The sequence below is a fragment of the Periophthalmus magnuspinnatus genome, chromosome 17 (genome assembly GCF_009829125.3).
Source record: "Periophthalmus magnuspinnatus isolate fPerMag1 chromosome 17, fPerMag1.2.pri, whole genome shotgun sequence".
NCBI lineage: Eukaryota > Metazoa > Chordata > Actinopteri > Gobiiformes > Gobiidae > Periophthalmus > Periophthalmus magnuspinnatus.
Window position 1 is genome coordinate 16,068,574 of NC_047142.1, and position 125,661 is coordinate 16,194,234.

Consider the following 125,661-nt stretch of genomic DNA (forward strand, 5'->3'; position numbering starts at 1 on the left):
GGCATGTGATGTAAAATATTTGAGAACCACTGACATAGATCACTATATAATGACTTTATGAATTATAAAATACTAAAAATGTTTGCCCATAGCATCCTTTATATTGAAACATTTAGGACTTTTATGACAAATCTTGTGCTATGAATAACCAGGCTTGCTTACACAGGTGCAGTATGTAACATTGGAAATATTATTGCTTGCCCTGGAATATTCCACAGTATACCAAAATATGATCTGACCTGTATCATCACATTACCTGCTTGTCTCCATGTAGAAGAATAAGTTTAATGCCATACTGTGAATTATTCCAGACAAATTAAATGCATCCCAGTGGGAACAAGCAGGTGGTGGATCCTTCATCAATAATGCTACATACACACTGGTGTTATCCAATGTTAAAAAGTAAAATAAATGTTTAAAAAAAACGTTGTGTTTAATACAAATGAATAAAAGAAATGGAAAATGCATGCAGTTCAACCAGGTATCTTAGATTTTTAGGTGATGATTGAAAGGTTGATTCCTGCTACCATTGTATCACTGGTTAAGACAGTTACATACATGAATATTAGTGTGACCCTGTTATTGGTGGTGATCAGAGTTTGTAGACAGTAAAATTGGCTTACCACCTGGCTGTTGACTAACTTAATTGAACAATGGCCCCAATTCTATAAAATAAATACACCTTGAATGAATTATTAACACTGCTCCCTGTCTCTCTCCTGCAGTATCATGGGCCTGTACGCCTCGGTGGTCCTCGTCATCGGGAAATTTGTGCGTGAGTTTTTCAGCGGGATTTCACACACCATCATGTTTGAGGAACTCCCAAATGTGGACCGCATCCTTAAACTCTGCACGGACATCTTTTTAGTCCGAGAAACCGGAGAACTGGACCTGGAAGAGGACATGTACGCAAAACTGATATTCCTCTACCGATCGCCGGAAACGATGATCAAGTGGACACGCGAGAAGACACAGTGACACTAGTTTGATTTTTGATTCTACAAAACTAGGGCTTTTTTGGGTTGATCTTGAAGTCGCTACTTTTTTGAGCCAAGTTAGCGCAACTTTATAGGCTAGCTAACAAGTCAACCAAAATATTCTAGGAGACAAGCAAACCACGTTTAAGCCATCTACTATGAAACTATGACATGAATGGACTGTATTCTAGTCATAATTTAAATAGCTTGGATTTCAATGGATAATTTGGTCAATTCAAGATGGCTACCAAGGAATTTCGTTGCTAACAAGTCAATCAAGGACTAACTCAAGCCTTGTTATGACAGTCTTAACATTTTGAAATGACGTGAAGGACTGTATTCTGGTAGTAGCGTAAAAGCATTAGGTTGCTTGGAGTTCAATGGATGATTTGGTCGATTCAAAATGGCTTCCAAGAAATATCGCAACTAAGGACTAACATTAGCCTTGTGAAGGCAGTCATGCCATTTTGAAAGTAATCTACTGTTTTAAAAATGCAATTACAAAAAGGTATGCACCTAGAAGCACAAGGTTGATTGGATTTCAATGGAAAACTCGGTCAGTTCAAGATTGCTTTTAATCGAAAAGTTGTTGCTACCAAATCAATCAAGGACTAATCATTTTACCTAGCCGTAGCAACCTATAAGCACAAAGTTGCTTGGATCTCATTGGACAACATGGACAATTCAAGATGGTCCCTGGGTTTTAATTTCCAGTTATAGGCGCCATTTTGAGGACTTTTGACCATTCAGAAATAGAATATTTTGTTTTGATTTATTAACTACTATGGCAATGGTCCTGATTTCAATTAGGACCATAACCATAAGTTTTGCAGAGATCATTTTTGGACACCATTTTGTCTTCTTGTCTGTTTTAATGCAATTACTGAAACTGTAGGTGCTTGGATTTCATTGCATAACTTGTTGAATCAAGATGGCGGCTCCCTTTACACACTTGTTTTGTTACCTTGAATGAAAGGTAATTCCAAGGTACACTTTTAAACCAAAAACTTTTGCGAAAATTGATTCAACGGACTAGAAACTAAAAATAAGGGCTTCCCACCAATTGTTTCTCAATGAGCACAATCTCATATTTACAAACTTCGTCCAACTGGAAACACAAAGGATTATGGGTATGTGCAATAAAGACACTGCGGAAATGGGATATTCATCGTTTTTTAATTCAACACAAACCACTCAATAAGAGACAATGGACATGAACGGGCCTTACCTTTATATGAGAAACAAACTTGCTTAACTTTCTCAGGAAGACGGGAGCGCAGATATCACTGTTTGGAAATAAGTATGTATTTAAAGTAGGATTTGATTGTAAAAGTTTGAGTATTATTCTGGCATGATTTGTAGACGTTACGTTATATGAAGGCGTGGTCTGTAAACTGACTGGATGTATCATGGATCATATCATTGACTTTTATGGGATAGATTCAGAATTGTCTACAGAAAATTGGCATTTGTAACAGCAGTTTAATGGTACATAATTAACATTTTACACTTTTTATCTATTACTTAAAGAGCCTGTTGTAACCGATAGTAACCTAAAATGTAATAACAGCCAATAACGTATTACCTTTGATAATGTAATAACAGGCCTGTAATGTGACAACTATGGTGAGCCAGTATCCTTGTCAGGCCAAAGATATAACTAGCCAATAATGTTATGACTTATTACAGTGTTTCTCAAACTGTTGTATATGTACTTCTAATGCTCCTTCAGGTGGCTCTTCAGGTTGTGTTTTTGCCAAATTGGAGTTAATTTTAGATAATGTCTTCTTTAAAAATACATTGGAAATTATGTAGTCCACTTTCAGACCTGGTTTAGCTGTAGATTAGACCTGGAATAGACCTGGTCCTAGTGTAGATCTGGTGGCACTCGGAAAGCCAAAATTTTCTTTGGTCTTGCTTGGTGTGTAAAATTTGTTACATGCTTGGTGTGTAAGACTTGTTACATTATTGGCAAGACGTAATTGCGTTATTGGCTCATCATAGTTATTACATTATCGGCTAATTGTATTTAAACTTGGCCAGAAATATTACGTTATTGGCCGTTATTACATTATCAGCTGTTATGTTATCGGTTGCTACACTGATTTTAAACCGTGAGTCAGGAACATGTTTTAGTTTGAATTTTTAGCCCGGCCCACTTTGTCCTTTCTGCTTTGATATTGCTCCATGACACAGAAACAGCTGCCTGAGATAGTGTCATGCAGTTGTTGCCTTACAGATCTACAGTCTCTGGCTACTGTTTATTACTTTGTCACTCTTGAAATTCCCCCATGACAGAAAATTACGTGTCTGAGATAGTGTCCTGCATGATTCTTTGTAACAATGTGCCTGATTGGTCAGTATGGAACTCAACAGATTGGTCAGTATGGAAGTCTGTATGGAGCTCAACAGTGATCACCCACTCCCTGATTCTGGAAGTAAAGTAAAAATCAAATTTTCCATTTCCACCATGTCTTTGAACTCTTAATATTTGAAGTTCACGGAAAAGATACAGAAAATTTACTTCCAACACTGGAGTTCACTTTGAAGTGGGCAGGGTTGTGGAGCTCCATTAGTTTTTAGCTGAGAAAATGCTATGTAAAATGAACAGATTATATTTAAGTCTCATTTTTTTCTTATTTAACTGCTTTTACCAAATAGTGCATGAGCATTTAGCTTGACAAGAATTAATTAAAATCAGGTACAGGTCCTTTAAATCTCCTGTATTTTTCTCCAGATTTTTTATCAATAAATTTGCACCATTGGAATATTGGAAGCATCAAAACTCATTTAAATTATAACATGACACAGCTTCCTCTCTCTTATTTTGTGATCTGTCTTGATTTTTGTTGAGCAGAGCAAACTAAACTACCTCTGAATGGAAATGGATCAACCAGTCAGAAAGCAGATAGATCATTTACTAACTCTGATGCATGTTTTTTGTAGTTGTTTTTAAGAATTGAAAGGCATGACAGAAGTTTATCGACTATGGAGTAACTTATTACCATAATGTCATAATATTAAATAAAACTTGAAAACACAAAAAAAACACTTATGTATTTATAACTTTTCCATTTATACAATTTGAGATATATATTTTACATAATGTTGTTTTTTTATGGTCATGAGTTACTCCAAAGCAGCTGATTCACCATCATCAGACATTTGGTGAACTTGAAATGGAATTTTACTTTCCAGAGGTGGGCACTGTTAAGCTTTTTTTGTTTTTTGCTTCCAAGTAAAATGTTTTTATAATATTTTAGACATTGGTGTACAATTAAACTGTTGTCATAAATGCTTGTACTTTACAAATCAAAACAAAATACTGTAATATTGAATACAAGATTTCATAGCCAGGAGCAGTGACATTCAAGTCTATGAGCGTTCTGATTCACCATCACACAGAATATACGGAAGCCTTTTGGTCCAAACTGCATAGAAAGACACTGTAGCATGAGAGATAAAGATAGATATTTGCCGTGATTATTTCACTACATGTACATAGACATAGGGAATGAAATGTGAAATTATTAAATACAAAATATCAAAGATGGTCAAAGATGTGTTCATAAAATGTATGGAGTTTGCATTTATCTGTTTGACTGTAGACTGAAGAGCAGGCGGAAACTGTTATTTATTAAAAGATCAGATTGTTTTAAAAGTGCATTTTGTGAAGTTGTTTTTATCCTCTGAACTAGGTTGGTCCTATATAAAACAAAATTGACTAAAGTGAGCTTTTAGCCTTGTTATAATGCTCTTACTTCCTCAAAAACATACCCAGAGTTGTGTTTTGTTTCATTCACACATTTGAGTGATCCTGCATTATTAGGCTGTGTACATCATCAAAGCTCAAAATGCCCTTTCTTTTTACCTTTTGTTCAGTTTGGATTGCCACAGAAAGTCTACAATACAAGAAGTGAAGACGTATGAACGAGGCTAAACAATAGATAGCTTCAAAGTTTGGCAAATCTAGGGTTCGAGTTATTCAAGTGATTCTAGTGAAAGTGTATGGAGTTTAAAAACACAGTGGAGCACTTCCTGTATTACCATTCATTGACATCACAAGGTGGAACAGAGTGTTTTCAGTTTGAGAAAAGAACACAGCCTAAATATGCAGGGTTTGTGTGTTAAACATGTGTGAATATAGCAAAACAAAACTCCAGGCAGGCTTACGACAAGGAAACACTACAACATAACATAGATAAAAAAGTACGTAATATAGGCCCTTTAATGCTTTGCTCATTTGTACCATATAAGCATTTTAAAATATTTAGAGCAAGATTTAAAAATGAGGACTACATTACTTTTGACACATTCCCAAAAGCTATAAAACCACAAGTGTGTATTATTGATTTTTGAACCATAATTCTTCAATGTCCTTAAAGGGACTGTATCTAGCCTGCGCTCTTTCCGGGCACATAGAGTATACGTTTTTTCTCATTTGCTTCAGCAGCAGAGGCACTGATTCATGATTGGCTGCAGGTTCTGGGGTTTAGGTAGTGAGGATTTACATCAAAGAGTCCTTTTAGGTTCAAACCAACTGGATTTCAGCATTGAAACTGACAACTCAAATGAGACATTTGTGAGGTTCATTCTACATTCTGATGGGTCTTGTGAACCAGTTCTACCTGCAGGTATGAATAAAGTTAACTGAACCTTACTTTTGGGACGACAGTAGCTCAGTTGGTAATGTTTGTCGAATGATCTGAATTTTGGAGGTTCGAATGCCACTCTTGACTTAAACATCATTGGTAGTCATATCTACTGACCCTCAGGTTGACGGTGTGATTCCAGCTCCCACAGATGAATGTGTCGTTGTGTCCTTGAGCATGACATGTAACCCACCTGACCCCCAGTGTCTGTGTACACTGGTGTATGAATGTGTGTGAATGGGTTCCCGGATGTAAAGCGGTTTGAATGCCTTGAACCTGGAAAAGCGCCATATAAAAAAGTGACTATTTACCATTTACATGAGCCTGAACCAATACATTACACCCACCTTCACTGTTTCATTGTGTCAGTGTGATTATGGTGGGTGCAGTAACAGCAGGCATAAATTAAGACTTTAATGCAAGAGTCAGATTTTCCTCTTGTTTACATTGCACTTTGCCATGAAATATCTAAAAGATAAATGCACACATGTTGAACCTTTCTACTTTGATTAGACCGAAGATCTCACTGTATTGCAACAAAAATCAGCATTTTAACAATATAAATTTTAGCTGCCCAATCTGTATTAAATAGTATTGGCCTATAGAATGTTGTGATGCTTTCTGAAACGCAACAATAGGGTGTGCCTTGTAAATCTGTGCATTAAACATCTAAGAGCAAAGCGCATTAGCCTCCTCAGCACCAAACACAAATAGCTCGGAGGAAGCCAGTCCGTCAGCGCACATCTGTCAGGAGCCATATTGGATCTACAGCCGCTCTCACTGATATGGAAAAAGTGTTGGCTAACTCGTTTAAGAAAATGTACACAGACCATAAACTGCCACGCAACGGAAATGTTTATTGACGCAGAGTTTGGGAGAGTGGACTTGGAGGAGCTTACAAGACGTGGTCAGCAACAATGCAAAGGAATGGAAAATGCTTCTGTTAAATCATTGTAAGTTACCAACACTGCAAAAAAATGCACTTGGAATTTTGATATTCACTTTAATTTGAGTATTTTGACTATTTAGTTTGCTGCTAGAAAAGTATGTAAATGTAACTACCCACCTCTCTTATTAGACATAGACTATTGGAAAAATAAAAATAATAAAATGTGACAAGTTTAGATGTATTGTAAAGTTAAAATTACTTGGACTTAAAATTTTAATAGCATTTTTATTTAATTTTAATTTGAGTATTTTGTAAGTTCTTCGGTAAAATTACCCACCAGAAAAATTTGATCCCAACCAAAATATTTTCCTCCTCATTTTAAAGGCAATATCTTTTTTTTTCTTATTGTGTGCAATATACAGACATGCTTAATTCAAATAATTGTAACTCATCTACAGACACAAAAATAATTTGCAAATATAACAAACCCATTAACAGATACTTTTTCTTTAAATGAAAATAAAATGTCACAAAACCTGTGAGATATTTAAACAATAAGTAAAAAAACAACTCTAAAAAGTTAGTATATCTAAACTAATTCAAGTCATTTTAACCAATGTGGATATTTTTTGCAGTATCAGAGTACAATATTGAACTTAAATACAAGTTACCTTTTTAACATGTTTGATGGGACAGACATTTTACTGTCTAAAAATTGAATAGTAACTACATTTTCAATATTAACTGTATAGAAGAGAGATTGCCATTATTAACCACTGATCATTTTAATTCCGTCCAAATACATGCATTTACAAGGCTGTATATTGCTGCAGTAACATTTCCGACAGGCTTTGAATCAGCCGTGAATACTGAATAAATTAACTTTGTACAAACGCCTATACACGAATCAACACTTAGATATGTACGCTTTGATTTCTTCTCATATATATATATATAGTTTCTATAGCGATTAAGACTCATTCACAAACAGCAGAATGTACAGCATCACAGTGACAACTGATAGCACAGACACATACAGTTCAGGGATATTATTTTGCATGTGGTTCTATTAGACACTTGCAAATTTTCTACAGAAATGATTAGCAGAAATAGTTTGAGGAACAGTCAGGAGCATTTGCTAAAGCTAAAGATTGTATATTTTATGAAGTTGGTCCGCTGCATTTGACCCATTCTGGTCCAGATATGAGCCTGGATCTTGGTCAAAACATGCACTCTTCAATATGGCCTGGGAATCGAACCCAAGACCTTCTTGTCGTAAACTATTGTTAATGTTAAGAACTTAAAGGTGCACTGTGCTACTTTTCTGGCAGCAATAAACCTATCCATCTTGCCTTTATTCAAGTAGAGACGCTAAAAATGCCTCGTCAGCTTCTTGTCTTCATGGAGATGGATACGTTTGTCATGCCTGTAATGACATACTGTGGAACATTACAAGCAAAGCAATAGCACCTTCAAGCAGGTGATGTACAATTCACCAGAAAAGTTACACTGTGCAACTTTACCTAGACCAACTAACAATAAGTATCTCATAGACCCACTTTTACAAAATACTGGACTACCCCTTATAACTTTCATACATACATATTTGGACATTTTTACCATAAAGAAACTCTTCTTGACATAAAACTAAACTAAAATAAAAAAGGCAAGACTTTATAATAACAATGTTTAATACCCTTAATAATGTGTGAACAAAGGCTTAAATTATAATTAATAATTTGTTTGTTAAGAATGATTCAGGCTTAGTAAATCCTTCATTAATACCATAACCTCTAACTTTAACCCCTTAAACAAGTAGTCACTAAGTCTGATCATTTTTAATAAACATAAACCTCTGTTCATGTTTTATTAAGGCATCTTAAGCTGTAGTGTAGTAATTATAAAGTGTTACCAAAAATGTTAGGATTTCCTTACATCTCCTGACAATATGCTTTTATGAATAAATAAAAAAAAAAAAACAGGCATTGAAGTTGGAAGTTGTTTTGTCACATTGGTTGAACACACAGGGAATAGTGGGGCAGTCACGAGATGGCGTAATCCCTCATTCGTCCAGGCGTGGTTCGATGTAGAGAAGGCTTCAACAGTGGTCATGTCAACACTGTTTTTGCAATCAAGATGTTTCAGTACTGGCTTTAGGCAAAAGATTGTTAAATATAAATCCTAGTGCCTCAAGCCAGTATCATCAAATTGAAAATGGCTTCTGGATGGGAGCCGAAACATCTTGATTGCAAAAACAGTGTCCAGATAACCACAGCTGAAACCTTCTCTACATATTGGGACAGTCCTACAGTTAACACAGTCCTCCCTCATAGTCATCCTCCTCCTCAGCCGGAGCAGGTGCACCACTGGCGCCCCCTTGTGGAGCCGCCGCAGCCTTCTTCTTTTTCCCGCCACCTCCAGGGACACGCAGGGAGATGGCCAGCTTTGCATACTGTGAAGGATGAATCACAAGTTTGTTTTGTTCATTCGTTATTTTATCCAGGGGGTTTTAGATTAACAATTACAAATAGATTAGAACATGGAAATAACTATTTAACTTTTTGGCAAAAAATTGACTAAAATAAAAACTGTTTTTTTGGGTTGTTTTTTTTTTCATTTTGGTTGTTTAAAGACATGTTTTTCACTGGATCACTCTGAGCAGACCTGCATCTCCACAAACCTAACTCTTATTTGGCCTGAAGGAGGGTGTCCTCCAGCTTGTTTCCATGGAAATGGTTCCTTTGGCTATAGAGGTATTATGTGATTATGTCACAGCTGATTTTAAGCTTTGTTAGACAATTACAACCAAGAGACAATTTCAACACCTTTCAACACGTATGCTTAATCACAAATTGTATCAAACATGTAAATAATGTAGTAATAATCTAGCATAACATAGAATTACTATTTACCAGTGTATATCTCACTAACTGCTATAACTGCTAACACTATCTTAGCCTAACCTAGCTGCTTACTTCAACCTCCCTCATATACTTTCTGTCACAGTTAAAACATGGAGAATCAGCATTTCAGTTTTATGCAGATAAACCCTGGAACAATCTTCCTGAAGATATAAGACAGGCCTCTACTTTGACAATGTTTAAATCCAGGCTCAAAATGGTTCTGTTTAGCTGTACATATGACTGAAAGGTTTTATTCTTTACTCTTCTGTTTTAATGTTAATTTTATGATGACTATTTATGATTATTTGTTTTGATTTCTGTGATTTTAATGTCTTTCTTATTCTGTAAAGCACTTTGAATTACTTTGTGGACGAATTGTGCTATACAAATAAAACTTGCACTGCCTATAACCATAGATCCATATGCCAACATTGTTGGCTTTAAACCTGAGATGTGTTTCTGCTAAAAAAGAGTAAACTGCAAACATTGTTTTCAATGAGCTGATGGATCCAGAAGTGCCATCACACTTGACAAGACTATAATCTTCTGCAGCATGGCATAAAACATCTATTTCCATCTATTTAAAGAAGGTTCCGAATTAAGGTTTTAACTTTCTATTTCTGACGTGCCACCTCCAGAAAGTTACATACTGTACCATTAGTAATGAGATATATTTTAAAACTACTACTAAGAAGTACAAAGGGGCGTTACAGACCATTTCTAACCACTAGAATCTTTCTATATGACTTTTTTTTTTTTTTTTTACTTTTTATTTCATATGTTAGTATTGCATATGGCCCATCTCTCTCAGAGTAAACTTGTACACAGTATGTTGTGGTTGTGACTCTGCACTCACATCGTTGTCCATGTACTTGAGCAGGGGGGAGTTACACACACGGTACACCTGGTCCTCGTCCTGCTCGTCAAATCCCTGCAGCAACGTCTCCATGGCAACACAGTCCTCACTCCCACTGTATCCGGGAAGACTGAGGACAATATTGAAATACTAGTAAATAAGTCTGTCCCAGTAACAGAATTCATATTGTATGAAAACAAAATGATTGTACAGTATGTGAGTAGACTTACCTGTAGCTCTCTCTGACACATTTGTCCGCTGCCACATAGTCTCCTCTGTGAAGGTGAATCAGCACCTGAGCTGTGGTTTTCTAAAACAACATTGAGAAGTTACTTAAAAGATAGTAGGCTAAATGAGCAAAGTTTTTTTCTTAATAATAATAATAAGTAAACATGTTCAATTAACTTTCAGTGCTCCTGACTTTGGGTTGACAGATCTTAGGACTAAAAGCAGTTTGTAGCGAACTACTTCAGTTGTGATTTTATTGACATTTTTATACACCAGTAGGAGCACATGTTACCTTTATAATTCATAACTGACTTGCATCAGTCCTAGTGCTGCCCTCTGATGGTCAGTTGTATCATTTTATTGTGTGAAGCTATTACATTTTTCTTCTCAGTAGTGAAGCTCTGATACAGTTATAACAATACTAGAAGTTTGTATCATACAATGCATCTATTATTAACAGACCTTGAAGCACATGGGGAAGTTCTCAATCTCTTTGTACATGTTTTTCTCTTTCTGAACTGCAGCCGCTGCTTCATCCAGTCTGAAAAAAGAGCAAGATAGTGGAAGACAGGGTTTGACAAATGATATAGTAATGATTAATTAAAGTGTGACTAAACCCAAAAGCAGTCAAAAGCCAAGTGTGTGCTGCTACTGTGATTTAACACTGTCACTGCATTTTAAGAGGCCTGTGACATCATGCACCTCTGATGTCATGAGAGACCCACGTGTAGAGCAGGAGAGCAAGTCTAGCTGTCTCTCACTGACCCAAACCCCTCTGCTCTTCACTCTCCTTTAGTCGTCCGAGCACTGCCCATTTTAACAGCTCTATATGGAACATGGTTGTGGGTGGAGTTTATGTGTTTAGTCCCACTTTAACGGTTATCTTTTATTATTTTGAAAATCCTATATTTGCCAAAAACAACGTATTACCATGTTTTATAAGTTTTACTTTCGTCTTTGATGCTCCACTCCTTTTGCTCTCCATGCTAAGCCACCCCCCTATTCGGACCACTATGACATTACAATCAGCGTTTATCCCACTAATAGAACTATTGCACATCGCCTCAGGTTTGGCAAGCTGTGTTCAGTTTTGTATCCAGTTTCTGTATATTTAAATGGAAATGGAAAATTGCCATGTTGGAGATGAGATGAGCATAGGACAGAATCATACTGCTAACTGTAAGCAGGGTTCAAATAAAGCCCATGAGAGATTGCTAGATTACACAAACATGCCTGTATAACATCTAACACCTCTTCAGGGGTGTATTGATGAGGGAACAATCTTATAATATGGTAGAATGCTCCAAAAATTGGATTTTGCATAATACGCCCTCTTTAATACTAAATAACCATAAAAAAACATAATGTCTCATTATGTCTTAATTATTTAGTAAGGACATTTCTCATTGACATTGCAGTTACCTTCTGAGTCGCACTAGCAGTCTGGAGGCCTTCCCGAGCAGCTCCACAGCCTGCCTGAGCCGGTCCTCGTTCTGCAGTGAAAACATGTGTGAGCTTCATTCACAACAGAAGCATCTCCTCTGGTTTTATTTGGAAACTCACCTCAAACACTCCTGCTGCTTTCTGATACAAGTCCACCGCCTTCTCCAGGTTTATGGGCTCTATAAGTCTGGCACAAATATATGCAGCAGTTTAGAAAAGAACCATGCATTGAGGGGCTGTGCAATTAATCACTTTCACAGGTCCACAGCCAATCTTCTGTCTGTAAACACATGTGGCTTAGAGCACTTCAGAGTTCAGACAGGAATTAAAACTCATATATTTCTGTCTAGTGTTGCCTGAAGGTAAGAGAAAGATGCTTGGGTGGTATTTAAACCAGTTACCCTCTGGTTCATAAGCTTAAGTGTATGTTCACACTTGCCCACACACAGTACCATATCAAAACTGCAATTAAACTAGTACTGGATTAAGACTAGAACAGGACCAAACCAGAGTGTTTGTTAAGTGAAGTCTTTTTAAAAATTATTACGATAAATGTGAATCTCAATATGCTGCATTAGATTGTAAAAGTATAATAGTTGTTTAAACATGCAACTTATTCATCATTAATTTAAAGCCCCAGTATGTAACTTTTTCCCAAAAATTTGACTAAAATAAAAGCATGACTGTCAGCTTTGAAGGTAGGGTCAAATTTATATAGATTTACCATTTATCAATTCCAAATGTCCACAGCACACAGAAAGACATGATAATCATGAGAGATACCTCTTTATAAAGAAGAGAGACCTTTAACAGTATTGTGTATTGTGTATAAGTAGTGTCTTACTTCCCAGCCCGATCCAGAGCCATGGCTGCAGTGTCTGGAGTCCCGTTCTCCATGTACATCATACAGGCTTTCTCTATGTACTGAATGGCTTCAGGCATCTTCTTTTGTTCCTGGAGCAGACAATTCAAGCTCGTATTACCTTATGGCCTGGATATGAGCGTGTCAGACACATCTGTATAGTATTTATGTAACCAAACTCACCTTCAACATCATACCTGCCTGCTCGATTGCCCTGAGGAGAAGAAAGAAACAGGTACAACGCCAAACAAGTGAGTTAATTAGCTTACTAGGGACTGCTTACTTAATGTGTTTTATATTTAATTACTTTAGCATCAGTTTAAGCAGGTAGGCAATAAAATATATTGTCAACATATTGGATATCCAAGGTTTCCAACTTTTTTTTTTCTTCTGGCATCTGAGCTATTTTGTGAACAAGTTCACAAGTTCCTCATTTAAAGTTGCACCATGTAACATTTTTGGTGGCGTGTCGGCCACCTGATTGTTTCCATGGAAATGATATTGCTTTGCCTAGAATTTCAACCATATTAAATTTGCCATCATCTTAATGGAGAAAAGCATGTGGCTGAATAAATAAAATGAAGCTATGCTGTGAAACATTCCACAGAAGCAAGCAGGTAACAGACCCCCCACCAGAAAGGTTACATAGTGCACCTTTAAATCTAAAAGAATAGCAAAATGTATCATTATTAAAGGAACTGCATGTAAGATTTTGATTTTAAATTCCATAAACATGACCCATCTGTGTCCCCAGATATGAGGTAAACATGTTCTATTCAAATATAGCTTTTAATGATAACAACTGTAATGTTGATTTATTCTTAGTTACAAAAACATTGGACATTGTGACAATTAGTTCTAAAGATGATAATCCAAGCAGAAAGCAGAATGAGACTCACAAGAGCCTCTCATTTGAGTTGCCAGTTTCAATGCTGAAACCCAGTTGGTTTAAACCTAAAAGCACTCTGTCCAATCTGAATTCTCACTGCCTAAACCTCAGCACCTGCAGCCAATCATTAATCAGTGCCTCTGTTGCTGCAGTATACACTATCCATATATTGAGAATAAGAAACACTTGCATGTGTCCTCTGTCTGCAGGCTAAGATACTGGCAACCCAGGTTCAGCTGTGATTGTAATACCTTTTTGAAAACTGTAAGAGCACAGGCTACATACAGTTCCTTTAAAGATTATCTTGCATCCTTATAATACGCAGTAAAGATACTTGAACTTGGAAGTATTTCAATTCTTTGATTAGGTTTCAAACTATAAAATCCCCTTTCTCTTAGGGGTACCTGTTATCCCCTGGTTCAGAAACACTGCTAAGACAAAACACATGTCTTCAGAGCTCTCATAAATCAATATATTGATAATTTGAGGACCACAATAAACTTCTGTAATTAAATAAGAGGATAATCCATACATCCAAGTAAAACATGAACACTTTCATGTAATCTACAACTGCCTCTTGATTCTCTATTATAGGGCTGTCTCTACATTTTGCTGTACAAATCTAGTGTTTTGTATCATTATTTACCACGGTAAATTAATTTTTTTGGGTAGTGTCCTACAGAGACCATAGTGATGCAAGCAATTATTATTAGAGTTTTTTTTCAGTAAAATGGAAAAACTTGCCTTTAATACATCTTTAAAGCAGTTGGTTTTTTTTACAGTAGTTCCGTTATGGTGTATATAATAAATACAATTTACACATTTATATTCTGTTTCTGGCTGATTCATTCAAGTACTCTGGCTGCACTAGGCAAGGTGGGTGATGTGTCTAGCCTAAAAGCACAACACATCCTGTAGAGCCACTGCCTACCCACTGCACTGTGACAAATGGTTTTCTATTATTGGAAATTTGGACTAGTCATATTATCAGCTGCAATACATAGAAAACACTTACTTGGCTGCATGGAAGAGCCTATGGGAAGAGTCAAGGAAAGTACAATGCCAAAATTGCACACAAAGTCTAATATACAGGTCTAAAATTAAGGATACGTCTTGTTTTCTGTGTGGTACTCTGCTTCCTTCAGGTAAGCATCTTTCGCCTGTTCGTATTGCTTGGCATTTTTGAAGCACACAGCTAAAACACAATAATAACATAAAGTCAAGATTAAAGGCAATAGTTTATATATTAGAAACATTTACAAGCATTTGATTACCTGCTTTGGAGTATTCTGACGCTGCACTGTCAAAATCAGGCTTCCATTTAGTCAGACTGGTTTTTAGGCTGCAAAAATAACAATTCATTGAGAAACGCCTTACGTACGTATATCATCGCTTTGTCACATGATAATAACGCAATCAATTAGCATTTAGCTTTTAGCACGATCATAAAATGTGTAATTACTGCAAAAATAACACTGATCTTATTAAAATGCCACATAACCTCTACTGAAAACGGCCTTAAAGCTAGCTCGCATTGATAGTAAAACAAACTATCGCGCCTTAGATGGAAAATATTGAATATACACACCATTTTTCGGCTTTAGCTATGTGCTCGTGGGCTTCATTAATCTTCTGCGCAGCCATCGCGGCGTGTGGTAAATACGATCAGAGCAGAAGTATCGATAAAAAGGAAAATATTTTATTTAGATTCTGTCGATGTTTGGATTAACACGAGACTCCGCCCATGAACCGAAACGTCACAGCTGTCGCAGACTACGGCAGCCCGCGAGGGGTAGAAAATATGGAAAGCGCTGTATTAAAGAGCAATGCACAAATGTATGGATACTTTAGCAAGCTGCATGCACGCACTGATGATCAATGTGTGGATACTAAAGGGGATAGTGATGTGTAGGAGACATTTTACCTATAATAAATAATTTCACAACATTGTATGCGTTTTATTTATTGTTAACAGTCATTCATGAAGAGAATATATAATCATAACACAATATAGTTAAAAAATAGAGCAAAATGTTGGTGATATTCAACTTAAAAGCAGCCTGAAAGCATGTGTGTGACATAAATGAGCGGAAACGGAAGTATATAATCGACGGTCAGTGACGTCATGGTGTAATGGCTGAACAACAACCTTCTGCGTCTGACAAACTTTACAAACTTCAACAGAAGAACAGAAAAAGTTGATTTTTTTAAACACCCAGGACAATCCTTTTGTGTTTGACTGTACCTTTGTTCCAGATGAACATTTTGTGATGGATCACAGATATGACATAGCGCGGAGGGCCGCCGGGGGTGGCGGAGGCTCGGGGAACTCTTCGCCCGGTTTGGGGGCACAGTCCCGCCGCAGGAAGGTGCCTCCGAGACCCGCTGACTTTAAACTGCAGATTATAATCATCGGCGCCCGTGGAGTGGGTAAAACTAGTCTCATGGAAAGGTTTACGGATGATACTTTCTGTGAAGCCTGCAAGTCGACCGTAGGTAAGATCTTAAAGCGTTATTTTGTTTTGGTAACTTCAGTGACAGCTTGTAGCATGGTCAGGGCTATGTGCTGGAGGAAAAGCGCACCCTCTCCAGCCTCAAGTCTATAAAACACCGTATTGACTGGAGAAGACCATCCATACAGAGTAGGGCTGCAGGGGTTTAGAAAACAAATCCATTTGTAATTTTATTTGGACACGGATTGCAGTTGCTTGAGTTGCTTTGTGTTGAGAGCGCTCATTTCAAACACGTCCAGGCGGTAATTTGAGAAAAGACTGGAATATAAAATGATACCAACCCAGTCCCATTTGAAAAAGTCTATGGAGAAGTCTAAACACTAAAGGGTTAGCAGCTGTTTTATCTTCTTTTAATAAACAACATAATATTGTTTTCAGTGAATATTCTATTACCTAAATAATTGCAGTATTTCTGATTTGTTCCCTCACCCCAACTATTGCGTCTGTTGATTATAATGTTGAAACTTGTCTGGCCATGTAATATTTTATGTACACAACAGCCTGGCACTGTGGTGTTTGTGTGTAAACAGCCCAGAGACCACAGAGTCACTGTGTGCTGTCCCAAAATAGTCTGGCAGCTGCTCAACTGTCATTCCTGTGTCACTACTCTCAGCTCCATCAGAGGTGTATGATATAAGTAGTGTGGTATGGAAATACATATATTTTGTTATTATTATTTTATTTTATTTTATTTTTTGCAATATATATGCATAATAACATTTTTAAGCAGACTAAAGGTCTATATTCTCTTCAGTGTTTTATGATTACCTTTTGATTTGAGTACCACTACAGAATAACAACGTCTAGCCTAGGACTCCTCCAGATCTAAAACAGGGCTGAAACTGAACAAATAATCGACTAAAAGGGGAAAAACTAAAGACTAAACCAGGTCTAAACCAGAATCATAAGGGGTCTGAAACATTACTTGACTTTAACTAATCAATGTTAAAGAAAACAAAATCCAAACCTTGGCTAAGAGTTTGGTCCCTAATCATGGACTTAAGTCTGACCTTTGCCTGGAGTTGACTATAACAGGGTCAAAACAAGTTTACATAAGGACTAAACTGGGCTTAAAACAGGACCAAATCAAGGACAAAATATAACCCAGAACTGCATGTGGTTCTTAGTACCAAGAAGCCAGCATAAACTAAACTGTTACCACATACAGAGGTGGATAGAGTAGCTAAAAGTTGTACTCAAACAAGAGTAACATAGAAGTAGAAGTACAAAGTAGTGGTCCAAGGAAGTAGAAGTAAAAACATATTTGGGAATATTACTACTCAAGTAATACTAAATTAAAGAGTAACTTTAACATCTGATTTATAATTTAAACTTAATGTAAATGGAAGGACAAAATATAAAAAAATGCACAAAATCTGGTTTAAATTTGAAAAAACTAAATCATATCTGAAGAAACACAAATGTTCAAATCATTTCATATTGTTACTTTATCGCTCACAGTGGGAAGAGTAACTCAACATTTTACTCAAGCAAGATTGTTAATTCAAACAAAATATTACTCAAGTAGAAGTAAAAGTGTGGTGTTCAAAATTACTCTAAAAAGTTTTTCTTTTTAAAGTTAAGTAAATGTAACTGTGTTGCCCACCTCCGATCACAAAATAGTTACACTGACCTAATTAAATACCGCATGCCTGTATTCATTCCTTTTTTCTCCACAGGAGTAGACTTCAAAATCAAAACGGTGGAGCTAAGAGGGAAGAAGATCAGGCTACAGATATGGTGAGTCAACAAGTCCTTATGGACCGCACTTCCTCTGTCCCTCACCCAGCCTACAACTGTGGAATTAAAGGCGTGCTAGCTGATTTTTACTGTCTTAAAAACCCGAAAATCAGAACTAGTTCATTTTAAACAGTTTGCAGTGGTCCAAACTTATTCCTCACTTAACTTATGCATTATGAGCATCCTAATTGTTCACTGCAATGGGTTTATAAGCACTTTTCACAACTTTTAGAGACCAGAGTGGAGTTTTACCATCTGTAATGCTAACAACAATTACCATGCTAACCACACATTTCCTAATTATTAGACATTTTAACAGCTGACTTGGCAGGCTTATATAATATGTAATGGGGCAAGATAAAGTTTGCTCAAATATATGGAAAAAAATATGAGAAAGATTAACAGTTAATTTTTTTGTCAATATGTCTGATCACTAACTAAGAATTTGTTAAAGCTGCACTATGTAACTTTTCTGCTAGACAGTCCACCACCTCTATGTCTCCATAGAGGTGTTATTGCATTGCCTGTAATGTTCCAAAGTATGGCATTCAACGTATTATATTACCTTTAATTCATTATAGGCATTTTTATTGCTAAAAAAATCTACAAAACATGCATTCTTACTGTGAGCTTACTGTGTTACTTGCTTGTATCCACGTAATGTATGTTTTTTAATGCTGTACTGTGGCAAATTCTTGGCAAAGCACGAACATCTCCATGGAGACAAGCAGTTAGAGGTAACTTCTGTATTAACTAAATAGGGAAGTTTTATTTTCAAACCCGTGAGGCACAAAGGTTAACTTTGTGTTGTAGAAACACCAAAACTGCTGTTCACATTTTATACTGTAATATGATTAGAGACGTCATCCTGTCTTGTGACTCAAATAAGCATCTAATTAAATTACAAAAACATCTAGACATGTACTTTTACATAGACTGTAAAAAACGGATAACTAGAATAATCAGATACTCAGATAATGGATCTTGCATTGTATTAAAGGTCCACTATGTAACTTTTCTGGTGGCAGGTACATCACCTGGGAGTAAGGTTAAAGAGGGGGTATTATGCAAAATCAACCATGTTATAACTTTATTCCCCCATCAAAAACATGCTTGAAGAGGTTGTAGATCCATGCATGTTTGAGTAATCTTGTGATCTTTCCTAGGCCCTTTTCAAACCCTCCTTATGGTTAGCTGTATGATCCTGTCCAATGCTCAGGCCACAAGCCTACATCACCCAAGCTCCCACACAACCATTTTCCATAAATATACAAATGCATGATACAAAACAATACACTACAACTTCACAAACCTAATGTGATGTGCAGTAGTTTCATTAGCGAAATATACACAGATTATGTTGTGATAGTGCTCTGAAGGGGGAGTGACATAAGAGCAAAGGGAGGGGGAGTCAGTTAAAAAGCAAAACAGAAACTTATTAAACATATTAATATGCTGTTAAGCCATATAGTGATCTAAATATTTTATGTGGTAGCAATTAATACATCTTAGTGTAACACCCCCTCTTTAATGCCCTGCTGTGGGTAATTCCAGGTAAAGTTTGTGGCATTTTGATGTGTAGGATATTGTCCTGTCCTTACTTTTCTAATATCATTCTTTCATCTCCATTTATCCACCCAACTCAACAGTCCTGCCCACTTTTAAGCCCACTGAGTTTCAGAAGAAAAATTTCCCTTTCAGTTTTCCTATAAGATTTAAATTGCCTCTACTTGAATAACCTACTAACTTAATAGCGCTGTTGCTTTTGGTCCAAAAAGCACATTTAAAATGTGACCTTTTCATTTAAAATCTGTTTCTGGTTAATTTACACATTTACCCAAATTTTACAAGTCACCACATCGCTGATTGACCCCAAGTAAGTTTCGAAACGTTTAATATTATTTGTTATGTAATTTTTTATGGGAAAAAAATGAATGGAAAATTTGGAACCTAATGGGCAGTCACTGTTGAACTCCATATTGCTTCTGCTACTGGTACTACTTTGGCTATCATTACTACCACTAGTAATACTATTTGTACTACTACTACTACATGTTTCCATGTTTCATCACATGCATCTTTACCTCACTGTTGTGTCTGTCTGCTGCTTCTCATAAGCCATAAGACTCTGATTCACTGGGAAAGGACTAAACTAACTGAAGGTACAGTAACCTAACCGCCTAATCACTAACAATTTCTACTATTATAGTTTATTTGTCTTAATATAGCGATTTATTGTCTGCCTTCATGTTGCCTGCTTTTACTGTTTGTTATAATATTTGTTATTATAATGGCTCTCTATGTACAAATTATTTGGGGGATTTTTTTTTTTGATTGTCTGCATTGATTTTGTCACTTTTGTGTAGTAGTTGTAGCAGATTTACCCAGAATGGAAACATCTAATTTGTGGATTTAGATCCTCCATCAACATAATACTCCCTTGTCTCGCAGCATTCTTGTTGAAATTGCTTTACCAAATCCCTCCCAATGCATCATGTGTTAGATGTAGTTTGTATACAAAATTTCTTACAAAATCTAGTTTTATTAAAGGTACACTCTGTCTGCCACCACTGCCATAGAGATGTTTTTTCTTTTGCTTTGCCTGGATTGTTCCACTGATTGGCATAACAAATACTTATCTCCATGGAGACGTCATCAGGCCAAGATTAGTTAGATCTGTGTGTTTTAGCTATTAAAACACCTGTAATTGAAAAGAGATAGCTATATCTAATGCCATAATGTGGAACATTCCAGACAAAGCAATAACCTCTCCAAACAAACTGATTATGATTGCTTACCATCAAAACTTCACATGCATTTGTTTCCTTTCTTCCAGGGACACGGCTGGACAGGAGCGTTTCAACTCCATCACGTCGGCGTATTACAGAGGAGCAAAGGGAATTGTCATTGTGTATGACATCACCAAACAAGAGACGTTTGACGACCTCGCCAAGTGGATGAAGATGATCGACAAGGTACACAGCATGAGCTACACAAGCCTCTTTACAGAAAAGTGTAGTTTGTAATTTAAGGTTAAAGAGGGGGTATCATGCAAAATCAATGTTTTTGAGCTTTCTACCATATTACAACGTTGGTCCATTATCAAAACTGCCTGAACGTGTGAATAATTTAGGGATCTCTCCCAGGCCCTACTCAAACCTTCTTTATGGTTAGTAGTACAATCCTGCCACAGAACAGTTCTCCATAGATATACAAAAGCATGATGCAAAACCAAATCAAAAACAAACATTGAACTTATTAAACATGTTAATAGGTTGTTTTCAGTGAATATAGCATTTTCAAAACAATAAAACATAACATGTTGATCTAAACATGTTCTGTGTTAGTGGTTAATACAGCATAGAAGTGTAATACCTCCTCTTTAAGGTACCATTTATTGTGCCTGTAGGGAAAGTTTTCCTCTGCATTTCTATTTCTTCTTGTGACTAATGAGGAGGTGTAGGTTCAGTCCCTCTCTGGCTTGTACATACTGTTGTACATACAGTTTTTTGGTGGTGGCTGGGTAGGATGTTGGTGAAGATTGTGAATAGACTCTAACCATTTACTGGGGCAATAAACACTGTTGGTTGAGCAATTAGATCCATTGACCCACGGGCTGGTGGTGTGATTCCAGCTCCCACAGAAGAATGCTCCTGTTATATCCTTGGGCAAGACACTTGGAGGATGAGTGGGGGTGTGTGTGTGTGTGTGTGTGTGTGTGTGTGTGAGTGTGTGTGTGAATGGGTTAGTGGTTCTTGATGTTAAGTGTTTTGAGTGCTTTGAAGGTGGGAGTGAGCTATAAAAATGTAACTATTTACCATTTATTTATCATATTAATTATGAAATGGGAGACGAGAGCATTCATTGTTTGTCTTTTGGTTGAATCTGTCTGTGTTCTAAAGTAGGCCATGTTTTTATAGAGAAACTAGGTAAGATTTGTAGTGAAATCTTAATAACTATGTAAACTACATCTGCGTGTCCCATCTATTGGATGGGACACGCAGATGGAAATCAGGACAGTTGTTCATCATATGACTTAACCTGTGTTTAATGACTCCCCTCCTTTTCGTCTCAGTACGCTTCAGAGGACGCAGAGCTACTGTTGGTCGGGAACAAACTGGACTGTGAATCGGACCGGGTCATCTCCAAACAGCAGGGAGAGAGGGTAACACATGCATGTTTCTCTAATAATCAGGTTTATTCTAATACAAGCATTCAAGATAAGTGTAAAGCACACTTTGGTCTTGTCCGTTCCAGTTTGCATCGAGAATAAGTGGGATGCGTTTTTGTGAATCCAGTGCCAAGGACAACTTTAATGTAGATGAGATCTTCCTAAAGCTCGTGGATGACATTATTAGCAAAGTGAGTGTTTCATTATTGAACTTGACTTAAAAATTGGAATTTAAAGAACAGTTTTGCTTCTTAATCTATTTTCTCTTCTTATTTTTACATGCTTTCCTAAGGCTTTTGTTGATGTAAGAATTATATAATGGGTCCAATCTTAGAAAGCATATCTACAGAAATAAATGTGCTAAATGAGGGTTTGAACAGGGTCTAGGAATGCTTTTATGTACTAGAAATGTACCTTTCATAGTGAAGGATATGATTATATTTGTGATGGCGGTGAGGAATGGCTGAGAATCGTATAGTGTGGGGTAAAAATTATTATGATAAAGTTATTATCCCATTAAAGGGTCTATGACAGGTTAGACTACTAATTTTACTAAAACACAATTGAGATCATTATATCTTCTTTTGATTTTACGAAAAGTTTTACCATTTTTGTTCCAATTTGGTTAAAATGGTAAAATGTTTCTTCCTGGTTGGAAATCACGACATCACACTTGGGAATTGAGTTTCCTAGCAACCATGTTGTACACTGGGCCAAAACAGAAATTATTATTTGACTAAAAAATGATAAGAAAAGACCTTTATTTCGTCCTCAGCATGATGTCATCTATATGAAAGTCTCTAAAATAGAACTCTGTAACTGTAACCATATTTCACAGTTTAAATGGTCAAACTAGGGCTTTGAAAGCAGAGGATTTGATTAATTACCACCTTTTTCTTAATTATTTCTCTGTAAATTGACAGATGCCTTTGGAGATGACGAATAAGGAGCTCTCCAACAGCGTCCTATCCCTGCAGCCGGAGCCCGATGTGCCCCCAGAGTTGTCCCCTCCGCGGATGCGCTGCTGCTGAGTCCCCCCCTCCCCTGTGTCTCTCTCGTCTTACCCCCTCCTCCCTGTCCCCCCTCTGGACCCTTTCTGTCTTTTCCCATAAAATTCCACATCCACTACACAGTTTGTCCTGCAGAGGGCGACACACTGCAACATATCAACTCACATAACAGGCAGTATTATATATATATATATGACCTAGCATAACTACAGGGCTCTTCCTTAATATTGGCACCCCTTCAGCAAATATGAGCAAAAGAAGGTTGTAAAATAATTATCCGTTGTGAAAAAAAATCTGCACATCCTGCTCAAAGTATAGTTTATTTTTATTTTTATTTAACTTTGGTGCAAAGGTGTAGACATTATTTTAATTGGAACTTTCAGCACATTTTCAAGAGGATTGCTCTAGTGATCTCAAAATGTCCAAGAATCACTGACGAGCTTTGATTTCAGAGACAGCAGATGGCTTTAGTTAACTCTTAAAGACTGTATACTGTAAGAAAACATTAATTGTGATTAAATTGAAATTTTGTTATTTTGTGTGGCATATTGCCCATCCCTGGTCTAGCCCTACTTTAGTCCTAGTTAGTGTTGTCACAATACTGAAATTTCAAAATCCATTTCAAACTAAGGAATGCCATAAATTTCGGACTATTGAGCGCACCTGAATATAGGCCGCAGCCACATATAAGCTGCATGTTACAAATATGTTGTAACATGAGACACACTTTTTTCAAACTATGCATGAAAATTGGCAGTACAGCACCAACACACCATCAACACGGGATGAACATATCTGCAGGTTTAGAAAATAAAACCGCACCAACACGGGCCATCTGCTTTTATTTCCTCTTAAAGGTTTTGTTGTCTTTTTACATTGAGTAAGTTCTTCCCGCTGCCGACTCCAACAATGCACTATTGGTTCATTAATGCCAAGCTTACGTGCAGTAGCTCTATTTACCCCTTTGATGACCAGATCCATTGCCTTTAACTTAAAAGCCACATCATTGGCATTTCTCCATGTGTTTTCCATAATGGAGGTGTGTGCATGATGCGCAAAATGACAGTTCAAAATCAAAACTAGTGTATTCTTCAGCGCATAATCTTTCCCCACGTTTGTCTCACGTTTGTATTTAGGAAAGGTTCATTTCTGTCCTGTGAATGTGATTTATTTTTTTTTTTATATCAATACTACAAATACTACTGATGATACAAATGTGTATGTAGTTTCGATACTAGTTTTAGTATCAGTTAGTATTTGATTAGTATCAATTACTATCTTATTTTTGATTCTTCACAGCACTAGTCCTAGTTTAGTCCTGCTTTAGTCCTGGTCTAGTCCATGAATCATAGCTGAATAACTGCACAGGTTGGAAATCTCCAAACCACAACCCCAAATGATCAGAATCACTTTAAGTTGTATCACTGTGCCAATATTAACGCAGAACTCTGTACTCTCATGTAGATGTTACACTAACATTAGTTGAACAATGTCTCCCCATCCTACCTCAGTCCATACAGGTGCCTTTGAGGTAGACTGCCCTCTGCTGGGTGTTGCACATTTTAATGAGAAGATATTTTTGACGGAAAATATAATGGTTCTCTGTCTATATTACTATTAGTATTTGTCTCCCTGTCAGTTCTTGGTCACACTAAAAAGGCTGTCTAAAGCTTTGGTAATAGTCAGTTATTCTCAAACTGTGCTGGTGAAATAGACTTAAGTTTAGCAGTGGTTAAATATTGGCTTATTCTTATGTTGCATTTGTTAGTTGGGTTGCTACTATGAGGAATTACATTTAAAGGGCCCATATATTACACTGTTTTCTGATCTATGTTATGTAATTTCCTCATCAAAAACATTCTTCGATTTGTGTTTTATTTCATTAACACATTTAACAAACAAACCCTGCATATTTAGGCTGAGCTTGTTTAAACGGAAAACACTCTGTTTCACCTTGTGATGTCATGTTGTAAAACAAGAAGTGCTCCACTATGTTTTTAAACTCCACACACCTTCACTAGAATAATTTGGATAATTTCAGCCCTGGAATTGCCAATCTCGACTGAACAAAAGGTAAAACTACTGCTTCATGTCATCACAAGGTGGAACAGAGCATTTTGAGCTTTGGAGATGTAGACGGACTAATAATAAAGGGTTACTCAAATGTGTGAATGAAACAAAACACAACTCCAGGTCTGTTTTCGATGAGGAAGTAACATTATAACATGGTTTAAAGCTCACAAGAGTCAATTTTGCGTAATAGATATTAACTGTGTTGTTTCTATCTCTTGTCCCTATGGAAAATGTATTTATCAATTAATATTAAAATATTATAAAGTTCTCAAAAGGCTTTCAAAACAAAACAAAAATATATATATATATAAATGTTAAGTTGCTGATACCCATGAATAGGGAATAAATGAACTACAGAATTAGGAACCACTACCACAGTTTGAGAAACACTGATTAAACATATTTTTACTGACAAGAGAAGGGTCGGCAAGGGCTGACAAACAAAAGCACATATTGTTTTATTAAAAAGATGTAAATATGAGTCTATAGACCCCATTGTTGTGATGACTGACAACTTGAGACAACTTATTTTATCATTGCCGTTCAGTATTAAACATATGGAGAAACTCATTCATTTAAAGGGCCTATATTGCACTATGTCTGATCTATGTTATAATGTTGCTTCCTCATCACAATCATACCCGGAGATGCGTTTTGTTTAATTCGCACATGTTGAACACTCAAATTTTACATATTTAGCCTGAGTTCTTCTCTCAAACAGAAAGTACTCTTCCATTTTGATGTCATGTGATAATACAGTAGATGCTCCACTGTGTTTTTAATCTCCATACACCTTCACTAGTATCATTTGGATCATTTCAACACTAGAATTTCCAAACTGGACTGAACAAAAGGTAAAAGTTAATTTGAAAACTACTGCTTCATAACATCACAAGGTGAAACAGAGCATTTTGAGTTTTGGAGATGTTGACAGACTAATAATAAAGAGTTACTCAAACATGTGTGAAACAAAACACAACTCTGGGTGTGTTTTTAACATTCTAACATGGCTCAAATGTCATTATAGTCTTTTGCTCAATGTAGGACCTTTAACATTTGTACAAACAATTTTTTGCACTTTTATGTTAAGTGACAAACATCCCAAACTTCACTGGGATACAACTAAATATGGACAGAAATTTTAGTTTAGGTTTGATCAGTGTTGCCTTGTTTGAGAAAGAATTTGCAAAGGGTTATGGGTAATGTAGTCTTTCAAAGGGTTGTGCAGTATTCCTTGTATGTGATATTAGCATTCGGAGAAGCTAGTAAACACACAATGCTAGCTAACAGCACATTTTAGAATATAGTAGGGTTGTATAGAAATCAATGGCTTTGGAATGTTTGAAAAGTGCCATATATATTAGCTAATATAGTAATTATTTTAGTTTATGTTGAGAAATCTCCAGGAAAACTGACCTTTTTGTTATAGCTGGACAATTAACTGCACAAATTTAGCAATACTCAGCTATGCATGTTACCATTAGCTTCCTGGTTCGATTTTCTGTATGCAATTTAACCTACTGTTTTGTACTATATGTAGCAGTGTGGCTATAGTGGTTGGAAGTGGCAAGGAATTGAAACGGTTGTGGACTAAGACTGGCTTCCAAGGACTTTTGATGTGTTGTGCCTTATGGAAAACTGTGGTTTAAAAATTGGTCATTGCTAAGTTAAAGGTGCACTAAGTAACTTTCCTGGCAGGTGGTCAGCTACCTGCTTGTCTCCATGGAGATGTTATTGGATTGTTACTGTGAGCTGGGTCGCCTCTCCTCAGAGCTGACCTGTAACCAGAGGTAGGTTGTACGCAGTTACTTTAACTCAGCTACAGTTGCTTGCATAACTGTAACGGAAAGAGTACTTTTCCAGCAGTATACTTTTACTCCTACTTGAGTAATATTTTTACTGAAATAACAGTAGTCTTACTTGAGTAATAGTTTTGGTTACTCTTCCCACTGTGAGTCTACAAGTAACAAGATTTATTTTGACAATATGACGTGATTTGAACATTTGTGTTTCTTCCACCGCTCCTTCAAATATGTTTCATTTTTGTGTCTATCTTTTGAAAATATGAGATTTTATGGATTCTTTAATGTTTTGACCTTACATTCATGTCAAATCATACATCAGATGTTATGTCCCGATAGTTACTCTTGAGCAGCACTTTTCTCAAATACTTTTTTACTATTACCTGAGTAAAAAACAATAGTTTGTACTTCTACTTGAGTAATATTATTTTGAAATAGCGTTACTCTTACTTAAGTACAATTTCTGGCTACTCTTTTGCCTGTAACCTGGTCGGTGGCATAACTTGCTGGTCTCCATCAATGGATACATTTAATGCCATACTTTGGGACATTTCAGGCAAAGCATCTCCATACAGACAAGCACGTGCCGTACCATTCACTAGAAAAGTTTCATAGTGCATCTTTAAAACCACATTTGGTAGGATTAAAAAATGCATTTGGCCCATCCTTTAAATGTGGTTAAAGTTGTCAATCATTTGAGGAAAATGGAAGAACTGTTGAAGTAGTTTAGCCAATACACATCTGTTATGGCACTTCCACGCAATGCAATAATATCTCCATGGAGACAACTTGGCATATCCCCCATCGGAAAAGTTACCTAGTCAACTCAAACTCTTAACAATCGCTACAATGTAACATATAAACTGTTATTGTTCAACTGTGTCTTGTTTTTAGATTTCAATTACAATATATACTCTTACTTCTCCTAACCCTGTGGCCTATAACCAAGCCTCGCTCTCTGTTTTAAATCGACTTTTAAATGCTTTTATTTTGAAATGATGATAAACCGTTACTTGTATTAGGCCTGTTACATTGGTTTGGCTTGTGGAAAAAGAAGAAACTTGTGGTATTTATAACTTTGTGGCATTCTTTGACTAATGAGATGCTATTAAAAAGACATTTATATTTATTACCACTGTGTGCATTTTTCTTAATCTATTTCCATTATGAAACATCACAACGATGGTTAATATTGTTATATACCGGCTCTATGCAATTTTAGCTCATTAAATGTTTGTGTAGTTTATCAGTGATTACTAAATTTGACATAAAATTCAATCCATGTTTTGTATTAAAATTACGCTATTTTCTGATCTATGTTATAATGTTGTTTTCTCATCAAAAACATACTCAGACTTGGACCTATCAACTTGTTCAAAAATGGATTCACTAGGGTTATCCTGCTTTGTGTCAGTGGCATAAAGTAGTTTCAGTATTATCATTTATCGCAGTACATCTCTGTAGCGACAGATCGTGCTTCAAACATTTTTATCGTGAAAGGCCGACCTGGAGTTGTGTTTTGCTTGACTAACACTTTGCATCTTTAACACACAAATCCTGCATGTTTAGGATGTGTTCTTCTCTCAAACGAAAAAGCTCCACCTTAACTAGATTCATTTGGGTGATTTCAGCTCTGGAACTGCCAATCTCTACTGAACTAAAGGTAAAAGGCAGCTGGGAACTTGAAAACTACCACTACATGACATCACAAGGTGGAACTGACCATTTTGAGCTCACAAGAATCGATTTTGTGTAACATAAGACCTTTAATGGCCTTTCCCCCCCCCCATTTTCTAAACTTTATCAGTGTAGTTCAGTGTATATTTGGTAATGTAGACTCACAAATGTGGCATCTGTGTAATGTTTTGTCTTTGAATTTATTTGTGTACGTTGTGTAATTGACCATATGCCAATTAATCCTGATTGTTGTATGTGTTTAATCTTGTGGTGCGTCTCTGCGGGGGTTGGCACTCATCAGGAGCCTACAGTTTAATACAGGCATCACGCTAAACCTGTTTTTGTTGTTTTATTGCTAGGCTGTGCACGGGTTTAATCACAGCGTAGGGGGCGTGTCCGAGCCTCGTGAACCAAACGTACGAGTTCCACTAATGCTGCGTCGGCTGTTTGTGATTCAGCCAATTCCTCCTATATCCTTCTAATCAACAGGCTAATTACTAACTCATGGGATTTCAATGATTAGTAGTTGGATCGTATTGACTAGTCGTGGTGAATGATTGGGACAAGCGCAGCGGAGCGTGCCATCCCCGCGCCCTCACGAAACACGGGGTGTTCTGCTGCTGCCCGTGAGGCTTCTGCGCATGCGCCTGGTACCGAATCACAGGCGTCGAGGCTCGGAGTGTCTGCGGTGACTGCAGATCTTCCATGTCAGGTCTGAGGAGCGAGGGACCCGGGAGAAGGACCAGGGACAAGCGGTAACACCTGCAGAGTGCGGCGCTCATCTGTGGAACAGGGAGCGGGAATGGAGCAGAGCTGATCCGACTGATCACTGACACTGCGCCGGTGCCACCTGCCTCCGTCTGCTCCGTGTCTGCGGCGCTCAGCCTGAACGCGCCCAGGATGGAGTAGTGCAGCCTCCGCAGGATGCGCTCAAGCTCCAAGCAACAGCGACAGAAGCGGAAGGTAAAGCGGAAGAAACGTGTGTCCAGTGTTTGTCCCCGAGCGGCGAGGCGGACCCACAGCCCGGATCCGTTCCCCGCTGCCGGTGTCAGAGCCGGAGCTTGTGCCGGTGTGTGATGGAGAGCTCCGGTGGCTCGGAGAGAGCGCACGGGCCGCAGCTCGAGAAGAAGCGGCTCAACAGAGCACCGTCCCCAGCCAGACCCTTCATCAAAGATGTTCACTCGCGATCCACCAAATCCTCACTTGTGCCCAAGTCTCCAAAACTGACCAAACAGTCTCCTGCGGTGCCACTTGCGCATCCGAGCCGTAACTCCAGACGCACGGCTACTGCGGCCAAAGACAAGCCTCCTGCCGCAAAGACTGCCCCCAGAACCCCGGCCAAGAAGAGCCCCAAGGCCTGCCCCAAACCAGAGCCCACCAGCCCGGTCCTTCTTGCGGTCCAGAAGGTCAAACACGCGCATGGATCCCCTATCCGCGTGCCCACTGGCGCTGATAACGTCCGCGTGGCCGCAGCAGCGGGCAGCAGTTCGGACCTATCGGACTGCTCGGCCCCGGAGTCTGGCACCGGCTCCAGTGACCGGGATAATCCACAGGCGCGCGCACCTGCCGCTGGCACCGGAGCCTCTGTCGCTCTTCGCGCTGAGCCGCCCGGTGCCAGAAGTATGCCCCAGCCTCAGCCCAACAAAGTCCCGGTGGCCCCTAAAGAGGCCCCCGAGGAGGAGTTGCTGCGGGAGATAGAGGACCTGCGCTCTGAGAACGACTACCTCAAGGTACCACACTGCATCCCGTGACAATGCGCTCAACAGTTACCAGTGCTGCAGCAGTTCACTATATGTAGCCTATCACCACGATACTACTACTACTACTACTACTACTACTACTACTACTACTACCACTAATACTATTGCTACTGCTACTACTACTAAAACTACTACTACTACTACTACTACTACTACTATTACTGCTACTCCTACTCCTTTGGCAGAGTATGTGTCCACTGTACTCTGAAAGGGACAGTAGTAACCTTGAGCCCTTTAAACCTCCATTGCAGTGTGACTCTGCACACACCCTTGAGCGTGCTGTCCTGCTGTCATATGCACTTCACCCGTGCTCTCTGCCCTCTGCTTCGACCTCCCATTGAGTGAATGCTATTGATGCTACTTTCATTTACTCAGCGTGTCCTTGGTCCCTTTATATCCCTATAAAACCTCTCTCCCCCCTCACACTGAATTAAGGTCCACATATGCCGTATGTTTCCTATGGGACAGTGATGGAGTAAAGCAACGCATTCTGAAAACACATTGTCATCCACCTGCAGCTGATACACTATAGTAATTAAAGGTACTGTATGTCACTTTCCCCTGTATGAGTCCAAGATAAAAAGTTAAACGCATACTGGTGATGTAAGTTTTATAGATTATAACCAACTCACAATAAGGACGCATGTTTTTCAATGCTAATAAGTTACATACTGTATTTTTAATAGTGATGGGCAGATTGATAGTATAATGATGAATGATATTGTTTTTCTGGAAAGGTAATGAAAAGTATTGATTCTCATGCAAAAATATCAATGCTTACAATTTATTTTCATTTCAACCCATTTTTGAAATACATTGTTTATAGTTTTGTTTCTACGCACCATATTAAAGTGTTAGATCAGTTACAGCTGTGGTAGAGTGTAAATAATGGCCATATATGCCAAAGTTAAATTCTGTTGAGTAAATAGAGGAGTTTCAATGCATTTTAGTCCAAAAAACTATTTTATCAAATCAATATTGTGATACTTGCCATAATATTACTTGGTATCGTGTCAAAACAAAACAAAAATCACTGGTGTCATCCATCACATCAATAACGATTCCAATACCATGGTCAGTGATTTTCAGCATTAAATAATAGTACTTTCTTTTATGTTATCATGTGGCCTTTTATCTGTGTAATCCCTCAGTTGTCCAGGTATGTTCCATAGTGGTTCCTAGGTGTGTACTAGTCTATGTGGTCTTATAGTTGTTCTGATACAGCTCGAGATCATTTTAACATTATTTAGTAAGTTAAATTCTAGTTTTGATACTAGTTTTGTAGTCTAGTATCGATTAGTACCTTATTTTCGATACTTTTGACAACCCTAGTCAAGAGTTTATTTGCAATGTCCCATACTGCCTCCTCCTCCTCCCCCATCATTTACTCCAGGGAAAGTGCTATAGGATAATGCAGCAAACTGTTATACTCTGTCTCTAAATTTGCATTTTTATGAACGCATTATTTCTGATCCCTCTTGTCTGTCTCTGGGGCGGGAAATACAGCTACAGTTAATCAGCTTTATACCAGCTCTGGTCTGATCCCATTGTCCAGGATAGTACTGGGACGTCCCATGTACTCTTCCCCCATCCTTGTTCTTCTCCTGTCCAGACATCAGGCTACCAGCTGGGGCTCTCCCTCACCCCTCACCCCTCACCTCCCTAATGTGGTGCCTCGTGTCTGGAGGCTGGAGCACAGTGCACCCCATTAAGCCATCATTGATTTTATAGTGTTGTGTAATGAGATAAGCGGTAAGTAGAGAATGACTGTGCTGCGAAAGATAAAGTCATTTTTGTACTTGAATTATTGTCATTAATTGTTTTTAAATATTTGTGTATTTGTATTATGTATTTTCAGCGTTAAATAATAGTGCTTTTCTTATTTATATATATATTACCATGTGGTCTTATATATGTGTAATCCCTCAGTCGTCCAGGTATGCTCCATCGTGGTCCATGGGCGTATACTCGACTATGCGGTATCGGGACCTGCTCAAATGAGTATCTAGTTTCAATACTAGTTTTAGTTGACTGTTCACAGATTTTTGATACATTTCTAGGTAGAGAATGACTATGTTACAAAAAAGAAAGTCGTTTTTGCACACAGAACTAAACCTACAACAAAAATGAAGGGAGTCTGCTACATACTTGTCCCCATGGAGATGATCAAAAATCAGATACTAACTGATACTAAAGCCAGTATCAAAACTAGATACTCATTTGCTCAGAAATGAACCTTTCCTGAATAGGTTTAGAATGTTTTTGAGTTGTGTCAGAACAAGTATAAGACCACATAGACTAGTATACGCCCACGGACACTATGGAACCTACATGGACGACTGAAGGATTACACAGATATGAGATCACATGGTAACAAAAAGATTTAATGTTGAAAATCGTATTCTCTTGTCTAAAGAATGAGTGTTTTTATCATCATTGTGGTATCAGAATTGGTATTGAGTCTATGCCTTAGTATCAAAATCAAGGTTAAAATTTGTATTGTACCACCTAATATATATAGTTAAAAGTATTTGAAAACACTAGCAGTTTAGACAGGAAAATCACATATTTTACAAATTTCAACTAAATTCATCATGTACTAGTTGACTGACAAAACTCTCTTGGCAGATACTAAAAGAATTAAAAAATCACCTCATTTCGATTCACTGTTACAACCAGTCTCACACTATATCATGTCAGAACAAAAGGCTAAGAAACAGTGACCTTTCGTGCTGATATAAACCTATAGAAGGATGTATTCTACCTTTCCCATAATCCTCTGCTTGCGTGATTACATGGACTCTTCACTGCTGACGTAACATCAAACTAAGCATCTTATCTCTTAGATCCATTCATATTTACTCCTAAAACAATCTAGTATTCAGGGCCATCTATTCATCTCGTGTATGGTTCATTGACATTATAATTATAATAACAATCGTTTTTGTGAGGAGCTTTGTTTTCTGCACTGGGAGATTTTCAGACCAAAATTCTAACTAACCTAATTCATTCATTTTTTGGCCACTGGGACCATTCTTCTGATGAGAGATAGAACAAGGCTGATGTGTCATTTCTGCATGTGTTCGAAGTTCATTTTAAATCTTGCAGCTATTGATTGTAGCCCCATTCGATCTGCTCCACTCCTCTGTGTGCAATCGCAAAATGATTTACTTACTTACTTACTAATCGTCTCTATTATTAAATATTTTCTGGACGTCTAACCAGTAGGAACTTTCTAAAATTTAAAAGAGCTCTATCACATCACTATCGTCGTAAATTCCTCTAATGAAATTACTGCAGATCGCATTAGGTTTGTGAAGTTATAGTGCTTTGTTTTGTGTCAGGCTTTTGTATATTTATGAAAAATTGCTGTGTGGGAGCATGGGTGACATAGACTTGTGGGCTGAGCACTGGACAGAATCGCACTGGTAACCATAAGAAAGGTTCGAATAGAGCTCACACAGAGCATGCACAGATGACATCAGGCATGCTCTTGATGAAGGAACAATGTTATACCATGGTAGAAAGTGCCAAAAAATAAATTTAGCACAATATCACCTCTTTAATCAAAGAACTGAAAGCTCAGTGTCACCTAAAAAAATTGTAATTTAATACTGCATTTAATACTGGCACTTTACTAAGCACGGCTGGCACTTTTATCTGATTATTTCTAAGCTAAAAACCTTGCACTTTATATCATATGATTATGCTGCTCATTTTTAATTCTTTGTGGAGCATAATTGCACTAAAATATCATTGTGTATATTCTTGTGTATCTAAATGACAATAAAGTCTGTATTAGTCACTATCATGATGCTACTGCCACCATCATTTTTATAGTATTTAGGTACATTTTCAATCAAAAGATGAAGATTTTGAAAACCATTATGTGGACAGTTTTATAGCCATCTACTGTATTCCAAGCTATTACTGAAGAGCTGTGTAAAATCTGCGAATAAAATCAGTTTGTTCAGTGTTTTTCTCTTGAGAGAGAGGGCCTTCTGCCGGCACCTGGACTAAAACAAAGATGGGAGAGTGGGTGTGTGTGGGGGAGGGGGGGGAGGGGGGTAATTAATGAAAAGTTAATCTGGGCTCGTTAGGAGTAGCACAGTGCTGTTGTCATGTGCAGAGGCAGAGGAAGAGGGCTCGCGTTGCAATCAATACACAGGCAGGACCAAGGCACAAAGCATAATGGGATACATCCAAACCCCAGCCACCTGTTCAAGGACTCTGGACTTTTCAGTATAAAACAAATCTGTAAATGTTTAAATAATGGAAAAGTTTTTGAAACATTTAATTTCTCAATCCAGAATTTTTCTTTTTAATTCTTCTTTTTATTTTTCAGTTGTTGACAAGTGACCTATTATATTTTGATTAGTTATTAGTATTTCTATTGTTCCTTGGTGATTTTGCTTCATAAAATCAAACTTCTCTAACCATAAAATCTAAATGGCTTGGGTGCTCTTTGCTCTTCTTCTGTCAGGCCAAAGCTAGCACACAATCAGCAGTGGTGATATGTGAGAATACAACAGGGCCAGTCGAATTACAGATGGTAGCTTTAAGTGAGAATATTTCAATTAAAATATCAACATTTGTTCCTTTCTCATTTTGTTCTATAATAATGGCACTGTTTCTATGCCAAAACCATTTTCCATGTGTTTTATTCCAGACAACAAATGTCAAGTCTTTGGCAAGACACTTAACCAACATTGCCTAGTCTGAATGTGGAGTAAGACTGTGGTTGGTGGTTGGAGGGGCTGATGGCGCAGATTAGCAGTCTTGCTTCCATCAGTCTATCCCAGGGCAGCGGTGACTATAATAGTAATTTAGCAGTACCAAGTGTGGAATGAATGATGCTTGTGATAAAATGTAGTGCTTTGAGAGATTTGAAGCCTGTAAAGCACATGTATAAGGCATAATTATCATCAGTATTATCTTGTGTTCCCCAGGATGAAGTGGATGAGCTGCGTGCTGAAATGGAGGAGATCAGAGATAACTACCTGGAGGAGGAGGTGTACCAGGTGCAGGAGCTGCGCAGAGAGCTGGACCGCTCCAATAAGAACTGCCGGATCCTCCAGTACAGGCTCCGCAAGGCCGAGCAGAAGAGCCTGAGGGTGGCACAGACTGGGCATGTGGACGGAGAATTGCTCAGGACTCTAGAGCAGGACCTCAAGGTAAGAACATCAATGACTGCATGCATGCCAAACATCTGATCAATCTGATTTCTCTAGTCAAGCCAAACCACTCAAACCATCTCTGAAGGAGCATTGAAACACAAATTTTCTAATAATTTCATATAACATAAAGTATTTGTCACTTGTAGACTGGTTCACAGTGGAAAGAGCTACCAAAACCTTTACTCTATTAAGAGTAGTTGCTTCAATAAAAAAAATATTACTCAAGTAGAAGTAAAAGTATGCTGCAAGAAATACTAGAAAAAAGTATGACTTCTTTAAAAAGTTACTCAAGTAAATATAACTGACCATCCATATCGGTTGATTTTTTTCCTCACTTTCCTAAAGCATTCCTAGCATCCTAATTTTTCACCTCAATAACTTTATAAGCATTTTTTCACAACTAGCATGCTCACAAAACACCAGCGTCACTTATTCTTCCTGGATAAAATGCTCAATAATATATACAACCAGCACACAGACACCACCCAATGATCTCATTTTGAACCTAAGCTCATATTTTGGCCGTTGTGTTTTTGCGGTGCAGGTGGCCAAAGACGTGTCCGTGCGTCTCCATAACGAGTTGGAGGCGGTGGAAGAGAAGAGGAGCCGAGCGGAGGACGAGAACGAGGCCCTGAGACAGAAGATCATCGAGGTGGAGATCTCCAAACAGGCTCTGACCAACGAGCTGGACCGGACCAAAGAGGTGAGGGGCGATATCAATGTACACGTGTGCTGGACTACAGCAGCAAGATGGCGGCGAGGGTCTATCAATGTACGTGTGTGCTAAATAGGTTACAAATGCAAGATGGTGGCCTGGCATATTAAAGGAAGTCATAGTTCTAAGATATGATTGTAAGTGAGAATCATTTAATTCAGTGTTTCTTAGATCGGTATTTGTGGGCTATACCCAGGATGACCTTAGACCTTAGGCAAGACATTTCACTCAGCTAATCTAATATAAATGTGGTGTGTGAGTGTTGCTGATGGTTGGAGGGGCCAATAGCGCAGATTGGCAGCCTGGCTTCTGTCAGTCTACCCCAGGGCAGCTGTGGCTACAGGTTAAAATCGTCATATTGTGATTCTCTGCTTTTCTGTTTAATGCCCATATATATCAAAACAGACACATTTCCATCACCCACCCACTCCTCCTATTGGTCAGCCTCTGTCGTGCTCAGAGTGAGAGACAGGTGCGTTACACAGTGAAGATTAAACTACAGAAACAGCAGATTACTGTACTATGTAAAAGATACAAGAAAACATGAATGTTGATCAAATCGAAATGGTGATCTGAATCATCAAATACATTTTTGGCATATTGCCCACTTCTAGTTACAGAAGTAGAAAAGCACCGCCGAATGTGGAGTGAATACATAATGACTTGTCAATATTTCCTATAAAGCATCAAGCATCATTATTTACTATATTTCCTCGTTATAGAAAATGGTATGGGAGTCTGAAAGGGTCAAGGTTGTGGAAACCATGCGGCACATTTTTCTGCTCCTTGCTCTTTTTTTTTTTTTCCATTGCACCATCTGTCTCCGCTGTGGTTTGTCCTTGAGGTGAAGACTTTGCACTGCACTGTGGCCATTTGGATTTTAAATTAATTAGTTAATTTTAATGTATTTATTGGTTTATCTTTATTCATGCTTACAAGTCCAACTGAGAGTCAACACTTTTTTACAGGGGAGCAGGGTTGTCAGAAGTATCAAAGTATCAGATACGAATCGATACTACAATTAGTATCAAAACTAGATACTCATTTGACCAAGTATTGATACTTATTTACTATACTTACATTCATAGGGCAGAAAGGAACCTTTCCTGAATTTCCTGAATAGCTCATTGAAACAAAAATATATATTCAAAAACCCAACAGCTTAAGGTTATTCTAGAGCAGGAGTCTTAAACTTGCGGCCCAGGAGCCAATTGCAGCCCGCGAGATGATATTTTGTGGCCGGCAGGACAATATGAAAGGTTAATGTTAGTGTGGCATTACCATGTTGCCTGTAGAAGGTTCCGACAAATCAGTAAACCTCAAACACACGTGTCACTCGCGCTGTGTACTGCCGTCACAAAACATTCAACAAATTACAATGTATATCCATAAAATCCACAAGAATTGACGTATTTCTTCGTGTATGTTGAAAACAGCAATGACGTTTGAGAAGATTTTAACAAAGCTTTTCTTGTGGAATAAGTGATGCGACCCAGCCTCACCCAGACTCTGCCTCCTGCGGCCCCCAGCTGATTTGAGTTTGAGACCCCTGTTCTAGAGTATTGAAGAATAAATCAGTTCAGTTGAAGCTAAAAATAGATGTTAACTTTAAAACTACCTCTTGATGACATCACAAGGTGAAACTTAGCATTTTAAGCTTTGGTGATGCAGACATCCTAATACTCCAGTTGCGTAATATAGTGTCTATAGCTCAACTGTACTCATTTCTCCTCTGCTGTGAACATAGTTAGTTTTGCTTTGGCTTTCCCTTGTTATTGTGTTCCATACTGTCTCTCTGCTCTGTGGGATGAAACAGCATCAGATAAAAGCTGCTTCACAAACTAAATCTTTAAACAGCCATGCACACGAGGCAGGGCTGTAATCTGTGCGTCGGCTCTGAACACAATAGTTTAGGAGAGTCTCAAACTGTTTAGAGTACGCACTGAAAGTCAATGAAAGCAAAATGGTTCTTATGTAGCACTGGTTCCCAAGTGTTTGAGTCCATAAGTATGCTACTGTTTAAAGAACGTCTAGTACAAATCAATTAAATATAAGTATTAGCATAGAAAACTGTATTACCAGGACTTAACAATGATAAGATCCATAATCAGGACTAGTGTTATCAAAAGTATCCAAAATCTGATACTAATCAATACTAAAACTAAACCAGGAGTGAAGAATGGACCAAGTCTGAAATAGGCTTGAACATGTTTCAAACAAGAATTAACTTAAGACTCAAGTGAAACTAAACCAAGACTAAAGTATTAATGTTGGATTTAAGCCAGACTGAACAAGGATTTAACCAGGAACCATGGACATAATCTTGATTTAACCAGGACGAGACTTGAACTAGTTAAACCTTGTATTGATCAAAACTAAACTACACCAGCACGAGACCAGAACTTCAGGACTTCATCTGGATTTAACTAATTATGAGCAACACAAGTGACATACAAGTTATCGGTGACATTTGGAAGACTTTTGTTAATTGTTAATGGCACCGGTCCTAATTTTTCACAATTCTGAAACCCGTGCATGGTTTGGACCACTATCTTTTGAAAAACCTCTTATTTGTAGCATGTCTATTTTCTATCAACATATCAACATGTAAATCTTAGTGTTTTCACGATGCAAAAATTTCAAACTCGATTTCAATACTAAGAAAAAGGCGCGATACTAATTTTGATACCACAATGATGAAAAAAGAAACATTTGGACAACAGAATGTAATTTTCAGCACAAAACAATAGTGCGTTTTTTAAGTTACCATGTGGTTCTATTCTGGTGTTGGTAAAGTTCATTGAGTATCTAGTATCGATTAGTATCTGATTTTTGATACTTTTGACAACCCTACTAACTTTAGAGTAGACTTATTTTAAGCTAAATGTGAGTGTTTTGACGGCGCACTAGTGAAAGGTGCTCTCCCTGTCTGTTCTCAGCTCTAATCTAAACCTGCTTAGACTAAAGCATGTGGACAGCTGTAGCTACCTGCTGTCTGGACACAAAGTAGGCTAATGCCCCAAACACAAGTAAGCTCTCCTCTGCTGTCTCTGCATTTCCTATACAATAAAAAGTGAAGTCTCTCTAATATGGACTTATTAGGATTATTATATTGTTGAGAATAGTTTATTTAATTATCTATTTATCTATTATTTGTCTTGGATGCATTTATTTGCTAATAGGGTGATATGTTAGTTATTGATATATGTTATTTTACATGAAGAAAAAAATATCCAGTACCGTGTCAAGTCATCAGGCTTACTACTCTTAGTAATAAAGGGTTTTTCAATCAGTTTTTAAGCCCTGAAAACAAAATTTTCCTTCAAGGTACACAATAGTTGCCTGGCAAATCCAAACTGTCAGTAGTTTTTTGTACAGAGCCTTTTCTGTGGCAGCACCCAGACTATGGAACAGCCTTCCTCTGCCTGTCAGATCCTCTCAGTCTTTTGCACAGTTTAAGACTAGACTGATAACGCACCTCTTCTCCCTGGCATTTAATACAAGCTAGACAGGATATCTTAGTGTTTTATTGTTTTATTATTCTTTGCCTATGTATCATATTGGCTGTATATTTATGTTGTAATAGTTTTTTTGTTTTGTTTTGTAGACTTTTTATGTGAAGCACTTTGGGCAGCTGAAGTTGTATTTAAATGTACTATATAAATAAAATTCAATTGAATTAATAAGAGGGATATCAGTCTGTCCCCATGCTCTCCGTCACGTCTGGAGCCAGAACCAAACATGATTGTCCAATTAGATAATTTTTTTTCAGTGTTGCTTATGAAACAAAGGAGTTCATTGGTCACCTATGGTTTAGAAATAAAATCAGGGCTTTGTTCATTGATTCTGCAAAAATCCACAATGTTTTTCAGCCTCCTGTGATACTTTTTCATATCATTTGTAAGCAGCCATTTTTGTTTTTGAAACGGATGGACCATGCATGTCACGATAACTTTTGGATGATTTAATAGAAATTGAAAGTTAAAACCATACATTCGTCACAGAGACTGAGTTTTATGTTGTACTGTGGAATACTATAGCCAAAGAAACAACATTTCCATGGCAGGAAGAGTCAGGTTTGTGGAGATGCAAGCCTACTCACAGTAAGAACGTAAGTGTTTCAGCGCTTTTTATTTTTTATCTAAAAGTTATACACTGGGGCTTTAATGTAATTGTCTTCCTGCTTGGTTCCTGAGGGTCCATCGTATCCCATTTCAAACCAGCTAAAGATACTCATGTTGTTAGTTTGTGTGTAAAATCCAATAGGCTGAGCAGAGCCTGACCTGAGCTCTAAGCCACACTGTGTCTCTCAGGTCATTAATCGCACCCGTCTCTCCGAGCTAAAGTCCACCAGAGCACAGACAGGAAATCTATATGTGACCCAAAACTGTGAGGGCCTCGACAGCTCCTGCAAACATGAAACAACATAATGCCATTTACGTTTCTCCAGTCAGCACTTTGATTGTTCCTGAAGCTAGACAAAGAAACGGTAAAATGCTTTATAACTGCTGATGTTAAAGGGCTCATATTACACTATTTTCTGATCTATGCTATAATGTTGTTTCCTCATCAAAAACATACCTGGGGTTGTGTTTTGTTTCATTCACACATATTTAACCTGCATATTTAGGCTTCTCTCAAACAGAAAACACTTTGTTCCACCTTGTGATGTCATGTGGGTATACAGGAAGTGCTCTGCTGTGTTTATAAACTCCACACACCTTCGCTAGAATCATTTGGATTATTTCAGCCCTGGAATGTCTAATCTCTACTGAACTAAAGGTAAAAGGAGCTGTTAACTTGAAAATTACTGCTTCATGACATCACAAGGTGGAACAGAGCATTTAGAGCTTTGGAGATGTAGCTAGAATAATAATCCAGGATTACTCAAACATGTGTGAATTAAACAAAACACAACTCTTAGTATGTTTTTGGTGAGGTAACAACATTATAACATGGCTTAAAGCTCACCAGAGTGAATTTTGTGTAATATAAGACCTTTAAATGATTATCTGTTTGTTTTGAAGGTAAAAAACAAAGATATAATAAAAAGGATTCATCCCATAATGGAGAAATTACATTATTGCTAGAGCAAAGTACATGAGAAGAAGTAGAAAGCCAAAATTATATATTGAAATTCAAATTGGTCTTTTACAATGAAAATGTGTCAGTTTCTTCATATCCAAAATAAATAATAGCAATTGTTTCATCATAGCTATTAGATTGTTCAGCTGATTACTACGATACATTCCCCTATGGTTCAGATGGACTTTTGCACTTTCTACTATAGTAGACAGGCTGGTAGAGTAACCAAAAATTGTACTCTTTGGAAAAGTACTACGCAAGTAAGAGTACCTTAAAGAGTAACTGTTGTGGTGTAAAATCTGATTCATGATTTGAAGTCAATCTGATTGGAAGGACAAAACATTAAATAATGCTCAAAATCTGGTATTTTCAAAGCATAGACACAAAAATGTGACAAACAAACTCATATCTGAAGGAGGAAAAAACACAAATGTTCAAATAATTTCATATTGTCAACATAAAGCTTTGTCAAGGGAAGAGTGACCAAAACCTTTACTCAAATAAGAGCACTGTTATTTCAATAAAAACATCACTCAAGTAATGTTAAAAGCACGCTGCTTGAAAAGTACTCTGAAAAGTACAATTTCTTTAAAAACGTACTCAATTAAATGTAACTGAGTAAATGTCTGTGTAATCCCTCAGTCGTCCAGGTCTGATAAATAGTAAAAAACAAAGTTAAATCTGTCAACTGGACGAAAAGTTGTAGGAGTGAAGACGCTTTAACTACTGTATAACTGAGTAAATGTAACTGCTCACCTCTGTTATAGTATTAGTATTGACTGATATTGACTGGAATATAAAAAAAACCAAAATACAACCAAATCTATTTATACATTACATTATACTCAAATGTCTATATTTTGTCTGTCTTGCATATTTGATTCACTTGCAGCCCAGTACATGCTTTCTTCATTAGAATAAGCGCTCTTCTCCCTCGGCTCTAGAGACGGGAGCCATCAGAGTAAATAGTAGCTTTTCTTTCAAATGTCTGAGTGGCAGTAAGTGTCTCCAACGTGTTTACAGTGCCTCTGGTTTTACTGCACATCAATGCAGCGTCAATGTGGGGGCTGTAAGAGAAGGAAAGGAGGAGGGAAGGAGAGAAAGAGGGGGGAGAGAGGAGCAAGAGGAAGGAAGGGGAGACAGAGAGAGAGAGAAAGAGGGCGAGAAGAAGAAAGGGGGAAACTGGGGTGTAGTGAAGGAGGAATAGAGGGGGGAGGGACAAAGGAAGAGAGAGAGAGGAAGAGAGAGAAAAAGAGGAAGGGGAAAATGCAGGAAGAGAGAGGAAGAGGAGGAGTGAGAGAGTGAAACAGAGAGAGGGGGAGAGTGAGAATAAGGGGGATAGGGGTGTAGTGAAGAAGGAGGAGGGGGGGACAAAGGAAGAGAGAGAGGGAGAGAGAAAAGGTGGGATCGGAAAGTGCAGGAAGAGAGAGGAAGAGGGGGAGTGAGAGAGTAAAAAGAGGGAGGGGGAGAGTGAGAAGAAGAAGAAGGGTGAGGGGTAGTGAAGGAGGAGGAGTGAGAGGGGGAAAGGCATGGAAGGGAAGAGAGAGATGGAGAGGAGAAGACAAGGATGGATAAAGAGATGTAGAGAATGATGGAGAGTGAGGGGGGTGAGAGAGAGGGAAGAAAGAAGAAGAGAAAGAGAGGCAGAGGGAGAGAGAGGGTAGAGAGTGGGAGTGAGAGAGAAAGAGAAGAGGCGGAGAGAGAAAGAAAGAGTACGAGAGAAACAGCAATGTTTTACTGTTCCCTTGAGATTTGTCCCAGAAAATACAAGGAAGGAAATGCATTTGCTCCTTGACTATTGGGCTAATATGCAGCAATCAGGAAGTAGCACAACCAGAACAGGTGAAGTGTGTTTATCCTCATAGCAGCAGTGGGATAAATAACAGATGAGCAAGATTCTGTTCCTAAAGCTGCTGCACTGTAAGAAATGAAAAATTTTATGTTGATAAATTGTGTAGAGCAGGTTTAGTCCTGGGTTAGTACTAGCCGAGTTCCCAGTAGTACAATCACAATACAACAAACTTGATTTTGATATTATGGAATAGACTCAGTACTCAATACAGATTCTGATACCATGATGATAATAATAAAAAAAAACCCACACACAATAGAATGTAATTTCCCACATTAAATAATAGTACTTTCTTTTATATTACCATGTGGAGTTATATCTGTGTAATCCCTCAGTCCAGGTAATAATAATAATGCCTTGTAATGCGCTTTACAGGTTTGTCCAAGCCTCTCAAAGCACTACACTATAGGCGTTATTCATTCATACTCGGCTGTGGTAAGCTCTTATTGTAGCCACAGCTGCCCTGGAGGAGACTAATGGAAGTGAGGCTGCTAATCTGTGCTATCAGCCCCTCCAACCACCACCAGTCATTTGTGCACATATCACATTCATATTAAGCTTGTGTAGTGTCCTGTCGCTCCCAGGTAGGTTCCACAGTGGCCCATGGGCGTATGCTTGTCTGTGTGGTCTTATACTTGTTCTGATACAGCTCAAAATCATTTTAAAGCTATTCAGAAAAGGTTCATTTCTGTCCTGTGAATATGGCTTTTTCTAGTATTGATACTAGATACAAATTATTATTTAGCTGCAGTACTCCCAAAGAAGTTTACTCTGGTTTAGATAGAAAGTTGTTGCCAATAATAACCATGTATTAATGTTTGGCTTGAGTTATTGCAGCGTTTTTGTCGCATTGAATCTACTAGCATCTTCTTAGAATCTTAGCGTCTTCACTGCTGTCTGTGGACTGAAGTGAGCTCGAGCCTACATCAGCTGGTTCTCATTTGTATAGTTGCTCCACATGATGTTAGTTATGGGAGGAGACTGGTAATGTGTCTTTGCTCCAAGTGGAAAATGTAACATTTGTAACAGGCCAAAAAATATAGAGGTGTGTCCCAGTCAAAAGAATGTGAACCAACTGCCTTTGTTATGAATAAAACACCCTACTAACTTTCAATCAAAGCTGGAAATGGGATTAACTAAACAACACAGTGCATTGTTTAGTTTAAAAGAATAGTGTATAAAGAATGGCTTGATGTAAAAAAAATAGTTATTATATAAAGCTATTTAACTACACATTTCACTACACTGACTTTCCTACTTTCTCCCAGATGCATTGTTGATTTGACAGATTTAACTCGAGGAATTGTTGATGTTTTAATTTATACTTCCAATGTTTTTTTTTTTGTTTTTTTTTGCTGTTGGAAAATGGGAAAAACCCATGAACAAAACTGCCCCAGTCTCCCTTCCATTCTCTCTCTCTCTCTCTCTCTCTCTCTCGCTGTCTCTCCCTTTCTCACTCTCCCTCTCTCTCTTCAGTTTATCAAATTATAGCTCCTCCCCTCCCCTCTCTCTTTACCTCTCTTTCTTCTCTCCCCTTCTCTTCAGTACGTCAGACCATACCTCCTCTCTCCCTCCCTCTTGAGCTCCCAAGATCATCCCTCATCTCTCCTTCTCTCCCTCCCACCCTCTTTCTTCAGTTCAGAGCTCAGGGTTTCTGCTTCTCATTATAACACTCTGCTCCTGTCTCCTCTTTCACACCTAAACTCTTCACTTCTCTTAAGGTTTGGTCTTTGTTGCTTAAACAATGTGTAGAAAAACTAGATTATATATTCAAGATTCAATCGATTGTCATTTCTATGCACACAAAACAAGATACTGTTTTGCAGAACCCCTCAAAATATACCACAGATAGCTGTTCAATGATTCCTATTCAACTTTACATGACAGTGCTCAAACACATGTGGCTCACTGGTACACCTGCAGCGCATATACAGAGAGCTGGTTTATTCTATTCTTCCAGTGAACCTCTTTGCTCTATTTCCAAACTATGGGCCTCAGTTCTCATTCCAGCTTTCCATAAAAACAGCTTGTGTAATGTGTGAGTACGATACTATTGATAAGTGCGTGTATTATTTCTACCTCAAAACTGATATGCAAATGAATGTGGGAGTCAGGGCCAAGGTGTAGCAGTTTGTATTTTATTACTGCTGCTTTGAAAACAACACCTTATTATCTTATCTGGCCTTGTGGGTCATTTTAAAATCACTATTAAATGCCCTATAGGTGCACAAATGGCAGCAGCTATCTTGTGTAAAAAGTTTGCACCTGTCTCTCCAGCGTACTGTATTATCACACAGTTTTAGCTCTCACAGTTGTAATAAATAAATAAACAACTTCATTTGCATTTCTTCGACCTGAGAATTCGCCAAAAAACGTGCCATTTTGCATATTCTTTCACTCATAGAAGCAAACCTGCACTGCGACTTTTCTAGCAAACGCCTAGTAAATGAGGCACTATATGTTCTGTTATATTTAAGTATTTAAATTTCCCTGTGTAACTTTTTGTGAAAACATGAATGAAGCAGATTACGAAAATTAAAATAACTCTGTCTGTAATGTAATTATAATAATTGATGATAAGAAAGCCCAAATTCAATGCGACGTCCCGTTTGAAACCACTAAAACTATAAATGCGTAAATTAAAACTATTGTTAGTGACTGATATGAACGCTCTCCATCTTCTCATCCTCTTCTTCTGTGCTAGTGTCTGGAGTGTGGAGGCATCTCATTGACCTAGTTAAGCTGGTTCTTCTCGTCTCCGTACGGCACAGATCTGCGGAGGAGCGCGTTAGTTCTGGTGCAGTGACATACATTCACAGCAGCATCAGCGTATCACAAAACACAGGCACAAGAGGAAGAGCAGGAGGAGGAGGCGGCATTTCAAAGGAGGTTCCCAAAATACCGGTTATCCCCGCAGACACCTTACAATGAGAGAGGTTTCTGCGGTAAATATTGTGATGAAATAGGTTTAGATAAAAGTTATACACAGACTAGTATACGCCCATGGACCACTATGAAACCTACCTGAACGACTGAAGGATTAGACAGATATAAGACATGCATGGTAATATAAAAGAAAGTACTATGATGTAATGCTGAAAATCGTCTAAAGAGTGGTTTTAATTATTGTGGTATCAGAATCAGTACTGAGTATCGAGTCTATTCCTTAGGATGAAAATCAAGTTTTTTTTAGTATTGTGACATGGGAAGAACATGCAAACTCCACATTGAAATGACCAAAACAGTCAGGGAATCGAACCCAAGACTGTTTCATTGTGAGGCAAAAACCCTTAGCAGCTCTTTTGTGTCTCAAATTAAATGTACACTATGTATGTATTCTATGGAGATGTTATTGCTTTGCTTGGAATGTTCCACAGTATGGCATTAAACTTATCTGTATAGAGTTGTCACAATTTTCAATACTAATCAAATGCTTCATTACCTATTTCAGTACCGCTATGATTACCCGGTCAGATCTGTGAAGAGGCGGCCGCACTCAGAGTAAGCCTGCCGGTGTTTCAAGGTAGTTTTTAGCAAATAAAACAACTGTAATTGAATAAATACAATATACTGCATGAGTTTAATGCCAAGGCAAAGCAGATCCCTCACCAAAAGAGTTACATAGTACAGCTTTAATATTGTGCTAATAGAATTTGACCAAACCCTGACTGAGAAAGCTGTGTGTTTTGCATAAGGCACAGAGAGGAGAGTGTTTGAAGTTTGTTCCCTCAGGAGAGAGCAGGCCTTAAGAGGTGTAGGCCTTTTGAATCTTACATGAATCAGGTTTAAAGTGGTTCCTTTGCAGACAGATGTATCAAAGACCTTATAGGTGGTTTAGATCATAAAACAAGTACAAGTGTTTGGGAAGGAGCTTAAGTTGTCTTTGCTATAACATTTGTCAACATCTGTCAACACCTGTGCGGTTAAATGGGTTGATTAAAGTGCATCTGATATGTTTTCATGTTTTTCTATGATACTTAAAAGCTGATGTCATCAACCTTCCCTGGGGGCAAGCTAACTAGGGGCACTGTTCTGTTTGAAACTCTGTTACACAAGTTAGACTTGAACCTGAGCTATATTTTAACACAATCTGACCAGAAAGAACTGACATAGCAGGAACTACAACAGAAGAACTGATTTGTGCTGTTAAACACGTCTCTCAAATAATATTACAGTCACAAGCTAGCTAGCATTAGCCAACTGTTAGTCACACTCACTATTTTGTTAAAAATCAAACACCTAAACAAGACCATGAAAACTTGTAGGCTCCTGAAAATGTCTTGTTTAAATCCATTGTTTTGCATTGCGTCACCATGGTAACCGCCAAACATGATCCCATCGACACACATGCCGTACCCCCCAGCATAATGTCACTGCAAAGTATTAATACCTCTGCCTGTCATCAACACCAAAAATTCCTACCAAACTGCAGAGACAGTTAACACAAAAGGAATATTTTTTCTGAAATCTAGAAAAAACTAGGGAAGATGTTTACTTAAATATCTTTTTTTGTGAAATGAGTAGTCTAACCTGTCAAATGCACTTTAACTTGCCTCTGCTGACATCTAACCACACAGCCCAACCCATCTAACCACACAGATGTTGACACTGTGTGTGGTTAGACAGGTTAATTAAACAATCGTGTGTTTATTTGTTTGTGAAATTTTTATTTGTTGACAGGAAAAATTAACAAACTACTTCAGTATTTCAGAAATTATGGAAGGGGTCCAAATTGGCATGCCTTTTTTTCTGGTGGTTATTTGATTGAATTTAGGCTGCGTTCACATTTAAAGTGGGACTAAACACCTAAACCCACAACCACATTTCAAATGGAGCTGCTAAACTGGGTAGTACCTGGGAGACTGAAAAAGGAGGAGGGTTGTGCTCTTGGGGTATAAAAACAGTATGATTGGTCTAACGGGTATATACGGCTGTAATCAGAGCAGTCTTGTGTGATGTCACCAACTACTGGAAGCCACCGGAGCCAGGACGCACTAATTTTTATACATTTTTGGCCAGAAAGCTGAAGATATACCTAGTTTGCTCTAAAATGACAAAAAGTCGGTTCCATTTTAAGTCCTGGCTTAGTTTGTGGTTTGATGTTAGTTCAGGTTTAGTCCTGGTTTGACCTATTTGATTATTTTATTTGTATTTTTGTTTATTTTTTAAGAGACATTACTGCTTGTTAAATCGTATAGTCCTAGAGTCCTGGCTTATATATTGTTTAGTCCTTATTTTACTCTAGTTAGGTTGATTCTGTCCCCACACTACTCACATTGCATTGTCATTGTGTCATTGGGCAAGACACTCCACAGTACCAGGGTGTGTAATATGTGTGTGAATGACTGTGTATCCAAAGCCTACAAATGTATTATTCATATCTAACATACCAGAGCAGTGCCTAGGTTATTTTAAGAAACTCTGTATATACCAAGTACTGCATGTATTTTAAATCATAAATACTCATTGAAAATACTATGGGCCTCTGTAATCACTTCTGCTTATTGCTTGATTTTAAGTATTTGTCTACTACTGGCTTATTCTGTGACCTATATTGTTTAGTCCTGGTTTTACACAAGTTACGTTAGTTCTATCCCGACACTACTGAAGTTACATTCTGTCATCGTGTCACTGGGCAAGACACTCCACCATACCCGCAGTGTTAAATGTGCGTGAATAATCGTGTCTCCAAATGTATTATTAATATGTAACATGAAAATACAATGGAAATCCGTAATCACAATCTGCTTATCGATTGATTTTAACTATTTGTCTAGTACTGGTTGAGTCTGTGACCTAATTGTCTGGAGCATACATTTTTAATCCTCTGCATTGCGGCGGATCAAATATGACACAAAAAAACACCCACCCTTATTTTTTTCCTGTTCAAAACTGGAGCATGTCTTCAGACCGATCCTACACTGAGTCTGTGCTATATAAAGCGAGTATGTGATTGTGAGCTCTGACGAATGGTTCGACTGGTTTATTTGGGACGCCCGACAGCAAATGGGTGTAAAGGGTGTAATTCAGGTTGAGTCATCATGGTTGTCACCCCTGTTTCTTCAAACATCACAGGAAAATATTTAAAGAGGACAGAGACTGGTTAGAAGAAGATATAGGCTAAAAATTGAAACTGCTTATAGGTTTTCAAAGTCATTTAGTCAGAAATACAGATGTTAATGCTTTACCTGGAATGTCATTAATCGATCTTTATACAATTACACTTGCATTTATCGCTAAGATACCTTGAAACACAGGCATTCTAGTGTGACCTGCTTGTCTCAACGGAGGACCCTTTTGTTTGTTTGTGCGTGTTTGTTATTTAAAGAGGTGGTATTATGGTATTATTATTATTAAAATTCGATGATGCTCCATGTCACCCTTGCTCCCACACAGAAATTTTCCATAAATAAATAAAATAATGTGATGTACAGTAGTTTCATTAGATGCACGTCTTGTGCTCTGAAGGGGGAGTGACTGGGAGTGGGGGAGGGCAGCTCAGATCATCAAAAACAAAATTGAAACTTATTAAACGTGTTAATAAGTTGTTTTTGGTGAATATAGTATTTTCAAAACAGTAAAAGGTAACATGGTGATCCAAATATGTTACGTGTTTATTTATTGGCTTTATTGGACAGGACAGCTATAGTGTGAAATGAGTTGAAAAAGGGTAGAGACAACAATAAAAACAAACAAACCCCCCACCAGAAACGTTACATATTGTACCTTTGTATTCCTCTTGCCTGTCTTGTCTCCTCTTCACATACATTTGCTCCGTGAATCTGCAGATGTAGACGGATGCATTTGGATTCTTCACAGCCTCTGCTCCTCTCAACGCTCAAGGCAAAACCATGATTAAATAATGACCCTGCGATAAAACATCGTCAAACTCTGTTCCTTTCAACATCCCTCTTCTTCTGTACTTTTTCATCCTGTCACCTAATATTTAAAATGATTGTCGTTGTAAAGTGTGCTTTGAAAATGAAATGAATATTGCCAGTATCTATTCTCATTTGCAATCTGTTTTGATTTGAAAAAAGGGCCATATTGTGCATAATGGATGTAATGTAATGTAATAATCTTGCTAAAGGCGTCATACCTGATGTTTGCTGTCTTAAACGTGCAAAACAGAACTAGTTCATTTTAAATGGTTTGCTCTTACTCAAAAGCTATCAACAACTAACATGCTAACAGCACACTTCCTGAATTTTGAACAATGAAATGGTTTATATTTAGATGCAGACAGCAGACTTATTTTGATCTCAAGAGCTGCTTATATAATATATCTGTACTGAGGCATGACACAGCTTGCTCAAATACATGGGAGAAATGGGACAGACAGGGGTGAGTGGTACACAGTTACATTTACTTGAGTAACCTTTCCATTAAATTGTACTTTTCAGAGTACTTTTCTAGCAGCATACTTTTACTCCTAGTTGAGTAATATTTTTATTGCCATAACAGTACTCTTACTTGAGTAAAAGTTTCAGTGAGTAAATCTACAAGTGACAAAAGCTTTATGTTGACAATGTGAAATGATTTCTGAGCACACAACCCTCAAATGCAGGACAATGTGGGGTTACTTAAACATGCATGAATCACTTAAAACACAAGTCTGAGTGGGCCAGTGATGAGGGAGAACCTTTAAAACATTGTTAACCGCTGTTAAAAGTCCATTTTGGATAATACGTCTCCTTTAAATGATTTCTAAATAAACTAAATGACACACTTGAGCCCTACGGCTGCACACTTTCTGAGAGGCAATTTCACTTAACGACTTTGCATCAGTCACTGTCAAAGAGCCACCATCCCTTTGGAGCTGGACACTGGAAAATGATTGGACTTTTTGGGAATACCAGTGTTCCGTGGTAATGACAGACTGTGTATCTATCTATTGTTATAGATCTAGGTTGGCATGATTTCATATGCTACAAGTCCCACTTTGGTTCAAATTCTGATTCAGAACTAGTTTATTTTGATTTATTTGGTATAAGCAGTGCTGTGCGTCTTGGTAGACCTTTTTTTTTACGTATTTTATATATTGGTTATATCACAATTTGGTCATTCTTTCTCAGATCTTGTTCAGCTAATGTTTTCATGTGTTTCAGGGTTCTTGTTATAGGCAACATTTTGAGGACTGTTTCACAATCAAAATATGTTTTCTTTTAAATTGTTAAACACTATAGCAACTCTCCTAATTTCTCATCATTCTGAAACCCATGGATATTTAAGAAAATGCCTGTCACAGTAACACATTTTGAAGCTTGATATATTGCTACAAACTACTTTATACTTTACTGATACAATAACAATAATGCAAGATGATCCATTTTAAAATAGACAGTCTCATTAAGAGGCATGAACTGCACACATAAATAAATTAAAACAAACATACCCCAAATCTCCCCACTTTTATAAACAAAATGTACACATGATAAATATTTAGTCCGAAAATATATTGTTCCAGCTTTCATATATTGAACTATAATTCAATGTAGTGATTATCGTGACTGGCTTACATGGGAGCTAGCAACATATCTATGGTTAACATGCAGATTTTGGTTTGTATGAATGAAAACTTGAACATGACAGGCGACATCGAAGGTGTTTATTCCCATCTGTCGGAAAACAGCCAAGAACTAGACCCAGAACTAGACCCAGTCCTTTGTCCTTCTGACAGTAGTTCGCACAAACACTTCTTTTCAACTCTCTCTCTTTCTCTCCCCCTCCTCTTTTTTTCTACTTTCTGTCCGCAAACTGCCCCTCCCTCTTATTAGCGAGTCTATTGTGGTCCATTTGACGCACACAATGGGACAGTGCAAATCTGGGCAGTGCTCCGACCTCATTATCCACCAGCTGGACAGCCCAAAACCAACCTCCCAAATGCTCCCCTATGTAACCCCCCCACTCCCCCTTTACGGCTGCTCCTCCCTCTCAGCATGGTCCCATAGAGAATAATACTGTAGCGACTGATCCATTAGAGCACATAACGGCCCAGCAGGGTAACCTCAATGCAACTATATTTGTATTTTAGGTTTTAAGAGGCTGTACTAGATGTTTATGTATTTAAAGAATGGGTATTATAAAAAATCGACTTTATGGAGCTTTCTACCATGTTATAAATTTGTTCCCTCATCAAAAACGTGGCTGAAAAGGTCTTAGTTATCATCCACGTTGAGCTGTCATGCATGTTTGAGTAATTTAAAGTTACTCAAACATGCACGGATGGGGCCTCTCCTAAGCCATATGCTCCCACACAATTCACCATAAATATACAAAAGCAGGATACAAAACTGTACGCAACAACTTCACAAACCTGATGTGATGTGCAGTAGTTTCATTAGCGAAATGCAATTCTAATGTGATAGCGCTCTGAATGGGGAGTGACTTAGCGTGAAGAGTGAAAGGAAGGAGTCAGAGCATCAAAAACATAAATTTTTCTTTAAAAACATGTTGCTTTTGGCAAATACAGCATCTTCTAAACAATAAAAGGTAACAGGGCCATCTAAATATGTAATGTGTTAGCAGTTAAGACCCCACAGAAGTGTAATACCCCCTCTTTAAAGGTCATTTGCTCGATTTTTCCCATGTATCCGAGCAAAATGTGTCTTGCTCCAGTGCAGATATATTGTATAAGCAGCTCTTGAGGTCAAAATATGTCTGTGGTGCGCTTTCTCCATCTAATTATAAAGCATTTTAGTTTAGTTAGTTGTTGTTAGCATTACATTGATGGTAAAACTCCACACTGGTCTCTGGGAGTTGAGAAAAGCACTTATAAACTCATCGTGGAGAGTAATTAGGATGTTCTGAATACATAAGATAAGTGAGGAATAACTTTGGAACACTGCAGGCTATTATATTTAAATAACAAACACTTACTTTAAAGTATCTTAAGGTGCAGTGCTTTTACAGATAAGAGTTTTGCCATACCTACAGATTACACCAAGTCATAGTTTATTGTCATATTTAGCAAGTGATAAAAAGGACATAATCTTAAATGCTTGATTCAATACCTTTCTGTGTGGAGTTTGCAAGTTCTGTCTGTGTCTGTCTACTCCAGTTTCTCAAATCAGAGTAAAAACATACTTATAATCCTCTAGATCCTCGTGGCCAGTATCCAGACTCCAGGCACTGACAAATGTTGCTGATAATGATGTAGAGATCAAGCAAAGTCTACAATCTTAAAAGTTTAATTTCCCCGAACATGAATTTTATATCATTCTTCCTGTTCTACATTTGAGCTCTCTGACTTAACTATAAGGCTATGTAGGCTGCAATCGCACTGGTCCTTTAGTCCTGGTTTAATACTGCTTGTTTTGGTCCTGGTTTGGTTCTAGTCCTGCTTTATTGGTTCTGGTGTTGTCATGGTTTGGTCCTGATTTAGTCCTGTTCTATACCTGGTTTAGTCCCAGTTTAGTCCTGCTTTCTTGGCCCTGGTGTTGTCCTGGTTTCAGTTTGGGTTGGTTCCAGTTTAGTCCCAATTTTAATGGTGGTTGGTGTAAATGTAAATACAACCTTTGTCTGTGCAAGTAAATTTTGTTTCAACCAGTTAATGCAACATTTAAATTTGGTACCACTTTATAATGGTACCGTACAATGGCATGAACAAAGACTTAGGGTGCTTACACATTGCCGCGCTGTCCTGGTTTGGGACCAGTTTGAGTCCTGTTGTAGATTTGGTTTGGTTTTGTTCTAGTCCTGGTTTAGTCTTGATCTAGTCTTGGTTAAGTTTTTTCATGCTTTGTTAAGGTATATTGGTTAAGGTGTAGTTATTATAAAGTATTACCAAGAATTTTATTTTCAAGAATGAGCATTTTTGTATACGCTATATTATCTCAAACCTCTTCTTCCCTTACCTCCTGATCCTCTCTCCCTCTCTCCCTCTCCCTCTCCTCAGTGTCCACCAATCAATGTCCTGTGAAATCCAATCTGCTTTAGTGGCCCTTTAAACTGCTCGCCCCCTCGGCCTCCTCCGGCGCTCAGAAGAAGAGAGAGGAGATTGGTTTCCCACGGTTACGGAGCTAAACTGACCAACGGAGCAGAGCAGAGACAGACATCTGAAGTCTTTATACAGCCATAGGCGAAAAGGTGTTCCCGTCATTATAATGAGTGCATAGCTATACATGTTTTCGAGCACTGCACTTATGATCGGGTTTTTTGAGTATTCTCCCTGGGATATTCCAATAGTTCTGTAATGAGTACTGTGCAGAGTAAAGTAGCTAACATGGTAGGAGCAGCAGCTTTACTCAAATGACTAAAAACTACCAGGGCTTTAAAAAAAATTATTTTATATATCTGTAAACTAGAGTTGTCAAAAGTATCTAAAATCAGATACTAATTGACTGAGGTCATGGTATTGGAATCAGTGTCAAGTCAATTCTATTCCCAAATCGAGTTCAAAATAGTATCGTGACCACACTACTATAAACTAGGCTAAATATTGCAGTCTGTTGTACAATAAAGTCACTGTTTACCACCATATTCATTTCTGTGGCTGTTTATGTTCCTCTGGACTACACTGATGCCGTGGGACTCTGTTGACTCTGTTAATTACAACTTTACTGACTGCGCTCTAGCCTCATGTTTTTATTTGAATGTGTATCTTGTACCTGTTATCTTTGTCTTGTTAAAAACTCATTACGATGAATGACTGGGTTGCTCTAAATGCATAAGATAAGTGAGGAATAACTTAACTGGACAACTGCAAACTGTTTAAAATGAACTAGTTCTGTTTTTCACATTTTTATGGCAGTAAAAATCTGTGTTTTTTTGTTTACCTGGATTAACCTTATTGAATATTAGTTGAACCAGAGCTGGAAAGTTCCCATAAAAACATGCTCCTGTTTGGTGCACGTCTAAACAAGTGTTAAGTGTGATGACAGGAACAGTGTGAGAAGTGCACCATACACTTTCATTTGGGATTAGTCTGCACTATCTGTCCTAGGGCTTCACTCTCTCTCTCTCTCTCTTCCTCTCTCTTTCTCGTTCTTCCTTTCTTCCTCCCCCTTCTTTCTCTGCCCCCCTCTCTCCTCTGTTCATTATGATGGTTTCAACATGGATGACTGCCAAACATGCTCTTGTCATATAACTCTATAAATACATCAGTGAGAGCTTCATACACTAGATGCTGTTATCAATATGTTTCAGTGTCTAGATAAAGGCGACATTTTGAGGACTCATTTGCCATTCAAAAGATATGGTATTTTGTTTTAAACAGTTAATCGCTATGGCATCAGTTCAGTGAGGTTCATCTGGTCTTCCGATTTATTTTAATAGATTCTTTTTCCTTTCTTACCAGTGAAGGCAGGAAAACAGCGCCATCTGCAGTTGGACTTCTTCAAGACAGTATCCCAGTTGTGTGAGAGTAAAAATGCCCCCTCGTCCCAGTTTACATGCATCAGTCGCAATTTTTTAACCTCCTGAAACCCACGGATAGTTTGAGCTCATGTTCTAAAATTTGGTAGTGTTACAATTTCAAATGGAGAACAGGGGCTTATGTAACTCTATGAACCAAACATATGATCCACAAGTGTATTCATCTTATGTCTTAAGTCCTTTTAACTGTTGTCAATCACATTTCTGTGGTTGAATAATGGCACCACTTTCTGAAGCTATTGTCAAAAGATAATTTCACTTGTTTATTTGTGCTGACAGTGCAGACATTGAACTCTGTGCCAGTTTTTGTTTCACACGGATAGGCTCAGTAATTACAGAGATATTAACATATAAACTAGGTCAACAAATCTGCAATCTGACAGTTAAACAGCGAATTCGACCACAGAATTATGACTTGTCTTCGATGTCCATTTTAAACTATCCATTGGTTTCAGAATGATAAAAAATTAGGACCTTCGCCGTAGCCATTAACAATTTAAAACAAAATATTACATCTGGCACATATAACACTCGTGTAGCTTAGTGAATGAATGAGTGAATGGACGTGTGTCTGTGCAGAGCAGTGTATGATCCTCCTCTCGGGGTACTATTACCACAAAACAGTCTGAACCTGAGCAGGTCTCCGGAGGCTCCAAGTGTAACTGTGAACAGAGCCAAGGACAGAGCAGAGCGACAGAGCAGAGAGACAGCCAGATCAGAAGACAGGGAGGAGAGACAGAGAGGGTGGGGGAGAGGGCGCAAGGGAGAGGTCATTCATATTTTTATATTATAGTTTTTGGTCTGTTCATAATAACTAAAATGACTAAAATCTATTTTAACGGTTCGTGATGTCATGTGGTAATACAGGAAGTGCTCCACTGTGGGGTTTTTTTTAACTCCATACGCCTTCAATACAATCATTTGGAGAATTTTAGCTGTAGAATGTCAATCTGTACTGAACAAAAGGTAAAAGGAGCTGTTAACTTGAAAACGCATGCTTCATGACATCACAAGGTGGAACAGAGCATTTAACGATTACTCAAACATGTACGATTGAAACAAAACACAACAGCAGGCATGTTTTTGATTAAGTAATTATAACATGGTGTAAAGCTCACAAGTAAATGTTGTCTAATATAGGACATTAATAATACACTGAATTTGTTGCCACCTTTCTAACACCCATGGTCACCTTACAGTAAAAACAGAAAACATTCAGAAAAGAGATATTTTTAATTAAAAGTACTGATATGGGGGGTCAGATACCTCTATGTATCTTACCCAAACGAGACTGCAAGTGCACAGGAGTTCATGCAAAAACAACTACGGAGAAAAGTACTAGGAAACAATATATTTATATAACAACCGATTAAACTTGTAAATCATAAATCTAACTTACTTTTTACACATAAATACCACAAAATACCAAATCTTCAGCTAACTCACTCACTTATTTCTCCTTTATGCTGTTGGTTTTATTGTAAACAGTCCAGTCTTCGCTTACATATTCCATGCACTATATCATAATACTCTAAACACCCTTGTTCTTACTCTTTCTATCCTGACCTGTCCTTTGATAACACACATATGAATCACCACTCACCTGTTTGCCCTCAGCAGCGCCCCCAGCAGTTGGTCTTTTCACACTAAAATCCACAGGAGACCAACGCTCCAGCACCACACAAAGGCTTAGTCCAGTATCAGATCATGTTCCGGTAAACTGCAGATACACGGGACATCCTGAGGGGGCACTTTGTCATTTTCACATGTGAAAGGGGAGCGGCCCTACAGCGATATGACAGCAGCTATTAATCACCCTATGCACAGTAACTTGTTGTGGTAATATTAATAGATGTAGTAACAGTGGTATAGTAATGATAGTAGTAGTGGTAGTAGTTGTAGTAGTAACAGTAGTACGATAACTTATGAATATTATGAATTAAATGTTAGTAACTTATTTGTGATAACGTATGGCAGGGCAAGTTTATTTGTATAGCACAATTTATACACAAAGTAATTCAAAGTGCTTTACAGAATAAGAAAGACATTAAAATCACAATACAACAAGTCAAAACAGAAATAATCGCAAATAATCATCATAAAATTAAGATTTAAGGAGAAAAGTGCAGAATAAAAACCTTTCAGCCATATGGTCAGCTAAACAGAACCATTTTGAGCCTGGATCAAAGTAGAGGCCTGTCTCACATCTTTTGGAAGACTGTTCCAGGTTTTAGCTGCATAAAACTGAAAACGCTGATTCCCCATGTTTAGTCCTGACTCTGGGCACCAGCAGGAGGCCGGTCCCTGAAGTCCTCAGAGTGTGAGATGGTTCAAATGGCACTAACATGTCGGAGATGTACTTTGGTGCTAGGCCATGGAGAGACTTGTACACAGGGAGAGCTGCTTTAAGGTCGATTCTCTGAGCCACAGGAGATAGTGCAGAGACCTGAGCACAGGACTTATCTGCTTGTATTTCCTGGTTCTAATCAGCATACAGCGTTCTGGATGTACTGCAGCTGTCTTAACGCTCGTTTGGAAAGACCAGGGAGCAGACCAGTTACAGTAGTCTAACCTACTGGAGACAAATGCATGGATAAGTGTCTCTAAGTCTGATTTTGACAGTATACTTTTGATTTGGTATGTTGTATGGTCATGTATCCATCTACTTTTAGATTCTATAAATTGTTACATCAACCTGCCCAGCGACTAGAGATGGAAAGTAGTAGTAGTAGTAGTTAATAGTAGCAGTAGTAGTAGGAGTAGGAGTAGTAGTAGTGGGAGTAGTAGTACCATGCAGAATAATTGAACCTTGCCAGCAGTAGTCACATAGATGTTGCCATAGTAGTAATAGTAAGTCGACATTATATATTCCATTTGGTTAAAACAGTAAAACAATAAACTGCTATCAAGGAGCTTATCAAGAACAGTATCAACTGATTAGAGAGGGATTAAAACTGCCACCTGCTGCTTTATTTTGCTCTTTCACAGTTGTCATTAGTGTCCTTGTTTACATATTTACAGTGATGCAGCTGTTAACCAAACCTATTAACTCCATTAATCGTAAACTGGTTTTGATTAAACTTGCTGTGAAACAATACCTGGAATTTCCCTACTGTGGGACTAATAAAGGCATGTCTTATCTTACCTTCTTTGTATTCTCAGACTCTAGATCAGCTCCCCTCTTTCTCTCTATCTCTTTCTCTCCCTTTAGTCACCTCTGTGTTTGTGCTCCGTGATTGGCAGCACGGGGCACATAGCACGCCGCCCTGCTGGTTGTTCAGGGCAATGGTGACAGGGAAAGAAAAGAGAGTCCCCATAAAGATGTCTTGTAGCTGAGTTTTAGGTTTGGTGTTAGTGAAGAGAGGGCTTTGCTGAGAAAAGCAATACATGTCTAAGAGATGTAGTAGTAGTATTAGTTGCCACCTTTTGTTTTGATTTGACCCACTTTTTCCTGACTGGTTACTCTGCTTGTTAATCTTCTGTCCATAAAACCTCAGACTTCTAAAGCTTTTTGTATCCAAGGATTTCTGCTTTTTGTTATATGTTTGTGTGGTGAATCCAGAATGATACATCTGTTATTTATGTATTTATACACAGGGATATCTGTCTGCTCCCCATCCCCTTCTTCGCATCGCAGCCTTATTTGTTTTGATACGGATGGCCATGCATGTCTCTGATTGTCTCCTCAACCTGTCAGTCACACTCATCTGAACTCAAACTCTCATCTTCGTAAAGTATTGGAGAAGTGTATAATGGATCCCAGACAATATTGTTAATTGTTAATTGTTATGGCAATGGTTCTAACTTTCCAACATCCTGAAACCCATGGATGGAATTGAAAGTCTTGGCCGTACCACCGCTGATGTAAGCGAATCTCTAGATGCTTCAGTAATTGGCTCTGTGCACAACTTTGCTCGGCTGCCTCACTGTTACGGCGCCTGCTCCTGCTCCTTCTCTATCTATTTTGGGTTTTTGCCGAGTCAAGTAAAAATAAAAAAGGTCAGAATTGCCACTGAATGTGTATGTGAATGGGTGAGTAGTAATACATAGTTTTTACAAAGTGTTCTATAGTGTGTGTCCAGGTGCAGTGTCACAGTTTAACCCGGTTTGAAATATGAACGACAGGAAGGACAGTGATCTGGTAATTCAATTGTGTCCTTATGCTTCATAGATTTCCTCTATTACACCATGAGTCATTTCAGATCTAATGTTCGAAGCATTCAAAGACCGGTGGACAAAACAGACCTTATCTTGTCTATGATAATAACACATTGCATTTGCCATGTTGTTTGCTTACATCGTTTGTAAAACTTAAAAAATGTTCTCAACAAACAGTGAAAAGAATGAAATATTTTTAAAAATGCACTTTTTATTGTCAGTTCAATAACCTATTTTTGGACCAATGGTGTGAAAGAAGTGAGTGGGGTTTATGTTTTCCAGCAATGACAATCTTATTTTGAGCTTTCTGAAAAAATATAGCTGTTAACTTTTACAAAATCAGCAAAACTACAGTTGAAACCAGAAGTTTACATACACAAAAGACACATGCTTTTTTTTCTCTTTGTCTGACATGAAATCAGAATAACTTTTCCTTTTAATTCAGATTACCAAAATTATTTCTATTTACTAAATGCCATAATAAAGAGAGAAGGATTTTTAGACAATTTTTCATTACTTTTCTTCAAGTATTTAGTATATAAGGTACCATTGCCTTTACTGTGTAAACTTCTGATTTCAACTGTATATTGTTACTGAACATAATTTCAGTTTTTCTTTTAGTGAATTGTAATAGTTATTGTTCGGAACCAGGTACTGAGGCAAATGAGACAAAAATTATTGTGCTTGTATCTGCTCTATAGTTATAATCTATGACACCCGTGATCATCATGTTATAATTTGAACATTTTAAATTGCAATATTTGTCTAAAATGACATACTACTACTAGTAGTAGTACTATAACATGGTTAAAAGCACTAAAAAGTTCATTATGCACAATAGGTCCACTTACATTAAATTTTAAATGAACAACTTTTTAACAACTAAAATAAAAGTAGAATTCTGTGTAATGTCTGGGATTTCCTGTGATTTGCGATGATCCAAATGTTCTTTATTAAATTAGAATAGGGGATTTAATGTCTGTGCTGCATTCACTGACTCCAGACTCCCATAAATGTCTTTTTAATTTGTTCGCATTAGTGCAGGACGTTTGATGTTCGGCTTGTCATTTTCCTGAAAGTTGGAAAATTGGGCTCCCTCTAAAAGAGTACAGTACTGTAAACATGGTGCAGTGTTGTATATGCTGCCAGTGTTAAGTTAGATCTAATTTCTTGCATTCTACAAGATGTGCCACCTTTCCTGATATTTACAACTTCTTGATAAATATGAATGAATGTGTTATGTCACCTCTTTCATTAGAATAATTTACATATACATTATAGAATATTTTATATTTTTAAATCTAAATAATTTGCTTTGGATCAACATAAAACACACACACACATATATATGTACATACATATATGTATATACATATATGTATGTATATATATGTATATATATATATATATATATATGTGTGTATGTGTGTGTGGGTGTGTGTGTATATATATATATATATATATATATATATATATATATATATATATATATATATATATATATATATATATATATATATATATATATATATATATATATATATATATATAGTAGTGGCCGCCCTTCTACCAATGTGGAAATAAGCAGATAGTGTCCTAAACTTAAGTTACAGTTCAGATCTGTGGGTAGGTGAGTCCGCTCAGTCAAGCCACATGTGAGAAATAAAATTCCAGGCAAAGGCGTGTGATAATTCATCATGTAATTAAATCTTAACTAGGGGGTATTATGCAAAATTTGCTTTTTGGAGCTTCCTGCCATGCCAATGTTTCATCATCAAAAACATGCCTGAAGAGGTTTAAGATGTCATTTGTAAATGTTTGAGTAATTTACTGATCCCTCCCAGGCCCTATTCAAACCTTCCTTATGGTTACCAGTACAATGCACAGCCCACAACCCTATGACACCCACGGCCCCATGACAGTTTTTCATAAATATATGAAAGCATGATACAAAACAATACAACTTCACAAACCTGATGCAATGTGCAGTAGGTTCATTAGCTAAATGCACACTGATTGTAATGTGATAGCACTCTGAAGGGAGAGTGACTTAGCGTGGAGAACAAAGGAACGAAGACATCAAAAACAAAAATGAAACTTCTAAAATATTTTAATATATTGTTTTCGGCTCATAAAAAGTAACATGTAAATGTGTTTTGTGTTAACAATTAATACCCCATAAAAATCTAATGGCCCCTCTTTAACTAGCCACAACTACACAAATTACAATTAAAATCCTGAATGCAAGTTTTTTGTGTTGTGCTCCTTTGCAGTGTGGAGCTATTGATGTGAGCAGCAGAGACAGAGGCTGTTTACAAGAGGCTGTCTCCACTGGGAGGGCCTGACTTTGGGATGACCTCCGGATGCAGCAGCCGCCTGTCTCACTGCCACAGACAGGGGCAGACAGGGGCAGACAGGTGTAGACAGGGGCAGAGACAAAAGCAACTATACCCTCCACTTGTAATATGAAGGAGGCACTGCAGTCTATCGAAAGAGAGCAAAGATTTATACTAATTTGTATCCTTGAGAGCTGGTTAATATGATGGTGCACAAATATGGAAGTAGGAGTATATGAGTAAAAGAAATGGACTGGAGCGTGGAGACAGAGGAGTAACTCTACAGTCTGATTCATGACTGTGAGCAATACAACTTAAAGGATCACTGTGTAACTTTTGTGGTAGGGTGTGCTTGTCTCCATAAAGATGTTTCCACTTTAACTAATTAATTTTAACTAATTGGTTTGGTCATATTCAGAGAAAGGTTAGTGAATATATGGTACAGAGGAGGGACAGTGAATATATGGTACAGAGAAGCAGGACTGTATATAAGGTACACAGGACGGAGATTGAATATGGGTAGAAGGATGCTAAGATTGGAGCTGCCAGGAAACAGGGGCCTAGAGCAAAGAGCAAAGAGGAAATTTGTGGATATAGTTGTTACTTCTCATGAAAAACATGTTGATCAAACTCTGCATGGCAAACATACTAACTATGGTTTGCTGTTGCCATAGTGCTCAATAGATGGCACCTCCACATTGTGCTGAGGCATCATTTCTAAGCCTATCTTTAGACCATGTGCTCTGCAGGTGCTGTGACTGTGGATTGATTTTCACTATAAAAATAACAAGCCTATAAATCACTACATGACTTTGGAAAATACAATCCTGCTACTGTGGTTCATTCACTGTAAAAAATGACTTGAATTCCAAATATTACTGTAATGGGAAAATTTGCTATTAACACAAAAAAAAATGTGAACTACAGTTACAGTTTCTATTAATTAATTTAAAAGAAAGTAAAGTTTTATGTCCCATCACTTCAGTTAAGATATGAGTTAACATGTATACAGTATGTGTTTACCCCATAGACTGTATATATAAATGGACATAGCATTGAGTCTGGCTCCAATTCACTTTCTAAACTAGTGGTGTGGGTGGGAAAAGGGCTTTATCTTCAACAGCCTCGGATTGGTTCTGTAGTTGTTGTTATAATCATCATCAGAATTCCAAATATGGAACTAGGCTCCAAATTCACCCTATAACTACTAGCCTCAATGAGCTTCATTTGACTAGAGCTGGACGCTATGGGTGACGTCACACTCCCTTAGTCCACTTCTTTATACAGTCTATGGTTTACCTGAGCCCTGAGGTCGAGTCATTTTGTAGCTCTAGCTTTGTGTCCCGTTCACTTTAGCCTGTGTCTTCGCCTCTTGTTGTGGCCTTTTGGTGAACTGGTTTGTTTTCATCATCGCAGTCCTCCGTACTCTCACATGCAACTAAACTCTGCTCCCTAAACACCACTCGTGGATCTAAAATACACCGCTATTTTCACTGTTGTGCAGTCAGTGCTGTGCAGGCTCTGTTCGGAAACATGCTCTGTACGTAAACAACAAATTATAATAATTAAACAAATCATCAAGGCAATGAAATAAGAATGAAAGTTTTTTAGTAATAGAATTACTATAGAATTTAATTATTTGATTCATCATTTCAGCCCTATCTGCTTTAAAATAAAACTTTTCCCATTCAGAGTATATGAGTATTTATTTTTTAATTGTTAATTACTATGGCAACATTCCAAATTTGTATCTTTCTGAAACATGTGGATGGTTCTACACTGTACGAAACAGGTCAGATTCAGTATTCATTTTTTAACAGTGCTTTGGGAGGCCAAATTTCAATCCACAGCTAAGAAACCATTTGATGTATTCACTTATTAATTAATTTATCGAACGGGATTAACTGTTCATCCAGATTGCGCTAATATAATCTGCTGCTAAACATTTCAGACGCCGGGTTAGAGCTTTGTGCTTTGAGCCAAATGTATTCTGTTGTGCTGGGTCTTAGTCTGTCAAAGGCTTTATATTACAGGGCGTTATCTGTCTCCGCCTCTCCTCCCTCTATCCCTCCATCCTTCTAGCCCTCTTTTATGTCCTGCCTGGTCACACCATTTCCCGTCAAATCTCATTATGAAGCTGGTCTCTGCATGCTCTCAGTATCAGAAATAGTTCAAGCTGTTGTGGGGAGCGAATGCAGTTTATTTCAGTACTTCACCATAGGGCTGAACGATTTGGGAAAAATATCTAATTGTGATTTTTCTGACAAGTGTCCAGAATAATTGACAAAAAGACTGAAATATGAAATGACTGATACAAGAATAACATTTCAGAACATATCTGTACAGATATAAACTACAGGGTTAGCAGATTTTATGCAGAATTAGACAAGAGTTGTTTTTTTATAGAGGAAATTATGGTACTTGAAAAATTGCAGCCTATGCGATTTGCTAATTTGGTCCATTCAAATTGTGATTAATCTTGCAGCCGTACCTCCGCCCCTGAGTTTTCCTCTTCTCTCATCTTTCTAACTTTGGGGATTTTTGCTGAGCTCATTGTTTGATGTAATCCCACTACTGCTCCAAAAATGATTCATATTAGACAAACAGAGCAAAACAGGAATGGCACTATGGAAAAGACTTATTCCAGAGTCACATGTGGGACACTTGACTATGTCTCCATGGAGATGTAAAAAAGGGGCTGCTATACTTATACGGGGTACTAATTGCTTCCATGAGGTATTAAACATATAACATATTTAGATCACAATTTTCCCTTATATTTTTTGGGGAAAATGCTATATTCACATAAAGCAACAAATTAACATGTTTAATAAGTTTTACTTTTGTTTCTGATGCTCTGACTCTTTCCTTCACTCCACCTTCAGAGTGCTATCATGGTTTTGTATAAGTATGGGAAATTGCTGTGAAAATTCTAAGAAGCTGCTAACCGTAATAAGAGATTACTAGATTTCTCAAACATGCAAGGACAATAACTAAATACTCTCTCTTTTAATGGGTTAAATGTGCCATACTGTAGACAATTGTGGGCAAAGCGTTCACACCTCAGCGTGACGACTCCACTTAGCAGCAACTTTCACAACTTTCAGAGGCCAGAGCGGAATTTTGTTGTCACGGTAATAACGGCAACAACTAGCATGCTAACTTTCTGATTATTGGACAGTAAAATGCTTCATAATTAGATGCAGACACAACACAGTGATCTGCTTTTACAGTATATCTGTGCCAGGGAAAACTACATGGAAAAATTGGGACAATCTAGGGCTCTCAAAAGTATTAAAAATCAGATACTAATGGATACTAAAACTAGTAGCGAAACTCATTTGAGCAGGCATTGATACTAAAAAAGCCACATTCACAGGACAGAAATGAATCTTTCCTGAATAGATTTAGAATGATCTCGAGCTGTATCAGAAAAGTATAACATCAGTGTATCGGTATTCAGTATCAAGTCTATTCCTTAGTATCGAAATGGACTTTGAAATGTTTGAAGTGTAAAACAGGCCTCCTCTGGTGTGTACCTCTATGGCTCTTTGGCTGTAGGGGCAGTGCACAGCTCCTCTGCTCTGTGCTCGGTTGGACATGCATTTTCATCATGAGTTAAGTGCCGTCCCCCTGAGAGCAGACTGACAGTATAATGAATGCTGCATCTGTCCCGCGCAGAGACATAGTTAGAGTCCACACCTCACTGTAGTCCGACCAGAGCCATGGGTGGATTTTACCTGCAGTAGCTGTGCCTTATTTGTGTAATGAGCCCTCCTCAAAGTTTTGCTGAAGACATACTCAAAATTACATTCAAAAAGTAAAGCTAAAATTTATACTGTATTTTTTGGAAGTAAAATAAAATATTGCAAGAGGCATTAGAATATTCCCATCTCTTAAACAGTGACCCCTTCTTGGTTCGGTCCTGTTCTGGTCCTGGTTTTGTCCGGGTATAGTCCATATTTGCCTGGTTTAGTCCAAGTTCAGTCCCAAATATGATGTAAATGTGTATGTTAGTGTGAACACAGCCTAGACTGGCACTGCCCGGGCTGCCCCAGTCATACCTGCGGCTGTGAGTGCAAAATGATTATATGTATGTGAGCTAGTCTTAACCCCATAAGACCTGCGCTGATACATTTGACTTAAATAGACAGTATGTAGCCTGTTCTTACTTAACCCCAATAGTTGCTCCATTTCACTCCCTCCCCTTTATAACATTGTGTCACTATCTCCAGCCCTGGTTTAATTCGGCTCCATTGACAAAGCTGATCTCTGGGGAGACGGAGGATTAGACGCAGTGAGTGCAAAGCTTCTACAGGGATTCTCTTTACTGCTGTACATAGCACAAGCAGGGTGCCGCACCAGCTGAGTGTATGATCTCATTTTCACTCTTGCAAAACGATATTTATTGTGATAATGTATAGGAGGAGGTAACTATACTTCTTCATATTAGTAAAAGCTGCACTGTGCCATTGCCACTAGCTTTTTGGACCCAGTAGCGTACAATTTGTTACTGCAAAAATGATTAAAGATGCTGTACCTGATTTTTATTGTCTTAAAAAACGTGAAAAAAAACAACAAAACAGAACTAGCTCTTTTTAAATGGTTTGCAGTGGTTCCTCACTTTTATCCGAGCAGTTCATAAGGGCTTTTCACAACTCTTAGAGACAAGAGCAAAGTTTTATCTAAAAGATAAAATCCACAAATGTTAAACCGAGCTGGATTTTAAGAGTTCTATATTATGCAAAATTGACTCTTGTGAGTTTTAAGTCATGTTGGAATGTTTTTCCCGCCTCAAAAACATACCTGGACTTGTGTTTTGTTTCATTCACACATGTTGGAGTAATCCTTTGTTATTAGTCTCTCTACATCTCCTAAGTTCAAAATGCTCTGTTCCACCTTGTGATGCCATGAACCCGTAGTTTTCAAGTTAACAGTTAGCTATAATAATTTGCTCAGTAGAGATTGACAATTCCAAGACTGAAATGATCCAAATGATTCTAGTGAAGCTTTATGGAGTTTAAAAACGCAGTGGAGCACTTCCTGTACCACCTCTCAATGGAAAAGAGTGTTTTCAGTTTGAGAGAAGAACTCAGCACACAACTAAACAAAACTGCAGGTATGTTTTTGCTGAGGAAACAACATTATAACATAGATCAGAAAACAGTGTAATATAGGCCCTTTGGGAAATTGAAATTGAAACTTCCATTTGTTTTATTCATCCCTTTGTTCTTCCCATATGCCTGTTGCTGATGTGTGCACGTCAAAGAGATTAGATTTCATATAGTGTCAAATCTTGGTACTTTCCCTTATGTTAGCTGACCTATGCATGTGTACATTATGTAAGATCTCTCCAGATTTACAGTGTTCTTGGATATTGCCAACTCAGATGCACAAACCGAGGCCCCATATGTAACGGTTTCCTGTGCACCTGCTCATGACTAAGGGCTTTAAAAAATACACTGAATCAGCATCAGTGTACATATACACTAACATTGAACTCAGCGACCTCTTTGATCTGTAAGCGTGAAAATGAGACTTGGTTTGCTTATCAATACAATATATTTTCAACATTTAAAGTGAGATTAAACACCTAAACTCCAACTACAGTCACATTTAAATAGAGCTGGTAACCAGGTAGTGTATGTGGATTAAAGAAAAGAGTGAAGGGAGGGCGGGGTCTGGAGGTATAATGAACAGTGTGATTGGTCTAACAGGTATCTATAATTCCACCCCTGCATTTGTTTATAATCAGAAACACCTGACTGTAATCAGAGCAGTCCTGTGTGATGTCACATGGTACTTGAAGTGAGCAGCAAATTTGTTTTAAAATTGCAAAAATATTATCGATTTAGTGTTTTGCTCCACTTTAACCATGGACTTTATGTAGGGCAGCCATTTTAATATAAATATAACTTGTTTGAATTGCACTTTTGGTTTGTGTGTTTAAATCTTAATAATAATTACACCTACACATTTAGGCTTAGTAAGTATGTAATTAATATCCTAACTCCTTAATTAAGAAGTTACTAAGCCTGAATCATTCTTAATAACTTTGTTCGTGATAAATTAAGCCTTTGTTCATGCTTTGTTAAGACTGTACAGTAAATAGAATATCCATCCATTTTCTTCCACTTATCCGGGGCCGGGTCGTGGGGGCAGCAGTCTAAGCAGGGACTCCCAGACTTCCCTCACCCCAGACACGTCCTCCAGCTCCTCCAGTGAGACCCCAAGGCGTTCCTAGGCCAGCTGGGAGACATAGTCCCTCCAGCGTGTCCTGGGTCTTCCCCGGAGCCTCCTCCCAATGGGACATGCCCGGAACACCTCCCTAGGGTGGAGGAGTAAATGGAATAGTTATTATACAGTGCCTTCCTTTGGTCTATCTGTGGTTGGGTTGGATATGCCCACATTGCCCAAAATGATTTAGCAAATATGTACAAGAGAGAAAAGTACCCAGGGCTGACACGCAATCAAACTAGCATTTTCATTTTCATATTGGTTCATTGTTCTGTGTGCACTCTAACACTTTTCATTTTGGCTGCAGTTTGAACTAACTTTGATTTCTCTTGTTTGTTGCAGATGGCACAGCGGAGGCGAGGAGGGAGAGACAGTTTCAAAGACAAGAAATCCACAAACCAGGTGAGTACAGTGTGTCTGTATTCAGTTTATTTTGTTGGGTTTCAGGTGACAACACAACATTCTATAGGCCAATATTATGTAGTACAGATAGGGGCAGCTAAAATGAATAATATTAAAATGCTTAGTTCTTGGGTCTAATCAGTAATAGAACTGAGCAGATTCAATATTTCAATATTTATTTACCTTTTCATTGCAAAGTACAAAATAATCAGTTAATATTTTGTAGCTGGTGTTGTCGACAGTCTATGCAAACTGGAGGCTCTGCTCTGTTACTCAACCTGGACTTAAATATGAGCTTTGTTCAAACACAATCCACTGTAAACTACAGACTTTGTTAAAATTATAACAAGTGAGCTGATTTGTGCTGTTAAACAAGTATCTCTCAAATATATTACATTCACAATCTCACTAGTATTAGCCAACAGTTTTTCATTTAGACGCTCCTCACCTTTTTGTTGAAAATCACCTAAAACACCTAAACACTTGAGCTTTCAGATGACCTTAAAATGTTTTGGCAGTGTTTGCTCTTGCTTGCCTTGTGTCACCATGGTAACTGCTCAGCATTCCACCATAGACATACATGCATTACACCCCCAGCTTTATGTCACTGCAAAGTATCAATACGGTAAACTGGCTCTTGTCTCCATCTGGGAGTATGACCTCCGATCATAAGACCACTGCAAGTAAACCAGCGACTAAAGGAAAAAACACATTCAAACCAGGTTTTAAAGGTACACTATATAACGTTTCTGATTGGAGGTCTTCTACCTGCTTCTCTCCATGGAGATGTTATTGCTCTGCCTGGAATGTTCATCATTATGGCATTAAAAACATCTATCTTGCATTTAGTGATTAGAGATGTTTTATTGTTGAAAAAATATGCATGTTTACTGTGAGTAGGGTCACTTCTCACAGATCTGACCTGTAACTTGGCTTGGTGGTTGTCTTGGATATAGATAGAAGGAATAACATCTCCTTGGAGACAAGTTTGTGGCAGAACCTCAAGTACAAAAGTTACTTAGTGCACCTTTATCTGTTTCTTAATGGATCTAACTCAGAAGCCAGAACTAAGTCACAACCTAGAATTATAATATACAGCTAAACCACTTACATGCCTAAACTTAACTGAAATGGTTTATATTCCATTAAAACAAATACTGAAAACCTGAAAAAAGTTTTGCCATTCTTGCAAGTTGCAGTTTTGTCTGTTCAGCTAACTATATTGAATGGATCACTAGCAGTTTTACAGTTCTACATTTCATGCAGTATTAAGAACATAGCAATGAACTGACCCCATTTTCTCTGTTATTTTTAGGAGGACAGTGCAGACCTTCGCTGTCAGCTGCAGTTCGTCAAGGAAGAGTCCAGTCTAATGAGGAAGAAGATGGCCAAACTTAGCCGCGAAAAAGATGAACTAGAACAAGAACTGCAGAAATACAAGTCTGTTTATGGAGACGTGGACAGCCCGTTACCGCTAGCCGAATGCTCTGGAGGGGGCCCTCACTCCACGCGGGAGGCCGAACTACGTCTACGCCTCAAATTAGTGGAAGAAGAAGCTAACATCTTGGGTAGAAAGATCGTAGAGCTAGAAGTTGAAAATCGTAGCTTGCGCTCTGAAAATGAAGACATCCGTTGCCAGTATGAACGTGATTGTTTTGGTCGCGAACCGTTTTCAAGCATGCCGTCTTCGCCATACGGAGGAGACGCGCTAGAATCGGCCAGCGAACTACGGCGCCACCTACAGTTTGTGGAAGAGGAGGCAGAGCTTTTAAGAAGATCGATATCTGAAATAGAAGATCATAATCGGCAGCTAACATCCGAATTGAATCGTTTTAAATTCGGACCTAGCGGGAGTAGCACAATAGGAGAAGAAAGCAGTGAAGCAGGATTGTTTAAAAGCGGGAATGGGTCTAGCTTAATCATGGAAGAGCTCAAATCTGCGCGGATACAGATAAACGAACTTAGCGGCAAAGTCATGAAGCTACAGTACGAAAACCGCGTGCTACTTTCCAACGTCCAGCGATATGATTTGGCAGCTAACACAGGAACGCGCACAGCTAGCCCGAGGGATAGCGACGCAGATCAGGCAGCCGAAGAGGAAGAAGCTAACAGGCTAATGCTACTACAGCCTAAACGTGAGGGCCCAATCGGCGGGGAGAGTGATTCTGATGATCTATTTGAGAAAACTGGTACAACTTCTGGGTTTGGTAGTATCAAACCTTCAGATGGTAGCGAACTAAGTGCTATTGAGCTAGCCAATCGTAGGAGAGAGGAGAGGGAATCTTTTAACAATGTAAAACGGGAAGCAGATAGGTTAGGCAAAACTGTGGATAGACTTATAACTGATACGGATAGCTTGGTGTACGAAGGAAGATTAGTGGTAACAACTGGAGAAGCTACAGATGCTAGCAGTTCTTCCACTTCCAAACCTGATACTCAAGTTTTGGACACCATAAACACGCGGATGAAGGCGTTTCGGACGGAGTTGCATATTTTTATGGAGAGATTGGAGCACGTTGGAGAGGCGTTTAGGGACAGGACGGATGATCTTTCTCCCATGCCGAATCTCACGGAATCCAGCAGCTTCCTGTCCACAGTCACCTCCATGTCCCGGGATTCGCCCATAGCAACATTTGGACGCGATCTGGGCACTGACTTTCAGGTAAGATTTGTAAAACGGAAAGGGTTATCTTGGTTTTTGCTACTTTACAAAACCAATTTCAAAATGTTGGGGCAGTGTATAGAATACCATTAGTTAAATTAGAAATATATTATTGGAATGCCCCTTGTATCAGTTGTTTACCAATTAGCATCACATCAGTCTAGATCATATTTAATACTGATTCTAATCCAAAAACATTCTTCTTTTAACTTTAATCTAGTAGAGCTACTAAAATGCTTGATTTCATTGTTCTAAAACATGTTGACATCTGTAGCTGAACACACATCCCATGCACAGCCGAGATTTTAGGGTCACAAAGCTCCACCCAAATGCCACCCAGCTCTACCCCTGGGCACTTCCCCTTTCACCCCCACCCACCCCCACCCACCCCCACCCAGTGCCACCCATGGACCACCCAAGACCATCCATGGACCAGCCAATGCTCAGCACCATAGCATCCACATCTGCATCATCACATTTGCCCATAGACGCACTCACCTCTCACTGTCTGCTGCTGTTGGCTGTCTGTGCTTTGGCAGGGCTGTGAAAGAGAGTTCAATGGGCTGGATAATGCAGTGCTTGGTGTGAGTGGAAAAAGTTGATCTAGCCTAAGAGCTGAAGAGAAGAGTCATGACGCTGGAGTTCTAATGCAGGAGAAGTTTATTTACTATCAGTATGGGACCCAGGACCAGGAGACATGAACCCTCAAGACATTGTGATAGTGTTGTCCAGTCCAGTCCAGTTCAGTCTGGCTATGCTTCTGTTGGAGGGAGTATTATACCTCGGATGAAGTAGGGCAACATAACAAGGACTGTGCTGGCAGGGAGTGTCCTCTATACAGCACACAAATGGAATTTCTCTTGCAGTATGTGTATTTATAAATGCAATACCCAGTTAATAAGTTTAGTAAACACTTCTTCCTTGAAAAAAATGGATTCAGACCATGAGTGGCTTCTGAGATATATATTATTATACAGTTGCAATGCTACAACTGTGCACTAGCAATAGACTGTCTGCAGTTGGAAAGGCAACAAAATCAGTCTGCCCTTAACAGCACATTGCAGACTTTTGATGAAAAACATGATTTTGTTTGGTCTTTAGGAGGCAATATGTTTCTATTTTGACAAGGCCATTGAATGCCACTTTAGGAAGCTTCTTGAGGTGCATGCATGTCAGTTGGAAGAAGCTGTCTTGCATCCTGCTTTCTGCCCCCTTAAAAGTGAACAGACTCCAAATTAGGTTCATTATGTTGATCTCTGCATAACTGGTGGCCATGTTGGAGGTCCCTAACAGTCAGACTCGCTGGCGCTGTTTGTGTTCTGTGAGGGTAGCTGACTGAAGCTGCTTCATGTTCACATCTTGTCCGTGCTCTGCTCCTGCCTCTGCTCCTGCCTGACAGATCTCTGCTTGTTTGTCTGGGTGAAGCTGGGTGGAATGACCTCAAACTACTACACAAAATACAGCGACTAATACCAAAACTTTTCTTTCACAATGTACTTGCTAAGCATGGTTTTATTACATTCACCAAAGACAATGACATGAACTGTTTTTGTCTCTGTGAGATGCAATTGCTCACTGCAGTGCCAATTGTGAATATAATTTTACATTGACTTTACCATTTTGAATGCATATTTTGAATGCATTTAAAATCTGTTTCACTTGATCTATATGAAATTATTTTTTTTAAACTGTGGATTATAGAATGACAGAATTTATTATTAGATGCTTTCACAAAAGGCTGACATTAGTAAAAAAGTTTAAGTAGATATATTGATTTTAATGTTAATTATAATGCTGAACAATGTTATGTTGAACTTACATATTATATTATTTTATATTGTATATACACGTTAACTTAAAATCAAACGACTTGCTTTCTAACCATAAAATAATGGATTGAATAATGCTTGCTATTAGCTTGCTATTTAGTGTAAAAAATCATTCCTTTGGTGAGTGTCTAAACTAAAAACAACCACATTTATGTAACATTGTTGCTATGGGATATGTAAACTTACTGCTCTAAATATCTTTTAGTTCCTGTATTATGTCAATACAGTGTGTGCATCTTATGGTCTCTGGATGCACCTTGAGCTAACTGCTTGTCCTACACGCGGCTGTGCACGGCTTGTGTTGTTTAGCCTGTTAGCGTCCTAGCTGTGGCATTTGGTATCTGTTTCAGCTGTTGGTTTGGACTCATGTTAAACCTCCTCATTGCATGCGCTTCATAACCGGATCTTTTGCATTTCCCTGTTCCCTCTGTGTGCCCCTTCTGTTTCCTCCTCCTCCATTGGCACATTTATAGATGTTTCAGCCCATTATCCTGTTCATCCTGGTCCTAGTGCTGTTCTCGTCCCTCTCATACGCTGTCATCTTTAAGTTGGTCTTTTTGTTTGCGCTTTTCTTTGTACTGTAGAATCCTTGTATGTTTTATATTTTAGTTTACTTTTTGCATATGAAGGCTGCACAATTTCATTATTTATTATTTAGTCTACTGTAAATATTGGCTAAGTTACTTCAGTTTAGTTTAAGTATAGTTTTGATAACCTAATTTATTCCTAAAATGTGTTTTGTTTATCATTGACCCTAACTTTATGGTAGAACTTTGGTTTAAGCACTCGCCCTTGAACCAGAAAGATTGTGGTTCAAACCTTATTCATTTAGCTTTAAGTGGCTAGTTAGGACAAATTTTCAACATGAATTTTAGTGAAAAGATTTTTCTTCCTTGAAAGTCTAAACTCTGCTCCAAACCACATACTTTTACTGACAGAAGATTGGCTCTATACCTCTCCATTAAAAAGATCCAACCATATCACTGATGATTAGTGATGGGACTTTTGGCTCTTTTATGGATTACAAATCTTTTGGATCTGTTCACTGCAAAGAGCCATTTAAAAGACTGGCTCTTTTACTATGTATTTATATGACAGAAGCCAGTGTGATAACTCATTTTGGACAACAAACTAATCAGATTTGTTTAAAATTGTGCAAACTGAGAGTGGGAGTGTGTTTACGCTTTGAAATTATGCATACATTTAAATTAAACATTACGGTAATAATAACAGTAAAAAAAAAATGCAACTGTTATTATGATGCCAAATATGTTTCTGTGTAAAAAGCTCTCACTAGTGTTACCTGCTCTACTTTCATGCTAATTCTTGTGTTGGTTCAGCGTTAATCAATGTAAAAGTGCATACAAATTTGAAAGAAAAAAAAAAAATTGAGATTTGGTTCCAACCATTCATGTTAAGGAGCCAGTCATTCCACTTAATGTTGATTAATATCTGTTTAATTGCACTATCCTACAGTACCATGCAATTAAAATGAAGATCCTATATATGTACAAAATTTTTCCAAGTATTCCAAGTCACATTGTGCAGCCCTTTAGCATATTTAATTTTACCCCATCCTGTGTGTTCAGTTTTCATTTGTTCCCGTCCGACCACTCTCCTCCCTCACTGGTTTGTCTTCTGTGTGTTTTGTCCACTCTTCATACACGTCCACTGCCTCCTCCTCCTCCTCACCCCCCCTCCCTCCTGCCCCTATTCCCCGCCTCACCACAGCCCTGTCCGAGGGATGAGCTGGAGTGGCGTTTAGCTCAGGAGCGGTGTGTCCCGGGACTCTCTAAGTACCACCGTGCCCTGGCTTTAAGAGCAGAGGTTAGTCTCTCATTGTTACGATCTTGTCACCTCATATTAAAGTGATATTACAGTGTCAATAAGGTTAGCTTAGGGATGTCCATCTGGAACAGCTCCCCTTTTAAATCATTAAAAGAGCTGAACAACAACAACACGCTAAAACATTAATCGATTCTTAAAAATTCTTTTTATCTTTGCTATGTAAAATGATTGTAAAAAGTTTTGTTTTTTGTCATAAAATCATACACATTCTACACTGCACCACAAGTTGTGCAGAGTTGAACAGATTAATGGGAGCCTCTGCACTTTGAAGCAGCTGGTGACATCACTCAATACTGCCCTGATTACAGCCAGGTGTTTCTGTTTACATCTGTTTACACCTGGCGACGTTTTAAATGAAGATACCTGTTAGACCAATTACATAGTTCTTCATATGTCCAGACCCTACCCCCCTTCCCCCTCACTCTGTTCTTTAGTCCTTCAGGTACTGTCCAGTTTATCAGCTCAATTTGAAATAAGATTGTGGGCGGAGTGTAGGTGTTAAGCCCCATTTTAATTGCTATATAATGCAAAGAATAACTGGTCAATTTCCTTGTTATATTTGGGAATTTCATTCACATAACTTTTTCCTGTTATGGGTGCCATTGTAAGGACTTTGCACCATTCAAAAAATATGATAATAATTTAGTTTTAATTATAAATTTTATTTGTATTGTTCAGCACTTTGGAAATGTTTTTTGTTTATGAAATGTGCTATATATAAATAATCTGTATTGGATTAGACAATTAAGCATACACCTTCCCTCAAATGTCATTAGCTGAATAAGTTATTGCTAAACCCAATACATTTCTGGTAGTTGTACTGTAGCACTACAACTAAATACTCAAACTAAAATACTCTGCCTCACACAACTGCACGTAACATCCTGGTAATAGTAAAATCTTTCATTTGATTTTGTGACCCCCGTGTGCACTGCCAGCACACTCCTGAATCAAATTAAACCATAAAGATGCCAGTTTATCATCCACTAAATCCTAACATGAATCAGCAATTTAGCAAATCCTCTCTTATGATAATCCCACAAGCATAATCGCTGTGTCACGCTCTCTATGTCCATAGAGAAATCCCTCACTATAGAGTTACATAATAACACAGGCAAACCCACACAGTTATGGCATAGGCAGATAGTCCATGTGCTTATTCTGCTCAGGGAAAATGAATGAATGACAAAACAGCCTCAGGATTAACTACGACTTTGAATAGCTACAAGCGTGTTTTAAAATTGTTGGTGAATCAGAGTCTAAAAATGACAGTGAGTATTGATTAAAAAAGGAAAATTGATCAATTTAACTGATTGAATATATATTTAAAAGTATATATGGTATATAATTTAAGTATTTACTAAATTTAACATCATAATCTTGTGTTTTTGGTTCAGATCCGGGACTCTTCGGTCTCTGAGGTTCACTTCAGACTGGACCCAGAACGAAGACTTAAGTCCAGCTCAGAAGAGGCAACCCTCTGCCTCACACAGGTATTGCAGAGCTCATAAAATGGGCATATAAAAAACACCAGCAGTTTGTAGCTAGCTAAAAAAAAAAGCTAGCGTCAAAGTTCTTATAATACATGATCAAACTATTACATGATCAAAACAATAGACAAGAAACACAGACAAACTTAAAAGCCCTGTACCTGATTTTAACTGTGTTTAAAAGGCTGAAAACAAAAAAAAAACATCAAAAATTATCCAAACACAATGAGTATATAAGCACTTTTTAACACTTTCATCATCATGGTAATGCTAACAACAACCATGGCAGAATATAATAAAATCATGTAGTATTATTTTATAGATATAGTTATAGTATTATTTTATAGATTCACAACAGCTAGCATTCTAACAGTGCACTTCCTGGTTTGCGAAGGATAAAAATGCTTTATAATTAGATACAGGCAGCACACAGTGAGTGAGAGATGCTTTTACAATACATTTGTACTCGAGCTTATTACTTTATTACATGAAAAAATCAGGTACAGCCCCTTTAATGCTGGAGCTGTACACATTTGCTGCTGTAACTTATATATTAAAAATAAACACTAGCACTTGATTTCTTGTTCCCAGGAGGATGAGCGGCTCCGTGCAGAGGCTCAGCGCGGCGGTCTGCAGTTACCTGGGCTCCAGACTCATGACTCAGGTTGGCCTCAGGAGAGAGCGGCCCTGCACCAGGAGCTCCGGCTCTTCAGGAGAAATACCATCATACTGTACATGAAGCTCAGGGCCACTCTGGCACAGTGGAGGAGCAGGCACAGGGAGGAGCCAGCAGAGGGCGCAACACAGCCAGAGGTCAGACAACACTCAGGGGATTATGTCATAAGTGTATGCATTTGTTTACTTTTTGGTCCGTACATTTTTTAGACAAGAAGGTGGAGAGACATTCATTAAGGAGCCGGGAAATTTAAGGGATATTACACTTCTCTGGAATATTAATTGCTAACACATAATATATTTAGATCACCATGTTAGTTTGAGGGCTTCACAATATATTGATAGTTGCACTTGCCTCGCTCTAGGAATGTATGGTGGAATTTTCAACAGTTACAATGGTGACACTATGACCCCATTAGCAAACACAGTTTTGAGATCTAAGTCTTAAAACTTAAGAAAAAATACAAAATGAATTAGTTCCAGCAAAGTCAATTCTTTATGGTCAGATTATGTTAAATTAAAACTCAGCCTCAGACAGAGCAGTGGCTCCCGTTAGCATCACACCCTCAGGGAACGTTGATGACATCAGCTGAAGGGAATCAATACAAAAATAACATAACAGAATGTGACTTCACATATTGCCTGTTATTGTTTTGCAGTTGGAGAGACTGGAGGGGATCCCAGAGCTGAGTGTGGAACAGGCAGAGACAGAACGCGACGACAGACTGAGTTTAGCCCACAGCTCAGGGGACGTCACAGAAACAGCGCCCCCTATCTCCCTCCCCTCACCCGACCGGCACCTGCAGCACCAGAGACAGGTAATACTGATCCATGCTGTGGTAGCATATATTGATAGATGGTAGAAGGCTTATGAGCCGTGAAAGCAGTTAGCTGTACTATTCTGTCCAAAGCTTAGTCCACAATCCTACTTCATCTATGCTCCCACACAGCATATACTACAACTTCACAAACCTGGTGCAGTAGTTTCATTAGAGGAGTGCACACTTCTGCTTCTGCTATGTGTTAGCAGTTAATACCATAGAAGTGTAGTATCCCCCCTTTAAAAAGTACAATTTGTACGAGTGCAAATTGTAAACAACTCTGAAACTTAAACAACAACTCCTGGACTTAAAATTGAACCGATAAGCTAATACAAGAATCACATGCATTGCAGTCACAGAACATGTTTGTAGAGGTTTAAAACTAAGGGTACAATCATATTTTTCTATACATAAACGAGATATTTAGTTATTGGCTTTACTTAATTAGAAGTACAAAGTTGCGGTCCAAGAAATTACTCAACTAAGACTAAAAAAGTATTTGGGAAAAGCACTACTCAAATAAATGTGTTATACTCTGGAGCTACAATAACACAATTAAACTATTTATAGAGAAAGAGTGTCACCATCTTGTTTATAATGAAGCTGGATTGTGCGTCAGAGATGGTGTGAAAGTTCATGTGCTAACAAGATATAGCACTGCAGTAGAGTATGTTTAGAGTGTTGAATTAAATATAGGTTAAGCTACGGTATCCCTGCAGGGACATTCAGTTGACATAAAAGAATACTTTATTAATATTATAATGTTATGATCATTAATGCATGACTGAGTTCAAAAGTACAATGGAGTATTTTTTATTCCTCTTGGCCAGGACACTAATAACAGAAGGTTTCAAACCCTTACCTAAACAATAATAATTTTTGAAAGGTATTTTTGAAGAATAAAACCAACCATAATGAAATAAATGGTAGATAGATACATTTAATGGCATATTGTGGAACATTCCAGGCAAAGCATTAACGTCTCCATGGAGACTTTGTGCTGCATCATAACAAGTACAAGACACATAGACTAGTATACACCCATGGACCACTATGGAACATACCTGGACGACTGAGGGATAACACAGATATAAGACCACATGCTAAAAGAAAATACTACAGTTTCATGTTGAAAATGATGTTTTATTGTCTAAATAAAGAGTGTTTTTATTATCATCATTCCTTAGTATAGAAATTGAGTTTGAAATTTTAGTATCATGACAGCATTAATCTGGACTAAAATGGTTGCAAACCAGGACCTAAAAAGAGCAAGTGTAAATACGCCCTTAATCTGACCCGTAATTAAGAAGAAATATGTATACAGTTGTAGCTATCAGACCTCCATCAAACAGTGAACTTGTATGGGGAAGATTCACTGCATGGCAATTAAAATTTCAAGCCAATAACGAGAGCCTGATATGCAAATGAGAGCACTGCCCTAGATACACTATAGACACACTGTAGTAAAACTCATAAGAGGAGGTTGAAATCCATAGTTTTGTATGGCTTTGTAATCAGACTGTTCCTTTGTAACTGTTCCTTTGTAAAGCATTAAGCTTCATATATGACATATTTTCATTGGTTATGAGCACGTCATCTGTTGGGCCTTGTCCTTGATGTATATATGGATCATGAATGTTTCATCCTGAACTGAGGCTCTCGCACTCACTAGTCCTCAGCCTCCTTCCTTACGGCTCTCGTGCAGTCTCAGGGTGCTGGATTTGGGATGGAACCTGCCATGTATGGTCAGGAGCTTTTAGATCTTAACATCTGTGGTCTGTATCTCCTCCATTGGCCAGCTTATGATTCCTGTTGGGTATCTGATTACTGGCAGGGCGTAGAAGTGTATTGCCTGGGTCTTGTTCTTGTCATTGAGCTGACTCCTTACTCGTCTGAGGTATCTGGCCGTGGCTGCTTTTCTTGTTTCCTCTTCAAGGTTGCCATTTGCTTGTGGGATATCAAAGTACTTGTAACTGTCCTCAATGTCTGCTATTGTGCCTTCTGGGAGTGAGACCCCTTCTGTGTGGACTACCTTACCTCTTTTTGACACCATCTGGCTATGTTGTACAGCTCCAGTCATTCAGTGATCCATTTGTGTGGCATTGAGTCGTAGGCTTTCTTGTAATCAATCCAGGCAGTGCACAGGTTGATCTTACAGGTTCTGCAGTCTTGGGTGACTGTTAGGCCTACCTGGAGCTGATGTTTGGCTCCCCTGGTATCTTTGCCAATGCTCCTCTATGCTGTGCTCATGTATTGATCCATGTGCCCACTTATCTTAGCCACAGTGATGACAGGTTATTGGCCGATAGTTAGATGGGACTGTACCCTTTGTGTGCCCTTCAGTTAGCCATTCATGGTGAGTCTCATCCATCAACAGTTGGTTCATTTGTGCTGCAAGGTGCTCATGGAGAGCAGCAAGCTTCTTTAGCCAGTAGGCGTGGGTCATGTCAGGGCCTGGTGTGGTCCAGTTTTTCATACCTGAGACTCTTTCCTGGATGTCTGTCACTGTGATGCTGACTGGATTCTGTCCAGGTTTCTGTGGTCTTCTCTCAGAGTCACCAGCCACTGTGCATCGCTGTTATTTGATGCCTCCTTGGCCCATATACCTTTTCAGTACTGTTTGGTTTCCAGACGTCACGCTGGTGGCGGTCTGCGTGTATGTCTATGGCAGAATGTTCAGCGGTTACTATGATGACACAATGCCCACATTAGCAATAACTACCAAAAAGGTGTTGAGATATGAAAACCCAAGAAAAAGTACAGAACAGATTTAAACAACACATTTTCAGGAGGCTGTGATCAATACAAGTGTTCATGGTCTTGTTTAGGTGTTTGGTTTTCAACAAAAAATGGTGAGAGTGACTAACTGAAAAACTACTGGCTAATGCTAGCTAGCTTGTGACTGTAATGTTATTTTAGAGGGACTTGTTTGTTGCACAAATCGTCTCACCTGTTGTAGTTCCAGCTAAGTCACTTCTTTATGGTCAGATAGTGTTAAAAATAAAGTCAGATTAAACTTGAGTAACAGAGCTTCAGACAGAGCAGTGCCTACAGTTAGCATCACACTCCCAGGGAATGTTGATGACATCAGCTGCAAAGTAGCAATTAAATAATAAAGGATTTACATTATGGGGACCTGATTTTTCTTTCCATAAGTGAGGGCGGGTCCCCATGTATTGAGCATAAAGAATTTACCCACAATGAGATAATAAATACTACTGTAATAATACTGTATTATGTTGTAGTGTATATTTTGGTATTTTGGCATTATCAAAACCAGTCTATTACATTAAAACATGGAGATTTCACTGCTTGACTTTGGCGGATTGTTTGTTTCTTTATTATTATTGCCTCTTATTCACCACTGCCCACTTCAGCTTGTCCATTATGACTCGGTAATGAGCAGCTCTGCACTGCATCTAATAATATTCACATTAACAGACATTTGTGACCTTCATTTGTGAGTGGAGAATGCACTCAATCCATTTCAGAGAGGGAAGGAGGGAGGGACAGAGAGAAAGGAAGAGAGAGAGAGAGAGAAAAGGGAGGCGGAGAAAGAGAGACAGAGAAAAACGGGAGGCGGAGAAAGAGAGAGAGAGAAAGATATCCAATCAATCCATTTCTACAGAAGAGAAGGAGGGAGGAAGAGACCAAGAGAGAGAAAAGAGAGGGAGAGAAAGAGAGAGGGAGGGAATGAGAGAGAAAAGACAGAGGTAGAAAGAAAAACAGAGAGAGAGAGATGGAGAGAGAGAGAAAAAGAAGGAGGAAGGGATAGAATTAGAGACTGATATACGGAGAGAGAGAGAGAGAGAGAGAGAGAGAGAGACAGAGAAAATAGAGGTAGGGAAGAAGAGAGAGATGAGAAAGAGAGGGAGAAAAAAGCAGAGGAGAAAGTGAGGGAGAGAGGGAGGAAGGGAGCAAGAGGGAGAGAGAGAAAACACCGGGAGAAGGAGAAAGCAAGAGAGGGAATGAGAGAGGAAGAGAGAGAGAAAAGAGAGGGAGGTGGAGAAAGAGAGAGGGGGGGGAAGTGAAAGAGAAGGAGGGAAAGAGTGAAGGGAGAAAGAGAGAGGGGAGAGTGATAGAGATAAGTACAATTAACTGATTGCTACCCACCTCTGAAGGACAGGTAGAAACACTAAGAAAGAGAGAGAGAGAGAAGGAGAAAGAATGAGAGAGGGAGTGAGGAAGGGAGATAGAGACGGGAAGGACAATGGGAGATTCTGCAGTCACAACAGGATGATGTGGCAGAGGACAGAGACGCTACAGCGAATTGATTGAGCCTTTATAGTGAGCTTTGGCTTAAAGGGAAAAGATGATAACAGTGAACTTACATTGTATTGTAATTGTATTTTTAATAACATTTACAAGAATTTACTTAATAGCATCATTTTTTTAATCTAGAACTAAGTTATTATTTTTAACTGACATTCATGTATGATTAAGAATTAGGTTCTTCAATTTAAAACTACAACATAATAGGCAAAATAGTACCTGAATGTTTCCTGTCAACTAAAACTATGTAGTAATAGTAAGTGGTAGTAGGTGTTGTAGTAGTAGTTGTAGTAGTAATTGTTGAAGTAGGGGCATATACTAGTCTGTGTGGTCTTATACTTGTTTTGCTACAGCTCAAGATCATTCTAAAGCCATTTAAGAAAGGTTAATTTCTGTCCTGTGAATGTGACTTTCTTAGTATTGACACTTCCTCAAATAAGTACCTAGAGTTTTGATACTTTTGACAACCCTATTACAATGTTTTCTTATTCCTGGTTTTCCTTATGAATTATCCTAACTTTATCCTAACCATTATTTCTCCCCAGTTTGGTGAGAACAAGCGCCTCTTACTGGCCCTGCGCTGTCTGTTGGAGGAGTTTCGGGAGGAGCTGAGGGAGGAAGAGAGGAGGCGGGGGCAGCTTCAGCAGAGTTTCGCCAGTGAGAAGGCCGAGTGGGCAGTGAGAGAGACTGCGATGAAGAGCCAGATCACACAGGTACAGATGGAGCCCAGCAGCCAGTCCTTAAAGCCACAGTGCTGACAATATGCTCCAGTGAGTTTGGACATGTGCAGATTCACGGATCACTGCCTCTGCTAAAATTACACAAGACATACCTGTAATTACACATTTGTTGCCTTGTACTAATCCAACCACTCTCTTGACGAATTTGAGTAAATCTACAAGTGACAGTAGCTTTATTTTGATAATATTGTGTGTCTTGAACCGCTCCTTCAGATATGATTTTGTTTTTCTCTTTTTTACCTCTATCATTAATGAATACCAGATTTTATGAATTTTTTAATGTTTAGTCCTTCAAATTGCATTAACTTCAAATTATAAATCAAATGTTACGTCCTCGACAGTTACTCTTTAATTTACTTACTAGAGTTGTTCTTTTTCCAAATATTTGTTTACTCTTACTTCAGTCAGTTCTTGGATGACAACTTTGTGTAACCGCATCTTCAACACCTCTGGTAAAATGACCTAATTAAAATACATAAACAACTGGACTTCTTTCAAAAGATAATTACCTCTTAAGACCCACAGAAACGAGGACAGCTGCCTCTTGAATGATGAATCGCCTGTTTGTCACTTCTGATGGCCACTGTACAGAGTCATTACAGAGGCACTCAGCCTAATCGCTTTTCAAATGTCCTATACAAGGCATTATTCAGCCATTTTGAAATATGAGTGTTTGTGTTTTGGTATTTCCCGTGTATAACTTGGGAATAGCATATAGCTTTAAAAAGGAAAAGTAATTCAACCCATTATGGACATACAATGTTTTTTTTCTAGTTTTTCTCATTGAAATTAGGCTAAAAAAAATAGCTGATTGCCCCAAAATTTGGATGCATTTTAGTCAGGGCAATATGGCACTGACATGATCTGAATGAATCTAGTGAAGGTGTGTCCCACTTTCTGGAATACCACCTAAAGACATGTTAATAAAAGTAATCATAACACGAGGTATGTATTTTTAAAACGGCAACAACTTTATAGTGTGACTAAAATCTCATAAAAGGCAGTGAACATTGATTGAACTGGGATGAGCCCATGCAGTGTGATAAATGCACACAATAGGCTAATCCTCTAGTTAATTTGTGTATTTCATTTTGGCTAATCACAATAAAATAAGTTACTTTTAAGCAATATGTTGTCTTAAATCTGGAAAGGGGTCTCATCAGCATTGCACTGTAGCTGCCCCCTGCTCCTGAAAGGTAACGGGTTGGTCAAATAAAACATAAATAAAAGACTTCCTTAAATGGCCCATATCATGACATTTTCTGATCTATGTCATATTTATTTACACATAATAAACAGTGATGACAGTAGTTAGTTGGTAGAGTGTTTGTCCACTTATCCGAAGGCTGGCAATTTGAATCCTGTTGTCAACATAAACATCACTGGTAGAGCGGTCACATCCAATGACCCACAGGCGATGCAATTCCAGCACCAAAAGATGAATGCTGTCATTTTGTCCTTGGGCAAGACACTTAGTCAGCGTACACTGATGTATGAATGTGTGTGTGAATGACTGAGTGGTTCTTGGTGTAAAGTGCTTTGAGTGGCTTGAAGGTGGAAAGGAGCTTTATAAATGACTGAATGATAAGTGACTGAATGTTTTTGATGAAGTAACAACATGCTAACGTAGCTAAAAGCTAATCAATTTTGCGTAATATAGGACCTTTAACATAAACAGTGCGAAAAATTCTGCTGTAATCTCAGCTTTTTTGGCCTAAATTTCTTCCTGAAAACAACTTTCTTTATATATCTCTATCTATGTATATCTCCTTAATGTGTATCTTGGTTACAGTTGAAAGGAGAGGAGAGAGAAGCCGACGCAGACACAGACCAGGCGTTCAAGCAGGAGAGGGAGGAGCACAAGAGGTTGCTGTCAGAGAGCCACAGTGCCACCTTGGACCTGCGCTGGAAACTGCAGCATGGCGAGAAGAGGTGGAGCCGCGAGAAGAGCGAGCTCATGGACCAGTTTGAGCGTGAGAGACAAGAGTGGGACAGCAGCATGAGGGAGATGCACCGCAAGATGGACCGGGTAAGACACAGGATCATGGTAAACAACAGATGTGTTTACGGGACATTACAATGTTAGAAACCCTATTCATACTTTGGAGTAACATCACACTGGAGGGGGGGGGGGGGTTCCTGCATGTATGTTTATGGCAGAATGATCAGCAGTTACCATGACGGCACAATGTACACATTAGCAAACACAGCCCGTTAAGTGTTTAGATGATCTGAAAACTCAAGAAAAATACAAAATGGATTTAAACAACACATTTTTAGAAGTCTGTGATTAATACCGGTCTTCATGGTCCTTTTTATGTGTTTTATTGTCAACAAAAAAGGTGACAGTGACTGAGAAACTGTTGGCTAATGCTAGCTAGCTTGTGACTGTAATGTTATTTGAGAGGGACTTGTTTAACAGCACAAACCAGCTCACATGCTGAAGTTCAGCCAAGGTAGTTCTTTGTGGTCAGATTGTGTTAAATTAAAAATCAGATTAAAGTCAGACAGAACCTCAGACAGAGCAGTGCCTAAAATTAGCATCACACCCCCAGATTTTCATGACATATGGAGGAATTAGTTTGATTGAAGTCAGATTGCAGATTTGTTGACCTGGTTTATGATCAATATCTCTGTAAATACTGGGCCTATCCACATGAAACAAATATTTTCTTCACATTGGCTTCAGAAAGTGGTGCCATTACTCATCTCCAAAGGCTTGATTGTCATGAGTTGAAAGGACTTTAAGCCATAAAGGTTCAGCATTTGTGAATCTCCCAAAGAGGTCCATGCCCTCTTTCTTTCACTCTCTACCTTCATCAGATCATTAACACCTCTACCTACCAGTGTTTAAGCACCTACATTTATCAGTTCAAGAACGATTCTTTCAAAGTCCCTCCTGGTTAAAGGTGTACTATGTATCTTTTCTGGTAAGAGGTCACCATCTATTTGTCTCCATGGAGATGCCAATTTATATGGCATGGCCCACAGTATGGCATTAAATTATCTATCTTCTTTCAATTCCAAATGTAAAATTGCTCAAGAATACCTTCAAAAACATGCATTCCTCCAGTGAGCGTGGTCACCTCTGCACAGATCTGACCTGTAACTTGTCCTGGTGGTGACGTCACCCCCTTGGAATTTTCCAGGCAAAGCAGTTACACACCCTTCACCATAGTGCAACTTTAAAATGTCCTTCAAAGCAAAAGTAACCAGGATTCTTTGTATATAAATGGGTGAGTGAGTCCGCACTACAGCGGTCTGTGTTTATCCTGTTTAGTGCTCTGAAATTGCCTGTGCCTGAGAGACCAAACTCAGGGAATCACTGAATAATTGATGTCCACTGTGAGCCATCGTAATGAGCTGAACCGGGCACCTCGGCTTTAATTTAACACAAGTGCAGCGGATTAACATATAAAGAGCTGCCTCCAATCATGAAAACGCAGACGCACTCCACACGTTAGTGGCAAAAAAAAAAAAATGAAAAGTGCTGATTTGGAGAGACAGAGAGGATACAGACGATGCATTATTCAGATGTGGTAAAAGGAGAAAAGCAGGTCAAGAGAAAAAGTAGCAATGATAAGAAATGGTGATGCATTTGTGAGGAAGTGGTTTGAAACACTTAACCTTGGCATTAAAGGGGACAAATTATGCAAAATCCACTTAACTGTGCTTTTAATTTGCTATACCGGTGTTCCCTTGTCATTAGCTTACTCAGAGTTGTATTTTGAGTGATCCATGCGTTTTTGAGTAATTGTCCTGCTTTAGTGCTCCGAATATTTCTGATTTCACCTCCCACCAGTCCCCGCGTACATCCTTGTACTTAATGAAGGACTAAATGCCTAAACTTCGCCCACAACCATATTTCAAATAGAGCTGCTAAACTGGGCAGTATCTAGAGGACTAAAGAATAGGGGGAGGAAAGAGAGGTGGGAATTGGGGGTATAAGGAACAGTGACTGGTCTAACAAGTATCCACACTTCAAACTCCACCCCTGCAGTCAGGTGTTTGCAGTTATTTCACTACTAAACTGTGTATATGATGTTTTAATAGCATTATCTACTGTTTCTAGTACTGTTTCAACTTTAGTGCAACTTTAGTGCTGCCTTCAGCAGCAACTGCTATTTCCAGTAGTTGATGACATCACACAAGACTGCCATAATTACAACCAGGTGTTGTAAAGTGTGGATACCTGTTAGACCAATCACACACTACAAGACAAGATTAATTTTTGTCTGGTGAATGTGATTTTTTTAGTATCAATACTTGCTCAAATGAGTCGTTTCAATACAAGTTTTAGTAGTGATTATTATCTGATTTCTGATTTGATTTTCCTTTTGACAACCCTAGTTCTATCTTTCTCTTTCTCCCAGTTGCAGAGAGAGCTGACCTCCCGTCAGGCTGAAGGCGCAGAGAGCACCCCACTCAGAGCCTCCTCGCCTCCCCAAGATAGCCCCAGTGTCGCCCCCATCTCCTCTGCCCCTGCTCCCCCTCCTGCCCCCATGCCCACCACACGCTCGCACTCCGACTCGGACACGGTGCTGGAAGAGCAGAGGGTGAAGGGTCCCTCTGATAACCCGTTTGTGGATGCTCTGACCCTGGACCCACTTAGCTTGGACGTCCCATCATCAGGACTGGAAAGTGAGAAGAGGTTCCCCTGCATGAAGGAGGTACACACTAGGACTATCCTTTAAAATAAACTTACGCAGTGATGTAATCTTAACCAAAACAGTCTTGTCATATTGCTCTTCCTGGAACATTCCACAGTGTAGAATAATTAGTGGCCACTTACAGGCCACGACTAAGTTACAGATGGGATCTGTGAAGAGGCAAGTTCAGTCAGAGTAAAACTGCACATTTTCAATTTTGAACAATCAAAAACTGTGAAAGGTGCATAAATACGAAATAGAGATGTTTAATGCCATCCTATGAAACTTTGTAGGCAAAGCAATAACATGTCAATGGAGACAAGGAGACAGCGGACACCTTGTCTGATAGAATCAATACACAAATGTCTAAACAGTTTGTTACACCCCTAATCATAAAACTTAAAGCAGAGTAATCGATAGCAACTGCTGCCCTTGACGACATGACCCCGCCCCTTTTTACCACAACGACCTTGCTGTGACTGCCTCCACAGCTCCTCAATATCCCAGAGAGGCGTGGTCCAAATGAGGATCCGAATCTCACAAGAATGAGGGTCTGTTTGATCTGGACATGTAGCCATCTTGGTTTTTGATGCGTAGTACTATATTAACCACAAGTACAATGAGCAGCTCTGAATACTGCCATAGGATACAATTGAGAGGGCATGGGACTGGGGCAGTCGGAGTGGAGCATTACGGGTACTTGCACAGTCAAACCAGAGTTTTTAGCACAGAGTCTACCGAAACAACCAAAAATGTGATATTAGTTTCTATGCTCTGGTAGTCTAATTGTAATTGCACATCATACAGTTTATTGTCATGTAACTAATGATGAAATGAAAGTGATAAAAGTGAAAATGATAATGAAATGCAATACATACATACAGTACGTCTCTATCTAAATGATTGATTATGATCTATAAATGATTTGTGTGTTTACTTAACATATGCCAAGTTACACACATGCATTTTTGATGATCGTGAGAGATGTTCCATGTATTGCATGTGTCAAAGTTAGAGCACTGTTTCTGCATGTTACGTTCTCAAAAATGTTATTACACATTATATAAAAACATTTACAATTTACTTTTATATTTCTAAATGGACGTAAAAGTCCCTTTATTGATTGTAATGCATTTTGTGTTTTAGGCCTTGAATGAGCTTTCAGAGAGAGAAGGAGAATCCTACCCCGATGACGAGATGGGAGGAGGCAGCCTGCTCAGGTAAATGAAAAAGTAAAAATGAGCAAGGACAAACATGGAAAAAAGGTAATCGAATATAATATTAGGTGATAGTACCCTTTGAAAGATCTAGCAGCATACTTTTTGTTTGAGTTAACAGTGCAATTTTCCTCATTTTACTCTTACTTTACCTTTTCATATTTGTGGTCTATACCAAATTGTGACGATTATTTAATGTCCCCCCCCCCCCCCCCCCCCATGAACTTCAAATTATAAATCAGATGTTGCATGTAGGCAGTTACTTTGACAGTTACTCTTACTTGAGTTTAGCTTACCCAAAAACCTTGTATTCTTACTTGAGTACATTCTTGGATCACTATTTTGTACGTCTAGTTGAGCAACAGTACTCTTACTTGAGTGCTATTTTTGGCTACTCTACGCACCTCTTATCCTAGGCATTTATTGTTGTTTATTTGTTGCATTTCTAACTTCCAGGGTTAATAACTAGAGCTATACAGATACATGGATGTAGTTAAGGAGGACATAAAGTTGATTAGAGTGAGTTAAGAGAAGGTAGAGTTGAGGACTGAGGAAGAAAACAGTACAAATAAATAGTTGTGTAGATTAATGTTTTGAGTTGGAACAGAAAGCAGTAACTGGGCCATTTAATTTAACAATAGCCTGGGGTGTTAATTACAGTAAAGAATGCTGAGTAGAGAGTTTTACAAACAATTGTATAAGTTCCAATATATTTCATCGGCCAGTTGAGATTTTTATGTAGGTTTTGATTTGATAATAACAGAGATAAGAGGTTTTTGTATTGCAAATCAATTATTTACAATCAGGGGTGTAGCACACACTCTATACCTTTAGAGTGCCAAAGCTATTTATTTTTTTAATGACAATTCTAGTAGTACATGAGAATGAGGAGAGAGCCTTTTCTTTAACTTTATCCACTGATGTAGGCCACTATGGGGGACTAGATATGGTCTAATATGGATATGAAGATGAGGTGGTAAGTGATATGTGTCCTCCTTTTGTGCCGATACGATATTAAGATTTTAAATTCCAGCAAGGACCACAAATTTATGTAAAAATGTTTAAGCAAAGTTCACAAATTAACTTAAAGGGTTATAAAATCATTTATTGCATATTTTTAGCCTAGTTGCTTTTTTTTTGCCCTATTTACTTATGAGTCTGTTTTTGAATTGTCAAAAGTAGCAAAAATAAGATACTAGTCAATACTCAAGCTAGTATCAAAACTAATTTGAGCAGGTATCGATATTAAAAAAGTCACATTCACAGGACAGAAATAAATCTTTCCTGAATAGCTTTAGAATGATCTTGTGCTGTATCAGAACATAGGACAACATGAGGAAACCATCTGATGTCAACAGTTTTATAGATATACATAATAACAAGATAATACATTAAAAACACCAAATAAAATGTGTATGTTTATATGCAAAGTACTTATACTATCCTGCACAAATATGTCTTATTTTGTAGGGCCAAGTCTGTCTGCTCCATGAGTGACTTCCAACGTTTGATGGACAGCTCCCCATTTCTTCCGGACAAGGATCGCCACAGTGACCGCGGTCCTGATGACGTGACCCCGCCCCTTTCTCCCGACGACCTCAAATACATCGAGGAGTTCAACAGTAAAGGCTGGGATTTCCCATCAGCCCTTGCTTCATCGGCCTCCGCTGCTCCTAATTATCCCAGGGAGGCGTGGTCCGAAAGAGGATCTGAATCTCACGGGAACGAGGGTCTGCTTGATCCATACACTCCGCCATCTTGGTTTTTGACGACCAGCGCTACATTGACCACAAGTACAATGAGCAGCCCTGAGCACTGCCATAGGACGCAATTGAGAGGGCATGGGGCGGGGGCAGTCGGAGTTGAGCATTATGGGTACTTGCACAGTCCAACCAGAGCATCGCAGGGCAATGGAAGAGGGTCCAATTTGGGGGATGATGTTTTTAGCGCAGGGAGATGGCAATGCTCCGGGCTAAGAACTCCACCGAACCAGTCAATTTGCCCGCCGGTTGGATTCCCCTCTCCGTTAGAGCTGCAACTATCCAGAAACTTGAGTGACGACATGAAAGAAGTGGCGATATCTGTTCGCAATGCAATACGCTCCCCTCCTGGACCTATACTCCGGGATATGTCCTGCCAAACAAACGGTTTCACCACTAGGGGGACCCAAACTACCCAAACGATAAGCGTTGGACTACAGACTGACTTGCTACGAAACCTCACCAGCAGCCCACACCGCTGTCTTACGCCAAAAGGGGGCGGCACTCCCATTTCGTCCCCATCCCGCAATACAAGGAAGGTGCAATACTCTCCCGTCATTCAAAGCAAATTTGAGCGGCCATGTTGCTCACCCAAATATGGTTCACCCAAACTTCAACGCAAACCATCGTCATCTAGCAAGACTGATATTGCGAATAGCAGTACACGCGCACCTACGCCAACAACGCCACAAAAAGGGAACAGCGAATCGGCATGGGCGCGGTCCACTACGACACGGGATAGTCCGGTACATACCACTATCAATGATGGGCTATCTAGTCTTTTTAATATCATAGATCACACTCCAGTTAGCTTTGACCCCATGCAAAAGTTCAACAAATCCCCTAGCCGCTCGCGCCCCTCCGAACCAAGCCCCGTTCACGAACATAGGACTCAACAAGACACCTCAAGGACAACTAGGGGGCGCTCTCCTAGCCCCGTGCAGCTAATAGTGGAAACGCATGGGGATAGGAACTCGGAAGTAGTTAGCATACGGCAGGATTTGTCCGCGCCTCCAGGATATACGCTAGCTGAAAATGCCGCAAGGATTGTTAGCAAGAAACTTCAGGAAAGCTGTAGGGAGGAACGCAGACTTCAAGGGGGGCAGAGCGGTCAACGGGACAGCGGGAACAGGATGTCGGATTCGGATAGGCAGCCCGGGTGTATGGAGGTAAATATGCACCAACCATGGATTCACCGGTTCATCATTCATTTGATATGGGGCCCGTGTTTTCTAGACCAAACTTATGTCTGACCTGAAAAACTCCAAAGACAAAAGAAAGGTTACTGTTATCTCTTTTCCCAGATTGAAAGCACTGACTGATGCAATGGTAATGTTAAATTTAAATCTTTAATTCCACTTTGCTTTCGGCTCTATGTGTACAATATCTTTAGCAGTGGTTCCCAACTGGTGCAAATGTAGCCTGATCAGTCATCTTTAGCTTAGCAATTATACATGCTATTTGTAACAGGAAATGAAATCGCAGAGAATGGTTAAAGGTACAGGTATGTAATTTTTCTGGTGAGGGGTCCACCGCCTGCTTGTCTCCATGGAGCTTTTCCTGAATGTTCACCAGTATGGCAATAAACTTATATTGCATTTATTCAATTACAGCAGTTTTTATTTATAATATTCCTTAAAAAAAAAAAAAAAAAAAAAAAAAAAAAAAAATATATATATATATATATATATATATATATATATATATATATATATATATATATATATATATATTACTATGAATGGATACTTCTCTCCACAGATCTGACTTGCAACTTGGTCACTTTCTCAATTGGAGATAGATAAGTTTAACGTCACACTGTGGAAGGTTATAGGCAAAACAATAACAACTCCATAGACACAAGCAGGCAGACATCAACCAGAAAAGTTATGTAGTGCACCTTTAAACTTCTCTATGCACATGCAGACAATAGTTTTGTAATAGCTACCTAACCAGCTTGCTATATTTGAAGGCTAATGCTAACTGTTCATGGGTGATCAAACTATAGCCTGGGTGCAAAATACGGTCTTAAGACTCATTTTTGTCTACCCTCAGGTTATCCTTGTTTGGCCCAGATTACCAAGTAGTACTTTTTGCTGAAAGTTTCAAAATCCTCTAGTATCTTAACCTCAATTACAAACATTTTGATATGTTTAAATCTCATCTTTTTTCACTGATATAATAGAAATATATTCCCGTTGTCAAACCATTTGGCAACCGCTGCACCCTAGTCCTTTTACTCTTTTTGGAGATATATTACTTAACTGTACTGATGCTAACTTACAGCTCTACTGGTTGCTATAGAGCCTGGCTACAACGTGAACTGTGTGTCATATTGCTAAAAAATACTACATGCTGCAACAGTAATAACTCAACTATTCAATATCAATATAACTAATACAAAACAGTATATTAAGTAAAGATGAATGTGTGTAGTTACCATAGGAGTATACAAATCTAATGCTTATGACAAATCTATTTCTTTGACTTGTGGTAATGCATCCTTCACAAAGCCCTAGTGTTGTGTCCTAATTAAACCTGCTCTATCTTCTGCCTGGTTCACTGTGGTCAAATCACTGTTTCTGTATATGACATTATATCCTCTATCCGCCCTCCTCTTTCCCGTCATATTAACTTGTGCTGCTCTCCTCTGCTCCTCTTCCTCTGGTGCAGAATCATACTGTTAGACTAACCACTCCATGGGGGCTGTAGTCCGGATGTAAGTTCACTCTTTGGGCTGTTGGTGGGCCCCTCTGCTGGACATGTCCCATCACTGCATGCATCACAGGACAGTCAAATGTGTGAACCATCGGAGCCACAGCATCTGTTCCTTTGAATTGTGCATGTTCTGTGTGAAGATCATCTGTTTAAAGGAACACACAGAGTGGTTTATGAGGAGCTCACCACTCCATCTAGTGGTGCAGAGCGGTCATGCAGTTAGCACTTTATAGCAGTTGCCAATCAGGACAGGTTCAACAGAAAAGGGCAGTCCTGTCTCGTTTCAGCTGCAGTGTGATGGTGAATAAGAGGCATTAAAGGCACACACTTTAACATAAGAAAACCTACAGTGAGATTATTCATTTACCCAAAACTTGCCCCATGGCATGGCTTTTAACTGGGCATTCTTTACCAAAATCATGGCACACATTTGGAAAAAGGTGCCAAGATGGTGCACTGTGGGTGGCCACAGGATGGAGACAAATAAGTACACTTAACATTACCAAATGTGTAACAAAATATATAGATATATCTTATTTTTATAATAAAAATAGTAATAATGTAAATGTAGTAAATGTAATAAGGGAAACTATAGTGAAGTGCATTTTGCACATTTCCACAAACCTGTGTGGTCCTTTAAATCTCATTGAGAGTACATTTTGTTGTGGATTACAGATTTCTGTGTTATATTTTGGTGGATTTTGTGCCAAAATGTTTCTCAGTGTCTGCAACACGACCCCTCCTCTGGATGTCCCACACAAGGGCAGTGCAGGTGTAATCTGTGTAGATGATATCTCTGCTGTTATCACAGGTCCTGTTCTGAGCTGCTGTTTATGCAGTGGGTTGTGTACATTCACTAAGCACTGCTCCTCTGCTCTCACTTGCAGATCCATCTGTATGTTATCTGTTATTGTAGCTCCACTTTCAAAGGACTGTCCCCTGGCTGACTTCCTTCAAAAGCTTCTTTAATCTAATATTGAATGGCTAATGCCATGTGGACGGAACTGGAATCTTTCTGTTGTCTCATCACTGATTCTATGATGTATTGGTGCATGCCTCATGCTGTTGTATTGACCTCAATTAAATACACAGATCTATTTAATACTGAAGAATGTACAGATCATCTTTTCCATCTTTTCATGACACTCTGTGGGTTGATAACACATGAATCACTCACCAATCCTCCTTCCACCTGTCTCTGCTTCTCTGTGAGTGCTGTTTTAAGTCTTTAAAGGGTCACGTCTCATGGCCTGGCACATCCAGAATCATATCGCTCTATATTACAGCAGTATTGGAGAAGTGTGTATTCTGTATCCCAGGCACCAAGGCTCACTCACAGATTTTACATGTCTCATGGATATATCCCTCTAATTATTGACTATAATAAATATTTTCTTTAATTATTTACCCAATTCTTACTGTTTTTTTTTTTCATTTTATTTATTTATTTAATATTAAATGGCTGATTTGTAAATGAAAATGTCAAATTATACAACCCTAACCTTTATCAGCATCTCATCAGACCCCAAATGAATCAAATTTGTGTTGCTGTCCTTCATTTCTCCTTTAACCTCCACATCCATCACTCGTGGGACACTGGTCTAAACCTTTGGCATGTTTTTTTGTTTTGTTTTGGTCTGCCCCTCCCCTCCTCCTCCTCCTCCTCCTCCTGTCACTGACCTCTCTCTTTTCTACAGGACCTGCCTCGCTCGCCCGTGGCTCCTCCTCTGGACTCCTGTTTCCATCGCCCGGCTCGACCTGCCAATCGCCGCCCCCCTTCCCGCTGGGCCCGCTCCCCCTCCTCCTCCCCTAGATGGAGCACAGGGACACACATGCAGTTCACCTTTCCTCCAGCAGGGCGGCAACAGGCCATAGTGGAGCCACAAGAGACAGTTTGAGCAAGTTATAACTGTTTATTCCCAAAAGGTTGCGTTCACGTTCTACGGTATAATAATCTATTGAAATCTATATTTAATAGTCTATATAACTCTATGGGAGATTCACTGTTGAAAGTTTAAAAGAAATATCCAAAAATATGTTCCACAGATGTTGTTTATTTGTTATAGAAGTCAACAAATCTGCAGTTAATGGCAAATTCAATAGAACTTTGACCAGTTTTAAAGAACACATATTATGCAAAAAAAAAAGAAGACTAGTTTGAGCTTTAAGGCATGATAAAAAACAGACCTGGAGTTGTTTTTATCATTCACACTCTTTAGTAGTAGTAGTCCTCTTTAAAAAGTCCTTTGCTTCTGAGCCTCACCAAACACTCTGCTTGAAATTTACCGGGATTGTGACGTTATAGATATAATCACTTTGCAGTTTTTAAGTTTGTAAATCATTGCCTGTTTGTATTATTCGCTCTGCTGCCAGTAAATGGCAAGCTGAAGCAGATCAGAGTATGGAGAGCACTGAGGCTGTGAATTCATGTCTGTTTTTAAGGCATTATTTTAAGTTCTAAGTCATGAAATTCCAAAGTAGGTATTCAAGACCCTGTTTAAAGGCCAGTAACAATACAAGCAAGGCATAATATCTGTTCTTTACACTATTGGGATTAAAGATGTCCCGTGAACACAACCTATTGGATATCTTTACAGTGCCCTCTATAATATTGCCATTCTATAAGGGAAAACAAAACTGTAGGACTCTATCCATGGTGTTACAAAAAGTGGTTCTTGTGTAATCCTGCTAAAGTACTAAATTCACAAATATCAAATTTATCTAGCTGTACAATTTTCAGTTTTTGCTCAAAATTACAAATATTGTAAGCACATGACAGCTGAAAATATCAATTATCTTGGAAATTTCAAAATTTTCAACATTCATTTCAAAATTATATATGTAACAATTTGAGAACAAATTACCAAGGAACTTTCCAGAAATGCCATTGAGTATAAAGTCTTTTTTACTTAAAGGTCATATATTATGTAAAATTGACACTCATGAGCTCTAAGCCATGTTAGAATGTTGTTACCTCATCAAAAACATACCTGGAGCTGTGTTTTGTTTCATTCACACGTTTGAGTAATTCCTTATTATTAGCCGATCTACATCTCCAAAACTCAAAATGCTCTGTTCCCCTTATGATGTCATGTAGTGGTAGTTCTCAAGTTAACAGCTACTTTTTACTTTTGGTTCAGTAGAGATCAACATTTTCTAAATGATTGTAGTGAAGATTTATGGAATTTAAAAACAGATTGGAGCACTTCCTGTATTATCACATGACATCACAAGGTGGAACAGAGTGTTTCTTGTTTGAGAGAAGACCACAGCCTAAATATGCAGGGTTTTTGTGTTAAACATGTGTGAATGAAACAAAACAAGACTCAAGGTATGATTTTGATGAGGAAATAACATTATAACATAGATCAGAAAATAGCGTAATATGAGCCCTTTAATCAGTGTTGCCAATATGAATGGAGGGCACTGTATAGGAACTACAGCGAGTACCTCAATGCCCAGAAAGTAGCCCCTAAACCAGGGCGTAACAGGGCACACACCAGCTTAGAATCAGACAGACTTCCTATGGTACTAAGATGAGCAGAGAATTCACTGAAATGGTGCCTGTCACACTTGACTTTTTGTACGGGTGTCAAAACAAGCACTGGATTCACTATTTGTATTTTATTTATTTAATTTTTTATTACATGCACTTTTTTATTTAATAATTGTTTTGTGAAGAATGTTGAACTCAAGTTAATGGGAAAACAAAACAATATTAGTGGTTCTCAACTGGTTAAGAGCTATAACTTAAAAATCCATATATTCTTTGTTTTGACACAATAAACAAAGTTGGAAATAGCAAGATAATTAACATGTTATTACCAAGATAACTATGATAGAATGTAGGGTTGTCAATGTATTGAAAATCAGATACTAATCGATACTAAAACTAGTATTGAAATATATTAGCCACATGAAAAATATACCTTGTCTTGTTCACACCTGTTTCAAAAATCATATATTCTTAGTCCTGCCCACTCCAGGAAGCTCTGACCAATCAACAGACTCAAATCCATATATCAATATATTCATCTAAATACAGTGTAGTGTTTGGTCCGTGGTCCACCAGTTGAGAACCACTGTCTAGAGAGATGATGTCACTTCTGATGCCGGTCTCTGTATTAGTTTGAATGTCAATGAGTTGCACGCTTCTTTTCCACTGGACTGGTATGGTACAGTTTGGGTCAGTGTGGCTCAGTCAATGTTTGGTATGTGGAAATCTATATATGTGTGTGTGTGTGTGTATGTATATATATATGTATGTATATATATATATATATATATATATATATATATATATATATATATATATATATATATATATATATATATATATATATATATATATATATATATATATATATATATATATATATATATATATATATATATATATATATATATTAGAATGGATGTGAGGAGAGGAATTGATCTCATGGAGTTGACCATAGAACATATAATAATCATAATTGCTTCTCAAAAATTGTACTATTTTGTGCTTTTTATTTGTTGCTTCTGGTAATGGTCAATTTCTGTAGCAAAAGATCAACCCCCAAACACACAAAAATTATGATACAGGTACTTTGAAGTGTCTTGCCCAAGTGCACAACTGCAATATTCCATACCAATAGAAGGAATCAAACTGCCAATTTTACTTTTGGGTCGTTTGTACTCAGAGGTAGGTAGTTATATTTACTCAGTTACATTTGCTTGAGTAAATTTTTTAAAGAAATTCAACTTCTCTAACTGCATACTTTTACTCCTACTTGAGTAATATTTTTGTAAAAGTAAGAGTACTCTTACTTGAGTAAAAGGTTTGGTTAATCTGCCCACTGTGAGTAAGTCTACAAGTGACTAAAACTTTATGTCGACAATATGAAATGATTTGAACATTTGTGTTTCTTGTGCCGTTCCTTCAGATATAATGTAGTTTCCTTTGAAAATACCAGATATTTTGCATTATTTAAGTTTTGTCCTTCAAATGACATTAACATCAAACTACAAGTCAGATGTTACGTCCTGACAATAACTGTCAGTAACTTTAAAATACTCTTACCTGATGTCTGTGTAATCCCTCAGTCGTCCAGGTCTGATCTATAGTAAAAGCCAAAGTTAAATCTGTCAACTGGGCAAAACGTTGTAAGAGTGAAGACATTTTGCTGCTCATCCAAGCTGCTTTCCAGTTTCAGTGTAGTTAGCTCCTCCTTTCAAATAGTTATAAGGCAGTGTCCACCAGTAATCTGACCAGAACTGAAGAAACGTCTTCACTCTTACAACATTTTGTCCAGTTGACATATTTAACTTTGACTTTTACTATACTCTTACTTGAGTTTTCCCAAATATTTTTTAGTCTTTCTTGAGAAATATTATTTTGAAGTAACATTACTCTTACTTGCTCTACCCACCTCTGTCTATTCTACATGATCCATCCATCCTGACTCTCCCTTTACCATAAAACTCAGTGGCTTAACTTTGTCTTTGTTTAAAACTGTCTAGAACAATCGGATATGCATTGAGTTTAGAGGTGGTGTACAAATCTTTGCATGCCTTGGGACACTAGCACTTTAGTGCATGTACATACAAGCTGTAGTTTTTCGTGGTCACTTTGAATTGTCACCTGATTTGCATTGATAAGAATAAGAAATGTTTTTAAGTCCTTATTATTGTACCGACAGACTGTCTTTGTACAGTTGTTACTACTGGATATGATTTGAATGTTTTAAATGAAAGTCTCTATGTCAGAATCATAAGGAGCTACAACTTTAATGTAAAATGAATGGTAATAAATCTGAATGTGTATTTACAAAACTTGTGTTGTTTTTAATTCTCACAATATATTTTTTGCTCATAGGTTATGGGGCAAAGAGTGGAGAGAGACATTCAGAAAATTATCTGAGCCAGGAATCATCTCACAGCGCAATTACTATTATTAACTGTTGTCCTCCTCTGACCATCTGAATCTCCCATCATGCACCAGGACACATTCATAATTAATGTGTTTACAAGGATGGCCCAGGGTTTATATCCTTCAGTGCACACGTTTAGTGACTATTCTGGGCAATACAAGTCCCCCATGAACAAATGATACATATGTACGCTCTCATAGGGTTGTCAAAATGATAAAAATATTAAAATCATATATTAATCGATACTATCAAAACTAGTAACATTTGAGTAAGAAAAAGTCTCAATCACAGGACAGAAATGAACTTTGCCTGATTATCTTAAGAATGATCTTGAGCTGTATCAGAACCACAGAGACAAGCATATGCTCATGGACCACTATTGACTGTAGGATTACATAGATATAAAGGAAAGTACTACAATTTAAAATCACATTCTATTCTCTAAATATGTTATTATCATTGTTGTATCAGAATTGGTGTTGTGTATCGAGTCTATTCCCTAGCATTAAGTATTATGGAGTTTAAAAGTATAATGTAATAAGATTTAACCAATTTGCAACAGTTCTCCATGAAATAAATACAACATCAGTCTGAATATATTTTTGAGAGACATATTGGATGGCACCACAGCTGTTCTCACAATATTTAACATGTTTATTTCCACAATCTCAAAAAAGCAATGATCTTTACTAGAACTCTCCTCTCTCTCCACAGGACAGTCCATCACAAATGTCCCAAAAATGACACTGGATTTGGGGACTTAATCCTGGGTTATCCACAGAGCAGCACGCCGTCTGTTTTGAATGCGGAGAGCAGATTAAAGTTACCACCACATATGTTTAATAAAGAAGGATTGTGTCTTCTAAGGGTCAGACGTCGTGCACAGAGACCAAGCCTTCACTGCAGATAAAATCTCCATAGAGACAAACAAATAGTAGACCCAAAGTTACTCAGTGTACCTTTAGAGATGCCATTGCAACTACTAATATTACTAGCACTAATAAGAGTAATGCATTGGACGTCTTTCAAAACATCCAAAGCAGTTTACAGTGTCAATCTGCACTATCGGCCCCTTCAACCACCACTAATAAACACCAACTGCGATTGCTGTGTTGCAATCGCAGTACATCAGATCAATGTTTTTATGATTTTGACATTCAAAAAAAACCCAAACGTTTTATATATATATAGTCTATGCTTAAACTTTCCAATGAGCTATTCCTTTATGCTGGACCAAATGTGCTGACCATGGTCATTTCACAGTACTTCCTTTGTACCACTAGAGGTCATCAACACACTTCACCATCAAGACAGACAGAGGAAAGAGACATTCCAATGTGCAACAATTTTATTTTGATAAAGTGGAACTCCAAAAATATACAAATCTTTTCTAAAAATACAGACAACAAAAAGGCTAGGTGTTCTTTTTTTTTTTTTTTTTTTTTACTATTTGGCCCAAAACGCATTTCCATACTGTCTGTGGCAACCATGCAATTTACAAAAATCTTTAAAAGCAGCACTAGTTATCGTGACACAAAACAAACGTACAGATACAGGGGAATTGGAAAGACAATACCATTTCATACTGTGATAGCATCAAATCACCTCAAATAGTTCTAGGGCATTCAAGAACTAAATGCATTCATGTCCTGGCCTGTTAGTCACATTTAAACTCCATATACAGTACAGTGTATAGTGCTGTTTCACATTGAATCTACAGTTATATAAAGCTTGTTTGGTTTGAACAAAGTAGTGCACTCATCAGTGACAGTTTGTACCACTGCAAGTTCATACGCCTCCAATCTCTCCTTCCTCCTCTTCTCGCTGATTTCCTTATCTGCATCCCCCTTTCTCTCTTCTTTCATCCTTTTTTATGCTATATCTTTCCCTTTCCTCTTTTATCTCCTCCCTCCTCCTACTCTCTGTCACCCTCTTCCCTCCTTCTCTTCTCTCATGTGCCCTCATTCCTACTCCTTCTCCCCTCTTTTTTTCACCCTTACTCGCCTTTCCCTCTCTCCCTCTCTTCTTTCCCTTAACAATTGTTCCACGACTTTAAGATCTGCCAGAGTTGACAGTCCTCTCCCTCTCTCCTCTCTCTCTCCCCTCCTCCCTCTCTCTCTCCCCTCCTCTCTCTCGCACTTTCCTCTTCCTCCCCTTCTCTCTCACGCAGACCCTTCATTCCTTTGGTTAAACAGTTGTTCCACGACTTTAGGGTCAGCCAGAGTCGACAGGTCTCCCAGATCTCTGTCATTACGAGCGATCTGCCTCAAAATTCGCCTCAAGATCTTACCTAGAAAAAACAACAAAAATATTGCTTAGTCCTGGTTTAGTTCTAGTTTTATCCTGGTTTAATCGTTCTTGTTTAGTCCCACTTTAGTCCATTGTTGACGTACTTGGATGGGAGACCTTTGGGAATGCCCAGTGTAACTGTGGGGCGCCAGTGGCAACTGTTGTGCCTGAGTGTTGGTGGTGGTTGGAAGGGCCAAGTGCGCAGATTGGCAGCCTCCCTTCAGTCTACCCCAGGGCAGTTGTGGCTACAATATTAGCTTAGCACCACCAAGTGTGGAGTGAATGAATAATGACATAATGACTTTGAGCATCTGGAAAAGCTCTATAGTGGAGCAATGCATTAGGATTATATTAGTTAATCCTAATTTAGACCTAGTTTAGTCCTGGTTAAACCATGGTTTACCCCTGGTTTAGTCCTGGTTTAGTCCTGGTTTAGCCCTGGTTTAGTCCTTGTTTAGCCCTGGTTTAGCCCTGGTTTAGTCTTGATTTAGTCCTGGTTTAGTCTTGGTTTAGTCCTGGTTTAGCCCTGGTTTAGTCCTGGTTTAGTCCTGGTTTAGTCCTGGTTTAGCCCTGGTTTAGTCTTGATTTAGTCCTGGTTTAGTCTTGGTTTAGTCCTGGTTTAGCCCTGGTTTAGCCCTGATTTAGTTCATTGAGATTGTGGAATACCTGAGCGAGTTTTGGGTAGAGCTGGAGCATTCTGGATGAAATCTGGTGTAGCTATTGGTCCAATTTTCTCTCTCACTAAAAAACACAACAGTTCAAATTTGTTAAAACTGCAAAATAGTAACAACTAACTGTATAATAGGAATTCTTCTGTAGATTTGCTCCCTCTATAGGACATTGTTAGTAAGTGCAATGCATCAACAATTCTTCAGTAACCAGAGCTACAATGGAGCATACGCCACTATAAACCCTTGTTCTCACCCAGAGTCTTGAGCTCTTGCACCAGGCTGTGGTTAAACTCAGTGCTGCCCTTCAAAGAGACAAAGCAGTGCAGACACTCCCCTTTCACCTGATGGGGGCGCCCTACCACAGCAGCCTCTGCCACCCCAGGGTGCTCTGTCAGGGCACCCTCTACCTCTGAGGTACTCAGCAGGTGACCTAGGACATAATGTAAAATATTAAAGTTTTGTTTGCAAATATAAAAACAATAGACATTAGTCCTGGTTTAGTCCTTCCTACCTGACACATTGAGCATATCGTCTATTCTTCCTGTGATCCAATAATATCCATCTTTATCTCTCCTGCAGCCTGAAAAAACACAAAACGGTGAATTATAAGTTATAAGTGAATATTTTAATTATTTTTGGAATAATGAAATTAACTGTCCTGTGTCTCTTACCGTCTCCAGTCACATAGAAACCTGGGAATTTCTTGAAGTACGTGTTTTCAAATCTCTCCTGGTTTTTGTACAGTGCTCTCATGATCCCGGGCCACGGCCTCCTGAAGACCTACAGCACAATGGAATTACTACTATTATTACTGCTGTTACCACTACTTAAAGGTCTTATATTATGCAAAATTCACTCTGATGAGCTTTAAGTCATGTTAAAATGTTGTTACCTCCTCAAAAACAAACCTGGTGTTTTGTTTCATTCACACACGTTTGTTTAACCCTTTATTATTAGCCTGTCTACATCTCCAAAACTCAAAATACTCAGTTCCACCTTATGATGTCAAATAATTCTAGTGAAGTTGTATGGAATTTAATCACTTCATGTATTACCACATGACATCACAAGGTGGAACAGAGTGTTTTCTGTTGAGAGCCACTCATCCTAAATATGCTGGGTTTGTGTATTAAACATGTGTGAAAGAAAGACACAATTGTGCATATGTTTTTGATCAGGAAACAACGTTATAAAATAGATACGAAAACAGCATAATATGCTCCCTTTAAGACCTTAACAGGAGTTATGGTTTATGTAAAAGACGTGCACTCATGAAACATAGTTGTTCCAATGAAATAAACAATATAAATAAATTAAATAATAAATAAAAATGTCTTATATAGTTATAACCATAACTAAAATATTTGAGTATTTACCAGATACCCCTCAGCCTCTCCCTCTAGCTCCTCTCCGTGTTCATTCAAAATGGTTGGCTCCACTCCGAAGAATGGAAACGTCTGAAAATCATAATGTATCAGTTTAAAATCAGATTTTAAGGTAATGTTTGCTTACATATTACTGAATATTTAATAAAAGGAGAACTCACTGCAGAACCAGGTTTCAGTGGAGTGGCAGCAGGAAGAGGAGTGAGCACATGACCGCCCTGTGAACAAAATTGTCAAGTAGTTTTAAAAAAAGTATTACAACCTCAAATGAAAGGATGAAGTACTTCATAATCACTTCAGTATAGCAGTATAGTTACAATGACTACAGGTGCAAGCTAAAGGTATTAAGTAAAAAGCATAACAATATTAAACATCGAGTCCCAAGAGTAATTGTTATTGTATCAAAATTAAAATGTGAATGAAATTGTATGTACTATATTGTCCCCCTCAAAAGATTGAAATATCCTGACTTTCACTGGGTCTCAAAACCTGCTAACCCTGATTTGACTTACCCGTTACATTCCCACAATATTTTCAGTAAGTGTTTTAAGCTTAAAAATACTCTATGATAAATGCTATTCCAAAAACCAGCAGAGATGTGTCGCATAGCCAAAAATTATACTCAAGTAAGAGTAACATTACATCAAAATAATATTACTCAAGTAGAAGTACAAAGTAGTGGTCCAAGAAATTACTCATGTAAGTGTAAAAAAAGTATTTGGGAAGACTACTAATCAAATAAGAGTAACTTAAAGAGTAACTGTTGGGATGTAACATTTCATTTATAATTTGAACTGAATGTTCAAATTATCCTGTATAAATAAAGATAAATGTAAATGGAAGAACAGAATATTAAATAATGCACAAATTCTGGTATTTCCAAAAGACATACACAAAAATGAAACAAATTAAATCATATCTGAAGGAGCACTGCAAGAAACACAAATGTTCAAATTATTTCATATTGTCTGTCACGGTCCCTGCTCTGCTCTCCTCGTGTCCTCGTCTTCCCCCCTCCCTCACCTGTCTGTCTCCGGAGCGGGGCGGAATCCGGACTCCTCCCACGCGCACCTGCTCCCCATCAGCGCAATCAACGCCACCGGCCGTGGATAAGAGGGGTTCGGACGAGTCACTCGGCGCCGGAACGTCCGCGTGTTTCACGTGATTATACTTTTGGCTTTGTACTTTTTGATCTATGCTCGTCCTCTGTGTCTCACTGGAATCCCTTTGTCCTGCTCCAGATCTCCGTCCCAGAACCTGCTCCGGACTACCCCAGCACCCGCACCTCCGCCCCGGTACGTCTTGTATCCTCACTGCCGCGCACCGTGTCCCTCTACGCTCACGGACCCGCACCCACGCTCCCCAGCTACGTTGGACCTGTGCACTCTGATCTATATGAACACTTCTATGAACTTTGTCTTTGATGAGCATTTATTATAGCTCCATTTGATCCATGAACTCTGATCTCTATGAACTTTTGATTTCTATGAACAGTTATTTGAGATTAAAGACATTATAAAACTTTGTGAGTCTCGCTACTCTGGTCCTTATGCCCCGCTGGTTACGACATTGTCAACATAAAGCTTTTGTCACTTGTAGACTTAGTCACAGTGAGAAGAGTAGTCACAACTATTACTCAAGGAAGACTGCTGTTACTTCAGTAAAAATTTCATCAAGTAGGAGTAGAAGTATTATCTTAGAAAAATACTCCGGAAAGTACAATTTCTTTATAAACTTACTCAAGTAAATGTAAGCACTACCCACCTCTGACTACCAGCTTATCATACTAAATATTATTGTAATGCTGTTGTCTGATTTTCCAGAGACTAAGTGAAAAATGCTGTACTCACGGTCTCAGTTTGCCAGAAAGTGTCAACCACAGGACACTGTCCCTGTCCCACCACAGAGTGATACCAGAGCCAAGCGTCTGGGTTTATGGGCTCCCCCACAGACCCCAGGATCTGCAGACTGGACAGGTCATACCTGAGGGAGCAAGGAGCCAAGAGACATGTATGAATGAAAGTATGAGATATGCTTAAAGCTGCACCACCTGCTTGTCTCCATGTCAGTGTTTACTTTATCTTCATGGACACAAGCCTGTGGTAACACCAAGTCAGATATATGGAGAGGCGAGCCCACTCTCAGCAAGGATTAGGGTTGTCAAAAAGTATCTAAAATTGATACTATAAAACTATCGAAACTAAATCATTTGTATTGATACTAAAAAGTCACATTTACAGGACAGAAAGAAACCTTTCCTGAATAGTTTTAGAATGATCTTGAGTTGTATTAGAAAGTATAACACCACCTGTGGTCTTATACTTGGACCACTATGGAACCTACTAAGATTTTTAAGCAGGACAAAGACATGAAAAGCAAGATGGTTAAATGTCATATAGAGTATTCCAGACAAAGCAACCTCCACCTGAGAAGTGACACAGTGCAGCTTTAAGTTTAATACAGTTTGTTTTCCTTACTTTTGCAGAGGCTCACGTCCGTACTTCATGAGCAGGCGGATGGCAGTGGGCGCTGTGTAAAACTTGGTCACTTTGTATTTTTGGATGATTTCCCAAAGTCGTCCCACATGAGGATAGGTGGGGATCCCTTCAAACTGAAAGAAAATTTTCCATTTCCAAAATTTTAAACATTACCATTCTTTATGTGAAAATAAAAAAAGAAAGAAAATGAAACTAACGAAATCTTGGTTTTACCGAACAGTTGTAATGTTTAGTACAAAAATAACAACATTACATCAACACAGACAGTTGTAATGTTGGTTTATTCAAAATTACACAAACATTTTATATGATGAAAGTTGTTTTTGTTTTATAAGCAGAATGAGCTTTTCACTTTGGATTAAAAAAATATAAGATCACATGGTAATATAAAATAATGTTCTATTATTTAATCACATTCTACTGTCTAAATAAAGAGTGTTTTTTATTATCATCATGGTATCAGAATGTCCAAAAATTATTAAAATAAAATTCTCAGATATCTTCTTTTTTACTTAAACTCACCAGTACACTTGTAGCACCGTTGGCCAGAGGTCCGTAGGTGATGTAGGAGTGACCGGTGATCCAACCAATGTCCGCAGTGCACCAGAACACGTCTCCATGGCGGTAATCAAAAACATATTTAAATGTCAGATATGTGTACAAGAGGTACCCAGCTACTGTGTGGAGGACACCCTGTAGAGAAAAGGAGAAGACATGCTAATAAAATTTGAATAATATTTGATTTAACCAGGAGAGTCCTACAGAGATTCCATAGTAAGTCCTGCCCCCTTAACCCTTTTATACATGTTTCAGAGCAGGGGGGGTGCAACATTTTTGCACTGGAGAAATCTAATGTGATGATGTCATAATGTTTTGGGCGGCAAGAGCCAAACACTGTATTTTTATCTTAAACATCTAAATTTACAATCTTGAATTTGATCATTTCCATTAGTGACAAGGCATTTGTACTTGCTTTATTACCACAAAAAATGCATTTTAACAGTATTCATTTTACAGCATTGGTTGACTAAAGAAATTCTGGAAACACTAGAAAGTATTCTGCTAGAAAAATAATAGAAAAATAATAGACAAAAGAGAAATACCTGCAATGAAGCATCCAGAATGAAGGCACTTAAAACAGGTGTGTACCTTGGGTTTGCCTGTGGACCCGCTGGTGTAGAGTATAAACAGAGGGTCTTCTGAATCCATCCACTCGGGCTCACACTGATCAGAGCTGTCCCTCATCGCATCGTCCCAAAAAACATCACATGAGGGGTCCCAGGGCGTCTAAGCAAAAACAAGGATTGTGTGAAAAAACTACACTGGCCTATGAAATCTGTCCAGTCATAAAGTGTGTGTGTGTGTGTGGGGGTGTGTGTGTGTGTGGGGGGGGGGGGTGGGGGGGGGTGTGGGTGTGTGTGTGTGTGTGGGGGGGGGTGTGGGGGTGTGTGTGTGTGTGTGTGTATAACCTGTAGTTTATTGCAGGCAGCTCCACTCTTGGTCCTCAGAGCCTGATGTTTAACCACCAGGCACTTGGTCACACTGGAACAGCCCCTGAAAGAAAAGTATAGTTTGAGTTCTATATATAACAGTGGCAGAGTACTATGCTTTTCTGTGGTCGAATAATAAAAGTGGACCTAAACATTAAATCAACTTTTTTCTCTAATAAACTGTGTATATGTTTTTTTTTTTGTGTAATTTTACACCGGCTTACTCTAAGATAGCGCATGGAGTGACCTCTGCAATTTACAGTAGTTGGTGACATCACACAGGACTGCAGCCAGGTCTTTCTGATTACAAACAATGTACAACAGGGTAGAAAGTTCCAAAAAAAAAATTGATTTAGCATAATACCCCCTCTTTAACAAATTTGGTTGTTAGAAATACAATGTGTTTTTAGTTTACATATGAATTAAATTTATATATATATATATATATATATATATATATATATATATATATATATGAATTGGGGTTGTCAAAAGTAAGTATTAATAGTATCAAACTCTGGGCTGCTACTAACCAGCTCCACAATCCAAGAAATATCTAATCAACAGGTCAGCATCCTTTACATCTGAAGGACTGGACAATGTTTTGAAGACCTAAGTACATTTATTGTGCAAACATTTTGAACTTGCTGTGACATATCTTGGATTTAACCAGTGGATTAACTATCAGAGAGTAGGCCTCAAACCAAGCCTGCCTCTAAAAAGAAAAAAAACAAAAAAACAAAAACAAACATTCCAACCAACAATGGCCAATAAAAAACTGGCTGAAGATGTTGAAGACATAAAGAAATCTTTGGATTTTATGTCCCAGGAAATAACCAAAGTGGCAAAACAACAAACAACCCTGAAGGAACTAACAGATGAAATTAAACAACTGAAGACACTGATACAAGAAAAGGACAAGAAAATTGAACATTTAGAACGACGAATTGAGGACTTGGAACAATATTCTAGAATGGAGGATCTTTTGATTTCAGGTCTTGAAATCCAACGCTCCTATGCCCAGGCTGCAGCAGGGGACAAAGGAGAAGGTAACCTGCTCACTCCCATTCAAAGTCCTGGCTTGTCTCCTCTAGAACATCAAGTCATAAAGTTCTTTGAAAGCAAGGATATCACTATAGACAGCAAGAACATTGCGGCTTGTCATACACTGCCGCAGAGAAATGATAAAAAGCCTAACATTATCATTCGCTTTGCCAATCGAAAGAACAAAATGGAGTTGCTGAGGAATGCCAGAAAATTGAAAGGTACAGGTGTTTATGTGAATGAACACCTTACCAAAAGAAATGCTGAAATGGCAAGACAAGCAAGAATGTTAAAGAAAGAAAAGAAGATTCAAGACACCTGGACGAGAAACTGCAAAATTATGATCAAGCTGAATGGACCCCCAGAACAGGCCCGGGTGATCGTCATAAAGGATATCAAAGAGCTTGAACAATACAAATGATACAATTTAGAAATGGACAAACTAAAATGAGAAGATGAGACAATGACAAGGATTTGGATTTATTATGCATCCAGATGGACTTAATTCAACTAACAAAGTAAGAATGGATTCAGATTATTTGAACTATGAACATTTTCAGTTAAAATCATTTGTCTATACAGAGTATAAACCTCAAGACATACAGAATGACCTCGATCCAGAGAATAACTTTTATACAAAAATAAAAAACACATGTGAATATTACACAGAGGACCAATTTGAGTCGCAAATAAGTACAAAAGATTCATTATCTGTTATACATTTTAACTGTAGAAGCCTAAATGCAAATTTTTCAAAAATTCTACACTGCTTGAAACAAACAAAAAAACAATTTTCTGCTATAGCAATTTCCGAGACATGGTTGTTTGAGGATCAATGTCCCCAGTTTCAGATTGAAGGATATAACATGTTCTTCGTAAGTAGAACTTTTCAAAAAGGTGGTGGTGTAGCTTTATATGTTGATAAAAATTTGAAAAGTAAGATAGTGAAAGACATGTGCTTAGTCATTGATAAAATTATGGAATGTGTTACAGTAGAAATTGAAACTGAAAAATCCAAAAACATTATATTAAGCTGTATATATAGAAAGCCGGGCTCATGTATTGATACATTTAGGGAAAAATTGTGTGACCTATATGAGGGTTTAAATAACAGGAAAATTGTTTTTGTTTGTGGGGATCTTAATATTGATTTATTAAATCCTTTAGAACAAACTGCAATTACTGAATTCATAAATACAATGTATAGCTTGTGTTTATATCCGTCGATAACAAAACCAACTCGAATAACAAGAAATAGTGCAACATTGATTGACAATATATTCACTAACGTCATAGAAAGTGAAATAACAAGTGGGCTTCTAATAAATGATGTATCAGATCATCTACCAATATTTACAGTCATAAAGAAGGGCACAAAAATGCATAATGAAATAAAAACAGTCAAAATATATAGACAAAAAACTCACGAAACATTCAGTCAATTTAAACGTGATCTAATGGAGCAAAATTGGGACAATGTGTATGTAGATAATGTAAACACAGCATATGAGGGTTTTCCTGAAAATCTTTTGCTCTCTTTATGAAAAAAATTGTCCTTTAGTTAGTAAAGCGACTTCTAACAAATTTGTTGGGAAGCCTTGGATGACCAAAGGTATTCAAAAAGCATGCAAGAAAAAAAAGAAACTGTATAAAGACTTTTTAAAAAAACGAACAAATGAGGCAGAGGTTTCCTATAAAACATACAAGAATAAATTAATAAGTATTATGAGATTAAGGAAAAAAGAATACTATTGTTCAATTTTGGAAAAAAACAAAAATGATATTAAAAATACGTGGAATGTCTTAAATAAATTAATTAAAAAGGGCAAACGGAATGTTAACTTTCCTACTCACATCTTGACAAATGACGGACATCTCCTCAGTCAGCCCAAGGAAATTGCAAATGAATTTAATAATTACTTTAGTAACATTGGTTCTAAATTGGCAAAAGAGATTCCGGAATCCAACCAAGAGAATGATATAATCAGTAGAATTGCTAAGCAGGATAAAACAATATTCTTACAAGGTACAGATGAAAGTGAAATATGCACAATTGTCAAACAAAGCAAGAACAAAAACTCATTAGACTGGAATGGACTGGACATGTGTGTGCTGAAAGAAACTATTGAATATATAGTTAAACCAGTCACCCATATTTTTAATTTATCTTTGCAGTCGGGTGTATTCCCAGAAGGAATGAAAACAGCAAAGGTTATCCCTATTTACAAGTCTGGCGATCAACACGACCTTACAAACTATAGACCTATTTCTCTATTGTCTCATTTTGCTAAAATTCTGGAGAAATTATTCCATAAAAGATTATTTAACTACCTCGAAAAACGTAATATACTATGTGAACAACAATATGGCTTCAGACCAAATAGAACCACTACCTTGGCATTAATAGATCTAGTCGAAAACATATCTAATGCAATAGATAATAAACAGTACGCCATTGGAGTGTTTCTAGATTTAACTAAAGCGTTTGATACAGTCAATCATGATCTCCTACTCAGAAAACTGTACAGATATGGTATTAGGGGTGTGGCTTTCTCTTGGATCAAAAGTTATATAGAAAACAGATCACAATATGTCCATATAAACGGAGTGGATTCAGAGCTTCAAACAGTGACCTGTGGCCTCCCCCAGGGGTCAGTGTTGAGTCCCTTGCTCTTTATCCTTTATATTAATGATATATGTTTGGTGTCAAAAGCTTTGCATCTTATATTATTTGCTGACGATACAAATATAATACACTGTGGCAATGATTTAGAAACAGTAATTGAGGAGCTAGAAAAAGAACTAAAATTGCTGAAAAGCTGGTTTGACTCAAACAAATTAACTTTAAATCTAAAGAAAACTAAATTCATAGTATTTACAAATCGCCGAATAAATGTGAACAGGAATCTTATTATTCATAATACAGAAATAGAGCAAATAAATCAAATTAAATTTCTAGGAATAATAATCCAAAATAACCTAAGTTGGAAAAGCCACATACAATTCATAAAGACAAAATTATGCAAATCTTTAGCAATTATATCCAAAGTAAAAGAATGTTTGAATGAAAAAACATTGTTCATTTTGTATATTTCGTTGATATTTCCCTACATGACCTACTGTGTGGAGGTGTGGGGAAATACATACCAAACAAACATCATTCCAACTGCAATTGTCCAAAAACGAGCAATGCGAATTGTGAACAAAGCCCCCTATAGGGCTCATACAAATGAACTCTTTATCCAAAAAAATACAATGAAATTCAAGGACCTGGTAGATTATAGAACTGCACAATTTATGTATAAAATTAAGAATAAACAGTTACCATTTCATATCCAAGATCTGTTTAAAAATCGAGATTGTGCTTATAATCTTAGAGGACATGATGTATATAAAAAACCAAGTGTCAGAACAAATGTAAAACAGCACTGCATTTCAACTGTTGGAGTAAATGTTTGGAACAGGTTAGAGGACGATGTTAAAGACTGCAGAACCTTGAGCCGTTTTAAAAGTTTGTACAAAAAGAAAATCATAAACTCATACGCTGAATGCTGAATTGCTTACTTGTTCTTTTTTTGTTCATATTGTACATACTGTTGAACATAGCAGCTCTTTATGTTTAGTACAAAAGGTGTAGGCGTCATAAGCTTAGGCTTCTGCCTATTCCTTTTTCAGACTTTGTGTACTTTGATTTGCTTTTGTGGACTTAAGACAGAAATGTCTGAAACAAATAAATAAATAAATAAAAAAAAAAACAAAAAAAAAACAAAAAAAAAACTAAAAACTCACATTCACAGGATTAATCTTTGCTCAACAATGATGAACAAGTATAAGACCACACAGACTAGTATACATGGACCACTATGGAACCTACCTGGACGACTGAGGGATTACACAAATAAAGGTCACGTGGTAATATAAAAGATAGTTCTGTGATTTAATGTTGAAGATCACATTCTATTGTCTAAATAAAGAGGGTTTTTATTATCATTGTGGCATCAGAATTAGTATTGCGTATCGAGTATCGAGTCTATTCCTTAGTATCAAAGTCAAGTTTGAAGTATTGTGACTGTTATGAATGTTTATTGATACATACACATTTATCTTTCACTAATTATAAATCCTGTGATCTGTCAGGTTCATGTTGCATTCATGAAAAGACTGGGATGCAGAGCTACAAGTCAGAGCTCAATGTTGTAAATGTATTTCTTCAGGGGGTCAGTCAGGAGCTGAACTGACCAGTCAAATCTGTCTCTGGTTGCTAAGGGGGATGTGATGTTTTACTCTACTGAAAAATATCCTTTTTTCCCTCAAAGGCATTTAGTCAATGAAATGTCAATGTAAAATGAATTGTTCAGCGGATTTCTATGAAGACTATGGTGGGACTAGTAGTACTTAAAACACTTAAATATACATCTTTGGAAAAAATTGACACTTTTTACTAATAATTATTCATTATATAAGCAAGATTGTATATGAAGCACATTTCAAAGAATCCTTAATCCCAGTTGTTTATCTTATATTCACAAAAAGGTAAATACTTCAGAGCGCTATCTCATTATAGTTGGTGTTCATTCTGCTAATGAAACTACGGCACATTGCATCAGGTTTGTGAAGTTGTAGTGTAGTGTAGTCTTCTCATCCAGTCTCTATCTCCACAGGTGTTCCCCAGGGTTCTGTCCTCGGTCCCCTCCTATTCATCATCTATCTCCTCCCCCTTGGTCACATTTTCCAGAAACACCACAGCCACTTCCACTGCTATGCGGATGACACCCAGCTCTACCTCTCTGGCAAACCAAACTCATCACTCCCACCATCAACCCTTCTTATCTGTATCAATGAAGTCAAATCCTGGTTCACCTCTAATTTTCTCAAACTCAATAGCAGTAAAACTGAACTTCTCCTTGTCGGCACCAAATCCACCCTAAACAAGATCAACAATTTCTCTATACCCATTGACGGCTCCTCCATCTCTCCTTCCCCTCAGGTTAAGAGTCTGGGTGTCATCCTCGATAGCACTCTCTCCTTCACTTCTCACATTAATAACATCACCCGCTCCGCCTATTTTTACCTACGCAACATTAATCGTCTCTGGCCCTCCCTCACACCACAGCCCACAGCCGTACTTGTACACAGCTTCGTCACTTCCCGCCTGGACTACTGCAATTCTCTTCTCTTTGGTCTCCCACAAAAAATACTCCATAAACTTCAGCTGGTTCAGAATTCAGCAGCTCGCATCATCACACGCACCCCTTCCATCAACCACATCACACCCATCCTACAGCAACTTCACTGGCTCCCCATCTCACACCGCATCCAATATAAAATCCTGGGGGGCCTGAGAGAGATCACTAAATTACTCAAACTTGCATGGATGACATATAAAACCTCTTCAGGCATGTTTTTAATTAGGGAACGTTATAACATGGTAGGAAACTCTAGGAAGTCATTTTTGCATAATACCCGAAAAATTTAAATTACCTCTCCTTGCATTTCTCCAGAGCTTCATCCACAATCTGCTTTAGGTTTATCAACTTCTCTCCTCGATACACTCCATCTGAATAACACAAAACATGCCTTTAAAAACATAATATTAAACAATCATTTATTAAAAGAGAAAAAGTGCAAAAATCAGATTCCTGTACCTGCTGTGATCAGGACAGAACTTTGGGCATCGACAATCCTCTCACACAGAGACTCAGATGAGAAACCTGCAAACTGCCACAAACACAGAAAATAAAATAAAATTCAATTCAATAAAAAAATACTAAAATCAAATAAAACAAATACTGACTGACTGACTGATTGATAAATAATTAAATAGACATAATATATAAACTAGTCAGGTTAAAATAAATCTGTATGTTCTGATTTATATTTTGATTAGGTGAATATTTGTTTGCTATAGTTCATACCTGGATGACTACACAAACATTAGGTGAATGTAGTTAACTAACCTCAGTGCTATCCAAAAGTAATGTACTGATATTTTAGTTGAACCCATCTGATTATTATCAGTATTTGATCAAATATTTTTGCAGTGATTTATAGGAGTGCACAAAAATATCAAAATATCATATATTTGATGATAAAATATCTATATCATGGGCTACTGTATTGATATACCGCCAAGAGTATTTTAATTTTTTGATGGTGCTACAAATTTGTTGCTTGTTTAGAGGAAGGAAACTGATTTATGCAATAGATTTCACATTCACTGTTTTGATGATTAAAATGGGTGTCTTTCATATGAGGTGGGTAGAGTAGCCAAAAATATAGTAACGTTACTTCAAAATAGCCTACTAGTAGTCAAGTAGAAGTACAAAGTACTTCTAATGAAATTAATTCATTAAAAGTAAGAGTAAAACAATATGTGGGAAAAGTACTACTCAAATAAGAGTAACTTAAAGAGTAGTTGTCAGCCTGGATGTAACATCTGAATGTAATTTGAAGGACAAAACATTAAATAATGTACAAAATGTGGTATTTTCAAAAGATAGACAAACATTTGAAAAAGTAAATCATATCTGAAGGAGCGGTGCAAGAAACACAAATGTTCAAATTCAAGTTCATTTCATAAAGCTTTAGTCACTTGTAGACTTACTCACACTGGGAAGAGTAACCAAAATTTTTTTCAAGTAAGAGTACTGTTACTTTAATAAAACAATAACTAAAGTAGGAGTAAATGTATGCTGCTAGAAAAGTATTATGAAAAGTACAATTTATTTAAAAAGTAACTCAAGTAAATGTAATTGAGTAAATGTAACTGAGTACTACTCATCTCAGTTTTTTGCTCTTTACACCATGTTATATGCAACATGTTTTGGAGAGTCATGTGCTAGTTGATTTTCCTCACCACTACAGAGTGCACGGCCCCTATCCTCGCACAGGCCAGCATGGAGTAGACCAGCTCTGGGACCATGGGGAGGTAGATGGACACGCGGTCTCCCTTCTGCACGCCTGCAGCACGACACACACGCATGCACTCGGTTATAAACAGTAACAGCTCTCACCACCAGGGGGCTATGTTAAGAGGTGACGAGATACACAGCGATTTACAGCCAACAAGTTTATTCTGGGAAGTGTGTTGCCGTTTGGAGGAGTTTGAAGTGTTATTTAACTAGTAAAACAGCTATGCATGAATTTAAAGGTTCACTGTAAAACTTTTGTGGTGGGGAATCGATACCTGCTTGTGCCCATGGAGATGTTAGTGCTTGACTAAAATGTTCACAGTATGGCATTAAAGATCAAATGTTATACATTACTTCAAATCAAATCAAATCAAACTTTATTTATATAGCACTTTTCATACAAAAAAAAAGTAACACAAAGTGCTTTACAAAGCATTAAAATCAGTCCCACCCACCAAACCCACCCAGCCACCCAACAGCCCAACAACCCAACCCCAACACATCAATAATCATAGCCAAACAACCCCCCACCCCAACACACACTCCCACCCACTTGTATTGTTATTGGCTTTTAAACATGGTCTTAAGTACATTTGCATTGGAATTTCATGATTTAGAACTTAAAATAATGCCTAACTAAAAAAAAAAAAACATCATTTCATAGCTTCAGTGAAAAAAAATCAAAAAACTGCATGGGGCTTCTATCTGTGATATCCCAGGAAATTTCAAAAGTAGTGAGTCTCAGAGGCAAAGAACTTTTTACAGAACCCAACATGAATGAAGATAAATGCAACTCTAGACATGATTTTAATGATGGAACAATATTCTAACATAGCTAAAAGCTCAAGCTGGGAAACATTCTAGGCAAAGAAAGCAATATCCAACATTTTCAATGAGACAAGTTTATGCTGGTCCCTTCACCGGAAAAGTTTCATAGCGCAGCTTTAACTGACTTGAATTGAAAGTATGTATATTGGTTTCCCTAGTCTTTAATGATGTAAAAATGTTAGTAAAACTTTATCAGCCCACATGCAAAATTACTTGGACGTAGATGCTCAAAAATACAATATAAACACAAGTACGATTCTTAAAGTGCTTGTGACAGGTTTTCATGTTTTTCTAATCATTAGTTGGTTTGGTGGTGACAGTTTACACACAAGGAAGGTATTTTTTTCTGGCACTTTAAAACTTTATTTAGCAAAATAAAGATTTATTCATTTATTGCAATTTATTTGTATTAGTCTAAATATAACTATTATGGAATTCTAATATGCAATTGACATATTTTGGTCCTTGTTAATAACATAGTTGTGACGTAGCAGTTATGGAGTTATCTCTACATATGTCATATCTGTTGCCCATGTCCAACCGAAAGTACAATTCTAAACCAAAATTCACTAGCAAAAGCTAGGTGTGATTTCTATTAAACATAAACATTACTTAAACATATGTGCACTATGAGTTAGAGAAATTAGTAGTCTAACTTGTCATATGCATTTTAATAACAAAGCCAATGAAATTGTCATTGTCATTTCAATGACCATTTTGAATTTTGAAATGCAAATTTGAAGCTGTTTTTTCCCATGAGTATGATTTTTCATATTGTGGATTTGATGATCTGGTTCATGATTCCTCACTGTAATTATTGGGCCTATCCACATGAAACAAAAACTTCCTCGGTATAATTAAACAAATTATTTTTCACAATAGCTTCAGAAGGTGGAGGCATTGTTCAAGCCTAAAGATGTCATTGTTGTCAGTTATAGACTATAAAGTACAGACTATAGATCTAAAGTCTCACCCATTTTCTTGAGCACATTGGCACATCTGCAGACCTGGCTCAACAGCTGATTGTAGGTGATTTCTGAATGATGGTCTGGAGAGTTACCCTCCCTGAAAGCACAAAAATATATCACATAAAATATTACTATTATGAGTACAAATAGGGAAAGGATGTGGGCAAATTAAAATGTAGATTACAGACTGATCATTATTGCTGTGTCTGTCTTTATATATTTTTAAAAGGTCACGTCCATCCTGAGTATTATGTGGGATGTTGTTGTGTAAACACTGAAAAGATCACAGTGAAAACTGCTGAACAACCAACATCCATGGTTTACAAAGCAAATACAATGAACTCATCTATAGATCAAGACCAAGTGATGCATTATGATGCATTATGTCATTTTACTAAACTACTGAAAACACAGCAATTTGTGGCACTTCCAAAACACAATAACCTTCTATTTCCTTGTTTCTCTTTGAGAGCTCGAATCACACCTTGACATAAATTGATAGTCATTCATTCTTTTACAGTGAACCCACTGACCAAATACATTTAAGTCATTTATAATCTGTAATAACACCTATTTTCAGTACTCAGTTACATTTACTTTTCAGAGCACTTTTCTAGCAGCATAATTGTACTCCTACTTGAACAATATTTTTAATTGAAGTAATGGTACTCTTACTTAAGTTTTGGTTGCGAAAAAAGCTTTTTGTTGACAATATGAAATTATTTAAACATTTGTGTTTCTTGCACCGCTCCTTCAGATATAATGCATTTTTTCATATTTTTGTGTCTACACTTTGAAAATGGGTGCCATGTGTTTTATTTAATGTTTTATCCTTCCAGATACTTTAACTTTAAATTATAAATCAGATGTTATGCCACAAGTTACTCTTTAAGCTCCTCTTAAGAGTAGTACTTTTCCCAAATACTTTTAACTCTTGAGTAGTTCCTGTGACCGCTACTTTGTACTTCTACTTGAGTATTATTATTTGGAAGTAATGTTCTCTTACTTGAGTACAATTTTTGGCTACTCTACCCAACTCTGATAACAACACATTTATTTTTGTCGTCCAGCCCTACATGATATCTGAACTTTAACATTAGTTCAAACTCTTGGATCGTGCAGTTTAACCAAGGACACATTTCACAGACAGCCCACAGTTTGTTTTGGAGCAGGGACAGAGTAGAGGTCACACCAGCTGCTATTTACTGTGAATGCTTTACATAGCTCCTGAGGCCTGTTCACTTACTGTGCACAATCAAAGAGAGTACGTGCTACTGTTACCCACTCATAATATAAAATACTCATGTACTTAGAGAGAGTTTTTGTGGCCTAATCCAAGCAATAGAATGCATTTATATTAGTTGGTAGCAGGCACAACTTGCTTTCAGAATTATAATACTGTTTAAAAGGCCTGTATTACGCTATTTTCTGATCTATGTTATAATGATGTTTCATTCATAGACTCTGCATATTTAGGCTGTTTTTTTCTCAACCTGAAAACACTCTGTTCCTTCTTGTGATGTCATTAAGTGGTAATACAGGAAGTGCTCCACTGTAGTTTTAAACTCCATGCATCCATCCATCCATCCATTTTCTTCCGCTTATCCGGGGCCGGGTCGCGGGGGCAGCAGTCTAAGCAGGGACTCCCAGACTTCCCTCACCCCGGACACGTCCTCCAGCTCCTCCGGTGGGACCCCAAGGCGTTCCCAGGCCAGCCGAGAGACATAGTCCCTCCAGCGTGTCCTGGGTCTTCCCCGGGGCCTCCTCCCGGTGGGACATGCCCAGAACACCTCCCTAGGGAGGCGTCCAGAAGGCATCCTGAGCAGATGCCCGAGCCACCTCAGCTGGTTCCTCTCAACGTGTAGGAGCAGCGGCTCTACTCCGAGCTCCTCCCGTGTGACCGAGCTCCTCACCCTATCCCTAAGGGTGCGCCCGGCCACTCTGCGGAGGAAGCCCATTTCAGCCGCTTGTATCCGCGATCTTGTCCTTTCGGTCATTACCCAAAGCTCATGACCATAGGTGAGGGTAGGAACGTAGATTGACCGGTAAATCGAGAGCTTCGCCTTCCGGCTCAGCTCCTTCTTTACCACAACGGACCGATACAGCGACCGCATCACTGCAGACGCTGCACCGATCCGCCTGTCAATCTCACGCTCCATCCTTCCCTCACTCGTGAACAAGACCCCGAGATACTTGAACTCCTCCACTTGGGGCAGAGACTCACCACCCACCCGGAGAGAGCAAACCACCTTTTTCCGGTCGAGAACCATGGCCTCGGATTTGGAGGAGCTGATTCTCATCCCAGCCGCTTCACACTCGGCTGCAAACCGCCCCAGTGCCTGCTGCAGGTCCTGGCTTGAAGAAGCCATCAGGACAACATCATCTGCAAACAGCAGAGATGAAATCCTGTGGTTCCCAAACCAGGCCCCCTCCGGCCCCTGGCTGCGCCTAGAAATTCTGTCCATAAATATAATGAACAGAACCGGTGACAAAGGGCAGCCCTGGCGGAGTCCAACATGCACTGGGAACAGGTCTGACTTACTGCCGGCAATGCGAACACAGCTCCTGCTCCGGTCATACAGGGACCGGACAGCCCTTAGCAAAGAGCCCCGGACCCCATACTGCCAGAGCACCCCCCAAAGGACACCACGAGGGACACGGTCGAATGCCTTCTCCAGATCCACAAAACACATGTGGACTGGTTGGGCATACTCCCATGAGCCCTCGAGGACCCGATGGAGAGTATAGAGCTGGTCCAGTGTTCCACGACCAGGACGAAAACCACACTGCTCCTCCTGAATCCGAGGTTCGACTATCGGTCGGATTCTCCTCTCCAGTACCCTGGAATAGACCTTACCGGGAAGGCTGAGGAGTGTGATTCCCCTGTGATTGGAACACACCCTCCGGTCCCCCTTCTTATACAGAGGGACCACCACCCCGGTCTGCCATTCCACAGGTACTGTCCCCGACCGCCACGCGATGTTGCAGAGACGTGTCAGCCAAGACAGTCCCACAACATCCAGAGACTTGAGGTACTCAGGACGGATCTCATCCACCCCCGGAGCCTTGCCACCGAGGAGCTTGCCAACCACCTCAGTGACTTCAGCCAGGGTGATGGACGAGTCCGCCTCTGGGTCCCCAGTTTCTGCTTCCTCCTCGGAAGACGTGACAGTGGGATTGAGGAGATCCTCAAAGTATTCCTTCCACCGCCCGACAACATCCCCAGTCGAGGTCAGCAGCTCTCCACCCGCACTGTAAACAGTGTTGGTGAAGCACTGCTTTCCCCTCCTGAGGCGTCGGACGGTTTGCCAGAATCTCTTTGAGGCCGTCCGATAGTCCTCCTCCATGGCCTCCCCGAACTCCTCCCAACCCCGAGTTTTTGCCTCTGTGACCGCCCGAGCCGCGGCACGCTTGGCCTGCCGGTACTCATCAGCTGCCTCAGGAGTCCCACGAGCCAACAAGGCTCGGTAGGACTCCTTCTTCAGCTTGACGGCATCCCTTACTTCCGGTGTCCACCACCGGGTTCGGGGATTGCCGCCGCGACAAGCACCACAGACCTTACGACCACAGCTACGAGCAGCCGCATCAACAATAGAGGTGGAGAACATGGCCCACTCGGAGTCCATGTCTCCAACCTCCCCCGGGATCAGGGAGAAGCTCTCCCGGAGGTGGGAGTTGAAGACTCCCCTGACGGAGGGCTCCGCCAGACGTTCCCAGCAGACCCTCACAATACGCTTGGGCCTGCCAGGTCTGTCCGGCTTCCTCCTCCGCCAGCGGATCCAACTCACCACCAGGTGGTGATCAGTTGACAGCTCAGCCCCTCTCTTCACCCGAGTGTCCAAGACACGCGGTCGGAGGTCAGATGACACGACAACAAAGTCGATCATCGACCTCCGACCTAGAGTGTCCTGGTGCCACGTGCACCGATGGACACCCTTGTGCTCGAACATGGTGTTTGTTATGGACAAGCTGTGGCTAGCACAGAAGTCCAATAACAAAACACCGCTCGGGTTCAGATCGGGGAGGCCGTTCCTCCCAATCACGCCCCTCCAAGTGTCACTGTCGTTACCCACATGGGCGTTGAAGTCCCCCAGGAGAACAACGGAGTCCCCGGTTGGTGCACTGTCTAGTACCCCTCCCAGGGACTCCAAGAAGGCCGGGTACTCTGCACTGCTGTTTGGCCCGTAGGCCGACACAACAGTGAGAGACCTGTCCCCGACCCGAAGGCGCAGGGACGCGACCCTCTCGTTCACCGGAGTGAACCCCAACACGCAGCGGCTGAGCTGTGGGGCAATGAGCAAGCCCACACCAGCTCGCCGCCGCTCCCCGCGGGCAACGCCAGAGAAATGGAGAGTCCAACCCCTCTCAAGAAGATGGGTTCCAGAGCCCAAGCTGTGTGTGGAGGTGAGGCCGACTATATCTAGCCGGTAACGCTCAACCTCCCGCACAAGCTCAGGCTCCTTCCCCCCCAGCGAGGTGACATTCCATGTCCCCAGAGCTAGTCTCCATGTCCGGAGATCCGGTCGTCGAGGTCCCCGCCTTCGACTGCTACCCGGATCTCTCCGCACCCGCCCCTCATGGCTCCTCCCGCAGGTGGTGGGTCCACGGGAGGACGGCCCCACGTCGTTTCTTCGGGCTGGGCCCGACCGGGCCCCGTGGGGAAAGGCCCGGCCACCAGGCGCTCGCTGCCGAGCACCCACCCCAGGCCTGGCTCCAGGATGGGGCCCCGGTAACGCCAGTCCGGGCGACGTAAACGGCCTCGTTGGATTTCTCTTCATGATGGGCTTCTGAACCGCTCTTAGTCAGACCCGTCTCCCAGGACCTGTTTGCCATGGGTGACCCTACCAGGGGCATGAAGCCCCCGACAACATAGCTCCCAGGATCATTCGGGTGCTCAAACCCCTCCACCACGGTAAGGTGGCGGTTCGGGGAGTATTTGACTATAATCATTTAGATAATTTCAGGCCTGTAAATGCCAATCTCTTCTGGCCTTGTGCTTCTGAGCAAACTTACTCACCAGTAATAGGCCACCTTGTCTCCCAGGTTTCCATCTTTGACGTGCCGGTCTAGGACGTTGTAGCATATATTTGTCTTTGCGCCTTCCAAACATTTGACAAAGATATTTCCTTTTGTCACGTCAAAGTTGTACTGAAGAATTGGTCCCGTTGCAGGTTTCTTCCAAAAGAACTCATCTGCCACATCTTTCCAAAAAGCTGGAAAAATAAAATGGTATATTGTAGTATTATCAAAAGTTTGATCAAAAACTAGACACTAATCGAAACACGATACTAATTAATATTGATACTAAAAAGCAATATTCATAGAACAGAAATGAACCTTTCCTGAATAGCTATAGAATGATCTTGAGCTGTATCAGAACAAGTATAAGACACATAGACTAGTATATGTCCATGGACCACTATGGAATATACGTGGACGACTGAGGGATTACACAGATATAAGAACACATGGTAATATAAAAGAAAATGACATTCTATTGTCTAAATAAAGTGTGTTTTTATTATCGTCATGGTATTGGAATCAATATAGAGTATAGACTTGATTCCTAGAAATGTTAGTCTCATGTCAATACTAGTATTGCAAATTGTGTAAGAGATTACAGAGGAGCAATGACAAACAAGAGGTTTGTCATACTAATGGTTTCACTAATGGTTTTTTTATTATTTACAAAGAGAGGAATTTCCCATAATTTCCCTTGAAATTCTGAGGGACTAGACATAAAGATACACTATGTAATTTTTCTTGCACATCTCTATGGAGATGATATTTTCTTTCCTACAATGCTCAACAATATGGCAATAAACTCTCTATGATGCATTTAGTCAATTCACATGTTTTAATTGCTAACATGTATTGTTAATGTAAGTGGGGTCATCTTACCACAGATCTGACCTGTTGTTTCCATGGAGATATATACATTTAATGCCATACTGAGAAATATTCTAGACAAAGCATTAGCATCTCCATGGAGACAAGAAGGTGGCAGAATATAGTAAGTGAAATATTGTAGGTCAGAATATTGATACAGTCAAATTGGGCTGAGTGAACAGATTCAATTACAAACTGAAGAATAAGTCAATATTTACTATGGGAGTTAATTCTCTAGTAAGTCTGGAAACAAATAGGAGTCAGGTTTGTGGAGGTGCAAGCCCACTCACAGTAAGGACAGATGTTTTTCTGCGTTTTTCAGTGCAATAAAAAACATCCATAATCGAAAAAAAAAATGTGATTTTATTGTGATCTATGTTTTGGCAAAAAGTTACATACTATGAATCTAAGGAGCTAGAATTTAAAAAAAGATATTTTTTTCTTTCCTGCCTAAATCAGTACTTTCTGTGTATGTTCCTCATTTTCATAAACATGGAATTTCCCCACACAGTATGTCCTCCATTTCTTTGGTACATACTTTATTGTTTACTTAAACAAAAATAAATGTCTCTTTACTGTAGTGGCATTTTACTTTTCCTATGTGGTACAATGAGTTAGCCTCTATATGAATGTACTGTATGCATTCCTCCATAGACAAAGGAAGTTTCAAAATGCTTAAAAGTACAGTATGTAACTTTATAGAGATGGCACTTCACCTGCATGATTTCATGAACGTTAAAAGATAGATAAGTTTTATGCCATACTTTTTATGGTTATAACCAAAAGCCAAACAAGAGTCAGGTTTATGGAGATGGAAACCCACTCAAGAGTAAGGACACATATTTTTCTAAGTTTTTAAGTTAAAAAAACACAACCAAGTTGAAATAAACATGTTTTTTTATATTGGCTAAAAAAACAGATGCAGGTAACATTATTATGAGCAATGCAAATTGATCCTACCTTCTGGACTCTCAATGGACTTCTTGTAGAGTTCCAAATAACTGTTAAAATTTGGTACATGAGCATCCTGCTGTAGATCTATGGGTGGGTAGAACACGTTGTCCTCTGAATCTGGAACAACCATTGTGTTCAGATGAGCTAGACAACTTTACCATTAGCTAAAAGTGCTACTGCTACTGCTGTCGTCTCTACCTCTCTATAATTTCCTCTTGTGCTGTGTACCAAAATTCAGCATGCAAAAAGACCCACCTCCAATGCTCCTACAGTCGGCTCAGAGCCAGACAAACCAATGGGATCACATGAATCAGCACTCCCACTTTCTGATTGGTCGAGTCCTCCCTGGTCTGTTGATGGCATTATTGTCCTAAAGCGTGCAGGCAGAACACAAAAGGAGGGATAAGGGATGAGAGCCAAGGATAAATACCAGATTTGTGTACCAGACCGCGAGGATATGCAGAGCTTTATTGACAATATAATCTTTACCTCAAAGGGAATATAACAAGATCTAAATGGAAATAATCTTAAAAGTGTGCTATACAGAGGTGGGTAGAGTAGCCAAACTTTTTAGTAAAGTAAGAGTAACTTACTCAAGAAGAAGCACAAAGTAGTGAAATTATTCGAGTAAGAGTAAAAAAGTATTTTGAAAAACCCCTACTCAAGTAAGAATAACTTAATTGTAGCAGTAACATGTGATTTAATGTAATTGGAAGGACAAAACATAAAATAATACACAAAATCTGGCATTTTCAAAGGACGGACAGTAAAATTAGACAAACTAAATCATATCTGAAGGAACGGTGCAAGAAACACAAATGTTCAAATCATTTTCATATTGTCAACATAAAGCATAAAGCTTTTCTCACTTGTAGATTTACTCACAGTGGGAAAAGTAACCAAAACCTTTTACTCAAGTAAGAGTACTGTTACTTCAATAAAGAATATCACATAAGTAGGAGTAAAAGTAGTGCTAGAAAAGTACTCTGATGAGTAAAATTTCTTTAAAAAGTTATTCAAGTAAATGTAACTGAGTAAATGTAACTGAGTACCCCCCTCTTGTACTATGTAACTTTTCATTTTTCTATGGGGATGTTGTTGCAATGCTTTGATAATTTGTACAATAGAGCATTAATCGTATCTTGCATTGAGACAAGTCAAGTTACAAGAAGGATCTGTGGAGAGGTGACCTTGTTCATTGTTTTGGTGTTTTTATGTCTCCTATAAAACAAAATAGTCATCTACTCTTGCTATATGATGCGTGTAGATCTTCCCTCATCTTTTCTTTTGGATACGATGTGAAACGTGCAAAGCAGCTGTGTTATAGCCTCTTACATAACCTGCAGTACCCTATGTCCAAAT

At 38.6% G+C, this 125,661-nt stretch overlaps 5 protein-coding genes across 6 annotated transcripts in view; 3 read left to right on the forward strand and 2 right to left on the reverse strand.

Annotated features, from left to right (window-relative positions):
- LOC117384753 (piezo-type mechanosensitive ion channel component 2) overlaps nucleotides 1–1,240 on the forward strand; it is a 139,750-nt gene extending 138,510 nt beyond the window's left edge. The window contains exon 54 of the mRNA XM_055228613.1: nucleotides 726–1,240. Coding sequence (XP_055084588.1) covers nucleotides 726–978 — 253 coding nt within the window. The 3' untranslated portion in view covers nucleotides 979–1,240. The remainder of the gene's footprint in view (nucleotides 1–725) is intronic.
- A 5,222-nt stretch (nucleotides 1,241–6,462) lies between these two features.
- napgb (N-ethylmaleimide-sensitive factor attachment protein, gamma b) lies at nucleotides 6,463–15,473 on the reverse strand. Its single transcript, XM_033982376.2, has 12 exons — nucleotides 15,288–15,473; nucleotides 14,974–15,041; nucleotides 14,810–14,894; nucleotides 14,715–14,732; nucleotides 12,994–13,024; nucleotides 12,793–12,902; nucleotides 12,069–12,135; nucleotides 11,928–11,998; nucleotides 10,968–11,046; nucleotides 10,508–10,587; nucleotides 10,278–10,407; nucleotides 6,463–8,970 (listed from the first exon to the last, which is right to left on the reverse strand). The coding sequence occupies exons 1-12, from the start codon at nucleotides 15,341–15,343 to the stop codon at nucleotides 8,830–8,832; spliced, it is 936 nt and encodes a 311-aa protein (XP_033838267.1). The 5' UTR covers nucleotides 15,344–15,473; the 3' UTR covers nucleotides 6,463–8,829.
- Nucleotides 15,474–15,808: 335 nt separating this feature from the next.
- On the forward strand, nucleotides 15,809–28,140 carry rab12 (RAB12, member RAS oncogene family). Its single transcript, XM_033982549.2, has 6 exons — nucleotides 15,809–16,195; nucleotides 17,892–17,952; nucleotides 20,789–20,927; nucleotides 22,028–22,117; nucleotides 22,210–22,314; nucleotides 23,047–28,140. Exons 1-6 carry the CDS (start codon nucleotides 15,970–15,972, stop codon nucleotides 23,152–23,154), a joined length of 729 nt encoding a protein of 242 aa, XP_033838440.1. The 5' UTR covers nucleotides 15,809–15,969; the 3' UTR covers nucleotides 23,155–28,140.
- A 1,206-nt stretch (nucleotides 28,141–29,346) lies between these two features.
- Nucleotides 29,347–95,455, forward strand: LOC117385261 (microtubule cross-linking factor 1). 2 transcript variants are annotated; one of them, XM_033982548.2, is made up of 15 exons: nucleotides 29,347–30,415; nucleotides 35,395–35,619; nucleotides 36,167–36,325; nucleotides 68,723–68,782; nucleotides 70,098–71,444; nucleotides 76,519–76,614; nucleotides 77,203–77,424; nucleotides 77,946–78,104; nucleotides 82,925–83,092; nucleotides 84,912–85,148; nucleotides 87,493–87,789; nucleotides 88,915–88,988; nucleotides 90,456–91,914; nucleotides 92,050–92,074; nucleotides 95,161–95,236. In XM_033982548.2, the coding sequence occupies exons 1-14, from the start codon at nucleotides 29,762–29,764 to the stop codon at nucleotides 92,065–92,067; spliced, it is 5,175 nt and encodes a 1,724-aa protein (XP_033838439.1). In that variant the 5' UTR covers nucleotides 29,347–29,761; the 3' UTR covers nucleotides 92,068–92,074; nucleotides 95,161–95,236. The 2 variants fall into 2 exon arrangements, with proteins under 2 accessions (XP_033838439.1, XP_033838438.2); XM_033982547.2 differs by lacking the exon at nucleotides 92,050–92,074 and having other exon boundaries at nucleotides 95,161–95,455.
- A 5,366-nt stretch (nucleotides 95,456–100,821) lies between these two features.
- acss2l (acyl-CoA synthetase short chain family member 2 like) lies at nucleotides 100,822–124,525 on the reverse strand. Its single transcript, XM_033982351.2, has 18 exons — nucleotides 124,306–124,525; nucleotides 122,474–122,669; nucleotides 117,462–117,553; nucleotides 115,606–115,709; nucleotides 114,395–114,467; nucleotides 114,231–114,306; nucleotides 107,685–107,769; nucleotides 107,365–107,502; nucleotides 106,738–106,908; nucleotides 106,195–106,328; nucleotides 105,568–105,700; nucleotides 103,879–103,935; nucleotides 103,709–103,789; nucleotides 103,004–103,112; nucleotides 102,844–102,912; nucleotides 102,586–102,762; nucleotides 102,328–102,402; nucleotides 100,822–101,662 (listed from the first exon to the last, which is right to left on the reverse strand). Exons 1-18 carry the CDS (start codon nucleotides 124,427–124,429, stop codon nucleotides 101,535–101,537), a joined length of 2,022 nt encoding a protein of 673 aa, XP_033838242.1. The 5' UTR covers nucleotides 124,430–124,525; the 3' UTR covers nucleotides 100,822–101,534.
- Nucleotides 124,526–125,661: the final 1,136 nt, after the last annotated feature.

Excerpts from the sequence above, each read along its gene's own strand:
- napgb (XM_033982376.2), bottom strand. The coding sequence starts at position 15,343 with ATGGCTGCGCAGAAGATTAATGAAGCCCACGAGCACATAGCTAAAGCC. Across the intron at positions 14,895-14,973 it reads GTCAGAATACTCCAAAGCAG|CTGTGTGCTTCAAAAATGCC; the intron begins GTAATCAAATGC and ends ATTGTGTTTTAG. Across the intron at positions 10,588-10,967 it reads ACTTCCCCATGTGCTTCAAG|AAAACCACAGCTCAGGTGCT; the intron begins GTCTGTTAATAA and ends ATGTTGTTTTAG.
- rab12 (XM_033982549.2), top strand. The coding sequence starts at position 15,970 with ATGGATCACAGATATGACATAGCGCGGAGGGCCGCCGGGGGTGGCGGA. Across the intron at positions 16,196-17,891 it reads AGCCTGCAAGTCGACCGTAG|GAGTAGACTTCAAAATCAAA; the intron begins GTAAGATCTTAA and ends TTTTCTCCACAG. Across the intron at positions 22,118-22,209 it reads CCAAACAGCAGGGAGAGAGG|TTTGCATCGAGAATAAGTGG; the intron begins GTAACACATGCA and ends TGTCCGTTCCAG.
- LOC117385261 (XM_033982547.2), top strand. The coding sequence starts at position 29,762 with ATGGAGAGCTCCGGTGGCTCGGAGAGAGCGCACGGGCCGCAGCTCGAG. Across the intron at positions 83,093-84,911 it reads TGAAGAGCCAGATCACACAG|TTGAAAGGAGAGGAGAGAGA; the intron begins GTACAGATGGAG and ends TCTTGGTTACAG. Across the intron at positions 88,989-90,455 it reads GGAGGAGGCAGCCTGCTCAG|GGCCAAGTCTGTCTGCTCCA; the intron begins GTAAATGAAAAA and ends CTTATTTTGTAG.
- acss2l (XM_033982351.2), bottom strand. The coding sequence starts at position 124,429 with ATGGTTGTTCCAGATTCAGAGGACAACGTGTTCTACCCACCCATAGAT. Across the intron at positions 114,307-114,394 it reads TTCTGTCCTGATCACAGCAG|ATGGAGTGTATCGAGGAGAG; the intron begins GTACAGGAATCT and ends TGTGTTATTCAG. Across the intron at positions 103,113-103,708 it reads GAGAGGCTGAGGGGTATCTG|GTCTTCAGGAGGCCGTGGCC; the intron begins GTAAATACTCAA and ends ATTGTGCTGTAG.